Here is a 118,278-nt window from a genome sequence, read left to right as displayed (position 1 = left end):
TGCATGAGGATGTATTTTGGGGTTTGCTAAGTTCTCTTGCTACTTCTGAGTGTTCCTGATTTAAATAGTAAGCCTTGCTTCTAGAGAAAATAGCAGCAAAACATTCTCTTCCAAAATTACTTTTTGCGGCCATTTAAAGATGAGTCTTCTCTTCAGACTCTCCGGGAATAAATCAGCGTCACATCTGGGCACCTGTTAAATATCTGGATGGTAGTAAAGGTGCCCCAGCTGTCTCTAATTTCAGCATCTTCACCTGCCATGTGTGTTCAGCTGTCTTTTCTGGGCACAGTGAATGCCTTGGAGTCCCACCACTTGAGATAACCCATAACTCTGCTGTTTAATAATTAAGCACACAGGGACTCCCCACCCCAATGGCTAAGACTCTGCATACCCAACACAGGGGGCCCAGTTTGCATCCCTGGTCAGGGAACTAGATCCCGCATGCTGCAACTAAGATCCAGTGCAGCCAAATAAATAAATGAATATTTTTTAATGAGTTCTTTAAAAAATTATGCACACACATACACCACTCCCTGGCACATTGATTTTCTAGCCTGAAAACGGGGGAAATAAAAGGATATAAGAAGTAATAACTTATAGGGTTATTGGGAAATTCAGTGAGATGATGAATGTAAAGCATTTAATGTAGTGCTGGCAAGTAGGAATCACTCAAGAATTACTGAATATGATTATCTCCGGGCTTCCGTGGTGGCTCAGATGGTGTGAACTGGGGATAATAATATTTGCCCAGCTACTTCACAGGGTTGTTATAAGACTTAATGTAGAAAGCTACAAATGTAATCATGATAAGGGGTCCTCTTAGTTGTTTTTATTATCTGTGAGAATACCTTTAATATTGTTGGATTGCAAATTCAAACGTTTACTACTTTGAGGAAATAGGATTTCTCCCTAGGACTGAGGATTAGAGTCATGCCCACCTTGCCTTTTGTACTGTGCATGGCACACGGTAGGTCATCATTCAACAAATATTGTCTGTTATGGCCTTCCTAGGCACTGGGGATGCAATGGGGAATAAAACAGACTTGGTGTTTGTCATCCTGTTACTTAGTTTGTAGTGTTGTGTGAATAAGAAATCACTTGTTTTTCATGACTCTTGCATTCTCACAAGTTGATATTTGCTTCATGTAGTAATTTTGATTTCATATCTGCTTAGTTCAGTCCAGTTGCTGAGTTGTGTCTGACTCTTTTCAACCCCATTCGTGGACTGTAGCACACGAGGCTTTCCTGTCCATCACCAACTCCCAGAGCTTGCTCAAACTCATGTTCATCAAGTTGGTGATGTCATCCAACCATCTTATCCTCTGTTGTCGCTTTCTCCTCCTGCCTTCAGTCTTTCCCAACATCAGGGTCTTTTCCAATGAATCAGTTCTTCATATCAGGTGGCCAAAGGATTGGAGCTTCAGCTTCAGCATCAGTCCTTCCAATGAATATTCAGGACTGATTTCCTTTAGGATTGACTGGTTGGATCTCCTTGCTGTCCAAGGGGCTCTCCAACACCACAGTCCAAAAGCATCGGTTCTTTGGCACTAAGCTTTCTTTACGGTCCAACTCTCACATCCATACATGACTACTGGAAAAACCATAGCTTTGGCTAGACGGACCTTTGTAGGCAAAGTAATGTCTCTGCTTTTTAATATGCTATCTAGATTGGTCATAGCTTTTCTTCCAAGGAGCAACCATCTTTTAATTTCATGGCTGTAGTCACATCTGCAGTGATTTTGGAGCCCAAGAAAACAAAGTCTCTCACTGTTTCCACTGTTTCCCCATCTATTTGCCATGAAGTGATGGGACTGGATGCACTAAGTTTTTTTTTATTTCACCACATCCCATGCCTTAATTAAAGTCATTACTCAGGGAATCTCTCATTCATTCTCTTCCCTTCTTTCCCTTTTGCACCACAAAGGAAAAATGTGTTACATATAGTAATCTAACAAGTAGATGTTTTTTAAGAGGAAGGATGGAGACTTCCCTGGTGGTCCAATGGTCAGGACTCCTTGGTCTCAGTGCAGGGGGGCCAAGTTCTCTGGTCAGAGAACTAGATCCCCATGCCACAACTTAAGATCCTGCCTGGACTTCCCTGGTGGTCCAGTGGTTAAGAATCCTCCTGCCAATGCAAGGGACCCAGGTTCCATCCCTGGTCCAGGAGGATGCCACTTGCTATGGGACAACTTAGCCCACGATCCACAGCTACTGAGTCTGCACTCGAGAGCCCCCACACCCACGGCAACTACTGAGGCTTGTAAGCCTAGAGCCTGGGCTTGCAACAAGAAGCCATGGCAATGAGGAGTCCACGCACCACAACGAGAGAATAGCCCCCACTTGTCGCAACTAGAGAAAGCCCACGCACAGCAACAAAGACCCAGTGCAGCTACAATATATACAAACACAAACAAATAAATTAAATTCTAAACAATAGTTTAAAGTGGGTATTTGGAAATAAAATGATCACACTCTCTGCCAATAAGGCAAGAAAAAAACACCATCATCCTTACTTTTTTTTTAATTTGGCTGCACCAGATCTTCATTGCAGCATGTGTAGGTAATCAAGAGAGAAAACAATCCACAGAATGGGAGAAAATATTTACAAATTATATATCTGATAAGAGTATAACATCCAGAATATTTTTTCAGAAAAACTCCTACCACTCAATAACAAAAAGACAAATTAAAAAATTTTGGCAAAGGACGTGAATAGATATTTTCCCAAAGATACACAAATGGCCAGTAAGTACATTAAAAGATGCTCAAAATCATTAGTCATTGGTGAAATATAAATCAAAGCTACAATGAGATACTACTTCATGCCAACTAGGATGGCTATAAAAACAAAGAAAATTACATAGATTAGCAATGATGTGGAGAAATTGGAACATTGTGATTACTGCTAGGAATGTAAAATGATGCAGCCAATTTGAAAACAGTTGGACAGTTCTAACATGGACTTACCATGGGCTTCCCAGGGGGTGCAGTGGTAAAGAATCCACCTGCCAATGCCTGAGGCTCAAGAGATGCTGGTTTGATCCCTGGGTCAGGAATATCCTGGAGCAGGAAATGGCAATCTACTCCAGTATTCTGGCCTAGAAAATTTCATGGACAATGTAGCCTGATGGGCTACATACAGTCTGTGGGGTCACAAAGAGTGAGACACAACTGGAGTGACTGAGCATTCACCACCCATAAGACTTACCATATGACCCAGAAACTCCACACATGGGTATATATCCAAAAGAGTTAAAAACAGGGACTCAGATATTTGTGCAAAATGTTTATAGCACCATTATTCACAGTAACCAAAAGATAGAAACATCTCAAGTGTCCATCAACAAGTAATGGATAAATAAAATATGATATATACATGCAATGGGATACTATAAAGCCACAAAAAGAAGGAAATTCTGATACTGCTACAACATGTATGAACCTTGAAAACATTATGTTACATGAAATAAGCCAAGTGCAAAAGGATACATATTGTATAACACCACTTACATGAAATATATGGAGTAAGTAAATTCCCTGAGACAGGATTTAAGTTAGAGGTTACAAGAACTCAAGGAGAAGAGGAATGGGGAGCTATCCCTTAATGAATATGAAATTTCTGTTTAGGGTGAGGAAAAATTTTGGAAATAATCTTGATGGTTGTATAACATTATGAATGTAATTAATGCCACTGAATCATACAGTTTCAGTTCAGTTCAGTCGCTCAGTCGTGTCCGACTCTTTGCAACCCCATGAATTGCAGATCGCCAGGCCTCCCTGTCCATCACCAACTCCCGGAGTTCACTCAGACTCACGTCCATCGAGTCAGTGATGCCATCCAGCCATCTCATCCTCTGTCGTCCCCTTCTCCTCCTGCCCCCAATCCCTCCCAGCATCAGAGTCTTTTCCAATGAGTCAACTCTTCGCATGAGGTGGCCAAAGTACTGGAGTTTCAGCTTTAGCATCATTCCTTCCAAAGAACACCCAGGGCTGATCTCCTTCAGAATGGACTGGTTGGATCTCCTTGCAGTCCAAGGGACTCTCAAGAGTCTTCCCCAACACTACAATTCAAAAGCATCAATTCTTCGGCCCTCAGCTTTCTTCACAGTCCAACTCTCACATCCATACATGACCACAGGAGAAACCATAGCCTTGACTAGACGGACCTTTGTTGGCAAAGTAATGTCTCTGCTTTTGAATATGCTATCTAGGTTGGTCATAACTTTTCTTCCAAGGAGTAAGCGTCTTTTAATTTCATGGCTGCAGTCACCATCTGCAGTGATTATGGAGCCCAAAAAAATAAAGTCTGCCACTGTTTCCACTATTTCCCCATCTATTTCCCATAAAGTGATGGGACCAGATGCCATGATCTTCGTTTTCTGAATGTTGAGCTTTAAGCCAACTTTTTCACTCTCCTCTTTCACCTTCATCAAGAGGCTTTTTAGTTCCTCTTCACTTTCTGCTATAAGGGTGGTGTCATCTGCATATCTGAGGTTATCGATATTTCTCCTGGCAATCTTGATTCCAGCTTGTGTTTCTTCCAGTTCAGCGTTTCTCATGATGTACTCTGCATAGAAGTTAAATAAGCAGGGTGACAATATACAGCCTTGACGTGCTCCTTTTCCTATTTGGAACCAGTCTATTGTTCCATGTCCAGTTCTAACTGTTGCTTCCTGACCTGCATACAGATTTCTCAAGAGGCAGGTCAGGTGGTCTGGTATTCCCATCTCTTTCAGAATTTTCCACAGTTTATTGTGATCCACATCCTCAAAGGCTTTGGCATAGTCAATAAAGCAGAAATAGATGTTTTTCTGGAACTCTCTTGCTTTTTCCATGATCCAGCGGATGTTGGCAATTTGGTCTCTGTTTCCTCTGCCTTTTCTAAAACCAGCTTAAACAACTGGAAGTTCACGGTTCACGTATTGCTGAAGCCTGGCTTGGAGAATTTTGAGCATTACTTTACTAGTGTGTGAGATGAGTGCAATTGTGCAGTAGTTTGAGCATTCTTTGGCATTGCCTTTCTTTGGGATTGGAATGAAAACTGACCTTTTCCAGTCCTGTGGCCACTGGTGAGTTTTCCAAATTTGCTGGCATATTGAGTGCAGCACTATCACAGCATCATCTTTCAGGATTTGAAATAGCTCAACTGGAATTCCATCACCTCCACTAGCTTTATTCATAGTGATGCTTTCTAAGGCCCACTTGACTTCATATTCCAGGATATCTGGCTCTAGGTGAGTGATCACACCATCATGATTATCTGGGTCATGAAGATCTTTTTTGTACAGTTCTTCTGTGTATTCTTGCCACCTCTTCTTAATATCTTCTGCTTCTGTTAGGTCCATACCATTTCTGACTTTTATCGAGCCCATCTTTGCATGAAATGTTCCCTTGGTATCTCTAATTTTCTTGAAGAGATTTCTAGTCTTTCCCATTCTGTTGTTTTCCTCTATTTCTTTGCACTGATCGCTGAGGAAGGCTTTCTTATCTCTTCTTGCTATTCTTTGGAACTCTGCATTCAGATGCTTATATCTTTCCTTTTCTCCTTTGCTTTTCACTTCTTTTCTTTTCACAGCTATTTGTAAGGCCTCCCCAGACAGCCATTTTGCTTTTTTGCATTTCTTTTCCCTGGGAATGGTCTTGATCCCTGTCTCCTGTACAATGTCACGAACCTCAGTCCACAGTTCATCAGGCACTCTATCTATCAGATCTAGTCCCTTAAATCTATTTCTCATTTCCACTGTATAATCATAAGGGATTTGACTTAGGTCATACCTGAATGGTCTAGTGGTTTTCCCTACTTTCTTCAATTTCAGTCTGAATTTGGCAATAAGGAGTTCATGATCTGAGCCACAGTCAGCTCCTGGTCTTGTTTTTGTTGACTGTATAGAGCTTCTCCATCTTTGGCTGCAAAGAATATAATCAATCTGATTTTGGTGTTGACCATCGGGTGATGTCCATGTGTAGAGTCTTCTCTTGTGTTGTTGGAAGAGGGTGTTTGCTATGACCAGTGCATTTTCTTGGCAAAACTCTATTAGTCTTTGCCCTGCTTCATTCCGTATTCCAAGGCCAAATTTGCCTGTTACTCCAGGTGTTTCTTGACTTCCTACTTTTGCATTCCAGTCCCCTATAATGAAAAGGACATCTTTTTTGGGTGTTAGTTCTAAAAGGTCTTGTAGGTCTTCATAGAACCGTTCAACTGCAGCTTCTTCAGCGTTACTGGTTGGGGCAGAGACTTGGATTACTGTGATACTGAATGGTTTGCCTTGGAAACGAACAGAGATCATTCTGTCATTTTTGAGATTGCATCCAAGTACTGAATTTCAGACTCTTTTGTTGACCATGATGGCTACTCCATTTCTTCTGAGGGATTCCTGCCTGCAGTAGTAGATATAATGGTCATCTGAGTTAAATTCACCCATTCCAGTCCATTTGAGTTTGCTGATTCCTAGAATGTCGACATTCACTCTTGCCATCTCTTGTTTGACCACTTCCAATTTGCCTTGATTCATGGACCTGACATTCTAGGTTCCTATGCAATATTGCTCTTTACAACATCGGACCTTGCTTCTGTCACCAGTCACATCCACAGCTGGGTATTGTTTTTGCTTTGGCTCCATCCCTTCATTCTTTCTGGAGTTATTTCTCCACTGATCTCCAGTAGCATATTGGGCACCTACCGACCTGGGGAGTTCCTCTTTCAGTATCCTATCATTTTGCCTTTTCATACTGTTCATGGGGTTCTCAAGGCAAGAATACGGAAGTGGTTTGCCATTCCCTTCTCCAGTGGACCACATTCTGTCAGACCTCTCCACCATGACTCGCCCGTCTTGGTTGGCCCCACAGGCATGGCTTAGTTTCATTGAGTTAGACAAGGCTGTGGTCCTAGTGTGATTAGATTGACTAGTTTTCTGTGAGTATGGTTTCAGTGTGTCTGCCCTCTGATGCCCTCTTGCAACACCTACCATCTTACTTGGGTTTCTCTTACCTTGGACGTGGGGTATCTCTTCACGGCTTCGCCAGCAAAGCGCAGCCACTGCTCCTTACCTTGGACGAGGGGTATCTCCTCACCGCTGCCCCTTCTGACCTTGAATGTGGAATAGCTCCTGTAGGCCCTCCTGCGCCCGCACAGCCACCGCTCCTTGGAGGTGGGGTTGCTCCTCCCCGCCCGGCCCCTGGCCTGGGGCATGGGGTAGGTCCTCCCGGCCTCCGCCCCTGACCTCGGATGTGAATGGCTGTGACCAGCACATTTAGCGCTGTCATAAAGTTTAAATCATACAGTTTAAAATGGTTAAAATGATAAATTTTATGTTGTATGTATTTTGCCACAATTTTTCAAAATTGTTTTAAAAAATGCAAAAAAAGAGAAGAAAGGTTGAAATTAGTGAGCTAAGACTCCAATTTAACAATTCAGGGAAATAGCCAAATAAACTATAAAAATAGTACATTTTTCACACTGAGAAAAAGAAATCAGACTCAAAAGAGTATGTACTCTTTGCTTCCATTTACAGGAAGTGTTATGACAGGCAGAATTAAGTTACAGTGATAGATGTTGGTATTGTGGTTATTTGGGGTAATTGATGGAAAGGAGACAGAAGGGAGCCCACTGGGAGGTTGAAAATGTTCTGTGTCTTGATCTGGTGGAAGATACATGGGTGCACATATGTGAAAATTCAATGAGCTGTACCCTGCAGCCATGTGTACTTTATTGTGTATGCTGTAAATGACTAGAAAAGCAAAAAAGATGGAGTGTTTTCTATCAAGAATATAATCCTGGAGAATTCTCTCTGCCATCATCACACATAGAAGCCAGGATCTTGGGAGTCATAGAACACAAAAGTCTGCAGACTTTCCCCTGCACTTCTTCTGTGATAATCCTTTGGGGGAAGGGTATTTTAAATATTTAACAACCAGTAAGGCTTCCCAGGTGGCACTAGAGGTAAAGAACCCACCTGCCAATGCAGGGACATAAGAGATGGGGGTTCAATCCCTGGGTCAGGAAGATCCCCTGGAGGAGGGCATGGCACCCCACTCCAGTATTCTTGCCTGGAGAATCCCCATGGACAGAGGAGCCTGGCAGGCTGCAACCCATGGGATCGCAACCCATGACAGTGCACACATGCACACACATGCAAGGCATATGCAAGAACCAATCAGGGGACTTCCCTGGCAGTAAAGACTTTGCCTTCCAGTCCAGGGGCTGTGGGTTCAATCCCTGGTCTGGAGCTAAGATCCCACATGCCTCCTGGCCAAAAATCAAAACATAAAACAGAAGCAAAATTGTGACAAATTCAATAAAGACTTTTTTTTAATGGTCCATATCAAAAAAAAGAAAAGAAAGAAAGAAACACAAAAGAACCTATCGGGAAAGTGGCAGCCAGGTTGCAACAGCAGGGTTCTAGAGTTCCTGGCCAGGCCAGGCATATATATCCCTTTAGTTGTTGATTTTGGATGGAGGGATGGCTCCTAGGAAGTGGCTGAGGCAGTCAGGGCACAGCAGTTACTAGGGACGGCTCAGAGCAGAAACTATTGACCAACCAACTCAGCGCTTTGACAACCATCACAGTCTTAAACTGTGTTTGCTGGCTGGATATCAACTCTCTCCTTCACCCACAGGATCTCTCTAGAGATTTCCCTCCACAATTTCACAAGTGGTTTCTTAAAAACTTCCACCAATTGAGTCTGCAAGCCAAATCATAATGAAAAGGAGTAAGGCGTGACTAAACCACTTTATCACTTGGTCAGTGGCGTTGAGTATAATGACAAGCAGGGGCTTACAAATAAAACAGATGAGGTTGCTGCCCTCAAGAGGCTATGGCTCAAAAATAAAGTGAAAAAGAGACTATGGCCAGATGGATGGATGGCCTCCCGAGCTCCAGGAGGCTGCTAGATTTAAGGAGATACCTGAGGCATCTACAACAGGCTAGACACATTCTAAGGAAGATTGAAGAGATGTCTACTTTTTGGAGTATGGAGAAGAAAATGGTAACTCATTCCAGTATTCTTGCCTGGGAAATCCCATGGACAGAGGAGTCTGGTGGGTTAGAGTCCACGGGGCCGCAAAGGAGTCGGACAAGACTTAGCAACTCAGCAGCAGTAGCAGCAGACCATAAAGGGCAGATGGTACTTGGGGACGTGCTGCTGGAGGTCCCATAATAACTGGTACTAGTTATTATGGAGAGCAGTCTGGCACAACTTAGTCAAGTCAAATGTATGGTGTGCTTACAACCCTCTGCCTATTTATTGCTCACCTGTCCCTGCTCTGCCCTGAAAGCTGCAAGATGCATTTGGGAATGTAGCAGACAGCGCTAATAGGAACGGGGGAAGGGAAAAGTTGAGCTATTTTTCTTTCCCTCTGTCTCCAAGAAGGTATAGTATCTATATATATTTTTCCTCCTCTTTCAGCTTCCACTGGTCAGCCCTGATATGATTCCAGCTTCCTTCAAACTCAGGTTCCTATGCAAGTAATTCTTGCAGTTTGGATGTGGCAGGAGCCTTCCTGCTTTTGCTAATGTCTCAGTTACCTCATCATCTCTGTGACATGTTCTTTGCAATAAAGTCCCTTGGTTTTGCATGCTTAGAGTGGCTTGTTTTCCTGGTTGGACCCAGACTGATACATATATTACCTACACTCTAGCATTTCTGCCGCCAGGTATTACTATTCTGTAGGAATCCAGAGATTCTCACCTGTAAGGGAAGATGTGTGAGGACATTTGTCACAGCATTATTAGCAGTATCAGTGAGTTGAGGGCAATGTGCATGCCCATTTCTGTGATATGGATGGGTAAAATGGATGGATAACTAGGTCCCAGATGCAACAGTGTAGATTTACTCAACTACATGGTTAGATTTCTAAAAAATGCAATACTGGGTAAAGAAAGAAAGAGAATTTTTTTTTTTTTAACTACAAGATGATTTATATAAATTAAAAATGTATGCATACAGGACTTCCCTGGTGGTACAGTGGATGAGAACATGCCTACCATGCAGGGAACATGGATTTGATCCCTGGTCTGGGAGGATTCCACATGCCACAGGGCAGCTAAAGCCCCTGTGCCACAGCTACTGAACCCGTGAGCACGAGAACCCAGGAGCCACGACTAATCAGCTGAGTGTTGCAACGACTGAAGCCTGTTTGCCTAGGGCCTGTGCTCACAAAAAGAGAAGCCTCTGCTGTGAGAAGCCCGTGCACTGCAACGAAGAGCAGCCACAGCTTGCCGCGACTAGAGAAAGCCCGAGAGCAGCAATGAAGACCCAGTGCAACTAAAAATAAACAAATAAATTTAAAAATTAGAGTTAGTACAAAAAATGTATGCATACAAAACAAAGTAGACATTTTACAGAACGCACATAGTGAGCAGGATATACTTTAAATACTCAAAAATGATTGCTTATGGAGAGGGCAGAGGAATAGTGGAAAATGGAGAAGAAAAGGAGTATATGAATGAATGATTAAGAGAGGGCCTTGTACACCCAACTGCTAATAGAACACGATGAATTAAAGATTAACCAGTGTGCTGTACCTGAAGCTGAAAAAAGTTGCCAGAAAGTAGTTACTAGATGACACTGAGACATAATTTCCAAGAACACACTGTGACTTGTGGAATGCTGAAACAAAATCTGCTCCAAAGCCAAGTTGCTGCTGCTGCTGCTGCTGTTAAGTCATTTCAGTCGTGTCTGACTCTGTGCGACCCCATACACGGGAGCTCACAGACTCCCCTGTCCCTGGGATTCTCCAGGCAAGAACACTGGAGTGGGTTGCCATTTCCTTCTCCAATGCATGAAAGTGAAAAGTGAAAGTGAAGTCGCTCAATCGTGTCCGACCCTCAGCAACCTCATGAACTGTAGCCCACCAGGCCCCTCCATCCATGGGATTTTCCAGGCAAGAGGACTGGAGTGGGTTGCCATTGCTTTCTCCGAAAGCCAAGTTAGCTTCAGTAATAAGAACAGCATGAGACAGATGGTGAAGCAAAGAGATAGTGACAAGTACTGGAGAAAGTGGGGGCGCTGTCAAAATTCCACAATAAATTTATGCAAGGCTAGCTCGAAGAGAATTCTAGGTCTGAAATTTTTGTCAGTTGTACTCAAGCATAAGCAGAGATTATGATTTGGAGTCTCACAGCTAAATATAAACGATACCAAAAATTTCTCGTTCATGCTTTTTAAAAATGTTTATTTATTTATTTGGCTGTGATTTATCTTAGTTGTGGCACACAAGATTTTCATTGCAGCACACTGGATCTTTCAGTTGTGGCATATAAAGTCTTACTTGTAGCCTGTGGGATCTAGTTCCCTGACCAGGGAGCAAGCCCAGGCACCCTGAATTGGGAGCATGTAGTCTTAGCCACTGGATCACCAAGGAAGTCCCTCTCTGACAGCTTTTAAGGATCAACTATGGCCTTGAAGAGTGAGCTGCTTTCTCAAATGGGGCTCAGATTATGATCTATGCACTAAAAAATTGGAAACAAGAAACATTTGGAGTGTCTTACAGAGGACATGAAATCTCACCAATGTAATTAAAATCTGGGATTTCCCAGGTGGCTCAGTGGTAAAGAATCTGCCTGCCAATGCAGGAGATACAGGTCTGATCCCTGGGTGGGAAAGATTCCTTGGAGGTAGAAATGGCAACTCACTCCAATATTTTTGCCTGGGAAATCCCATGGACAGAGGACTCCAGGGGACCACAGTCCACGGGATCACAGAGTCGACCACAACTGAAGTGATTCGGCACGCACCAGTCCCCTCCTTTCTGGATTTCCTCCCCATTTAGGTCACCACAAAGCATTGAGTAGAGTTCCCTGAGCTCTACAGTAGGGTCAATCCCAATCTCCCAAATCATCCCAGCATGCCCCCTTGGCCTCTTAGGCTCCAGACATTTGTTCTTTAGGTCTTTGTTTCTGCTTTGCAAATAAGTAACTGGAAAAGTTAAATTGTATTTTGCTCATTCATTCTGGTGTTACTCCAAATATAATTAACTCCCTCTCAGGAATTAACATATTTGATGGTGTTTATTTGGGCTTTTACACAATTGCGCATAGCTATGCTAAGGAGATGTTTGTTAAGCTGAACTGAATCTTTGTTTCTATAGACTGTGAAGCCAAAGAAGTGATTCAAATAAAACAATAAGGCATTATGGACTTATTAGATTTATTAGGCTCATGGCTAATGACATGAAGAGATGAAGATAATCACTCAAGCTCATGCAAGCAATTAGTGGGGGCAATCACATCCTGACCCAGAGTTCTACACTTGAGACACCCAGAAAAATATTGACTCATAAAGCAAGCTGAAGAAGCAATTTAATATAGTGACTAAGACCAACCCAGGTTTGAATCACAACTCCATCACTTAACCATGTTCGGCAAGTCTCTTGCAGTTTCTATGCCTCAGCAGTTTCTTCTTCGATAAATAGATGTAGTAATAGTCTATGTTGTAAGGCTGTTGTGGGGATGCAGAATGGAAATGATCTAAAGCTGTGTTCTCCAATAGAAATACAATGCAAGCCACAAATGTGAGCCATTTATGTAACTAAATTTTCTAGCAGTCATATTTTAAAGTAAAAAAAACAACAGATAAAATTAACTTGAATAACATATCTTATTTATTCCAGTGTATCAAAATATTATTTTAACAGGCAACCAGTGTAAAAATATTAATGAGATATTTTACATTTTTTTTTCATACTGTCTTTTAAATTTAAGCACATCTCAGTTTGGACCAGCCACATTTCAATTGCTCAGGAGCCACATGTGGCTGGTGGCTATCCTATTGGGCAAGACAAATGTTAAAGTAGTGTCAATCGCTCAGTCATGTCCTATTCTTTGTGATCCTATGGACTATAGCCCTCCAGGTTTCTCTGTCCATGGGAATTCTCCAGGCAAGAATACTGAAGTGGATAGTCATTCCCTTCTCCAGGGGATCTTCCCGACCCAGGGATCGAACCTGGGTCTCCTGCATTGCATGTGGGTTCTTTACCATCTGAGCCACCGGGAAAGCCCAAGGCAAATATTGAGTATGTAGCCAAGTTCCTGGCACAAAGGCAGCACTCAGAGTACTGACTCAGAAACATTCCCCGGGCTTATCCACAGATTGGTTGCATTCCTTACTCTATTATAAGCATAGAAAATATTTCTTAGTCACATAAGCCTGAAATCATGTACTTCCTCCATTTCCGTTATGCTTGTACTGTTTACTCCAGGGAATGTTTCCTTTTCTTCCTTCTGACGTGAGCAGAGGGTGGTTAGCTCTGTTAGTGTTTTCAGATTAGGGACTTTCCCTGAGAACCAAGAGGAAGAGTGTAGCCTCCATAAAGGATTTCACAGGACTTTGTTCTATTAAACAAACTGCATTCAGCTGGGTAGATATTTAACATGCTTTTATTACCACTGGTATATGCCTGGAGTCAAAATTATATTATAAAATTTATTTCTTTGAACCTGACATGGGTAAACACCTTCCTTTTATCCTTCTCATTACATTTCTCCTAGACTCTCTTGGTAATCTGGCCCCCAAAGCTACAATTAATTCATCTGAAATGCCTCTTTTATGTCTGCTTATGGTGTCATTTAAAGAGGAGGGCATGGCAACGCACTCCACTATTCTTGCCTGGAGAGGAGCCCCCAGCTCTCATCAACAGAGGAGCCTGGCAAGTTACAGTCCATAGAATTGCACAAAGTCACACACAATTGAAACAACTCAGCACATGGTATCATTGTTGCCTTCACCTGCTGAATGCCTTCACCGCCTGGTGATCAGTAGGCTGAGCTAGGAACCCTCCCTTCTGCTAGTGGCTAGCCCAAAGATAAATGTGGAATGAGGAGCCAGACTCCCCATAGCCCTGGACAGATCTCTTAGAAAGCCCACAAGGCAGTATTCAGCTGTCTTAGAAAGACAGCATTTATATTTGTAGAATGGTAGAAACAGATTCCCCAGGCAAGATCAAAATGAGACAGCAAAGGAAACTCTGTCCCTAGTCCCTTAAGGATGAGTCAGGCTTGGAAACATGAGCCTAAGCCAGGGTGACCTGGAGACACTCAGCCTGAGCTAGGTCAACCTGGATATAGAAAAATCTTCAGTCTTGGCAAGCGCAGACTAATAATGCCATAACCTTCCTTCAGGCTTCTCAGGTTGACAGTCAGAACCTTCCAAATCCAGCCTGCTCACACCATTCCCTTACGTCCCACTCCTTCTCCCTCCAATTACATCGTTCTACTTTCTAATTTTCCCTTCCACCTTCTCTCTTTCTTATGTTGCTCATTTTGTGCACGCGTCCATGCTCAGTTGCTCAATCGTGTCCGACTTTTTTTGACCCCATGGACTGCAGCCCTCCAGGCGCCTTTGTCCATGGAATTCTCCAGGCAAGAATACTGGAGTGCATTGCCATTTCCTACTCCAGAGGATCTTCCCAACCCAGGGATCAAACTCGTGTCTCCTGCATTGGCAGGAGAATTCTTTACCAACTGTGCCACTTGGGAGGCCCCTGTTCTTATGGTACCCTTTACCTAAAAATCCCTCAGTAGTTGGTCTCCACCTCTATCTTTGAAATCCCAACTCTAACCATACATATTTCCAGAGACAGAATCTTTCCTTCCTACTTTTACCTCCAATAGAGCTCCCTTGATACTCCCTTCTATTGAGAATAAAGATTTAGCATTTTTATTGGACACTACACACACCACCCCTTCCCCGTTATGTAGCAGTCACTCAGGTACAGAGAATGACTGCACCCAGCTCTAATGATTGATAGGTTGCTAGAAACTACATTAATTGAATTTTAATTAAGATAAATTGCTAGGAACTACTGTAATTGAATTTGACCTATGACTGGTTCAGGTATAGACAGCTACCCAGCCCAAGTCCACCTGTGTGTGGCATTCCATCCGGGTCTGGTTCAGCTTGATCCAGTATTTGATGTAAATTCAATGGCTGGGGGAAAAAAAGACTTTTCTCACACCCTCAATGGTATTTATCATTATAATTTTTTATAGAAGTATAGTTGACTTACAATATTGTATTAGTTTCAGATGTGTATCAAAGTGATTCAGTTTTTTTTCAGATTATTTTCCATTGTAGATTATTACAAGATACTGAATATTATTCATTGCATTATATATATAGTAAATCTTTGCTGCTTATCTCTTTATAATTTCTATCCTTAGAATGACTGGACTTTACTTTCTGTGATACTGACAGTATATGAAACAAGACTGAGACAGAGAGGCATCTAAAGGACTAAAATTAACCCTGAGTCATACACACCTTCGCTGTTCTTCATACTAGGTCAAGCCAGCTTTTAACTAAATGTGGACTCTACCAGGCTGTAGCAGTTTCTGTGTTCTCACTTTACCTTTGATCATCTAATTACATGAAATAAAGATAATGGAGCAAAGGTCCAGACTTGGTCAGCTCAAGGTCCCAATACATCTAGATTGCTACAGAAAATAAGGAGTATTTATAATTGTGTTTACACTGGGGTGAATCATCTAAGTTCTGTTTGTTATCACTATTTTCCTTTACAATTCTTGTGAAAGCTAGAAAGTGACTTCATCTGAATAACCAGCCTGACAGGTTTCTGTCAGTGTGCCACTTTATACAAAATTCAAACTGAATATTCCACTTTGTCTCAGTGTCAGAGCTTATATAGAAGAGTGCTGAGAGCATGAACACTAGTGCCAGGCTCTACTGTTTTCCTGGAGAAGGCGATGGCACCTCACTCCAGTACTCTTGCCTGGAAAATCTCATGGACAGAGGAGCCTGTTAGGCTGCAGTCCATGGGGTCGCTGAGGGTCAGACACGACTGAGCGACTTCACTTTCACTTTTTACTTTCATGCACTGGAGAAGGAAATGGCAACCCACTCCAGTGTTCTTGCCTGGTGAATCCCAGGGACGGGGGAGCCTGGTGGGCTGCCGTCTATGGGGTTGCACAGAGTCAGACAGGACTGAAGCGACTTAGCAGCAGCAGCAGCAACAACTGTTTCCTAGCTGTACAATTTCAGGAAAGTTATCTAAACTCTCTATACCTCAGTGTTGTCATCTGTAAAAATGAGACCAGTACCAGCACTGACCTCATTGGATTTTTTGACGATTAAAGGAGTTATTATGTATAAAATGCCCGACGATTTCCCTGGTGGTGCAGTGGTTAAAAATCCACCTGCCAGTGCAGGGGACACAGGTTCGATCCCTGGCCCAGGAAGATCCCACATGCCACACGGTGACTAAACCTGAGCACCACAACTGCTGAGCCCATGTTCTAGACCCCAAGTTCCACAGCAAGAGAAGCCCCAGCACCGCAACTAGAGAGCAGCAGCCTGGATCGCCGAAACTAGAGAAAGCCCGCACATAGCAGTGAAGACCCAGCGCTACTGGGGTCCAGCCCCGGTTGGATCCAGGGATTCCCTCAGGAGGACGGCATTGGCGAAAGAATAGCAAAAGGGGAGAGAAAGAGGCTTGATCTAACTGGTTTACGTGGAAAGCCAATAAAATTCATGACACAGAACTTGTTCTGACCACAGAGGCCATAGACACCCTTTCAAATAGCTGAAGGTGCCCCGCCTTAGGCACCTTCTCGAGTGGATCTTAGAAGCCCAGGCAGGTAAGTGGTCTCAGAGGGCCCCCATGCTCCAAATTAGTCATCCTGAAGCAAGAACAGAGAAGAAAAGGAGAGAAAAGGAAACAAGAACGACACGGGGAGACCAAGCCTGATGAGCAAGGCCCGCAAATTTATTTTCAAAGGGAGCTTATATACTCTAAGTTGTACATAGAGGATAATAGAGGGTGCAGAGTTATGCAAAGTCAGCAGTCCTTGACCGTTATTGAAACCAGGCTTTCTTTTCTGCAAACTTATCGTATACAAAGGCTTTAGGTGATTTACATCATCTTCTGGCCAGGAGGCCTGTTAACATTTTATGACTCTTTGTTCTGATAAAGGTTAGTTAACCAGAAAACTTATTTTCTCTAAAAGTAATTTTTCTAAAGTTTGGCGGCACTCTCTGAAAGCACTAGATAAAGTTGCATTCCTATAGGGCAAAGGTGCAGTGGGCTGTAGCAAGGAAAGAATTTACTACCTCAAGGGTCTAAAGTTGTTAACACCAAGGCCACTACTTATTTTTTCTATATACCAACTATATTAATTAATATACTCCCAGGGACACAGTGGGTAAGGGATATGGAAACTTGGCAGCAAGCATTAGCTCAACAATGAAATCTTCTACTAGTTCTATTCTAATAATTTCTAACTCCCCAAGAGGCTCTATACTATTTGAATATCTTAAGCTTCCCATGCCTCTCGCAGTTGGGAGACTGTAAACAATCATATGCATAGCTGTAGGAGTCCGGATAAACCTGTCAGGCAAGTTAGACAGCCATCTGAGGGGTTTGGATTGAAACACTCCTATTATGCCCAGGAGGCTTATTAACTAGAGCTCTAAGTTGATTTCCTTCAGAGAAAGGTGGTCGGGGATAGCCCCCCGTCAATGTCAGAGGAGTTGGTGAAAGTCGTAAAATAGTAAAACAGACAGATTCTGGTTTGGGGGTAGATGCTGGAGCAGATCCAGGGGGCCCCTCGAGTCCTGATTCACCTTTGCATGTCAGGTCCTCTCCGCATGACCTTTGTCATGGGTGGGAACTCCCGTGATGGCTCCTGGCACAGTGCAGCCAAAAATTAATTCATTAATATTTTTTAATTGCCTGAAACAGTGCCTAGCATGTAATTAAGCTTCCAGTAAATATTAGGGCTGTAATTCAGAGGATTACTGAAACAAGGACTTTAAATAGAACTAACCAGTGAATTGCAGTGATCTGTGAATCTGGAGAGCCCCAGAGCAGCTTTATTAAACAGCAGGACACGGTAACAAAGAGGGTGACATGAGACTCAAAACCGCTTTCTTTTCCCTCAGGAGGCTGACGGGCTCTCTTGAGCCCTGCACTGAGAATCCATAGCTGTGCCCAGTGACTAGCTTCATAGTCTTGGGCAGATTCTTTGAACTCTCTGAGATTTCCCTGGCCTTTTTTCAAATTTAAAATTGGGATATAATCGCTCCCTCATGGGAGTACTGAAAAGGAAAGGAGACTGTGGAGACTGCCGCCCACTGTCCCCGGCACACAGTGGAGGCCTGGTCCTCCTCATGACCGCCTTAAGCTTATCCAGGATCGACAGCTTGAAATTATATTTTAAAACGATTTCCCCAAAATGAAATTGTTCTTCATTTAATTTTACTGTTTGAATCAGCCACAAGACAATTCTAAAGAAAGACTAACATTAGGCCAAATGAAATAATGATGGGGAATCATTTAAACAATTTCCAGTGGTTTTGAATAATAATTTAGTAATTGTTAGTAAGTATAATAATAATTATAATAATATATAATAATAATAGTAATTAATTAAATAGTAATTTAAACAAATTCCAGTGGTTCATGGGAGTTTTCACCATGTGAAAACTATTCATACAGATACCCACACACAAAGATTTGAACTATTGTTTAATTGACTTTATAATTTAACCTTTTATTTATTTATTTTTTTACTGTGAAATTCTTATTTTTTTTATTTTTTTAAAATTTATTATTATTATTTTACTTTACAATATAGTATTGGTTTTGCAATACATCAACATGCATCCGCCACAGGTGTTCCCCATCCTGAACCCCCCCTCCCACTTCCCTCCCCATACCATCCCTCTAGGTCATCCCAGTGCACCAGCCCCATGCTTCCTTTATCCTGCATCGAACCTGGACTGGTGATTCGTTTCTTATATGATATTATACATGTTTTAATGCCATTCTCCCAAATCATCCCCCCTCTCCCTCTCCCACAGAGTCCAAAAGACTGTTCTATACATCTGTGTCTCTTTTGCTGTTTTGCATACAGGGTTGTCGTTACCATCTTTCTAAATTCCATATATATACGTTAGTATACTGTATTGGTGTTTTTCTTTCTGGTTAATTCACTCTGTATAATAGGCTCCAGTTTCATCCACCTCATTAGAATTGACTCAAATGCATTCTTTTTAATGGCTGAGTAATACTCCATTGTGTCTATGTACCACTGCTTTCTTATCCATTCATCTGCTGATGGACATCTAGGTTGCTTCCATGTCCTGGCTATTAATTTAACCTTTTAAAAGAAAGTCTCTAAGTTATTTCATTTGTACCTATTCAGCATTTCTGTGTGTTAACTTTTTAAGGAGGCACAAAAACCATTTTTCTGGGACTTCTTGGTGGGCCAGTGGTTAAGACTCCACACTTCCTCTGTAGGGGAATTAGGATCCCATGTGCTGTGTGATCATGGCATCTGATCCCATCACTTCATGGTGAATGGAAGGGGAAAAAGTGGAAACAATGACAGACTATTTTCTTGGGCTCCAAAATCACAGTGGACAGTAGCCATGAAATTAAAAGACATTTTCTCCTTGGAAGAAAAGCTATGACAAACCTAGACAGCATATTAAAAAGCAGAGACATCACTTTGCCAACAAAGATCCATATAGTCAAAGCTATGTTTTTCCCAGTAGTCATGTATCGATGTGAGAGTTGGACCATAAAGAAGGCTGAGTGCCAAAGAAGTGTTGCCTTTGAACTGTGGTGTTGGAGAAGACTCTGAAGAGTCCCTTGGACAGCAAGGAGATCCAACCAGTTAATCTTAAAGGAAATCAGTCCTGAATATTCATTGGAAGGACTGTTGCTGAAGCTCCAATACCTTGGCTGCCTGATGAGAAGGGCCAACTCATTGGAAAAGATCTTCATGCTGGGAAAGAGTGAAGGCAAAAGAAGAAAGAGGAGGCAGAGGATGTGAATCTGAGAAAACTCCAGGAGATTGTGGAGGACACAGGAGCCTGGCATGCTACAGTCCTTGAGGTCACAAAGAGTTGGACACAACTCAGTGACTCAACAACAACGACAACAACAGTACTGCCTGGCATGGCCCAAAAAACCAAACCAAAACAAACAGAAAAAACAATTTGTCTTATCTGAGTGAAGCTTCTTGACTTTTGTAAAGTTTCAGATGAGAGCATCAGCAAGTTTTATCCCTCCTTATAAATCTAATTTCTATCCTATATAGAATACTTTAGAATGGTGATAACATTTACTGAATACTTACATAGGACCAGGAACTTTATATGCTTCATCTCATTTAATCCTTAAAACATCTCCATCAGGTAAGTACTATATATTATTCCATTTTATAGATGGCACACAGAGAGGGTAAGTAATTTGCTTAAGGTTATGGGGCTACTAGACAGTGAAAGTAGAATTCAAACATAAATGGCCTTCAGTGTCTACTGACCATGTTGAACTTTATCTGAGCCCTGTGCTCTAAAAAAGCAATTGAGATATCTCCTGGCCTTTCTGCATTCCAGCTAATATCAAAGTACCACCCTGCCTATGGGAAATAAGATTCATCATCACCCTTCCTCAGGACTCTCTTGTTTACCTGTCTCTACAAAACTCCAGACCTTCTTTCTTTTTTTGAGACATTAATCTGTCCTTAATGAGCATTTTCCCCCTTACAATAGCCTAAAGAAGATGATATATTTACTTTTCCAGTGTGTTTTGTCTTCACATCACAAATCTACCCACTCAGGACAAGACCCCCAATACCTGAGAAAATAAAATCCAGTTTGGAGAGTCTTCAACCACAGTCAGGTAGGTAATGCCTTTTCTGGCAAAGTGGCCCACACACATTTCATCCAACCTGTCATAATCAATTCAGAATTCTTTACCAAAGGGAAGAGAAGACAAATCCCTGGGAAGATGGGAGGTAAACTTACTTTATAGAAAACGAAGACTGCTTAAGTTGTCTGCTGTTGTGAGTATAAACAGATTTGAGGTTTTGAAATCAGATCTCCTTTCCCCAAATCACTTTCTCTCCACACCCCCCATCCCCGCCCCGCTGCTTTTCTCCCTTCCAAAATGTCACCCAAATGCAAAAGTTCTCAATAGAAAGCTTTAGTAAAATTCTTGAGCAGCATTTACTAGCATCCATTATGTATCACTGTACTACATTCTTCCTTGGTGGCTCAGAGGTTAAAACGTCTGCCTCCACTGTGAGAGACCCGGGTTTGGTCCCCGGGTTAGGAAGATCCCCTGGAGAAGGAAATGGCAACCCATTCCATGGAGAATCCCATGGACAGAGGAGCCTGGTGGGCTACCGTCCACGGAATCGCAAAGAGTTGGACACGACTGAGCGATTTCACTTTCTTTCACTTTCACTACATTCTAGGGTGCAGAAATAAGTAAAATCTTGCTCTCATAGAGTTCACACAGAAATAGAGTTCCAGGGGGACTTCTCTGATGGTCCTGTGTTCAAGACTCCATGGTCCCAATGCAAGAGGTACAGATTTGATCCCTGGTCAGGGAGCTAAGACCCCACATGCCATGTGATGTGGCTAAAAAGTATTTTGAAGAAAGAAAAGAAATAGAGTCTCAATTTGGGTATATTCCATTCTAAAGCTCTCTCTATAGGATTGATTATTGAAAACACATTGGATGAGGACAGCTAGAGGGGGAGTGCTTTAGAATAATGAATAATACCAAGTACAGAGATGACTGAGACAAAAGAAGTTTTCATTTTCCCTAAACTAGAACCCTGAGATTCCTCCCACCTTAGTCAAATGTTTGACATTAAACTTTCAACAGATATTAACCTTCTATGTTCTGGAACCTTTCCGGGCACTGCAGAAATAATCACAGGGTTGAAACTTTCTGTGCGTCGGTTTCTCCATTCTTATACCATGTCAAGAGTAAGCCACATGTATAACACAATGAAAAGTCCTATCTCCTCTTCCACATAACATTTGCTTTCATTTTCCAGGAGGGAAAACTTCAGGATGTACAGCAAAGACCTCGATCTCATTCCCAGAGGTCTATCATATCTGGTACTGTTATACTTTGTTACTTCCTCAAGATCCAGAAAAAAAAACTTTCCTTTCTCTTCTAATATTACCGTAGGTGGTAAACAAAAAAACAAAAAAAAATTATTTTTTACAATATTCTTTGGGACAATCTTTTTTTTTTTCAATTTAGTTTATCATTGCTCGCTTCTTTTTTTTTAAGTTTTTTTCTTTTTTTTTTTAATTGAAGGATAATTACTTTATAATATTGTGTTGGCTTCTGCTATACATCAACATGAATCAGCCATAGGTATACATATGTCCCCTCCCTCCTGATCCCCTCTCCCACCTCCCACCCCATCCCACCCTTCTAGGTTGTCACAGATTACTGAGTTGAGCTCCCTGTGTCACACAGCAAATTCCCACTTGCTATCTATTTTACATATGATAATGTATATGTTTCCATGCTATTCTCTCAATTCATTCCACCTTCTCCTTCCCCTACTGTGTCTGTAAGTCTGTTCTCTATGGCTGTGTGTCCATTGCTGCCCTGCAAACAGGTTCATCAGTACTATCTTTCTAGATTCCATACGTATGTGTTAGTATACAATACTTGTCTTTCTCTTTCTGACTTACTTTCACTGTGTATAATAGACTCTAGGTTCATCCACCTCATTAGGACTCAAATACATTCATTTTTATAGCTGAGTGATATTCCACTGTACATATGTACCATGATTTCTGTATCCATTCATCTGTTGATGAACATCTAGGTTGCTTCCATGTCCTACTATTGAAAAAAGTGTTGCAATGAACACTGGGGTAAATGCATCTCTTTAACTTAAGGTTTTCTCAGGGTATATGCCCAGTAGTGGGATTTTGCGGAGAAGGCAATGGCACCCCACTCCAGTCTCTTGCCTGGAAAATCCCAGCAGTCCATGGGGTCACTAAGAGTTGGACACGACTGAGCTACTTCCCTTTCACTTTTCACTTTCATGCATTGGAGAAGGAGATGGCAACCCACTCCGGTGTTCTTGCCTGGAGAATCCCAGGGATGGGGGAGCCTGGTGGGCTGCCATCTATGGGGTCGCACCGAGTCGGACACGACTGAAGTGACTTAGCAGTAGCAGCAGTAACAGTGGGATTTTGGGGTCAAATGGTAGTCCTATTCCTAATTTTTAAAGGAATCTCCATACTGTTCTCCATGGTGGCTGTATCAGTTTACATTTCCACCAACAGTGCAAGAATGTTCCCTTTTCTCCACATCCTTCCTAGCATTTATTGTTTGTAGACTTTTTAATGATGGCCATTCTGACAGGTGTGATGTGATGCCTCATTGTAGTTTTGATTTGCATTTCTGCAAAAATGAACACTGTTGAGCATCTTTTCATGTGTTTGTTGGCCACCTGTACGTCTTCTTTGGAGAAATGTCTGTTTAGGTCTTCCATCCATTTTTTGATCGGGTTGTTTGTTTTTCTGTTGTTAAGCTGCATAAGCTTTTGGAGATTAATCCTTTGTCAGTTGTTTCATTTGCAGTTATTTTCTCCCACTCTGAAGGTTGTCTTTTAATTTTGTTTGTTGTTTCCTTTGCTATGCAAAGGTTTTTAAGTTTAATTAAGTGGGGCAATCTTGGCTCAGGCAATAAAGAATCCACCTGCAATGCAGGGGACCCAGGTTTGATCCCTGGGTCAGGAAGATCCCCGGGAGAAGGGAATGGCAACCCACTCCAGTATTCTTGCCTGGGAAATCCCGTGGACGGAGGAGCCTGGTGGACTATAGTCCATGGGATCACGAAGAGTCGGACACGACTGAATGACCAATACACACACACACAAGTGTGGCAATTGTAATAAAGCTCTTAGTTAAGATAAATTGGGGAAATGTCTAGAGGGGAACAGATATTGTAGGGTCATTCATCAGCATAGTTATGTCATCAACAACAGTTATCTAGGTTTGGGGCACTGCTGTTTCTCCTTTATTACAGAAATTATGGCCCATTAACAGGACACATGTCATTTCTTAGCAAGGGCTTTAGCTACACTCAGCATTGTTATAGATGTAATAGCAGGTAATATTTAACTTTTGGTGACAGTAAATAGAGAATTTGAGAGGCATTCAACATTAGCACAAAAAGTCTGGGTTTATGCTGTTGACCCCCTCGAGATTCTGGTGCTTATATAGGAGCATCCTTGACAAAGCTGGGGTGCAGGGAAGGGGAAAAGAGGAAAGCTAAGGAGATGATCAGAGAAATATCCCCTGACGTCAACAAGCTGGATGCTGTTTGAAAGGACTGGAGGCTCAATTTAAAAAGTGGTATTTTGGACCATCTAATATTAAGACTTTATTTCAGGTAAAGGATTAGGCCTTCTCAGTCCCCTGAAGGCATTATATTTGGTTAGGACCCTCATTCCTCTTTTAAAAACCACTTTATTGAGGTATAATCAACCTATGAAAAGCTGTACGTATTCAATGCATACAGCCTGATGAGCGTGGAGATAAGTATACACCCACAATTAGTATGATCTGTGCCACAAACATATCCATCTTCTCCAGAAGTTTCCTCCCACCCTCTTTATTATTTTATTTTCTGTGTATGATAACATAAGATCTGCCTTCAATGTTAACTATAGGTTCTATGCTCTACGGTAAATATCTAGGACTTATTTATCTTACATAGCTGACACTTTGTACCCTTGTGTGAATACCTCCCTGTTTCCCATCCCACAGCTCCTAGTAACCACTATTCTACTTCCTGGTTCTATAAGTTTAACAATATTAGATTCTTCATACAAGTAGTATCACATAGTGTTTGTCCTTCTGTGACTGGCATATTTCAAGTACCCCAGTACCCTCCAGGTTCATCCATGTTGTCTCAAATGTCCTTTTTGAAAGACAATGATATGTGCATACCACATTTGCTTATCTATCCAGCCATCCATGGACTCTTGGGTTGTTTTCATGTCTTGGCTATTGTGAATAGTGCTACAGTAAACATGGGAGTCCAGATACCTCTTTGAGATCCCGATTTCAATTCTTTCATTTATAACCCAGAGGTGTGAATCTTGGATCATACAGTAGTTCTAATTTTAATATTTTGAGTAATATCTATACTGTTTGCCTTAGTGGCTGCACCAATTTGCATTCCCACCATCAGTGTAGGAGGTGTCCCTTTTCTCCACATACTCTCCAGCACTTATCATTTGTAGACTTTTTGATGATGGCCATTTTGACCAGTGTGAGGTGGTACTTCACTGTAGTTTTGATTTTCATTTCTCTAATAACTATCTATGACTAGATGCTCTAATAATTAGGCATCTTCTTTGGAGAAATGTCTGTTTAGGTCTTCTGTCCATTTGTGGATTGGGTTGTTTGTTTATTTTGCTTTTGAGTTGTATGAGCTATTTGTATATTTTGGAAATCAAGTCCTTGTCATTCACATCATTTGCAAATATTTTCTCCCATTCAGAGGGTTGTCTTTTCATTTTGTTTATGGTTTCTTTTGCTATGCAAAAGCTTATGAGTTTGATTAGGTACCATTTGTTTTTGTTTTTATCTTTTATTTTTTGGTTTTATTTCTATTGCCTTGGGAGATTGACCCCAAAAAAACATTGGTACAATTTATATCAGACAACATTTTGCCTATGTTCTCTCTTAGGAATTTTATGATGTTATGTCTTATATTTGTGTCTTTAAGTCATTTTGAGTTTATGTTTGTGTATGGTGTGAGGATGTATTCTAACTTCATTGATTTACATGCAGCTGTTCAACTTTCCCAATACCACTTGCTGAAAAGACTGTCTTTTCCCCATTGTATATTCTTGCCAAGATTAATTGACTGCAGGTGTGTGGGTTTATTTCTGGGCTCTGTAGTCTCTTCCATTGATCCACATGTCTGTTTTGTGTAATACCACACTGTTTTGATTGCTGTAGCTTTGTAGTATAGTCTGAAGTCTGGGAAGATTATGCCTCCTGCTTTGTTCTTTTCCCTCAGGATTGCTTTGGTAATTCTGGGTCCTTTAAGGTTTCATATAAATTTTAAGATTATTTGTTCCAGTTTTGTGGAAAATGCCATGGATAATTTGATAGTAGTGTAGCATTAGTCACTCAGTTGTATCTGACTCTTTGCAAACCCACAGACTGTAAGATTACCAGCCTCCTCTGTCCATAGAATTCTCCAGCCAAGAATACTGGAGTGGATTGCCATTCCCTTCTCCAGAGGATCTTCCCAACTCAGGGTCTCCTGAATTGCAGGCAGATTCTTCACTGTTTGAGCTATAGGTAAGATCTATGGATAATTTGATAGGGATTTTATTAAATCTGTATATTGCTTTGGATAATATGGCCATTTTAACAATGTTAATTCTTCCATCTAAGAGCTTGGGATATCTTTCCATTTCTTTGAATTGTCTCCAAGCATTTAAGTTTTTTACCTTCTTGGTCAGGTTTATTCCTAAGTATTTTTTTAATGGAATTTTAAAATGTATTGTTTTTTTACATTCCCTTTATACTTCACCATTAGTGTAAAGACATGCAACCGATACAAGATTAACATACAGAAATCGGTTGCATGTCTTTGCACTAATGGTGAAGTTCTAGTAGTTTTTGTGTGGCATCTTCAGAGTTTTCTATATACCATAGAATTTGGGTACTTTTATTTTTTTTCCTTGCCTGATTGCTGTGGCTACAATTTCCAGTACTGTGTTGAATAGAAGTGGGGACAGAGAGCATCCTTGTGTTGAGGACCTTCATTGATTTGGTTTGGTATTGTTCCTATACCACAGTGGCTTGTGGAATCTCTGTTTCCTGATCAAGGATTGAACCTGGGCCCTGGCAGTGAAAGCACCAAATCCTAATCACTGGGCCTCCAGGGAATTCCCAAGGACTCTCATTGTTAAATGAGCAGTTTCTTTTTATGGTTTCTTTTAGATATTAGCATGCCAGGTAGATCCCTTCAGGCTGTCGTCTATTGTTAAAGAGTCTGGAACTAATTCCACAGTATCACCCAGCGTAGGTTAAGGAGTAGGCTTTGTTGATGAAAAGGAAAACTCACAATACCAGGGCCAAAGCTGCTGGGTAGCTTCTCCCTACCACCCTCTCTCATATACCCCCTCCCCACAATGGATATCTCCCTTCCAGTAGGGCAAGTGTGAGAAAGTGATCTTTATTCCCTGTAAGGGAATAAATGGATTGCTCAGTGTCAGGCAGGCAGGGTTTAGGGCACTGGCTCTCTACTTGAGTTGATTAGGAATGCCAGTCATCCTGCAGGCTTCCCAGGTAGCCCAGCTGGTAAAGAAACCACCTGCAATGCAGGAGACCACAAATTCATTCCTGGGTCAGAAAGATCCCCTGGAGAAGGGATAGGCTACCCAAGGGATAGGCTACCCACTCCGGTATTCTTGGGCTTCCCTGGTGGCTCAGGGATAGGCTACCCACTCCAGTATTCCCTGGTGGCTCAGATGGTAAAGAATCTGCTTGCAATTCAGGAGACCTGGGTTTGATCCCTGGATTGGGAAGATCCCCTGCAGGAGGGTATGGCAACCCACTTCAGTATTCTTGCCTGGAGAATCCCCATGGACAGAGGAACCTGGCAGGCTAATGTTCATAGGGTCACAAAGAGTCAGACATGACTGAGCAACTAAGCACAGCACATAGCACATATCCATCCTGCACCTGGGGACTTTGGGATGTACATGCCTGTGGGATATGCAAATACGCAGAGTCCCATGGGGATATGCAGATACACAGAGTCCCATGAGGAAGTAAGGAAGGCTTAGAGCAAGTCACAGTCCCATGGAAACTAGAGTGTTGAGTGCCATCTCCCTGCTGAGAGAATGAGGGAGCTCCTTTTTGTTTTCTCCCTGAAGAAAAAGATGCTAGACCTTTCTAGAATTCCCTACCATCACTGAATTTTCCAAAGATCATATTCCAAGGGTGATTATCCAAGGGATAATCCAAGGGATATGAGGAAGAAAAAAAAGTCCTTGGAAGTAGTAGTTCATATCTCCTTCTTGTACTCTGCCTCTCCTTATAAAATTCCCCTGTGATTTGCACTTTTATTGAAGTGAAATCCACATACCATGAATCTATTTTAAAGCGCACAATTCAGTGACAGTTGTATAATTGCCTTGTTGTATAACTACCATCTCCAGCTCCAAAACATTTTATCAGCCCCAAAGAAAACCTCATGTTATGCATTTAATTCCTTATTCCCTCCTGCCCTTTCCCTGGCAACCACTGATCTATTCTCTGTCTGTAAGGATTTACTTACTCTGGATATTCTACATAAATGGAATCATACAATATGTGACCTTAAGCATCTGTCAACTTTTACCTGACATACTGTTTATAAGATTCACCCTTGTTGTAGCATGTGTCTACTTCATTCCTTGCTGTGCTGGAATAATGGCCCATTGTACATATTCCTACATTTTTGTTTATCCATTTACTGGCTGATAGACATTTGGCTTGTTTCCACCCTTGGCAATTCTGCATAGTGTTGCTACGAACATTTGCATACAAAGATAAGTTTCAGTACCAAGTTTCAGTCCTTTCAGGTACATAGCTAGGCATGGAGTTTCTGCAACATATGGTCTGTCTGTGTTCAACTTTTTGGAGAATGGTGGTGAGATCTCTGTCTCCTCTGGTTTAATTAGAAATGCAGAAAAACAATGCTGCTCAAGATAGCTTGTAATGCAGTTGAAGCAATCCCTTATGAATATTCTGAAACATTCTTCACTGAGGCTAAAAAGAGAGTGTGTTTGCTGTTTAGCAGAGAATTGGAGATGTTTCTAAACTGATAGCTAACAATCTTCTTTGAAGTTGGACCTTTACAGGAGGCTTCTGATTGATAATGTCAGAGACTCAGGAAATGTGGTCAGTGTGGTGGCCAGAAGTCCTGCAGGCACTAGGCTAGAGGTGAAATACAGCTCTTATATTTATCCTTTCTATAGGTTAATACCTTGGCCCCCACCCCTACCTTTAGCACACCCTGTACCCAGCCAAACACGTCCTCTCTGACACTCACGAGCCCCCCTCTTCACTGCCCATCCTACTCCCACCCAGAGACAGATACTGAGTATACTTGACTTTCTCATTTAAAACAACTTCCAGTCATGGAATACATCATTAAGGAATAACTGTAAACTCTTCAGTGGTTTACTTAGTGCTGATTTCATAATGTGCAGGAATCAGACAGCCCTGATATTTCATAATATTCTGGCTTTGCCACACCGAGAGTTGAACAGCTATCTAAACACACACCCCAACTCTCATTTGGTTCTAGAATATACCTCCAGACTACCTCATGACATCAGACTAGAATGCTTTTCACATGACCGCATGCATTGAGGATTGTGTTTTTAGCCAGCTTGTAGTTGAGGGGAACCTGGAGCTCATTCCTGGCCTGTAATTCTAGTCCATCAAGTCCAGGCAAGCAGAAGGACTCTGTCTCTCAAACAATGAATTCTGATCTCACTGCCCCTCCTGGTTGCCCATGTGACTGAGAATGTTGGTACTGCCACAGCTTTTCCACCAATTTTCACTGTTTCTGTTTAGCTCTCAATAAATGCGAAGCCACAAGTTCCAAGCAATGGTTATGGGGCTAAGAGTTTAAGTGTCTGACAGATTCAGCTTTCAAAACTCGTTTGCTTCTTACAAGCCATGTGACTTTGGACCACTTTGTCAACCTCTCTGCCTCAGCTCCCACATTCTTAAAAAAAAAGAGATAAAGCATCTACTTCATGGGACTTTATAAGGGCTAAATGAAATAATGTAAGTCCAGGATCTAACAGTGCTTGGTATATGTCCAAGCAGCAGATAGAATTGTTGACATAGTAATCATTTTTTCCCCAAAGAATCCATACATTTTCTTTCTTTTTTTAAGTTATTTATTTCTGGCTGTGCTGGGTCTTCGTGGTTGCACAGGCTTTCTCTTGCGGCCAGTAGGGACCACCTTCCAGTTGCGGTGCTTGGGCTGCTCGTTGCAGTGTCTTCTCTTGCGGCAGAGCATGGGCTCCAGCATGGTAGTTGGCAGCATGTGGGCTCAGCAGTTGTGGCTTCCGAGCTCTAGAGCACAGGCTCAATAGTTTTGCCCATGGGAGCTTAGTTGCTCTGTGGGCTTAGTTGCTCAACGGCATGTAGGAATCATCCCAGATTAGGGATCAAACCCATATCTCCTACACTGGCAGGTGGATTCTTTACCACTGAGCCACCAGAGAAGCCCCAGGGTAACCATTTTTTCCCCAGTATTTCTTTTTCCCTCTTTCGCTCCTCTGCTTTCACTTACTGCCCACCCCCCACCCCAGTCTCAGTTAGAAGAGACTCTGCTTGCGGCTTCAGGGGAAGGAAGGGAATAAGACAAAAATGTTTCCTTTTCCTAGTTGTTGTGTTTCAAATACTCTGCAGCTTTAGAGGAACAAAGAAAAGAAACATGGAAAAAAAGAAACATTTGAAGAGGGAGAATCTCATTTTCCCATAAACCCCAAAAGAATAAAACCCAAACCCAAACCAAACAAACTAGAAAAGACTCCCCTCACTTGGGGCACAAAGATGATAACAGAGAAGCCATAGGGTTTCCTGGCTGGAGGAGGCAACAGACAGACCACGGACAACGTCCCGGCTTCCCCTGCCCTGGTTTGCTATGAGTGTGATAGCGTAAAAATGACAAAGACGCTCTAATCCACGAGCCTGTACCTTGTCTTAAAAGAAGTTGTGTAAATGTGAGAAGTTTGGGATCTGGTAAGGGGAAAGGGAGGAGACAGAAATTCTTAATTATGGATCCCACATTGCTCTGGGTTAAGGATGCTCCACAAACATTTAAAAATAAAAATATCAGATCACTAGGGTGTGAAGGTACATTTTCTAGATCACCTTCAAATTGCAGTAAGAAAGCTAAGAGTTTTAGAAACCTCTTAGAGCTGGCCAGTCACAAAGCAAGCAAGGCCTAGGGCCACTTCCGTTCTTTTTCAAGCTCCTAGAATAATTAATAAATAACAAAATAGGGTGTTTCAGTTATCCATTATGGCATAACAAACCACCCCAAGCAAAATGTAGTTGCTTAATACACAGCCACGCATTTGGCCACATCCCAATTCTGCAATGTGGGCGGGGCTCACAGGGACGGTGTATCATCTCTGTTCCATGTGGCATATGCTGTGGTCATCTGGGAGCTTAGATGGACTGTGAATCCTCTCTTCTTCTCCAGGGTCTCTCTCCATGTGGCTTCTCATCACCCAGAGGTGAAATCTGAGCTTCTCACATGAGAGTTGGGGGACTTCCCTGGTGGTCTAATGGCTAAGACTCTGAGCTCCCAATTCAGGGGGCCTTGGTTTAATCCCTGGTCAGGGAACTAGATCCCATGTGCTGCAGCTAAGCGTGCTCATGCTACAACTAAAGATCCCACATGCCACAACAAAGATTGAAGATCCTGTGTGTGCCACAACTAAGACCCGGTACAGCCAAATAAATTAAAACACAAAATGAACAAAAACCAGATGGCAGTTAGACCCAAAAATGTAAAGGAAGGAGCTACCTAGACCTGGGATGGACACTCCTATCAATCCCACCACCCATTCTACTGGTCAGAGCAGGCCAGCCCAGATTTAAAGGGAGGGGAACTAACACCACTTTTAACTGGAGGAGCTTCAGGAGCCTACAAAGAAAGGAAGAGTTGTTGACAGTCACATTTAGAGACTATCTTCCACACAAGATTGTAAAAACTGCAGTGCATTTTAAATGCTTACATTAAGCACATCAACACTTTTCACACAACCATATACAGTTGACTATATAATTAACCTGTTTCGAGTATAATAACAATATTTTAAATTTAAGGTGGGGCCCAAAGAGTATTGCTTCCTGACTCAGAGTCTGTTGTTCTGGAGCCTGTCTTACACTCTTTGCAGGAAGTTCTTTTTCCTTCTGAGTCCTGAGTAATTGTGTAATTTGTAGCAGGCACCAATAATCATTCATTCACAAGAGTGCTTGTTCTCAAGTTCCTGTTCTGATTTTAGGTATATAGAGGTCTCTGGGAAATTTTCTGACTATCTCCCTAACAGAGCATCAGTCTCCCGACTCAACCAGTTGTAGCAGTAACCCTCCTCCACCATCTGACCCTCCAGAGTGTGGGAGCAGCTTAATAGTCTGTGTACCTGCCATGCAGCACCCACTCCTTGTAAGCAGAGATGGAGGCTCATCTGGAGGGGAAGATGATTCAACAGCTCAAAGAAAACTAACCAGTGAACAGAGAAGGTGACCCATCCTACAGATCAGAAATGAAGAGGATCTCCCAAGGGGCTTTGGAAGCTTGTATGAGAATTTGGGAGGTTGTGGGCAAAGTCTCCATCAGTAGTTACCATGGGATGGAGAAGAGGAAACTGAACAGAAAGACAGCCAGGCCAGGAGCTCAGAAGTCCTCAGCTCTTTATAATAGGAAAGAAATTGCTGTGGGATCACAGATGGCTATTCTGGGAATATGAATTTTTTTTAAGCTGTTTATATTTTCTGTAATTTAGGTCCTTTTTGTTCTCTCTTAGTGTTTAGTACATTTTTAAAATGCTAGTCTGGTCAGCTGTGCTAAGAGGAACCAAGAAAGAGGTTTTTGTCCAGTTTGGACCAGAGTTTTAAAGGGGAAGCAGCTTACCAGCCGCCTGACAAGGTGGAATGCTCTTGTCCAGTGAAAGCACCTCAAAGGGAAGGTGAACCGAGAGTAACTGAGTTGGAAACCCTGGTTCAGACGCTTCCCTCTTCCCAAGATGTGTTTATCAAATCTGGAGCCATCTCTCCATCCCCACTGTCTGTTAGTGGCCCAGACAAGAGGCAAGAAGGGACCTCATTGAACAATGAGAAGGAGCTGTGTCCTGAGGTTGGTGGGCCAGGGCTGAGTAGGTGGGTAACTATGGCATTTGCCTAGTTAACGGAACCTGCAAACAGAAAACTGGTCTTAGTCTGAAGACGGAGGAGGGGGATTCAATGTGAACTTGGACCACTGGGTGCCGAATACTCAAGCAAGCAGGTTACCGAAACTTTTTTCTAGTTAATGCAGGAGAGGACACACACAGGCTCAGGCTGCTGAGGAAAGGGATAAGTGAGGACTACTAGGCTGGCACAGCCCCTGGAGCAAACTGGGGCACAGGACAGAGCCCAGGGAGATAGCTAGAATCCAAAGCAGAGATGAGGAAAGAACAGGCTGTTAGCATGCCAGGACTGGAGGTAGGGAAAGGCTGCTGGTGGTGTCAGGATTACTAGGGACCACCCAGACATCCTGGCCATGAGGTTTGGAGGAGCTGAATCATTCCAGACCCCACCCAGGCCTGGTTCTCTAGGGCAGCTGCTGCTGACCTTTGGTAGCTATGGATGGGTAGACCTGGGAACAGGGGCGGCCACTGTCATTGCCAGAGTCTAGGCTCAGACCTGCCCTCACAATCTGCTCCAGTTATCTAAAACCTAGTAACATGCCCAAACCTCATGGCTTCAAACAACAGTGGTTTATTTTGCATTTCTAGCAGGGCAGGGCAAGGTAGGGACCACTCTGCTCCATATGTCTGGGGGCCCAAGACTCAAATGGCTGGGGGTAGCAGGAGACTTGGAGAAGGCGATGGCACCCCACTCCAGTACTCTTGCCTGGAAAATCCCATGGACAGAGGAGCCTGGTGGGCTGCAGTCCATGGGGTCGCTAGGAGTCGGACACGACTGAGCGATATCACTTTCATGCATTGGAGAAGGAAATGGCAACCCACTACAGTATTCTTCCCTGGAGAATCCCAGGGACGGGGGAGCCTGGTGGGCTGCCGTCTATGGGGTCACACAGAGTTGGACACGACTGAATCGACTTAGCAGCAGCAGCAGGAGACTGGGGGCAGCAAGAGGCTGGCAGGGCAACACCCCATAGTCTTTCCTGTGTTCACTCCAGATTGGAGGCCTCAGGGTAGCTGGGCTTAGTGATGGCTCAGGGCACCAAAAGCTACTATTTTCAGAGGCCCAGGAAGAAACTGCAAGTGTTTATGATCTATCTTCAGAAATCCTAGGACATGGCGATTTAGTGCTTTCCATCCCTAAATCCAGCCCAAGTTCGAGGCAAACCATATAGACCCTCCTCTCAATAGTGCTGTGTGCTGCCCTAAGTTGCTTCAGTCATGTGCGACTCTTTGCAACCCCATGGATTGTAGCCTGCTAGGCTCCTCTGTCCATGGGATTCTCCAGGCAAGAATACTCAGTAGAAGAAATATCAAAGTTTTTGCCACCATTTTTAATGCATCATAGCATCTTACCAAGTGGTCAGCAAAGTCTCCTAACTGAACCTCCGGGTCCCAGATTCTCACTGACGGCAGCTGGGAGGCAGCAATGCACAAGGTAGAAAAGGGAAGGGCTTTGGAAGCCACCTGGCCTGCATTCTGGTTCAGGCAGGATCTACCACTCAGCAACCAGTTGAACTTGTTAGGTTACTCGCCCCTAAGAGCCGTGTGGTTTCCTTGTGTGTAAAAGAGGGCTAATACTACCATAGCGGCCAAGAAAATGGACTTCTCAGATCGTGCACAAATGACCAATGGCCCCAGCTGCTGAGCCCTAAAATCTGTCATCTGGTTCTCATCCCCAGCTTGGTGTAGAGGCCAGTTTCCTAGTGCTGCTCCCAGCCCATGACTAAATACAAGAAGCCTATTCCTGGGAGGCGCTGGGCTCCTGGGACAGGGCAGCTTGGCTTGAAGACTCCCCCAAGGCCTTGCTGAACTTTCTTAGAACTTCACTGTAGCATAAGATGCTTCTTTCAACTCAGCCTTCCTTCCTCATCTCTCTCCTTCACCAAGGGCACACCTGCACCCCAGGTCTAGCTACCCAACCCTGTTCCGTCATAAATCTCTAGAGCAGTGCTCCCCTCCAGATGCTTTGGGGGGGACCGGGACAAAGAGCCACCAGGCTGCTGCCGGTATTAAATAGGTGTGTGAGCACCTAATCAAGGCCTGGGGTATAGTTGATGTTCATTCCACTGATATTTATTGAGTCTCTGCTGAGTGAGGACTTTAGCTGGGGTGACTGAAACACATTGGTGAGCAAAGCAGATGAGAACATGAGGGCCCCCTGCTTGAAGCTTCTTGCTGACCCCAATGCGGAGGGATAAAGTCCCAACTCTCCTACAGGACACAAGAGTTCTTCAAAGTCTGACCCCAAGGGGCCTCCATACCCCTACCCCACACTGCACACCAGAGCCTAGAGTCAAAAAAGACGTTCCTCTGGCAACCTCGGGTTTTTCAACCCCAATATCTTTTTTTTGTGTGTGTAGTTTTTAAAAGCATATTCTTAATTATAAAAGCTTAATTATTCTATAGAATAATTATGTCTATACAAACAATTTTTTCTATAGAAATAACGGAGAGACCTCTAGCATGGTTGATCAATACAATTCTTTTTTTCCACCCCCGATATCTTAACACAGCTTTTTCTTCTCCAAAAGCTTCCCCCCTCCTTTGTACACACCCTTCACAGACAAACCCTTACACATCCCCCACGACCAGTTCAGTCGTGGGGGTGCTAGATCACCCCGGTAGAGGTGCTTGCTGGCACAGGCCTCCCCATCCACCTCTAAAAGCACTAGTTACATTGTGCTTTAACTGCTGTAACAGTGTCGCGCTAACTTGTGAGCTCGTGTAGATAGCAGGGGCAGCGTGTATCCATGCTGAATCCCTGGCGCTCGGCAGCCCGCAGCTCGTATCTTGGGGAGACAGTAGAGACTGGGAGAGCAGGCGATTTTCCCGCGGTAACCGCGGGGCCTGCGGCGAGAGGGCGGGGGGCGTCGCTGCGCAAGGGTCAGGGAGCCGCCGGTGCTGGGCGGCTCCCGGGACCGGCCGCGGGGCGCTCCGGCCGAATCGCGGCCGCTGCCGCGGGGCACATGACTGCGGGCTCAGCCTCCGCCCCGCCCGCTTCCCCGCGCAGCTGCCGCCTGTCGCCTCCCGGGGTTGCGGCGTGCCGGGCCGGCGAGCGTCTCCGCGCTGCGCGCTCCCTCTGCCTCGCGAGCTGCGCCAGGCGGGCGCCGCGGCGGCCGCGGCCGTAGAAACCGAAACCAAAGCGAGACTCCTACTCCCCTCCGGCCGGCCGGGTGCAAGCGGGGCCGCTCTCGCCCAGTCGCGGAGCAGGGAGCCGGGCCCCTCTGCTGGGCCGCGGGCGCCCGAGGGTCCCGGGTCTTCCGGCCGCTCCGCCGGCGCCCCTCCGTCTCTCCCTCCTTGCTTCTCATCCGGTCGCCCGCCGCCCGGCCCCGGAGCGGTGCGCGGAATGGGCAGGTGCTGCTTCTACGCGGTGGGGACGCTGTCCCTGCTGTTGCTGGTGACCAGCATCACGCTGCTGGTGGCCCGAGTCTTCCAGAAGGCCGTGGACCAGACGATCGAGAAGGTGAGGCGTGGCGGGCTGTGTGTGTGTGTGTGTGTGTGTGTGCGCGCGCGCGCGCGTCGAGCGGGATTGGGGGGACACTTGCAGCCCACCCTCCCACTGCTGAACCTTGTGCAGGGTGGATCTGCACCCCTTATAACCCTAGTCCGGAGGCTAGGGCCCTCCTTTCTTCCATGTTTTCTTGGGCTGGGTGGGTAAGAGTTAAAGAAGGCTGGAGAGGAATAATCCTGTTCCTTTTAGAGTAATAAACAAGACTGTGGGTCTAGATTTTGAAAGAAGGCTTTCACTTAAATTCTGTCATTTGTTTTCTGGGCCCTCCCCGCGCCCCAATCTCTGTTGGGCCCAAACTCATTTCCCTCCCACTTCATGAGGAAACAAACTAAATGAAAGACACCGCCACCCCGCAAGTGTGTTGGCTGCTTGCCCTGGCCTTTGAAGTGGTGTGATGTGGGGATGGGAGGCTGGTGCCTAGTCTGTTGTGTTCCTGCCTTCCTGGGCTGAGCCCCGCACTGGGTAGCCAGGCCAGGCCTCTGGGCTGGGTGACATTTCAGTTCATCAGAGCCTGTGCTGACTTAGCAGCTTGCTGCTTTGTCTCACCATGGATTTCTTGCTCTTCTCAACCCTGCTGCTGCTGCTGCTAAGTCGCAAGAGGACTGGAGTGGGGTGCCATCACCTTCTCCGCAAACAACCCTAAGCTTAGGCAAAGCTGCATTTAAATTCTTAATCTGAGCCCATCTCTTCCTCTCAGATGAGTGGGCTGGAGAGCTGGTCACTTCAGACCTCTCCATCCTATGATTTCACTCAGTGGTCATTTCTCCTGCCCTTTCACCCACATCCACCAATCCGTGTGGAAAGAGGAACCAGAGAGAGTTACTGGGGTCACTTTTTCCTTTTAAAAAAGTTATCGGAGAAGCCTTTCTTGTTAGCACCCATCACTGCCTGATTTCTCCTACTCGTTTACACTTGCTGTTGGCCAGATAATAAAAGCTGGGGCCTCCTCCAAAATTGGTCACTGTGCTCCCAATTAGCAAAATTGTTTCATTCCAGGTGGCAACAGACCTATTTTTTAAATAGAGGTTTCTAAAAGTCATCAATTACTTGAAATCTGAAGCCACTTTTAAAAAAAATGCCATGGCAAAGCATAGTTTAATTTTTAAAAGTTTTCATTGTCAAGGGGGTGACAGGACCCACTGTCTGAGCTTCTCAAAGGCCATTGTTCAAAGCATGTTCAAAGAAAAAACTAAATTGAATCTCTCCACCCTTGTCCACCTGCAAATCCATGGCTAGGTAGTTTAAGGATGTAACCTCTTTAAGGATGTAACCTCTTGCTTGGGTGTCTAGAGTTAAGCAATCCAATGATAGTCAATTGGATTTTCTTGTGTGGCTTTGAAAGGCTGTTTCAGGAGAGGTCTGTGAGATGGGTGATCTCCCCACCTTGTGCCTCAGGTATTGTCAGCCTTTGGATGCTCTGTGGGTCTACATTCATGGGCAGTGGGTAGGGAGGTGGTGGGGGTGGAGGGTAGTTGTAAGGCAGCTGGGCTGGGGCTTAAGTTTGCACTGATGTTTGGTGATTGGCTTTTAAAGGTGGTTTTCTCCATGAAGAATGGACTCTGATCTGACTGTAAATGAAAGTACAGGAGAAGTGAACTTTCAGAACTGCCTCACCCTGTTAAGGAACACTGCACCACGTGGTGTGTGAGACTCATGACAGGGCTAGGTGTGGACAGATGTGGAAATATGGTAAGGCAACCAGAGGTCACGCCTTACCATCATTACCACTCCGCTTTCCTGGGTCGCCTGTAGGCGGGTAGCATGAGATGGTGGAAAGAGTAAGGACTTCGCAGGTTGATTTGCAGGCATGAATCTGGCTCTACTGTGTACTAGCTGGGTAACCTTAGGCTAGTACTTAACCTTTCTTAATTCTAGGCTTTTCTATCTGTAAATAAGGATAACAACTATTCATGTAAATAGAAGAATTATAAGAATTACTAGAGAAAATGGGTGTACTTTTCATGGGATACAGTAGTATGTATAGTTATTTGTAGGGCTTCCCTGGTGACTCAGCAGTAAAGAATCCACCTGCAATGCGGGAGACATGGATTCAATCCCTGGGTGGACAAGATCCCCTGGAGAAAGGAATGGCAACCCACTCCAGTATTCTTGCCTAGGAAATCCCATGCACTGGAGCCTGGAGGTTGAAAGAGTCAGACATGGCTTAGCGACTAAACCACCACCAGCACCATAGTTATTTGTAAATGATAGCAGTTTTATTTTTGTTAGAAGCAAATAAAAAATACATGAGATTGGAGGTTAGACACCCTATATTCAAATCTTAGCCCTGACATTTCTAGGCTCTTGGCCTTTGGGCCAGTTACGTAACTTCTCTGAACCTCAGTTTCATTCCTGAGGGCAATGAGGATGTTAGCCATCTAGGGGGTGCATTCACCATGAAACTCACAAAGCTTACACTTTGGGTCCCGCACTTGCACGGGCGCTTCCAAGGCCCTCTACCTAATTCTGTATGCAGCGTTTGCTTTTCTTAGGGACAGCCTCCATACACTGCATGAGCTTCACACAGACCTGGGATGTGCCTGTGTGTGTGCTGTTGTGAAGCTGAGTGAGGTCACCTGTGTAAAGCACTAAGCATGGTGTCAGGCTTGGAACAGGTGCCCAAGGACAGCTTCCATCATCATTTCCATTAACGTTGTTATGGAAAATTCATTCATAACTTACTTTAATATACTTATAATACAATCTGATATTCCTAGTTCTTAATTTTTTTCCTTTGAAGATTGTCCATGTCCTGCTTTGTCTACATCAAAAAAGAGGAGAGAGAAAAAGAATGAAAATCAAATGAGTAGGTTGGGCTAATTGTGAGAAGCTTAGTAACATAATTCCTATTAGAAGACTCTGTCTCATTTGATAATTGTCTTTGAGGCCCACAACAGCCAGAGATGACTGGAGGGAGATTTTGATCTCGGCTATTGAGTAGAGTGGAAAGAACCAAGACAGTCTGGTTCCATCCTTGGCCTGTTATAGTATGCCTTACATTGAGAAAGCCCTGTAACTCTTTCTCTTTGTTGTTTAGTCACTCAGTCGTGTCTGACTATTTTGTGACCCCCATGGACTTAACCAACCAGCCTCCTCTGTCCGTGGGATTTTACAGGCAAGAATACTGGAGTGGGTTTCCATTTCTTTCTCCAGGGGATCTTCCCAACCTAGGAATCAAACCTGCATGTACTGCATTGGCAGGTAGATTGCTTACCACTGAGCCTCCAGGGAAGCCCAACGGTTTCTGTTGACTTTTCTAAATTACAGAAGAGGCAGAAGAACTTTTCCCTTCTTGGCTGCTCACACCCACATCCTGGAGCATGGGCCAGGCCCTCTTTGTTGAGCATTTTGATCTCCCTGAAGACAGAGCTTTGCAGGGACCCAGCAATCTCTTTTTCTGTTTAGAACCTGGAAGGGCAGGGTTTTATGTTACATTTCATCCTGGCAACTAGGGCAGTGCCTGGTACTGGTGGTGGGTAAGCTAACTGCCTGCTGCCTCACTTCTAATTGTTTTAGTTGAAAGAACAGTGTCCTAAGAATCAGCAAAGCTTGGTGAAAACCCCTTTTTCAGTCACTAACAAATACTTGGATTAAATTGGACAAGCCAAGTAGCAAATTATTGAACCCCTCAAAACCTCAGGTTCCTCATCTTGAAAATGGGGGTCATAAGAATACCTACCTTTGAGTTGTTGCAAGAATGAAATAAAAGGATTGATGTAAAGCATATAGTACAGTCCTTTCCTGGTACCTGAATTTGTTATCGTTATTTGTATTGGCAACATATTTGCACAGCCGACAATAAACATTTATTGTTTCCAGCTGTTCTTTTCACAGACAGGAACTAAAGAGTAGATAAAGGTCCTTCTAGCTCCAAAATCCTGAGATTCTATGACACAGGTACGTGACCTGTGCTTGAGAGCAACTCTGCAGCACAGGATATTAAATTTGCCTTTCGGCTTGCTGAAAGTTTGAATATCTCCCAGAAATGAGGGCACAAGCTGGCCAAGGGCAAAGTTGGCTAATAAGAGGTGGGCTGGCAGGGGAATCAGCGAGAGGGCAAGAGACTGTTGACACTTTGCTACCAAGGAAGGACGGCAGCATGAGGGCTCACGGATGAGACGAACATGACAGAGTCACCTACCCTTCACTGGAAACCTGAGGCCCTGGGCAAATACCAGCTGGCCTGCGCAGGGAGTGAGAGCAGCCTTGGAGCTCGAAGAGATAAGATATAATCCCTGACAGTTTAAGCAAATAACACTGATTGGTGAAGCTATGTGATATTTTTAGAGTCCAATGAGTAAAACATCTTCATTTTTGTTTATATAAAGACAGTCAACTATATATAATCTTCAAGGGCTCTTTCTTGCCTAGCAACCCCATTTCCTGATTTGCTTCTCTTCAGGGTTATAAAGACATAGAATCCTAGAGTAGGCATCGCTTAATCTGTTATTTTCTAGTCAAGGAAACTGAGACTGTAAATTCAAATATGGATAGTGGTGGGTATCAAATTAGGAGCTTCCAGGAGGCGCTAGTGGTAAAGAATCTGCCTGCAATGAAGTAATCTAAGAGATACAGTTTCGCTCCCTGGGTCAGGATGATCCCCTGGAGGACAGCATGGCAGCCCATTCCAGTATTTGCCAGGAGAATCCCATGGACCGAGGAGCCTGGTGGGCTGTACCCTAGAGTCACAAAGAATTGGACATCACTGAAGCGACTTAGAACGCATGCACATATTAGGGTATTGAATTACCTTTACGCCTATATGACCCTGGAAACGTAGAGAAGTGACTTATCAAAGACCACATGATGAAGTTAGGTGCACACACTGGGTCTTCTAGTTCACTTTTCCCATCCTGAAGGTGATCATACATCCCATTGCCTGTGACAGTTCTGGCTTATTTACACCTGTTATCCTAGAGCAATTACTAGCACCTTCTTCCCTTTCAAAAGATTCGTGGTGACCGTAAATTCTACCCTCACACATCACATTGTCCTCCACTTCCTGGCATTAAAGAGGAGCAGTGCTCTCGGAGGAAATGAGGCACCCTTACGCTAGCTCAAGAAAGAGGATTTTTTTTTTTTTCTCTAAGATTGGAAGAGGAAGCTGGTAGAAATCAAAGGGTGAGAACCACAGCACAGTAAGGCCTCCTGCAAATCCAGTAGAAACTGGACGGTCAGCAGGATCCAGGCCCAGTGTGTCTCTCTCCTTTTCCTCTGCCTTCCCCACCAGCTTCCTCTGTGTCCTCGGGCCCAGGCTGGTTCCTCATCTGGGGCTTCCCTAGCCCTGACCTTCTGTGATGCTCCAGCTGCTGAGCCTCCCATGAACACGCTTCATCTCTCAGTTTCTTCCTTCCAAATTCGTGACAAAGTCATGTGATTGGCCCACCACCAGCAGAAACCATAGCTCTATAAACAGAGGCCATATCCTTGCCGGAGTCTTTAACTCCTCAACAAAATCATCCAACTTCTCCCTGGCTTTTGGTAATGTGATCTGGTGATATCAAAATCTTATGATGTTTCTTTCAGCATCTTACTAATTCCTGGTGACTGTGGGCGTATGCAGTACTAAAGGTTAAGACAAGGGAGTAAGTCAGCAGTTCTTGGTGTTTTTCCTGGACTCTAGGGAACCACATCAGAATCACTTATGGAAAAAACCCAGACCCCATCAGCCATCCTGAATCAGAGTCCTTGGGACTAGCACCCAGGTCAAAACCGAGACTGGTTCTGTTAACCTATGTCTTCACTCCTTGAGGTGGCAATTCTTTTTTTCTTTGTGTTTTATTGTTTAAAAAGAAATTATTTACTTATTTTTGGCTGCACTGGGTCTTCGTTGCTATGTGTGGGCTTTCTCTAGTTGTGGTGTGTGGGAGGCTCCTCTTCATTGTGTGGTGTGCAGGCTTCTCATTATAGTGTCTTCTCTTATTGCGGAGCACGGGCTCTAGAGCACGCGGGCTTGATAGTTATGGCACATGGGTTTAGTTGGTCCACAGCGTGTGGAATCCTCCTGGACCAGGGATGGAACCCGTGTCTCCTGCGTTACAAGGCAGGTTCTTAACCACTGGACCCCCAGGGACATCCCTGTATTTTATTCTTTATTTTTGCCTGTTTTTCTGGTAAAGAGATATATATGCCATTGTAAAAAGTCAGAGACAACAAAGAAAAACAAGAGAAACAGAAACCACTGTTAAATATACTGTTGATTAATCCACATTTTTTCTTTGTGCATTATAGTAGCACATAGACTTTACAGAAATGGGGTGCTTCTGTTCCCACCCTGTATTTATTTTTAATTCCAACTGGTATAACTAGCATACAAAAGAGTTGATAATTCTAGTTGGGGCTATTATTCTTAGTAATTACTACTATTCTGCAGGTTTACATCAAAGAAAATATCTTTTGGGAGGGAGGGGAAGGTCTTTGCTTATGAGAACTGTTTTTTGCTTTCTTGTTTCACTGTCAAGCCACAATGAAGGGGCCATCTGTTCTGCCAGACACTTGCTTGTTTCCCAGGGAAGAATCAGCAGGTGGGATTATAAAATCATTAATGAAAACACATGATATTGGCCAAGTGACTAGGCATTTATGGTCTATATCATCAAGATACTTAGTCTATATCCATGATATATTACATGAAGCAACCATTTTTTATCAAAGCTGGTAGCTAGTCAAAAGCAACTGAGAAAAATAAAGGCTACTTTCAGTGTTTGCTCTCTATATCCAAAAGCACTTTTAGGTATATTCTTTGGCAGTCATCCATTTATTTAGGAAATATTTGCTGAGTATGAATCATTGGTGAGGCAGTGTGCTGAGACCTATGGGTACGATAGTAAATGAGACAGAGTCTCTACCCTTATGGAATTTATAATCTAATTCAGAAATCTGGGACTCAGATGCCTTTGTTTTCTTAAGGATTATTGAAGACACCAAAGAATTATGTTTCTATTGGTTACATCTATAAATATTTATAATATTAGAAATTAAAACTGATACATTTTTAAAACACAAGTATGTGCATGCTAAGTCACTTTGGTTGTATCCAACTCTGTGACCCCATGGACTGTAGCCCACCAGGCTCCTCTGTCCATGGGATTCTCCAGGCGAGAACACTGGAGTGGGATGTCATGCCCTCCTCCAGGGGATCTTCCTGACCCAGGGCTCGAACCCCCATCTCTTTCATCTCCTGCATTGACAGGTGGGTTCTTTACCACTAGCGCCACCTGGGAAGCTAAAATACAAGTATACATGAGCACGTATTTCATTAGCTGTCAGAGCAATGACATCATTACAACCTGTGTAACCTTTAGAAAGTTCCACTATACGCTCATGAAAAAATGAGAGTGAAAAAGGCAGATAGTTAATGTTATTACAGAAATAGTTTTGACCATGAGGAATCCCCTGAGAGGGTCTTGGGGCCCCTCAGGGGACCTCAGACCACCCTTTGAGAACTACTGATCTGGTTTTCCTTTAAATTTGTTGACTTTTAGAATTTTTAAAATGACATAACATACTTGCTTTATTTCTGTAAGGCTACTTTGGGAACTATGTTTTTAATGTTTTCAGACCACCAGGGTCTTGTTTACTTTGTTATATATTTATATGTTTGTTTGGTGTCCTCATGAGTCCAGCATGAAGAACAGTGGGTTTGGGCCATCAGTGAATCAGGTTCAGGGAATCTCCTGTCTTTTCCTGTGTGTTAATCAAACCAGACCAGAACATTAGTAGCTCCATAATTGAATTCTTCAATAATTCCCCTCTAGCCTCAGCCCTGCTAAAGATTCTCTATCCACAGGACATAATTCAGTATTTAAAGCTAGCCTCAAAGTTCTCTTTGAAGGTAGGGATCCGGCCATATGTAGCTTTGTATCATCTTCTCAACCTGTTAAATGAATGTCATACAAAATAGTTATTAAACATCATGTGGATGAATGGAGAGATGAGAACTTAACATCTTCAGGATGATTTTGGTTATATATTGTTATTCTGCTACACATTTTTGTTCCAGTGGTCACGTTTGCCACACTAATAGTTTATACCTTTAAAATCTGGAAATTTCGCTGAATAATCCAGCTTTCCAGGTTCTCTGGGAACATGTGACCGTTTGGGTTTTTTTTTGTTGTTTGTTTTGATTAATTTTTATTGGAGTGTAGTTGCTTTTGTGGGATTCCCTGGTGGCTCAGCAATAAAGAATCTGCCTGCAATGCAGGAGATAGAAGTTTGATCCCTGAGTCAGAAAGATCCCCTGGAGAAGGAAATGGCAACCACTCCAGTATTCTTGCCTGGAAAATCCCATGGACAGAGGAGCCTGGAGGGCTACAGTCCATGGGTCACAGACAGTCACACACGACTTAGTGACTAAACAACAGCAAACATAGCTGCTTTACAATGTTGAGCTAGTTTCTACTGTGCAGCAAAGTGAATCCACTGTACATACACATCTATCCCCTCATTTTTGGATTTCCCGAATGTGGCTCTTTTGCAGTACTGGCCCCATCACAGTCTGGGTGACAGCAGCTGGGGCAGAATGGAGGCTGCCCTTTGGACAGGACCTCCGTCCCTGTCCCCACCGCCGTCACACGTCCGACCCCAGGGTCCAGGGAAGGTGCCCTTTGTCATGGGGTTTGCTCTGCTGTCTTTCATAGAGTGGAGAAATATCTGTTTGTATCTGATGCTCTTTACCACGAGAAGGAAGATGAAAAGATAGCCTGAAGAGGTCATTCGTTGTTCAGCTACTCAGTTGTATCTGACTCTTTGTGATCCCATGGACTGCAGCACACCAGACTTCCCTGTCCTTCACCATTTCCTGGAGTTTACTCAAACTCATGTCCATTTAGTCAGTGATGCTATCCAACCAGCTCATCCTCTGTCACCCCCTTCCCCTCCTGCCTTCAATCTTCCCCAGCATCAGGGTCTTTTCTAATAAGTCAGCTCTTTGCAGCAGGTGGCCAAAGTATTGGAGCTTCCGCTTCAGCATCAGTCCTTCCAATAAATATTCAGGGTTGATTCTTTTAGTATTGAAGAATCTAACATGCATTTAACAAAAATGGGAGAGGGCATATTTCTGTGGAGAACTGAATTAATGCTAGGGTTTGGCATGCAAACATGCACAGACCTGTACCTGCTTCATTCCTTGACCTTCCCCATGTGGCTTCTTTAGCTTCAGAATTTTACATTCTTTCTAAAGAAAGCAAGACAGAATACCTTGCTTCCTGGTTACAGGAATGTCATCATTACTCTTGCAAGTCCCATTTTAAGGCTATTGCTTCTAATATGATTCTTCTGATAATCCACAGTAATGGAAGGAATAGGAGATGTAGATATAAACAGGTGAGGGAAACATCCCGTATTTCATCTTTGAGAGATATAGTCACAACCAAACAGGTTGTAAAATAATAAGACTGGCTCTACAAGTTATACAGAGAACCTGGCATTATTGCCATGGCCACACTTCTTATTTATTCACATCTTAAAATCCTGTTTTTCATCCACTCATTCAACTGTTCCTACATCTCCCCACCCCCATCCCCTGCCAGCATCCACATATATCTCCCCACTCTTCACCTGGTCCTTTTGATTAAGTTTCTATCTGGTGGCTGATTTTTCTCCCTTTAGGCTGGCAGTTCTCGACCTTGGGTTCACATTTGAAATTACCTGGAAGTATTTAGAAAGTATTCTACTGGGAGTTTTGTAGCAGGAGCTTTTTCACAATAACTGTTCTACCCTCTTGTCCTCATTGTGACTTATAGACACAGCAGCAGCTGACACATAAACTGACATTGGAGCCTCAACTGTCAGATCTCATTAGCTGAAATTATTGGATTTGCAATTAAAGCAAAATGAGTTTAAACAATGACATAAAAGAAAAAAAAAAGAAAACCAGTGCTTTTGTTCCTAAAATAAGGTCAGAGAATAAGGGTAAAATGTTAATGGCAGCCTATTTCTTTTACCTCAATAGAGTATTTAGAAAGGTAAATAGTACAAAGTATTTACATTACTCCAAGAATCAGCACTGGGTTTGCTTGATTTCAGGGAGAAATTTTTAAAATAATGCCAACCAACTGGTGTTTTGATATTTGGTGGATTTTATTAATGTGGAATCCAATGAGAATCTTCCACACACTATTAGATCAGGTTTTCTCAAAGTTGGTCTGCATTATCTCTGGGTAAATTTAGACTCTGTAGATGGCAATGTGGATGCTGAGTTTGTGTTTAATTATTAAGTAGCACTTTGTTGAACTAAAAGTACAAGCAGCAGTGCTCTTGAGGCCTGAAAGTTTCTGAAAATATTAACTTACTTGCATTAAAGCCCAATGCAGTTCCATAAAGGCTTATTCTTATCATTTCCATGTGGCTTTTATCGGGACAGCTGGTCCCTCAGCCATCCTTCTGCTGCTTTCCCGAAAGATCTCCATCAGGCTGCTGTGGATGTGTTGCGTCTTGTGGCTGTACCAAGTCATGGGCTTCCCTGGTGGCTCAGACAGTAAATAATCTGCCTGCAATGCAGGGGACCCAGGTTCAATCCCTGGGTTGGGAAGATTGCCTGGAGAAGGAAATGGCAACCCACTCCAGTATTCTTGCTTGGAGAATTCCATGGACAGAGGAGCCTGGCGGGCTACAGTCCATGGAGTCACAAAGAGTCAGACATGACTGAGCAACACCTCTCAGCAGAAGCAGCTAATCCAGTCGTACCTGGGAGAAGGTGGAACACTCCATGTTGCTCGTTCTTAAAGGGCCTGTTGGGAAGGCAGGTGATGGGCTGAGTCAGGTCCCATGGACTGACGTCTTGGGCTGCATCAGGACCTCAGAGTTTATCCTGTTAGCAGTGGGGAGAGTGTCTGGCCTGATAGGCACTTTTTATGGAACTCTCTGGAAGCTGATATAGATAATACCTTTGAAAGGGGCAAAGCTGGAGAAAAGGGTACCAGTTGGGAGACTACCTAAAACTGAACCGTATCGCCGCAGTCCTTGCCAGTAATGAGATGAAAGTGAGAGTGTTAGTCGCTCCATCATGTCCAACTCTTTGCAACCCAATGGACTGTAGCCCGCCAGGCTCCTGTGTCCATGAAATTCCTCCAGGCCAGAATACTGGAGTGGGTTGCCATTTGCTTCTCCACGGAAACTGCCTGACCCAGGGATCGAACCCAGGTCTCCTGCATTACAGGCAGATTCTTTACTGTCTGAGCCACGAGGGAAGCCCAGTGATGAGATAGGGACAGGAAAAGAAATGGAGAAGAGGACGAGGTAGAACTCCTCTCATCAGTAGGACAGAGTGACTTGGGGAGAAATTATGAGCCCCTTTTTTGGTCACGTTGATGTTGAGCAGCCTGCAAGGTATCCAGATGGGAATTTTAGGATGAAAGTGTAGGTCCCTCAGTCATGTCCAGCTCTTTGTGACCCCATGGACTTAGCCTGCCAGGCTCCTCTGTCCGTGGCATTTTCCAGGCAAGAATACTGGAGTGGGTTGCCATGCCCTCCTCCAGGGGATCTTCCCAACTCAGGGATCAAATCCAGGTCTCCTGCATTGCAGGCAGATTCTTGACTGTCTGAGCCATCAGGGAAGCCCATGGATCCAAACAATTGATATTATCCCGATAATTTCAGGCATAGCCCTCCTTTGGGCCTTGCACATGAAGGTTCACTGTTACGCGCATGTCAGTGTTACGTCCTTAGCTGAATGTCTTCTTGAAACAGGGCTTATGCTTGCTGGGCACAGAGAAAGCTCTCAGTATATACATATTGGCAAATTAACCGAAAGGTTTTTCAGTCCACATGATTGACCTGGCTTTGACGTGGCAGATTGACCACATAACTCAATCATATTTACAATATTTCTCTTTTTTGAATACTTATTTATGTATTTTCTTGTTGGCTGCTGTGGGTTTTTGTTGCTGCATGCTGGCATTCTCTAGGTGCTGTGAGTGGGGCTACTCTCTAGTTGCGGTGTGTAGGCTTCCCACTGTAGCGGCTTCTCTTGTTGCAGAACACGGGCTCGTGGGCTCGTGGGCTCAGTAGTTGTGGTGCACAGGCTTAGTTGCTCTGAGGCATCTTAATTCCCAGACCAGGGATAAAACCCATGTCCCCTGCATTGGCAAGTGGATTCTTTTTTTTTTTTTAATTTAAATTTATTTTAATTGGAGGCTAATTACTTTACAATATTGTCTTGGTTTTGCCATACATCAACATGAATCTGCCACAGGTGTACATGTGTTCCCCATCCTGAACCCCACTCCCACCTCCCTCCCTGTACCATCCCTCTGGGTCATCCCAGTGCACCAGCCCCAAGCATTCTGTATCCTGCATCGAACCTGGACTGGTGATTTGTTTCTTATAGGATATTATACATGTTTCAATGGCAATTGGATTCTTAACCACTGGCCCACCAGGGAAGTCCCTCCAGTATTTCTTCTGAGGGTAGTATTACCACATTACACCTGGAAAAATTCATCATGCTCTGCACTATCCAAAGTCACATGGTAAAATTGATTTGGGACCTTATGCTGATTTTTAATTTAGCATAAGTGGAAGACTCTGCTGGTTGCAGGGTTATCTCGTGGCCCAGGGAGGTCTTGGAGCCCAAGTGATGGTTTCTCCATAGTTTCATGGTCTTTCTGGGGTAGGTTGCCAGATAAAATTCAGGATGCCTAGTTAAATTTGAATTTCAGATAAACTTCAAATAATATTTTAGTGAGTATGTCTATGCAATGTTTTGATTCTCTTCAGTTTCAGTTGTTAGCATCCTGCTGTGCTGACTTCATCTTTCTCTTATATATTCTTTCTTGAATTTTTTGAATGCAAGTTGCAGGTATTACAACACTTTGCCCCTGAATCCTTCAGCATTGCATCCTAAGAATTAAAGCATTTTTGACATAGCCTGTGCAATATTTTGGGCTTTCCAGGTGGCACTAGTGGTAAAGAACCCGCCTGCCAAAGAAGGAACCATAAGAGATGTGGATTCTATCCATGGGTCAGGATGATGCCCTGGAGGAAGGCATGGCAGCCCACTCCAGTATTCCTGCCTGGGATATCCCGTGGACAGAGGAGCCTGGCAGGTTACAATCCATAGTGTTGCACAGAGTTGGACACAACTGAAGCTTGGCACGCATGCATGCAATATTTGGGATATCCTTGGACATCCTGTGTTTTTATTCACTAAATCTGGAAGCTGCACTCTGGAAGTGTGATGGGGTAGCAGCTCCTAGAGTGGTCAAGCATGGACTTTGCAAACCCACAGACCTAGACTTGGTGGGATTTGACTTGACTCAACTGGCTCTGTGAGTCTGGGAAAGCTGGTACTCCCATTTCCTTACCCGCAAAATGGGACTTCTTACCTTGTGGGGCCAATGGAAGGCTTAAAGTGTCCATAATGCTCAGCAGAGCACCTGCCTCCTGGAGACTTTGAGTCAGTAGCAGCCTGGTAGTAATGATAATTGTCCTTCTCTGAATTGAACATCAGGGAAGGAGATAAAAATAAAGAAGCAACTGTTTTAGAAACGTTGGCAGCTGTATTTATAAACTGCCTTCTGTTCTCTCATTCCTCCTCTCTACTTAGTGTGTACACGCACACACCCCACACCATCTACTCTGGGATTTACGTGTACACTAGGTTCCTTGAGGGCCATTGTGAGTGGGGAGATCGGGCGCCAAGGGATGCATTAAAGGTGCAGGAGGGAATTCCTTGGAGGTCCAGTGGTTAGGACTCTCCACTTTCACTGCTGAGGGCATGGCCAAAAAAAAAAAAAATGTACAGGAAAAACCGGTACTCTTAAGAGCAAAATTTGAGTGGATTCAAAGTCAAAGATGGTGTGAGGCTTGTAAGGATGTTGACTCAGCTAGGAGTGACCGGGGGTAGGGGTGCAGGCCTGCAGTGAGGAGAAGGCCCGATTGTAACAGCACCTGCTGTCCATGTGGCTCTGGCAAGCTGTCAGCATTGGTGTTTTTGTTGTTGTTGTTAGGTTTTTATTTGGTTTGCTTAGCTTAGGACTCCAGTCGACCAGATGTTTATTTCCGTCCTGAAACTTTGTCCTCAACTTGAAACTTGGAGAAGTAAGTTCAAGTCAGATTGTCATGAGAACAGCCAGTTTTACCCTCCCTTCTGGGAACGATTTTGCCTTTCTTCTTTCTGCGAACTCTTCCTCTTGTCTTCGGACTGTTTTTTGTTTTTTTTTTTTACTGAAACTGGATACAAACCAGACAAGATAAACTCAGGCCGTTTACCATCTGTTCACTCACACTGACTGGCTCTTTGGGGATGGATAATTCTGAGATGATTTTCTTTAATAAATAAATGAGGCTGCAAATCCTTTCTTCGTTTTCTATTGAAGTGTAGTTGATTTATAGTATTGTGTTAGTTTCAGGTGTACAGCAGTGATTCAGTATGTGTGTATATACATATACATATTCTTTTTTCAGTTCTTTTCCATTATAGCTTATTACAAAATATTGCATATAGTTCCTGTGCTATGCAGTTAGTCCTCCTTGTTTATGTTTTTTATATAGACAAGCGTACATCTGTTAATCCCATACTTCCAGTTTATCCCTCTCCATTCCCGCCCCGCTCTTTGCTAACCATAAATTTCTATTTCTATGCGTCTGCTTCTGTTTTGTAAATAAGTTCATTTGTATTGCTTTTTATATTCCATGTGTAAGTGAAATCATATAGTGTTTATCTTTCCCTGACTTAACTCCGCTTAGTGTGATAATCTCTAGGTCTGTCCACGTTGCTGCAGCAAGTCCTTTCTCACTCTGAAATAAGCGAGCATCCATATCTTGTCAGAAAAAGCTGGCCAGGAATACAGAGTGTTACATCAACTATCCTGACAATAGTAGGAGGAGCAATACTGCAAAGCCCAGTGTGGGGGATGGAGGCCCTTGGCCCTGGTGAGGGAGAGCTGACCACAGCTGATGAGGCATCAGCCTCGCCTTTGTTTTGCAAGGACAGAGGCAAAGCTAGATGAAACTGTCCTCTGTATCCACTTCTGCCTTCCCTTGGCGGTCTAATTAATATATTTTATAGAATTGAGTTCCTTAGATTTTTTCACTTTAAAAAAATATGTATAAGGGAACAGTTATTTTTTCTGCTTATGCAGTAGTTTATTTTTGTTGTAAAAAAAAAAAAAATCCAAACAGTGCAGAGAAACATCACAGAGACTGGAAGACCCCGCCTAACCCTGTGCTGTAGAGATGAATGCTATTAGACATCTAGTGAAGGCTTGATGATTTTGAAGATAGCTAAAGAATTGAAATTGTAACAATATCTATACAGCACCCCCCTAATGTTTTCATGTTTGCATTTTATCTGCTGGTTTTGTCCACATTTATACATATTTTGCATTGTCTGCTTTTACCAGTTAGCATACATCATGAGCATGTTTCTTATTTCTATGTAGTGGTTTTTATAATCCTAATGATTGCTTTCTAGTCTGTGAATTATTATAATTTACAAAGTCATTCTTGTCCTGTTCAACATTTTAGTTTCCAATTTTATGCTAATTCCTTATTTCAACTTTAACTGAATCTTATGTAGGATATTTTATGAAGATAGTGACTAAAAACTTTTTTCTTTTCTCTTTTGTTTAACATTTGTTCGGTTGTCTATATTTGAGGAGACTCATGGAAGTGACACGATTCCTTTCTTTCTGCAGACAAAACCTGGAACCCTCTCATCTGCAATCTGAAGATGGTGATAGTCAACATCACAGTCACCATTTATTGAGTACTTTGAGTGTGACTGGAGATAAGCACTCTGCTTAAGCCTCATTTAATCCTTATAACAATCTTAGCCAAGCCCTCCTTCCCACGTGTGCCAGTGTTAGTTCAGTTGCTCGGTCATGTCCAACCCTTTGCAACCCCATGGACTGCAGCACACCAGGCTTCCCTGTCCATCACCAACTCCCGGAGCTTGCTCAAACTCATGTCCATCAAGTCGGTGATGCCATCCAACCATCTCATCCTCTGTCACCCACTTCTTCTCCTGCCTTCAATCTTTCCCAGCATCAGGGTCTTTTCAAATGAGTCAGTTCTTTGCATCAGGTGGCCAAAGTATTGGAGCTTCAGCTTCAGCATCAGTCCTTCCAATGAATATTCAGGACTGATTTCCTTTAGGATTGACTGGTTTGATCTCCTTGCAGTCCAAGGGACTCTCAAGAGTCTTCTCCAATACCATAGTTCAAAACCATCAATTCTTCAGTGCTCAGCTTTCTTTATGGTCCAACTCTCACATCTATACATGACCACTGGAAAAACCATGGCTTTGACTAGATGGACCTTTGTCGGCAAAGCAATGTCTCTGCTTTTTAATATGCTGTCTAGGCTGCTCATAGCTTTCCTTCCAAGGAGTAAGCGTCTTTTAATTTCATGGCTGCAGTCACCATCTGCGGTGATTTTGGAGCCCCCCAAAATAAAGTCTGTCACTGTGTCCATTGTTTCCCCATCTATTTGCCGTCAAGTGCCAGTGTAAGCTTCCAAAATACCTCTCGCCTGTGTCAATGCAAGATAGGCAGCCTGGCACAATAGTTAGGAGTGTCAGATAAAAAACAAATCTGACTTTGATAAGGAGAGGCTGTTTAGAAGGATTATTGTAAAGGAGAAAGGACCTGGTGGTAGGGGGAGAGGATCTTGCATTTGGGAGTACATCTGACTGTATGATCTTCAGGGCCCTGAGAGTTAACCAGAAGGCTTTTCCTTTTATGAGGCATTCTTGCGACTGGAAAGGAGAGAAACCTGAAGTTTGATTAACAAGCATTCTTTTTACCCAGCTTTATTGAGGCCTGTGCATGTGCGTGCTCAGTTGTGTCTGACTCTTTGCGATCCCATGGATTATAGCCCACCAGGCTCCTCTGTCCATAGGATTTTCCAGGCAAGAACACTGCAGTGGGTTGCCATTCCCTTCTCCAGGGGATCTTCATGACCCAGGGATCAAACCCAGGCCTCTGGCATTTGCAGGCAGATTCTTTACCACTGAGCCACCAGGAAAGCCCCAAGTGTACAGCACAGTGTTATTAACTGTAGTCACCATGCAGGCATTTGGCTACCACTGATCAGTGGGGTCAGGCTGTCCAGCTAATTGATTATGAGGCAAAAAATGGGAATCTGGAGGGTCAGCGTCTGGCCTTGTCTTAGGTAAACAAGAGAGACATCTGTGATTCTAAGTCATACAGGGAAGGGTGTTTCTTTGAAGCCAGCTATTTCCCAGAACACAGAAGCAAGGATTCTAGAACGATTGCTGTTTTCCAGGAGTACAAGGCTCTGGTAAAATTCAGCATTGCCAGGAGCACAGGTTTGCAGTGAGTCCTGGCCTGGGAGGCAGGCTGCACCCTCTACCAGTACAGTAGATGTCATGCATTCACCTAACCTCTTTGAGCTTTGGTTTCCTGAGATGTAAAACAGGGAAGATGATTTTCCTTTTGAAGACTACTAAGAGGATTGTTGTTGTTCAGTCACTAAGTCGTGTCCCCATGGGCTTTGTGACCCCATGGGCTACAACACACCAGGCTTCCCTGTCCCTCACTATCTCCCTGAGTTTGCTTAAACTCGACCCATTGAGTTGATAATGCCATCCAACCATCTCCTCCTCTGTCACCCCCTTCTCCTCCTTGCCTTCAATCTTTCCCAGAGTCTTTCCCAGTGAGTTGGCTCTTCACATCAGGTGGCCAAAGTATCGGAGCTTCAGCTTCAACATCAGTCCTTCTAATGAATATTCAGGGTTGATTTCCTTCAGGATTGACTGGTTTGATCTCCTTGCTGTCCAAGGGACTCTCAAGAGTCTTCTCCACCACTTCCATTAAGAGGATTGGATGAGATAAAGTGACAACACAACCCTTGGCTCTTGATAGTATTCTGCAGCTCAGAAACCTTCCATACTCCTTCCTTATACATCAGATAAAATCTAGACTTCTGTGACCCCAACGTACCTCTCTGAATGACTCTCCCTGCTCCCTATAAAACCCACGCCCAGTCAGACCTAATACCATCACTCCTCTGGATCTTTTACTGTCTCATTCTCCATATCCACTCTTTCTGATTAAATGGAGGGCTCCAGGAGAGATGGACATAGATCAAGCACCGAGGAAGGGCTCACTCTGCCAGCCAGACAGGATAGTGGAATCAACCCCAGCTGTCCAGAAGGCATCCACCCCCCATGAACTTCTCTGCTTGCCAAATTTTTATTCCTTCTTCCTGGCTCACATTAAGCCCTACCCTTCTCCGTCTCAGTTTGTAGAATTCATTGTCTGAACACTACAGAGACCACTGTTTGGTGTGCTCATTGGCCATTTATTACCTGCTACTTTACATTGTTAATTATCTTGCATGTGTATATCACCATCACCCAAATAGAAGGTAAACTCCTGGAACACAGAAACCAGGGATCTGGTTGCTAGGGATCCCCAACCTGCAACGCCTGGCACACACACATACTGTGTTTGGATGCATTGAATGCATAGTTCTATACTTTGCAAGAAAACCATGGTTATAGCATTGCTTTTAATAATTGTTCTGAAAAGAGATCACAGAGGGACACAGGTTTTTTTTGCCCACCCACAAAAGGAACTGGCTGCGTTTAGCTCTTTGTGTGTGTGTGCTAAGTCACTTCAGTCTTGTCCGACTCTTTGTGAGTCTATGAACTGTAGTCCACCAGGCTCCTCTGTTGATGGGATTCTCCAGGCAAGAATATTGGAGTGGGTTGCCGTGCCCTCCTCCAGAGGATCTTCCCGACCCAGGAATTGAACTTATATCTTATATCTCCTGCCTTGGCAGGCAGGTTCTTTACCACTAATGCAACCTGGGAAGCCCCTTAGCTCTTTAGGGTGCTGAAGAAAGTGAAAGTGAAGTTGCTCAGTTGTGTCCGACTTTTTGTGACCCCATGGACTGTAGCCTAGCAGGCTCCTCCATCCATGGAATTTTCCAGGCAAGAGTACTGGAGTGGGTTGCCATTTCCTTCTCCAGGGAATCTCCCCAACCTAGGGATCGAACCTGGGTCTCCCACATTGCAGGTAGACGCTTTACCGTCTGAGCCACGTAGGGTGCTGGATTACCAATAAGATACAGAAACTAATAGGTGCTCGATCTGTGTGTTTCTGATTCTAATGTATCTGTCTGAATTGCTTTCTCGTATCTGAATGTGGTGGCTTCTCATATCTGCCCTGGTGGCTCAGATGATAAAAGCGTCTGCCTACAATGCAGGAGACCAGGGTTCGATCCCTGGGTCGGGAAGATCCCCTGGAGAAGGAAATGGCAACCCACTCTAGTACTCTTGCCTGAAAAATCCTATGGATGGAGAAGCCTGGTAGGCTACAGTCCATGGAGTCACAAAGGGTTGGACATGACTGAGTGACTTCACTTTCTTTCTTTCTTTTCTGAATGTGGCTGAAATGGCAGGGGACAAGCGCTTCCTCTGGGTACCCTTTAAGGGCTCCTTGGACTTGTAGCTGTCGAGCTGCTGTCACAGGAGCTTGACTGTGGCTTTGGCTGTGACTGTTCATGCCTCTCTTCTGCTCTCTGGTTGCCCCACATCATGGTCTTCTCTCCCAGCATCTTATAAGCAAAGCTGATGGAAAATATAGTTTTCTTCTACTATGTTTTGTTGACTGAACCAATATTTCTCCAAAACCTGCATTGTCCTGGAGGAGTGGTGAGGATTAAAAAAAAAAACAAAACCCTATTCTTTTTCTGTAGGTCAGCACCAACAGGTAACCTAATATGTTCCAGTATTGAGTAGCTGCACTTCTCGTTTTTGGCTGCTAATATCACCTGCGTCATGTTGCTTCTGATTAACCTCAGTTTTTTAGAAGATGTTTTCCATCCTGAGCACTTTTTTCCCTAAGAAATTCCTATATAATGTGTTATGAGATTCAAAAAAAATGGATGACCCATCTAGTTAAGGGGGATTGCCAAGGACTTCACAAAGGAGGAGAAATTATTGCCCTGCATTTTTCTGGAAATTTCTGGATAAGAAAAAGAGGTTTTTATTTGAATGGAAGCAGATAACTTGAAAGGTATCTATGGGAGACACACCACAGGATGCCAAGTTTTTAGTAGTCCAGGCCTCCAATTCAAAATCCTCTAGGAGACAATTATTATTTCCGTGTTACACTTTTCATAGTTAACATATCAGTTTTAGGTAGGTTTTGTTCAGTGTTAACTGAGCTGTTTCTAGGGGCTGTGTGTGCACTTTATACCAGAGAAACTCTGGTATATCTCTATTGCATAGAGTTACTGTATAGAGCCTGGCTCTGACACGAAGAGACACAGACCCTTCCTTGTCCTTCCATGGCCTCTGGGTTCTATCTGGTCAGCCTCTGTCAGCTGTTATCCCCTCTCTCTCTCTGTCTTTCTGGGCCTGACTCTCTCCCTTGCTCCTCTCAGATAGCTAAGACTCCCATTTAGAAGATAAGATAAAACACCACAAAGCTCTTAAAAAAAAAACCTGCCTAAAATGATCAATTAGGCTGCTCTATGGCTGGGGTGGGGAGAGATTAATGTATGTGTGGCAGGGGTGGGGGGAAGGGAAGGGGGGTGTTTCCCCAACAAGTGAGTCTGAGCTGGATCCCAAGCTTGGAAGGAAAGGGTTTTTGTGGTTTCTCTTTAAATTTTTCCATCTCACCAATCTGACCTCAAATTGGTAAATCAGTACTGATAGTAAAGGCCAAGAATATTTCACTAATGTGCTGTTTGGATAAAAATCAGATGATTAGATGTTCCAGCTGGCACCAAACCACAAGGAGCCCCCAGTCCTGTGACCTGGCCGACTCATGGATAGGAATTGATTTCCAGCCCTCCAGACGACTGTGCTTGTTCTGACAAGCTTGGGTTTTCTGCATGCATTTTATTTCAGCACCACTTTGTTTTTCGCTGCAGAGTCTTGAGATATTTTCCACTGAATACTAGAGTCATATCATTAAGTTCCCTTACAGCTCCGCTTCTGTTAAATTGGAGGCCTGGACTACTAAAACCTTGGCATCCTGTGGTGTGCTGTGTCACAGGGCATGGTTTCCATCCTGTTTTGAGGCCAGTGTCTCTGTTCATCATGATTCAGATCCTCACCACTAGAGGGGTTTCAGGTGATGTCATTAGCTGCTTCTTATGCAATCTAGTTATTGTTTCACTAGTGGACTTATACTCTCTTTATCCGTAGATCTCCTTTTCCTCTCTTCTTTTTAAATTTTTTCTCAGCGTTGGGAGTTCCCTAGCTGTCCAGTGGTTGGGACTCCACATGTCCACTGCCGTGGGCACAGGTTCAATCCCTGGTTGGGGAAGTAAGATCCCACATGCCGTGTGGCACACCACCCCCCAATTTTTTTTTTCTCAATGTTAAGGGTTTTTTTTTTTTACTCATTATAAAAACTTGGAAAATACATGATCTCATCAAGGAGAAAATAAAGAGTCGGACACGACTGAGCGACTTCCTTTTCACTTTTCCCTTTCATGCATTGGAGAAGGAAATGGCAACCCACTCCAGTGTTCTTGCCTGGAGAATCCCAGGGACAGGGGAGCCTGGTGGGCTGCCGTCTATGGGGTCACACAGAGTCAGACATGACTGAAGCAACTTAGCAGATCCCAACAGCTATCAGATCAAAATAACAGCTATCAGATCCCTGATAGTTCAGTTGGTAAAGAATCTGCCTGCAATGCAGGAGGACCCTGGTTCAATTCCTGGGTTAAGATCTGCTGGAGAAGGCGTAGGCTACCCACTCTAGTACTCTTGGTCTTCCCTTGTGGTTCAGCTGGTAAAGAATCCACCTGCAATGGTGGGGGCTGGGTTCGATCCCTGGGTTGGGAAGATACCCTGGAGAAGGGAACGGGTACCCACTCCAGTATTCTGGCCTGGAAAATTCTGAGGACTGTGTAGTCCATGGGGTCTCAAAGAGTCGGACAGGACTGAGCAACTTTCACTTTCAGATCCCAACATACAGAGTTAGTCACTGTTTGCATTCTGGTTTATGTATTCTCAGTCTCTGATCTTTTCCTTCTTAAGCACCTCAATGATCTTAACTTTTTAAAAAATGAATTTATTTTTAATTGAGGGATAATTGCTGTACAGAATTGTGTTGGTTTCTGCCAAACATCAACATAAATCAACCATAAGTATACATATGTCCCCTCAATGATCTTAACTTTAAAAAAGCAGTTTTTCCTAAAAATACCAGGACAATACCCAGATCAAGTCCAATTCCAAAGCAGTAGTTATTTAATTCACTTCAATTTAACAGTACTTCCTTCTAAACTTTAACTATGCCTTATCTCTGTTGTTCATTCACTAAGCTGTGTCCAGCTCTTTGAGATCCCATGGACTGCAGCATGGTAGGCTTCCCTGTTCTTCACTGTCTTCCAGTGTTGGCTAAAACTCATGTCCATTGATTTGGTGATGCCATTCAACCATCTCTTGTCTTAGCTCGATATTAAACTTAATTAGCTAAATCTTAAAAAAAATGCAGTTTTTCTTTAATAACAAGTTAGCTACTAGGTATTAGGTTTATGTGTATTAACCTTGGGTGCAGTATTAATCAGGCTTCTCTTGTAATGCTGGATAACAAACAACCCCCCAAACTCAGCAGCTTATACATGTTAGGAAGTAACATGTACTTCCTACTCCTTATGGCCAGGTTGGCTGCAATTTGAGCTGAGCTATGTCAGCTGACTTAGGCTGGACTCCTGGCACCATGGCTGGTCTACACATGACCATTTTAGGGCCTTGGCTGAAGGGTCACCAACTGCCTGGGACAGGGTAGCAGAGGGTGGCTGGTGGAAACTTGCCATGCCTTTAAGGCCTCAGCTTGAAGCTGGGGCATTCCCATTCCATCCACATTCAGTTAATCAAGTCAAGTCACTTGGCCACACCTGAAGTCTGCAGGGTGGCAAGGTCACTCCTTGCCTAGAAGGGCCAAGGTGTTTTAGTTTGGGACTGTGCTCTATTTGTTTGTGAGGGGTGTCATAACAGTTAAAACAGACTGGGTGACTAAAGCAACAGAAATATATTGTCTCAGAGTCTTCGATACTAGAAGTCTAAGATCAAGGTGTCAGCAAGGTTGATTTCTTCTGCCTCTCTCCTTGGCTTGTATGTGGCTATCTTCTTCCTGTGTCTTCACATGATCCTTATTTTGTGCGTACTTATATCCTAATCGGAGAAGGCAATGGCACCCCACTCCAGTACTCTTTGCCTGGAAATTCCCATGGATGGAGGAGCCTGGTAGGCTGCAGTCCATGGGGTCGCTAAGAGTCAGACACGACTGAGTGACTTCCCTTTCACTTTTTACTTTCCTGCATTGGACAAGGAAATGGCAACCCACTCCAGTGTTCTTGCCTGGAGAATCCCAGGGACGGGGGAGCCTGGTGGGCTGCCATCTATGGGGTCGCACAGAGTCAGACACTACTGAAGCGACTTAGCATATCCTAATCTCTTCTTCTTATAAGGACATCCTTTATATTGGATCACAGCCCACCCTAATGACTTCTTTAACCTTTAATTTCTCTTTAAAGACCCTGTATCCAGGGAATCTCTGGTGGTCCAGAGGTTAAGAACCCAGCTTCCAGTGCAGGGGATGTGGGTTCGATCCTTGGTTGGGGAACTAAGATCCCATATGCTCTGGGGCAGCTGAGCCCCACACTCCAGAGCCTGGGTGCCACAACTAGAGAGAGGTCTGGGCAACACAACAATGACCCGACACAGCCAAATAAATAAATATTTTTAAAAATAAAAGACCCTGTCTCCAAATACAGTCACATTCTGAGGTACTAGGCGTTAGGACTTCAATATACAAGTTTGTTTGGTGGGGGGCACACACAGATTAGACCATAATACATAGTAAGGGTGGGAAACAAAGGAAAGATTGTAGACAAAGAATACCCTAAGCACTAGTGTAGCTTAGCTTTCTCATTTTTAAATCAGGGATAGGCGAATCTATGCTAGGGGTCTGCTGGGCACTGGATGAGAAAATGCATTTAAAGCCCCTAGTGGTGGAAGTGGTAGGAGTGGGTGTGTGTCAGTCACTCAGTCGTCCAACTCTTTGTGACCGCATGGACCATAACCCGCCAGGCTCCTCTGTCCATGAAAATTTTCAGGCAAGGATACTGGAGTGGGTTGTCATTTCCCTCTCCAGGGGATCTTCCTGACCCAGGGGATCAAACCTGGGTCTCTGGCATTACAGGCAGATTCTTTAATGTCTGCACTGCCAGAGAAACCCCAGGGGTGGGTATGGTTCTACCTCAAATGGGAGGACCAGCTTTCTGGCCCTCTGGCCCTGTTCCCTGGGCGAGCTGGGTGAGCTGGGAATGCATGCAGCTTCTCAGAGTGGCCTGACTTCCATGGAAGCTGTCTGACCACTAGACTCTTGGTAACAAAGCAAATAAGGCCTGTTGGTACTCAAACTGTGGCCTTAGCCATGTCTCCATCCATGAGCTATGGCTCTAGCTTGCAGCTTTTCTTTACCACACATATTTATTGAATACCTGTTATGGTTTATAAGTGTTGTGGGCTCCATACTGCCACAAGGCGTGGCCCTGCTCTCAAGAGACTGCAGCCTGTGAAAAAAATAAGTGAGCTGGGAGGTCAAATGAGAAGGTGTCCCTCGCTCCACCTGTGTGTTCAAAGCCTTATGCTGTATAAATCTCTTTGTCCTCCTCTAGAATATCGTGTTAAGGAATGGTTCTGAGACCTTTGATTCCTGGAAGAAGCCCCCTCTGCCTGTGTACACCCAGTTCTATTTCTTCAATGTCACCAATCCAGAGGAGATTCTCAACGGGGAGACCCCTCGGTTGGAAGAAGTGGGGCCATACACTTACAGGTGAGTCCTCAGCACCTGCCTGCCCTGCCAACCAGAAAACGCAGCAGCACCCCCTGTGGCCTGAGCCCCCGTCTCTTCCCACGGGCCTCCTCAGTGTGCTGCACGGGAAGCACAGATTCTGACTACATCTGTCTGAAGCGCTGCTGGTGGTGGGCACATAGCTGTGAATGAATGGCTTTGTGGATGGGCCAGTCCCAGCCTGTTGTGTTTAGAAATGCAGCTGCTTCTTCCTGAGCTGGAGAATGTGGTTACTAAGCCATGAATAGCTGCTTCCACTCCCTACCCTTTTAAGGTGGCCCCTGATTTTCTATGGCTTCCCAGGTGGCTCAATGGGTAAAGAATCCACCTGCAATTCAGGAGATGCAGGCGGACATGAGTTCGATCTCCAGGTCTGGAAGGTCCCCTGGAGGAGGACGTGGCAACCCACTCCAATATTCTTGCCAGGAGAATCCCATGGACAGAGGAGCCTGGCGGGCTACTGTCCATAGGGTCACAAAGAGCTGGACACGACTGAAGGGACTAAACACATGCATGTGATTTTCTATAGTGACCTTTAGGGTCTTTCCCTTGTTCTCTCCCCACATACCTAGTCTTACGCCAGCTCCCAGAATTCATTGTTAGTCTGAAGACAGGCCTTTCTGTCTCTTCTTTTTCTTTTTTAATTGAAATATAGTTGGTTTATAGCTTCCCTGATGGCTCAGTGGTAAAGAATCCACCTGCCAATGCAGGAGACCCAGGTTTAATCCCTGGGTAGGGAAGATCCCCTGGAGAAGGAAATGGCAACCCACTCTAGTATTCTTGTCTGGAAAATTCCACGGACAGAGGAGCCTGGTGGGTTACAGTCCATGGGGTTGTGAAAGAGTCAGACACGACTGAGCAAGCACAGATGAGATGATAGTTGATTTATCATGACTAATTTCTGCTGTATGGCAAAGCAGTTCAGTTATACTGAATGTATATGTGTACATTCTTTTTTTATATTCCTTTCCGTTGTGGTTTATCATGGGATATTGAATATAGTTCCCTGTGTTATATAGTAGGAGCTTGTTTTTCTATCTCTTCTTATTTACTTCTTTCTCCTCCTCTCCTGAGCACAAAAGATAACCAGGTGGCAGAGTGGGTTAGAGTCGTTGGCAGTGACCACTGATTGTAAGCATTGGGGAGTTAGAATTTCTTTAATCATTTTTTAGAAAGATTAGTAGAGGGAGGTGCTTGGGGATCTTATGGTCAGAGTATTTTCCCCACTGTTGCAGTATCTCCCACACCTCCAAGACAGTAACCTCCCCCACAACCTTTGCAAACATCTTTTCAACAAAGTTTCTCTTTACCAAGTTAAAAAAAATAATATTAGAGGAAGCAGATCTTTCTTCAGAACTGCTGTGTGGTAAAAATAGGACGAGATTCCGTCGTAACCGATTGCTCAATAAATGGTTGCTGACTGATTCAATCGTTCTGAGTCAGGACTGTCTCGGTGCTGGAACTCAGAGATAAAAGTTCCCTGTCCCTGCCTCAGGTGCTAAAGGTCTGACTCTGGAGTCGAATGGCCGGTTGTCAATCTCCCCTCGGCCACTTACCAGTTCTCTGTGCTTCTGTTTCCTTATCTATAAAGTGGGGATAAAAATAGGACTTCCACCATGAGATTGTTATGAAGACCGAGTCAATGGGTCAGTATTTATAAAGTATTTAGACTAGTGTCTGGCATGGAATTAGTGCTAGTTAAGTGTTTCATGTTATTATTAGTCTTAGTGGATTGTCTTAGTCTGTGTAAATCAATGCCCAGAATCGTAAAGATCAGCTTTATCATCATGAAGTGAAGTGTAAGTCGCTCAGTCGTGTCTGACTTTTTGCAACTCCATGGACCATACAGTCCATGGAATTCTCCAGGCCAGAATACTGGAGTGGGTAGCCTTTCCCTTCTCCAGGGGATCTTCCCAACCCAGGGATCCAACCCAGGTCTTCTGCATTGCAGGCAGATTCTTTACCAGCTGAGCCAGGAGGGAAAGCCTATATTATCATTGTATAGTAGAATTTGGGGAAAAAAAAAAAGACAACACTTGGGTCCTCATTTTAAAAAGCATTTTTGTACATTTAATGCCTCAAGAAACTCCATGGACTAGGTTAAGCCAGGCCTGCATTTGAGGGTGTACAGCCAGGGGACTGAAGTTGAGCCAGAATTAAGATTTTTGAGTGTCCTGTTTGTTTTGCAGTTTTAACCATTTTTTAATGGTGATTTAAAAAAAATAATAGAAAATATACCATCTTTACCATTTTGAAGTGCAATTCAGTAGTTTTAAATATATTCATATTGTTGTAAAAACAGACCTGCAGAACTTTTTCCTCTTGCAGATATGAAGCTGTTATAGCCATTATATCACACCCCTTCCTCCTCTCCCCTCAGCCCCTAGGAACCACCAGTCTGCTTTGTTTCTATGAATTTGACCACTGTAGACACCTCATATAAGTGGAATCATACAGTATTTGTCTTTTGCTGTGTTTAACTGAATTCCTTCGAGTGGGGATAATGACTGACTCCCTGCAAGAATAAACTCACCCAAGAACTAAAGGAAAACCCCTACGGTCTTCCCTCTGGGTCTTCTGGGCCTGTTCCTGTCATTGTTATCCTCGTCTGAAAAAAAGATGTAGGTTCTAGTCATAACCCAACAAAATCCAATATTTCATGAAGTCATGTTGTGGGCCATGGCGTCTGCTGCCTTCATGTGCTGTTGTAGATGTGGTTATGGGGGTAAATAAATCCTAGAAGTGAAATACTGTCCAACTGTCACCATACTCCCCAATGTTCCCATCTTCAGTTCAGTTCAGTCGCTCAGTCGTGTCTGACTCTCTGCGACCCCATGGACTGTAGCCTACCGGGCTCCTCCGTCCATGGGATTTTCCAGGCAAGAATACTGGAGTGGGTTGCCATTTCCTTCTCCAGGGGAACTTCCCAACCCAGAGATCGAACCTGGGTCTCCCGCGTTGTAGGCAGACGCTTTACTGTCTAAGCCACAAGGGAAGCCCCAATAAGTGTCAGATCAGATCAGATCAGATCAGTCGCTCAGTCGTGTCCGACTCTTTGCGACCCCATGAATCGCAGCACGCCAGGCCTCCCTGGCAAATCCCAGAAGTGTTACAGTACCATGGCTTCACCATTAAGGAAACACAGATACTGTTATGTCTCATGGTAGCTCTTGCTCAAAATATCATCCATGATCATAAATATTTCAATATTATAGTGCTTGTTAGACCTGCTGCTACATCTTGTTTAAAGTGTCAATAAAGAATCCCACATTGGGACTTTCCTGGCATCCTATGGTTCATTTTTATGAATCTTCTTGAAGATTTTAATTTTTGTAAAAGCATCAAAGAGTACAACAGTAGCTGTCTATAAATGACAAAAGACTTAAATTACATGATTTGATTACCGTGCAGTTGACAAACTTGGTTATTTCTGCGACAGTACAACATTTTAAGAAGTAAGTAGAATCATAACTGAAAAATTATACCAGGACATACAGGACATACTAGATTTTTAAGAATTCCATTGATTTTCTAGACTATGTTAATGACATTTACCCATGCATTATAGCCACTTATTTGACAATGTTTCCCATGTAATTTAACATATCAGATAGACCTAATTAGTTTCATACCTCCTTTGAAGATGTTTTAGGGTTCCTCTTGTTGTAGTCAAGAAACAAACTCACTCGGACAATGCAGATAGTGGAGTGCAGTTTATTACACCAGTGGGCCCAAGGCAGAGTCTCCTCTTAGCCAAGGACCTGAACCAGTTTTTTGTGAAAACCTTATATACCCTAAGTGTATGTGCCCAAACCCACCTCCCCAAATTCCCTGAAACTAGTCTGAACAAAGGAAAAAGAAAGATACAATTAAAGTTAACCGGTGATTCATATGCCCTAAGCCTAGGTAGTTAACAGGGGACAATTATCAATAGGCCCGTGGTCATACCACAATAAGCATAATAGAATGTTTGATTCTATTCAGTAACACGGATAATTAGGGTATTCTTTTAGGCAAAAGGGAGTCTAGGTATGAGCCCTGGGGCTCTTCCTTCTGGGGCCTGGTTTTCCAGTTGGTATGTCGTTTCCATAGATACTGGGCATATAGCTCAAAGTCCACAGTCCGGCCCAAGATGGAGTCCTGCGTTCAAGAGGGAGCCTGTTCTGTCTGTGTCCTCCTTCACTCTAAGGCATTTGAATGTTAGCTAGAGGTCAAAAGAATTTCATTTAGAATTGACTTGGGGAAGTTTGCCAAAGATATCGAAAGGTTTACAACACTTGGTCAAATAGGTCACTGTGAAAAACTTTTATTTACTTAACCAAAATGACAGATTTTAAAGGCAAATACAGACTGTTACAACACATCACTTAAAAGGTAGAGAAACTTTTTTTAAACTGTTATCAAAAGCAAATCAATATTCCAAGAAAACTTTGTTCTCTTAACACAGAGAAAAAACCAAATTTTGATTTTGTACTAACTTACTTTTAATGTTGAAATTTGTTTACTCAGTTAAATTTTATTTTAATCTTAGCCAGTCCCGACCATGTATGAAACTCTTTTCAGGGTTTCTTTCCCACAATGCTTCTAAAACTTTCTTGTCTTCAGATTTTGTCCTATGCTTTCTTTTTCTTTCTCTCTCTCCAGGACAAAATACCTTCTTTTCCTTTAACAAAATGCATTTCCATTCCTTATATTGTTTTCCCTTTCATACAAAGATGTTTTCCTTATTAATTTGTGTAGTTTTAATTACATATATTAATTAGAATTCTTTTTTTTAAATTTAATTGGAGGATAATTGCTTTGCAATGTTGTGTTGGTTTCTGCCATACATCAACATGAATCAGCCATAGGTATACATATGTTCCCTCCCTCTTGAACTTTCCTCCTACCTCCCCCCCCCCCACCCCAGGTTGTCACAGAGCACCAGGTTGAGCTCCCTGCATCACACAACAAATTCCAACTGGTTATTTATTTTATATATGGTAATGTATATGTTTCACGGCTACTTTTTCAACTCAGCCCACCCTCTCCTTCCCCCCACAGCGTCTGCAAGTCTGTTCTTTATGCCTGCATCTCTATTGCTACCATACAAATAGTATACCTCGCTTTTGAAATGCCATATATGAAGCACTCTATTCTTTTATAGTATTTTGTCCTCATTAGTTCATGAAAGAGATGAACCATCTCATTTCTTACTTTAATTTTTGAATTCCCATTTGTCATAATTTCCCACTTCTATTACTCTTGCCCTTTGATAGGCTCCCTCTTAAAGTGTTTTGGGTTAATTCTACTTGCCTTCTTAGAATAGCTTTTTTTTTTAATTTTTAAAAATTTATTTATTTTTTACTTTACAATATTGTATTGGTTTTACCATACATCAACATGAATCCGCTGCGGGTGTACATGTGCTCCCCATCCTGAACCCCCTTCCCACCTCCCTCCCCGTACCATCCTTCTGGGTCATCCCAGTGCACCAGCTCCGAGCATCCTATATCCTGCATTGTACCTGGACTGGCAATTCGTTTCTTATATGATATTATACATGTTTCAATGCCATTCTCCCAAATCATCCCACCCTCTCCCTCTCCCACAGAGTCCAAAAGACTGTTCTATACATCTGTGTCTCTCTTGCTGTCTCGCATACAGGGTTATCATTACCATCTTTCTAATTAGAATTCTTAACCTTTAAAACTTTAATTTCTTTCTCCAAAGAATATATACAGATGGCCAACAGGCACATGAAAAGATGCTCAACATTGCTAATTATTAGAGAAATGCACATCAAAACTACAATGAGATCAGAGTGTCTACCATCAAAAAGTCTATAAATAATAAATGCTAGAGAGGGTGTAAAGAAGAGGGTACCTACTTTCACTGTTGGTGAGAAAGTAAATTGGTACAGCAACTATGGAGAATCATATGGAAGTTCCTTAAAAAGCTAAAAATAGAACTACTGTATGATCCAGCAATCCCACTCCTGGGCATGTATCCAAAAAAAGATGAAAAATCTAATTCAAAAAGATACATGTACCCCAGTGTTCATAGTAGCACTATTTACAATAGTTAAGTCATGGAAGCAACCTAAAGATCCATTGACAGATGAATGGATAAAGATAATATGTGTGTGTGTGTGTGTGTGTGTGTGTGTGTGTGTAGTAGAATACTACTCATCCATAAAAAAGGAATGAACTGTTACCATTTGCAGCAACATGGATGAACCTAGAGATTATCATACTAACTGAAGTAAGTCAAAGTCAAATATTATATGATACTGCATAAATATAGTATCTAAAAAAAATACAAATTAACTTATTTTTGAAACAGAAACTCACAGACATAGAAAACAAACTATGATTACCAAAGGGGGAAGGGGGTAGGGAGGAATAAATTAGGAGTATGAGATTAACAGATACACACTACTGTATTTAAAATAGATAAACAATAAGGACTTACTGTATAGCATAGGAAATTATATTCAGTATCTTGTAATAACCTATAAAGGATAAGAATCTGAAAAAGGATATTTATATCCACATATATCTACATGTATACATGTATATTTTTATCTATCTAAATCACTTTGCCATACACCTGAAACTAACACAGTATTGTGAATCAAGTACACCTCAGTACAAAATTTTAAAACCTTATTTCTAGTGAAAACTAAGAAGTAAGCAATTATGAACTTTTGCATTAGCATTCTGTATATTGACAAACATAAAACACCACTTATACTTTTTAAAAACATGTGCCCTTTTTATGGAAAAGTTTTCAGGGTGGCACAAAACATATTTATTAATGGTCCTAAATATCTTTATGGGATTCCCTGGTGGCTCAGCTGGTAAAGCATCCGCCCACAATGCGGGAGACCTGGATTCGATCCCTGGGTTGAGAAGATCCCCTGGAGAAGGGAAAAGCTACCCACTCCAGTATTCTGGCCTAAAGAGTTCCATGGACTGTACGGTCCATGGGGTTGCAAAGGGTCGGACACAACTGAGCAACTTTCACTTTCTAAAATCTTAAATTTCTCTGTAAAAGGAAACCTAATTTTAGTAAGTACTGTTTTAATATCTTACTTTATTTGGGAATGATCTAGATATTTAGTACATTTCCATCATTTAACTTAACTTAGCAAAACTCTAAAAGTTTTAGGTTACCAAAAATCTGGAGAAACTTATTTAAGTAGATATACCGTAAAACATAATAATTCTGAAAGAGTTCACTAAAGGCTCTTATCCCATTTGCATCTATTGAATTCGTTTATTCTCAACAATCATATTTTACCTGTGAAAACTTCAGGAGACATCAGATCAAATTAGCCATCATTCCAAGCTATTTTTCTTGCTGATAAATTTTATAAGAGAAATAATATGAACATATTTGACTAGGTGCAATAAAAGTAAGTCAGATCAGATCAGATCAGTTGCTCAGTCGTGTCCGACTCTTTGCGACCCCATGAATCGCAGCACGCCAGCCCTCCCTGTCCATCTGTAGTATTTAAACCAACAAACTTAAACGTTAAACCAAGTATTAATGTTGAATATTTCCCAGATCACATGAACCTGAAATTCATTTGGTTTATTTCTAATACAGTTAGAAATACTTAATTTCTAAGTGCTTACTTTTAAGTCAATTAACCAGAGCTCCTTTATAAATTAATATTGATGACACTGTCTGGAGGTAGAGACATATCTATAATGTACACACAGACATGTAACAGACATAATCAGAGATCTCATAACTTCTTTTTATAACTTAGTCATAAATCAGGTATTACAATATAAGTTTATAAAGAACAGTTGGAATAAGTTACATTTATTTGCTCAGATGACTTTTTACAGGGACAGTTGTTTTCAATTCCCCAGAGAACTGTTCTACTGCTTGCTGCTGCTGCTGCTGCTAAGTCACTTCAGTCGTGTCTGACTCTGTGCGACCCCATACACGGCAGCCCACCAGGCTTGCCCGTCCCTGGGATTATCCAGGCAAGAACACTGGAGTGGGTTGCCATTTCCTTCTCCAATGCATGAAAGTGAAAAGTGAAAGGGAGGTCGCTCAGTTGTGTCTGACTCTTTAGTGACCCCATGGACTGCGGCCTACCAGGCTCCTCCATCCGTGGGATTTTCCAGGCAAGAGTACTGGAGTAGGGTGCCATTGCCTTCTCCGGTTCTACTGCCTAAATGGTATCAAATGATTCATTCATCCAACCACATTTTCTTTAATTTGCTTCTTTGTTTAATCAGTGGGAAGATTTCCAACTACTGGAAATCAGGAGTTCTGTGTTCTAGAACTCTAGGGTTCATTTTATCTTGCCTACAAAAGTTTGCACAAAGCATTTCACAAAAGTCCTCTTTCTGAAGGCACAAGTCAAACCCAGAGCAATTTTCCATAGTGGAAAAAAAGGGAAAATCTCCACTATTCCTTTATTAACTAAGCCCTGAATATTAGCCCCAGTTTTCTTTCATGTTGTGTGGACTCAGGTAAACTCTATTGGTTTCCTTTAATATGTTTAACTAGTCTTACCTTAGGGGCAGATATATATGCTCTGTGATATAATGCCAGGCAGGGAAAGCTTTCCCTAGTGAGACATAATGTTTATCTCACAATATAATCAGGCAAAAGAGGTGTAACCGTCTCATATAAAGCCCATTCAAATAGGCCAACTTTTAAAAAATAAATTTTTATCTCATTTTTAGCAATTGTTATACCTTTAACTTTAGCCAAGGGATACCCGTTTGACTGTGTGGATCACAATAAACTGTGGAAAATTCTGAAAGAGATGGGGATACTACACCACCTGACCTGCCTCTTGAGAAACATATATATATGCAGGTCAGGAAGCAACAGTTAGAACTGGACATGCAACAACGGATGGTTCCAAATAGGAAAAGGAGCACATCAAGGCTGTATATTGTCACCCTGCTTATTTAACTTATATGCAGAGTACATCATGAGAAACACTGGGCTGGAAGAAGCACAAGCTTTCGGAATCAAGATTGCCGGGAGAAATATCAATAACCTCAGATATGCAGATGACACCACCCTTATGGCAGAAAGTGAAAGGAACTAAAAAGCCTCTTGATGAAAGTGCAAGAGGAGAGTGAAAAAGTTGGCTTAAAGCTCAACATCCAGAAAACGAAGATCATGGCATCCGGTCCCATCACTTCATGGGAAATAGATGGGGAAACAGTGGAAACAGTGTCAGACTTTATTTTTTGGTCTCCAAAATCACTGCACATGGTGATTGCAGCCATGAAATTAAAAGACGCTTACTCCTTGGAAGGAAAGTTATGACCAACCTAAATAGCATATTCAAAAGCAGGGACATTACTTTGCCAACAAAGATCTGCCTAGTCAAGGCTATGGTTTTTCCTGTGGTCATGTATGGATGTGAGAGTTGGACTGTGAAGAAAGCTGAGCGCTGAAGAATTGATGCTTTTGAACTGTGGTGTTGGAGAAGACTCTTGAGAGTCCCTTGGACTGTAAGGAGATCCAACCAGTCCATTCTGAAGGAGATCAGCCCTGGGTGTTCTTTGGAAGGAATGATGCTAAAGCTGAAACTCCAGTACTTTGGCCACTTCATGTGAAGAGTTGACTCACTGGAAAAGACCCTGATGCTGGAAGGGATTGGGGGCAGGAGGAGAAGGGGATGACAGAGGATGAGATGATTGGATGGCATCACTGACTCAATGGATGTGAGTTTGGGTGAACTCCGGGAGTTGGTGATGGACAGGGAGGCCTGGCGTGCTGTGATTCATGGGGTCTCAAAGAGTCGGACACGACTGAGCGACTGAACTGAACTGAACCCTCTTGTCAATCCTTGTTTGTGCATGCTTGCCCAGTCATGTCCAAGTCTTTGGGCCCCATGGACTGTAGTCTTCCAGGCTCCTCTGTCCACGGGATTCTCCAGCCAAGAATACTGGAGTGGTTGCCATTTCCTCCTCCAGAGAATCTTCCCAATCCCGGGATCGAACCTGAGTCTTCTACGGCTTCTGTGTTGGCAGGCAGATTCTTTACCACTTCGCCATCTGGGAAGCCCCAACTTGATTAACTGTCCCAAATGTTAACCCAAGCAACTGCTAGTCAGGTATCTTGGTGTAATTTTCTTCCAACATTTTTTTTTTTTAATTTTTAACTGGGGTAAATAAATCAGACTTGTTTGGGGCCCCTTTAATGTTAGGGGGCCAATAGAGGCCTCTTTGGCCCATTTAACTTTAGGTGGTGTTGGTTCAGAGCCTTTGCTTTTTTTGTTTGTTTGTTTGGCTGTGCCATGTGGTTTATGAGATCTTAGTTCCCTGATCAGAATTGAATCCAGGACACTGGCAGTGAAAGCCTAGAGACCTGTTAGACCACCAGGGAATTCCCTAAAGCCTTGGTTTTAATCTCATCAATGTCCATTTTTTAAAAAATCCCGTTTTTAAATGACCATCTAAGGATTTCTATCCTGTTGGGGTGATTTCTATTCTGTTGGGGTGAGTCCCTATAAAATTGCCACCTTGTTGGGAAGCAGTCTCTTGACTTTCTCCTCAGCGTTTCCTATTCCCTTGTTAATTAACCTGGTTAATGTTAATTAACCTAATGTTTTTGGTAGTACCCTAAAGACCCATCAAGGGAAAGCCATGACCACAAATTAGGCTTTCCAAATAGTTTTGTTTTAAAATGCGGGAATTCTTAAGTTATATTTTTTGTATCTGCCTTTTAATTTGCTCTTTTCATGGGCACCAAGAAAACAGCCGTTTACAATACGAGCTCCCTAAGAATTTACCAATTTAGAAGTTTCTTCAATTTAAAGGACCATTGTCTGGCACTGATAAGCAGTATCTAACGAACGAATAAGACACAACGGTGCTCTGTGGCTTCAGTCCGACTCTTTGCGACCCTATGGACTGTCACCCGCCAGGTTCCTCTGCCTGTGGGATTCTCCAGGCAAGAATACTGGAGGGGGTTGCTGTGGGTTCTCCTACAGGGAATCTTCCCCACCAAGGGATTGAACCCAAATCTCTTATGTCTCCTGCATTGGCAGGCAGGTTCTTTACAACTAGCACCTCCTGGGAAGTCCTAACACACAACCGCCGCCCCCAGAAGAGTGCAAAGTCTGCGCCTTCAGCCCCTCTAATGGGCTTTTGTTATCATTTAGTGGATCTGATTTCTGTCGCTTGTGAATTTGCCATTGTTTCCCTACACAGGAAAGACAGAACATTCTGGAAGCTCTGCCCCCCAGCCATTTGATAGTCTCACGGTTCCCTCCTGACTGAGTCAGCTGTGTGTCTGCAGAGAAGGGGAGGCCTTGTGGTCCCCCACTGGTCAGTGTGGACTGGTCTGGGGGTGGGAGTCTGTGCGGTGGGAGAGACCACGCTGGGCAGTGCTGGGCTTGACTGATCGGACACAGTTTACGGTGTTATGTTTCCCAAAGTTGTCACATAGTCATGAGTCCAGAATATTAATGTTTGTGGGAAAATATGGTGGAAGTTCCACATGTAGATAAAAAAAAGACAAAAACGGTCAGTCTGGTTTAAGGAATGTACATGTTTTTTACATTTTTATTAAGCTGTGGATTGAGCAGTCCTGGGACAGGTCTGTTGACACAAAGTTAATTTGCCTTGTGATCCTATTGCTTGGTGACCTATTTGCCTAAATTTGTGTATTCAGTGACTTTTGCATCCTTTCTGAGGTTTTTCATTTTGTCAGGTTTCTGTTTCTATTTTCCCTACTCTTTGACATTTCACGCATTTTAAAAATTAATGTGTCCAAAGGCCCTCTCAAGTCATTTTCATGTTTCTAAGATGTAGTTGCTAAATTTACAACATCCCGGTAAGTATCTTCTTTTTTACTTTATGAGCTTTGCTGTTTGGATTGTTAATTTCTTTTATAAGTTCGTATTACTGCTTTGATAGTAAGGAAAAAGATGTGAGGGATAAGTATTTCATAAGTGTTTTTTTTTTTTTAATTCACTGACCATTAAGTTATACTGAATTATGAAGTAATCAACATGTACAATGTCATATACAGCATTATCTTTAAAAGTGTAAACTATATTTTATATTATAAAAATAATATATATAAGCAGCAAAGATAAATTTGAAAGCACAGTAAATTTAAAAACTACTGCTACCCTCCATGGTTTCACTGTCTCTAAGATAACCAGTGCTAATGGATATATTCTCGTTTTGCATGAATGGGTTTCACTTTTGCATGGTTATACTGTATATACTTCTTTATGTTCACGTGTGTGTGTGCATGCTCGGTCACTCAGTTGTGTCCTGCTCTTTGTGACCTCATGGACTGTAGCCCATCAGGCTTTTCTGACCATGGAATTTCCCAGGCAAGAATACTGGAGTGGGTTGCCATTTCCTGTTCCAGGGAACCTTCCTAACCCAGGGATCAAACCTAAGTTGCCTGCATCTATCTGCATTGGCAGGCAGGTTCTTTACCACTGCACCACCCGGGAAGCATGTCCACATACATACATGTATATTCTACTCACTTAATATTACGTGATAGGTATTTCCCCATGTATGTCTTTGTCTTGTTTATACAAATACATTTTTGTGATAATATTCAAGAGATGGAGGAATATATTACTTCCCCACTCACTTCTTAGACATGTTGGTCAGTTCTTGTTCCATCCTTTGATCACCACGTGGATTGAATGTTTGCCAAACAGTTGTGTTTCCACTCTGTTATGTTAGTTCTTGTCCTTTCCCAGTTTTCCTATCTGGGAAACTGGGTGTGTTCATGGCACTTATAAACTTTTTATATAATAATGATATTAATCCTTCGTTATAATTGTGGCAACTGCCTTTTTAAAATTTACATGTAACCAATCTCTTTAATGAACATTTCTATCATTTCTGAGCTTGAAAAGTCATACTTCCTCCAAAGGTTTGAGTCTATTTTCTTGTATTCTTTCCACCCCCTCCCCCACATTTAATTTCTTATGGATTTATTTCCTTTCAATTTAGCCAAGGTAGAAATTCTATTTAAAGTTTCAAATGCTGTTCTGTGATTCCTTTGGTCCTTACCTCAACTCTAGAGCCAAACTATATAAATGCCAAAGAGATGATAGAAAAATCTTAAATGCCATGGTTATTGTTTCCATTATTTTAACAGAATGCTTATCTCTTTTTTATAAACCCGACTTACTCTTTTCTGATATCCTTTTTTCCCCTCAAAATAGAAATAGAAATAGCTTTAGCTAAATCAGTTTTTTTTTTAAGTCAAAAGTAAGAAAAATATCTGCCTTTTTATCCTGTACAAAAAGGAAGTGACCAGGTGGGCTTTAAATGCACGTGCAGTCCTGGTGAGCCAGCGGAGTCAGGGTAGCAATTGGAGGATGGAGGAACTATTTCCATTTTCAAGAGAAAAGCTGTTTCTTGTACATCTCTAACAAACATGGGCTACTCCCTCCCTGGATCCAGTGCTTTTTCTCTTTGTCCTGCTCTGGGCTCTGGTTTTCAGTCTTTAACCCAGCTGACCAAGGCAGTGGGGACAGAAGGTTCCGGACCTCGCGGCTCAGACCAGGTCTTTGGCCCGCCTCTCCGCTCCGCCCTGTCTCCCGGGCCCTCCCATCGACCCTGGCTGCACCTCCCTTCCCAGCCACGCCCCAAGCTGCGGGCTGCTCTTTCTGAACTGCCTTCCCTCCGCAGTGTGTAACCTTCCGCCCCTCTGCAGTTTTCTCACCCTTCACTTAAGAAACATCCTGTGCGGTTTTGTGGTTCCGCCTACCTTGTTCTCACTCTGCTTCTGTTCGGAAGCCCCTTCACCCTCCCACCTTGGGGGAGCTGACTCCTTCCAGAACTAAGTGCGCTCAAGCCCCGCGTTGCCTCGGGGCGCCCTTTCCAGTCGCTGCCCCTCCTCTGACCTGACACCTTGGGGTCAGCTTCAGAGCTCTTTCTACCTGTGAGGTAGCCCTGTAAACAGCAGCCTGCTGTGCTCTGCCTTGGATTCTCTGAGGACAGGACCCAGGTCTTAAAATCTCTGCATCTGGAGAATTTAACACAAGCCCCCCTCCCATTGGGTTCAGTTCAGTCGCTCAGTCGTGACCGACTCTTTGGGACCCCGTGAATCGCAGCACGCCAGGCCTCCCTGTCCATCACAAACTCCTGGAGTTCACTCAAACTCATGTCCATCTAGTCGGTGATACCATCCAGCCATCTCATCCTCTGTCGTCCCCTTCTCCTCCTGCCCCCAATCCCTCCCAGCATCAGGGTCTTTTCCAATGAGTCAGCTCTTCACATGAGGTGGCCAAAGTACTGGAGTTTCAGCTTTAGCATCAGTCCTTCCAATGAACACCCAGGACTGATCTCCTTTAGGGTGGACTGGTTGGATCTCCTTGCAGTCCAAGGGACTCTCAAGAGTCTTCTCCAACACCACAGTTCAAAAGCGTCAATTCTTCGGGGCTCAGCTTTCTTCACAGTCCAACTCTCACATCCATACATGACCACTGGAAAAACCATAGCCTTGACTAGACGGCCCTTTGTTGGCAAAGTAATGTCTCTGCTTTTGAATATGCTATCCAGGTTGGTCATCACTTTCCTTCCAAGGAGTAAGTGTCTTTTAATTTCATGGCTGCAGTCACCATCTGCAGTGATTTTGGAGCCCCCAAAAATAAAATCTGCCACTTTCCACTGTTTCCCCATCTACTTCCTATGAAGTGATGGGATCAGATGCCATGATCTTCATTTTCTGAGTGTTGAGCTTTAAGCCAATTTTTTCCACTCTCCTCTTTCACTTTCATCAAGAGGCTTTTTAGTTCCTCTTCACTTTCTGCCATAAGGGTAGTGTCATCTGCATATCTGAGGTTATTGATATTTCTCCCGGCAATCTTGATTCCAGCTTGTGCTTCTTCCAGCCCAGCATTTCTCATGATGTACTCTGCATAGAAGTTAAATAAGCAGGGTGACAATATACAGCCTTGACGTGCTCCTTTTCCTATTTGGAACCAGTCTGTTTTTTCATGTCCGGTTCTAACTGTTGCTTCCTGACCTGCATATAGGTTTCTCAAGAGGCAGGTCAGGTGGTCTAGTATTCCCATCTCTTTCAGAATTTTCCACACTTTGTGATCCACACAGTCAAAGGCTTTGGCATAGTCAAGAAAGCAGAAATAGATGTTTTTCTGGAACTCTCTTGCTTTTTCCATGATCCAGCAGATGTTGGCAATTTGATCTCTGGTTCCTCTGCCTTTTCTAAAACCAGCTTGAACATCAGGAAGTTCACGGTTCACATATTGCTGAAGCCTGTCTTGGAGAATTTTGAGCATTACTTTACTAGTGTGTGAGATGAGTGCAATTGTGCGGTAGTTTGAGCATTCTTTGGCATTGCCTTTCTTTGGGATTGGAATGAAAACTGACCTTTTCCAGTCCTGTGGCCACTGCTGAATTTTCCAAGTTTGCTGGCGTATTGAGTGCAGCACTTTCACAGCATCATCTTTCAGGATTTGAAATAGCTCATCTGGAATTCCATCACCTCCACTAGCTTTGTTTGTAGTGATGCTTTCTAAGGCCCACTTGACTTCACATTCCAGGATGTCTGACTCTAGGTCAGTGATCACACCATTGTGATTATCTGTGTCATGAAGCTCTTTTTTGTACAGTTCTTCTGTGTATTCTTGCCCCCTCTTCTTAATATCTTCTGCTTCTGTTAGGTCCATACCATTTCTATCCTTTATCGAGCCCATCTTTGCATGAAATGTTCCCTTGGTATCTCTGATTTTCTTGAAGAGATCTCTAGTCTTTCCCATTCTGTAGTTTTCCTCTATTTCTTTACATTGATCCTTGAGGAAGGCTTTCTTATCTCTCCTTGCTACTCTTTGGAACTCTGCATTCAGATGCTTATATCTTTCCTTTTCTCCTTTGCTTTTCCCATTGGGTACTAGAAGCTAAAGTTTCCTAAAGCACTTAGTATGTGCTCAGTAGTATTCTGACTGGATGACAAGCTTCTGTGGATTTAATTCTCATGGCAGCCCTACAAGGAAAACGAGAGTGTTAGTCTCTCAGTCATGTCCAACTCTTAGAGATGCCATGGACTGTGCCCCGCCCCCTCCCTCCCCCCGCCCCGCTCCTCTGTCCATGGAATTCTCCAGGCAAAAATTCTGGAGTTGGTAGCCATTCCCTTCTCCAGAGGATCTTCCCAACCCAGGGATCAAATCCAGGTCTCCTGCATTGCAGGCGGATTCTTTACCATCTGAGCCATCAGGGAAGCCTGCCTTACAAGGAAGCAGTGCTATTATTTCCATTTGATAAATGAGGAAACCAAGGCATGAAGCTAGTAACAGATGAAGCCAGGATTAAATGCGAAGCCTGGCAGTCAGATCTCAACCTGCACTCTACTCAGTGTGCTTAGCCACTTCTTACAGGAATCCTCAACAGAGAGCCTTGGGTGAATGGAGAACAAAAATGACAAGGGAGATAGGATTATGTGGTGATATTGAATGTATCTAATTTATCCAGCACCTCTGAGAAATTAGATACAGCAGAGATGTTAGTTTTTCAACTGATTAAAATTTTTCCTTTTGATTTCCTGATCTCAGGCATATTGTTTGCCTTCTGTGTGGTGAGGTTTTTGCCTGAACCTTCAGGAGTTAAAAAAAAAATTTTTTTTGTTTGTTTTAAAAAGTAAAAACTTCTTAAAAAATGGTTTTAAATGAAGTAATCTCAAATCAATCATTTATTTTCCTGCCATATTAAAATAATTCATGGGGCATAACTCAACCTTTTCTGAGTGACCGGGACCATCATTGTGATTAGCAGATACTAAACTGTATTCTGAGCCTGTGCTGTCCTGGGCCTTTGACATCAGTAGGATTTATTTTCAGCTTCTAAGCAGCAGGGACCATACCAGGTAGTTTTAAGTTGTTATTGTACAGTCGCTCAGTCGTGTCCGACGCTTTGCAACCCCACAGACTGCAGCGCGCCAGGCTTCCCTGTCCTTCACTATCTTCCCGAGTTTGCTCCAACTCATGTCCATTGAGTCAATGATCCCATCCAACCATCTCATCCTCTGTTGTCCCGTTCTCTCCCTGCCTTCAATCTTTCCCAGCATCAGGGTTTTCTCCAGTGAGTTGGCTCTTCCCATCAGGTGGCCAAAGTATTGGAGCTTCAGCTTCAGCATCAGTCCTTCCAATGAATGTTCATGGTTGATTTCCTTTTGGGTTGACTGGTTTGATCTCCTTGCTGTCCAAGGGACTCTCAGGAGTCCTCTGTGAAATCAAAAAGCATTGTGTGGTCAAACCTTTGGAAGAGCTGTGCAGTCTCAGATATTTATATTACTGTGCATAACTTGCTGTTTAGTACTAGAGAAGAACAGAGACTCGTCTACTTTCATACATGTGTAGGTAAGCATTTGTTTCTTGTTTGCTTGTCTCTTTATTTTAAAATCTAGAACAGGTTTAAGAGGCATACTGATTTCTTTTCCTTCCCACCCGCCTCTTTTTTTAAAATTGTAGTAGAATTGCATTACAATGTTGTGTTCATTTCTGCTGTACAACTATGTGTATCAGCTGTATGTATACATAGATCCCTTCCCTTTGAACCTCTCATCCCACCCCTCTAGGTCATCACAGAGCTGGTTTTTTGTTTTTTAATTTTATTTATTTATTTCGGTTGTGCTGGGTCTTCATTGCTATGAGGGCTTTTCTCTGATTGCAGTAAGCAGGGGCTGCTCTCTAGCCATGGTATGCTGGCTTCTCATTGCGATGGCTTCTCTTGTTTCCAAGAACAGGCTCTAGGCCTGCTAGGCTTCAGTAGTTGTTACTCCTGGCCACTAGAGCACAGGGTCACTAGCTGTGGGGCACGGGCTTAGTTGCTCCAAGGCAGGGAGCAACTTCTGGATCTTCCTTATGGATCAGGGATCAAGCCCGCATCTCCTGCACTGGTAAGCGGATTTTTACCAACTGAGCCACCAGAGAAACCCCACAGAGCTGTTTTTGATCAATGACTATATTAAGTGATGAAATGATTATATTTGAGAGTCTTCAAAACAGTTTTCAAATTTATATTAAAGCCTTAAAATTATCCAGATACCCTTTTCCAAGGGAAAAAAAGACTTACTTACAATTTACCTGAGATGTTAAGGTTATTCATTTACAATCTAAATTATGTCATTAAGGGGTTTATGACTGAGTGCCAGAGGTGTGGTATAGGGATGAGAAACCCAACTTGTGACTGTGGTCAGGAAAGGCCTCTGGAGGAGATGGTGAGTAACCCTGTTGCCCAATGCCTGTGTCAGAATTATAAACTCTAAATTAGCTCTATTCAGTGGAAATATAATGTGAATCACATATGAATTTCAGATTTTTCTAGTAACCACATTCAAAAAAGTAAAAAGAAACAAGCAATTAATTTAAATAATATATGTTTATTTTACTCATTCTTAAATAGTATCATTTCTGAATGGATAAAGATGTGGTATGTATACACACACACAAATATACACATATACAATTGAGTACTCTTCAGCTATAAAAAAAGAATAAAATTTTGTCATTTGCAATAACTTAGATGTACTTAAAGGGCATTATGCTAAGTGAAATAAGTCACAGCAGGGTAAATTACTGTATGATATCACTTCTATGTAGAATCTGAAAAATACAGCAAATTAGTGAATATAACAAAAAAGAAGTAGACGCACAGATATAGAGAACAAACTAGTGGTTACCAGTGGGGAGGGAACAAGAGCCAGTCTAAGGGTAGGGGAGTAACAGGTACACACTATTAGGTATAAAATAAGCTACAAGATTATATTGTACAAAACAGGGAATGTAGCCAATACTTTATAATAACTATAAATTAATTTTTTTAATTGTGAATCACTATATTTTGGGGGGGGGGTCCAAAATCACCGCAGATGGTGACTGCAGCCATGAAATTAAAAGACACTCCTTGGAAGGAAAGTTATGACCAACCTAGATAGCATATTCAAAAGCAGAGACATTACTTTGCCAACAAAGGGCTGTCTAGTCAAGGCTATGGTTCTTCCAGTGGTCATGTATGGATGTGAGAGTTGGACTGAGAAAAAAGCTGAGGGCCGAAGAATTGATGCTTTTGAACTGTGGTGTTGGAGAAGACTCTTGAGAGTCCCTTGGACTGCAAGGAGATCCAACCAGCCCATTCTGAAGATCAGCCCTGGGATTTCTTTGGAAGGACTGATGCTAAAGCTGAAACTCCAGTACTTTGGCCACTTCATGTGAAGAGTTGACTCATTGGAAGAGACTCTGATGCTGGGAGGGATTGGGGGCAGGAGGAGAAGGGGACGACAGAGGATGAGATGGCTGGATGGCATCACCGACTAGATGGACATGAGTTTGAGTGAACTCCGGGAGTTGGTGATGGACAGAGAGGCCTGGCGTGCTGTGATTCATGGGGTCACAAAGAGCTGGACACGACTGAGTGACTGAACTGAACTGATATTGTAAACCTGTAACTTATATTGCACAGCAACTATACTTCAATTTAAAAATACACAGAATAAAATAGTATCTTTTTAACATGTAATTGACATTAAAACATTGAGATATTTTACATTCTTTTTTTTTTGGTACCGTTTTTGAAATCTGGTGTGTATCTCACCCTTACAACACATTTCAGTTCCAATTAGCCCCAGTTCAAACATTCAGCAGACACAGGCCTACCAGGTAAGACAGCACAGCCCTAGATGGAACAGGAAGAATAGTACGCAGCCATGGGAGAGAAGGAAAAACATGGGAATTTAATGACCATCTACTGTGGACCAGGCAGGTTCACAACTGGCATGAGGCATTTAATGAACAAAACATCAGTCTTGTTTTTATGTAAAATTCTGATATTTTGTTCATCATGAATTTTTGGAATTAATTTTGATTTTTTAAATTGCATTAAAATATTATTTATTTTGATTACGGAGTGTTTGGGCCCCTCTTACATTTAGTACCCAAGACAGGTGCATCATTTCCTTCACCCTAATCCCAGGCCTGGCATTAGGCACTTCCTACCAACTTTGCCAATACCTCATTTGGGGGCACTGTCCTGAACCAGGCTGAACTGGATATCAAAACACTGAGTGAACTCCTCTAATTGACTAAGCCTTGGACATTTATTTTGTTAAATTAATTTTCAATTGAATTCAACTTAGAAATAAAAAGACACTGGTAGACATATTGAAATGGAAACTGAATCTATGAACTGAAAAATCTGAAAATGTTTTGGAACCAAACTATAACCTCGGAGAGAGTTATTGGCTTTGATTGCTTAGTGAAAGTAACCCCATATTGCTTTTCCAAATTATGGGGGAATAGAAGGAAAGCAACAGGTTTTTTACTCTCTCTGGGGTCTTATTTCCTTCCCACATTATAGCTGGAATCTCCAGTGTTTAGGGGGGTCAGTATCTGCAGTTTCTCCCAGTATACTGAGAATGTTATATTGAAAATAACTTTGATGATGAAAAAAATGAAAAGTGTATTACTTAACAAAGTGTTGCCTATTTTCAAACAAGATCCTTTTCTTTCTTTTAGGGAACTCAGAAACAAGGACGATATTCAATTTGGAGATAATGGAACAACAATATCCGCTGTGAGCAACAAGGCCTATGTTTTTGAACGAGACAAATCTGTTGGAGACCCAAAAATTGACTTACTTAGAACATTAAATATTCCTGCATTGGTAAGTAGGCATTTTAAATCTCATTATTGTGGATTTTAGAAGAAAGGAAAAAGCTAAGTCTATTACAGTTTTACTTTGCAGTTCAATTCAGTTCAGTCGCTCAGTCGTGTTCGACGTTTTGTGACCCCATGAATCGCAGCACACCAGGCCTCCCTGTCCATCACCAACTCCCGAAGTTTACCCAAACTCATGTCCATCAAGTCGGTGATGCCATCCAGCCATCTCATCCTCTGTCGTCCCCTTCTCTTCCTGCCTCCAATCCCTCCCAGCATCAGGGTCTTTTCCAATGAGTCAACTCTTCGCATGAGGTGGCCAAAGTATTGGAGTTTCAGCTTCAGCATCAGTCCTTCCAGTGAACACCCAGGACTGATCTCCTTTAGGATGGACTGCTTGGATCTCTTTGCAGTCCATGGGGCTTTTAGGAGCTATTAAGTTATATATGTAGGGGTGTGTGTGTGTGTGTGTGTGTATATATATATATATATATTTAATATGTATATATTTTAATTTTTTAATATGTGTGTGTGTATATGTATGTGTGTGTATATATATGTGTGTGTGTGTGTATATATATATATATATATATTTCCCCTTCCATTCTTTGGAGAAGGCAATGGCACCCCACTCCAGTACTCTTGCCTAGAAAATCCCATGGATGGAGGAGCCTGGAAGGCTGCAGTCCATGGGGTCGCTGAGGGTTGGACACGACTGAGCGACTTCACTTTCACTTTTCACTTTCCTGCATTGGAGAAGGAAATGGCAACCCACTCCAGTGTTCTTGCCTGGAGAATCCCTGGGACGGGAGCCTGGTGGGCTGCCATCTATGGGGTCGCACAGAGTCGGAAACGACTAAAGTGACTTAGCAATTCCATTCTTTAAAGTTCATTTTAGACTCTTTTTGAGGTCTTTCAAATGTGGTCTCTTCAAATGGTGACAAAGTGCAAATTTTAAGATTTTTTTTTTTCAGTTTCTTCCTGTGTGTTCAGGATCAGACTTGTGCAAATAAGCGTGTCTCTAGGATTTTGGAGGGTAGCTGATCATATTTAAAGTGTTTATTTTCCCTCTTGTTTTTGTTCAGAAACTCTAGCAATAGAATTTGCTTGCTACTTTTTTTTCTTTAGCTTCTTATTTTGTATTGAGGTATATCTGGTTAAGGGACTCAGCCATACACAGACATGTATCCATTCTCCTCCAAACTCCCCTCCCATCCAGGCTGGCACAATATAACACTGAGCAGAGTTCCAATAGGTCCTTGTTCGTTATCCATTTTAAATATAGTAGTGTGTACATATTTAGCTTCCTATGATGGATTTTTTTTAATCCTCAAAATATGTATTGACTTTCCCCCACCTCCTTTTAAATAGCAGAGACTGGGCTGTTGAAGCCAACCTAGTATGATTTATTGGGCTCTGTTTTTAACGGCGATTATAGCTAATAAAGGAGAAGGCAATGGCACCCCACTCCAGTACTCTTGTCTGGAAAATCCCATGGATGGAAGAGCCTGGTAGACTGCAGTCCATGGGGTCGATAGGAGTCGGACATGACTGTATAACTTTCAAGTAGACAAGCTGAGCGACTTCACTTTCACTTTTTACTTTCATGCATTGGAGAAGGAAATGGCAAGCCACTCCAGTGTTCTTGCCTGGAGAATCCCAAGGATGGGAGAGCCTGGTGGGCTGCCGTCTCTGGGGTCGTACAGAGTTGGACATGACTGAAGCGACTTAGCAGCAGTAGCAGCATAGCTAATAAAAATACATGAGACCCAAGAAACTTCTACTCATTCCCTTGGAGGCTCCCATCCTAACTCCTGGGTGACCAATACGTATGCACCTGGACAATTATGGTGGACCCAGGACCTGGAAAGTATTAGACCCCAGATCAGGCCCAGCCCAGCTGCCTAATGGGGCAGTTTATGGGGGCGCCCCCAGCCTCTAGCCTTGATCAGGAGGAAGATGGGTGCCACCTTGTGGCAACGATGCCAATGCACTGCAAGAGTTGTTCCCTTTCTGCGGTTCCTGGGTTGCAAGTGAGGATCACATTTACGAAATGTAATACTGAGAAAGGACAATAAGTGAAGAGATTTCAGTCTCAGCCAGAGAGGAGCTCACTGGCTGATTTTTCAGCTGTTTGATCTCAATACTTACATTTAGGTCTGCAGCCCCCTTTTCTGAAGGGGCAATAGGTGGTTGGGGTGCAGACACAGCTCTCTGAATTTGCCTGTGCTCCTCAGACCGCCATGGAATGGACCCAGCTGCCCTTACTTCGGGATATCATCGAGGCCCTGCTGAAGGCCTACCGGCAGAAGCTCTTTGTGACCCACACGGTGGATGAACTGCTCTGGGGTTACAAAGATGAAATCTTATCCCTCATCAACACTTTCAAACACGACGTCTCTCCCTATTTTGGCCTGTTTTATGGGGTAAGTCGATTTTTCTTTTCAGAAACTGTGTGTTCAGCTGAAGAGGAGGGCATTCCAAAGCCAGATTCTATCTTCACTTTGGGTGAATTGCTTGGCATTCTTGATCTCTTGTAGAGTATGTGAAAAATAAGAAAGTGCTTTAGTAGGGGAAGAAAAACTTCTCCCACAATTTCAACATGCTACCAGCACTGACTTTGAATGAGTGTGAAAAAAATGTATGAAGTGGGGCTGTGTCATTAATCTTTCAAAGTGTCGTAAATATGAGTGATCAATGTCAAGTCTTGTTTCGACGGCTTAGCGACTAAACCCATGGATCAGCCTGACAAAGGCAAACGAGAAACTAAATAGGGATGTGATAGTACGTTAGGGATGGGAAGTACTTATTATATTTTCAGACATCTCATTTGTGAAAGATGTTGGATAATTTGAAACGCCATGTACCCCTCACCTATGATTCATTTAGCTTATACATGGAATTTTGCATCATTTCTTTGCAGATTTTATTTACTTTGATTTGCAACCCAAAAAATGGGCTTCCCTGGTAGCTCAGCTGGTAAAGAATCCACCTCCAAGGCAGGAGATCCTGGTTCAATTCCTGGGTCGGGAAGATCCACTGGAGGAGGGATAGGCTACCCACTTCAGTATTCTTGGGCTTCCTTGGTGGCTCAGCTGGTAAAGAATCTGCCTGCAATGGGTTCAGTCCCTGGGTTGGGAAGATCCCCTGGAGAAGGGAAAGGCTACCCACAACAGTATTCTGGCCTGGAGACTCCCATGGACTGTGTAGTCCATGGAGTTGCAAAGAGACGGACACAACTGAGCAAACCAAAAATATCAGCATTCAAGTAATTATTATTTGAAGTATATGTTATTAACTGCTCGAGCTTGAAATAAACTAAAATTGAAAGTGAAAATGTTAGTTGCTCAGTCCTGTCCAGCTCATGGCAACCCCATGGACTGTAGCCCTCCAGGCTCCTCTGTCCATGGAATTCTCCAGGCAAGAATACTGGAGTGGGTTGCCATTCTGTTCTCCTGGGGATCTTCCCCACCCAGGGATTGAACCCGTGTGTCTCACATCTGCATTGGCAAGTGGATTCTTTACTGCTAGTGCCACCTAAAAGCAATTAAAGTCTGTATCCCCCTGCCCCCCTGCCAAAAAAAAACACTTGAGTGAAATGGATAGTTGAAAGGTTGATAAATGACAAACTTAAACTCAGGAAGAGAGGGTGAGTTCAGGGCAGGATATGTAATTGTGATTCATTTCCCCATCTTTAAATTTGTGGTTATTCTCTGGCTCTAACTACTGAAGAATATCACCTCATCCTATAATCTCTTAGCATTTCAGTTGGTAAATGGTGGTAACACAGCCCCTGTGCTGTCAGGGATATATAACACTTAAAAACTATTCAAACAAAATGGTAAACAACTTTTAGATATTACCGTCACAAGAGGAGGACGGTCCTAGGACTAGGGTCCCACCAACCATAATCCTTCACTCTGGGCAAGCAGACTCAGTCGATGTTCCCTGGAAGGTTCCATCTGACAGGAGCCCAGCTTCCATGGGACCAGAGGAAGCGCTGATTTCTTGTTAAGTTGTGACTAAACTCCTGTCTAGAAATAATTTCAGGGAAACTCCCTACAGAGAGATACAAAGGCTACCACCCATCTGCCAAGTAGATTCTATTCCTCATACCTCAGTATTTCTCTGATAATTTTTGTTGTATAGCTTGCTTTTTGTTTTTACACTGACCTCATCAGACTTACGGGGCTTCCCAGGTGGCGCTAGTGGTAAAGAGCCCACCTGCCAATGCAGGAGACATAAGACATGTGGGTTTGATCCCTGGGTCAGGAAGATCCCCTGGAGGAGGTCACGGCAACCCACTCCAGTATTCTTGCCTGGAGAATCCTGGAGACAGAGGAGCCTGGTGGGCTACAGTCCATGGGGTCACAAAGAGGCGGACATGATTGAGGCAACTGAGCATGCATACCTCAGACTTACAACTAATATCCTTAAATACCTGTTAAAAATGTAATTCACATTTACAGGCTGATTTAAGAAATTGGTACTTTTGCTTTCCCACAGGAAGAATGTGTTGATTTACTTTATTTTTTCTTCTTTCTCTGCCTCCACTGTAACTCTATAAAACCTCATTAGTGAAAAACCCTAGCATTGCTCAGTTGGATTAGTACCTGGCAAGGATTTCCCACATTCAGGAAAAGAGCATGAGACATCGACTCAGAGGGTCTGGATCCACGTCCTGACTGTTTAATTTAATAACCAAGGGACTTCTCTGAACCTCGGTTTCATCATTTGTAACTTGAGACTAAAGGTATCCACACTTCAAAGCTTGTTTGAAATAGCCAAAATGAGAGTCCACAGAAGTGCTTTGCAAACTGTAAATTGCAACACACACATCCGGAACTGGTTTTTTCTTTTCTGTGACTCAGTCAGAAAAGAAGACCCTGAATTACTAATAATATGAACGGCTGGTATATGTTTCCATTTTGGAGGTATGTGTTTCCAAATAAACTCTCTCTACTGTTGTTTTTAAAAAGGCAAAGGTGTTTTTTGTTCAGTTTTTTATCTGCTCTAGCCAAATACTGACTATCGCCAGCATTACAGAGGTCCACACTTAGGCTGCCATTCATTCAAGACTGGGACAGACCGTGGGCTTGTGTACTATGCTGGCACCTACCGCTCTGCACCTGTCTGAGCCTGGCCTCCAGTCTTGCCTTAATCCCAGTGATATCTACCACATATCCCTCTGATCCCGTAGACCATTCCGCCTGCTCCACTGCACCTTGTGACTAAAGAAGAAAACCTTAGTTCAGGCCATCGAACCTTTTTTCCTTCAAAGACTTTAATGATGAAACAATCAAATGATTTGGTTGTTTCATCTTTAAATGGTGGGACAGAATGTGAGAGTCGGAAGAGGTGATACAGACAGTGTGAGAGCAAGACAGCTCCTGAGAGCAAGAGACCTGGCTGGGTGTCTCTTAGTTGCGTACTGGAAAGCCAGTCAGGATATCTGTACCTGTTGGTTTTAAGGTACCTCTGTTTTCCTTGGCATAAAAGAGTTTAAGCACCTCCCAGTGCTTGATGTATTATATAAAATGATGGTGGCTGGGAAGTATCTTTGAGAGGTCCTATTGCATGGATGGATTATGCATGTTTTATGCTAGCAGTATGAATGATGTCTTATTCTCAGAACATTTCTCCACCTCCTGCAGTAATATGTTTCTTGTATCCAACCCACATCCCTACTGCAGTAACACAAAACCTATTTATTCCTATTTGTCTTCAAACAAGAAAAGTTCTAGTGAGTAACAAGGAAGCATTGATATTCTGTGTCTGACTCTTAGGCCACTAACAGTTGGGGAAAACTCTTTGAGTGACTGAAATATTTAAATGCTAATCACTTCGCTTAGCCTACATTTGAGTTAGGTGGAGGATTGCAAGAAGTAACACACGTGTCTTTTTAAAACTTGGTGGTTCAACATTCTTTTGTGTGAGTATGCTTCTACGTTTATTGTATGTTCACATTGTTGCTCTCAAACAGATATGCTCCCTTCTCATATCTTAAAGTCATGTAAAATTTCATATGTGGAACACAATGTGACTATTATGTATGTGGACAGTGTTGACATATTGACATAGTTGGTGAAATAATATTGTGACAAAAAGAACCCAAGTAGGCAAAAAAAAAAAAAAAAAATTGAAAAGAGAATTCACAAAGGGTATGAATTTTTTTAAGGCAAATGATTGAATGAAAAAAGAATTCAACCTCACTGAATACAGAAATGCAAAAAGAAATAAGAACCCCTTTTTTTTTGTTGACCCAATAAGCAAAGTTTAACAAAAGGCATCTGAGGAATGTAAATTGATGTATCTTGCTCTTTCCACTGAGTGATCTTGAGCAACTTTCAAAAGCTTTAAAAAAGTAATGTTCTCTTATCTAGCAATACCACCTTCAGTGGTCTATTTAGAAAATAAAAGCACAGAAAAGTTTTTAATCATAAAGATACACATACATTATTCATAGTAGCAAAAATTTTTTAACTATTCAGTAATAAGAAAGTGGTTAAATTATTTCCACCTAATATGAAGTCATTAAGTTGTTAAACCTAGGAAGAACTTTTAATAATACAGGAAATATGTTATACACATAACTAAAGAAATTGTATATATGTATAAAAATTGTGTGTAGCATATGCTATACATATGTATATTACATATATATGTACGTATAAGTTCTATAAATAAATTTTCTGTAGAAAAAAGATGAAGAAGAAACAGACCAAAATACTAAAAAATAAAAAAGTGTATATTGCTTCTTAAAGTCCTCCACTTAACTCAAATGTGGTCTAAGCTAAGTGGTTAAACATTTAATGTTTCAGAGTAATGCATGCTATTTCTGGGAAACCAAAACTCCATTCCAGGTGAAGAATTTGTAAGAATGTACAGAGTATCTGTGTCATTAAGAAGTGTAACCTGGAACGAATATACAACTCAAGAAAATTTTGGTTGAAGAATGGAATTATATTAATGTCACTTTCTTCTATTCAAGTATAGTCAGGTCCTGGTCCTGGATTTATGCTTTTTTTGTTTTTTAATTGAGATATAATTCACTTAACATAAAATTCTGCATTGAAAAGTGTACAGTTCAGTGGCTTTTATTATATTCACACAGTTGTGCAACTGCCACCACTGTGTAATTCCAGAACATTTTCATCACCTGCCCCAAAACCCACAGACTGTTAGTCTCTTCCATTCCTCATTCCCACCAGTTCCTGGTAACTTGAATCTATTCTCTCTATGTATAGATATGCCTATTGTGGGTTCGATCCCGGGGTCGGGAAGATCCCCTGGAGAAAGCAATGGCAACCCACTCCAGTATTCTTGCATGGAGAATCCCATGGGTGGAGGAGCCTGGTGGGCTACAGTCCATTGGGTCGCAAAGAGTCGGACACGACTGAGTGACTTCACTTCATTGTGGACATACATATAAATGGAATGGAATTTATATGAAATCATATAAATTATTTCACACCCATGTTGTAGCATATATCAGCACTTCATTCTTTTTCATGGCTGAGTAATACTCTGTTGTATGGATATACCACACTTTGTTTATCCATTCTTCAGTTGATGTATATTTGATTTATTTATACTTTTGGCAATTAAGAATAATGCTGCTATGAACATTTGTATACAGGTTTTTGTATGGCCATTAGATATAGATTTTGGAGTAGAATTCTCTTGGGTATATTACAGAAGTGGAATTTTGGAGTCTTATGGCAACATTATGTATAACTTTTTGACTAGCTGACAAACTGTTTTCCATAGCAACTGCCACATTTTACATTCACACCATCAGTGTAGAAAGGCTCTAGTTTCTCCACATCTTCACCAACACTTGGTCTTTTCCTTTTTTTAAAAATTGCCATCCTCATGGATATGAAGTTGTATCTCATTGTGGTTTTGATTTGCATTTTTCTAATAACTGATAATATTGAGCATCTTTTCATGTTTTTATTGGTTATTTGGATGATTTCTCTGGAGAAGTGTCTCTTCAATTCTCTGTCCATTGTTTAATTGGGCTCATACTTTTTAAAACCATAAAGTAATAATATGGCCAATATGGGATTTAACAAATAGTCATTCTATTCCCTAGTTCTGGTTCAGTCTCATGAGGCATGTAGGTTCTACTAGGGCAGTTTCATAAAGATTCAGTGTGCTAGTTACTGTATCATTTAGGGTTCTCTAGAAAAACAGAATCAGTAGAGATTTGTATATTTATTGAGGGATTTATGTTGGGTTGGCCAGAAAGTTCATTTTGCTTTTCCCCTAGGATATTATGGAAAAACCCAGATGAACTTCCAGCAAACCGAGGATTAAGGAATTGGCTTATATGATTGTGGGGGCTGCCAAGTGGCAAGTCTGAAATCCATGGGACAGGCTAGCAGGCTGGAAACTCAGGCAGGATTTCTATGCTGTAGTCTTGAGGAGAGAATTCTTTTTCCTCCGGGAAACCTCAGATTTTGCTTTTAAAGCTTTCAGCTGATTAAATGAGACTACACACATTATCAACAGTAATCTCCTTTACTAAAGCTGAACTGATCACATCTACAATATATAGCAACATCTGGAGTATTGTTTGGCCAAACAACTAGGCACCGTAGCCTAGCCAAGTTAACACATAAAATGAACCATCACAGTTGTCTTAAATAACCATATTCACTTATTTTCAGAAAAATGGGACTAATGATGGAGACTATGTTTTTCTAACTGGAGAAGACAATTACCTTAACTTTTCCAAGATTGTGGAATGGAATGGGAAAACGTAAGTCTAATGGTTTATCAGTATAATTATTTTTTCAATTTTCATTTAAATTGAATGTCCACTTCTGCTTTATTTTTTAAAAAAATTAGCACAATCATTTTTGGGTAAAAAATATAGCAATTAAAAATCTATAATTATGCAAAATATCCTATAATATAAATAATACAGTCTAAACATGTAAAATTATTATTTTGTAAATCAGGATTGGGCTAAGTACTCCACAGATTAAATACTAAAGTATTAGTATTAGTATACAAGTATTAGTATTAGTATACAATTACCATAGAATGATATGTAGGTTTCTCACGGTTAAAGCATGAATCACAAGCCGGTGAAAAGGTTCACTCTTCCACTTGTTACTGTTTGTTGTTGTTTAGTCGCTCGGTCATGTCCGACTCTATTGCAGCCCCATGGGCTGTCCTCTGTCCATGGGATTTCCCAGGCTATAGTACTGGAGTGGGTTGCCATTTCCTCCTCCAAGGGATCTTCCTGACCCGGGGGTCGAACCCACATTGAGTGATGTGTGGCTGCTGGGCAAATATTTTTCAAATTGCTGCCTGTTTTGGGGGAAGGAAAGAGATTCTTTTTTTAATTTAGTGATTGTGCATTGTTTGTGTATCTTTCTTTTATGGTGAAATACATTTCAGTTCATTGCTATAGAATTTCAAAATTATTTCACATTTATAATTTATAAACAAACTACCTCCAAAACCAAATTTCTCCAAAAAGTAACTGAGGCAACTTGCAATTAAGTCACACATAAAGCAAAATAATTTTTTTAGGTCATAGAAATTAGAAATCTTCAAGAAAAAGGAGGCTAATTATTCAGGGACTGTGGTAAGAGGAATTTTCTTCTTGAATATTAAATTTACTTTAAAGCTTCCCAGAAATAAAGGCAAGAAAACTGGTGTGGAATATTATCTTTACAATTTTCTATAAAGCAAAAACTTTTTAAATTAAAAAAATTTTTTAAATTTGTTATAACACCTATATCCAGGTGCATACACATATATTTACATATGCATACACATACTCATTCCCAAGGATGTAAGAACCCTGAAAGAATATAAGAAACTGGCAACAGTGTTGCCTTTGGAGGCATAACTAGATGACTGGGTACTAGGCTAACAGAAATTTACTTGTGAACATAATATAGCTTGAGAAGGCAATGGCAGTCCACTCCAGTACTCTTGCCTAGAAAATCCCATGGACGGAGGAGCCTGGTGGGCTGCAGTCCATGGGGTCGCTCAGAGTCAGACACGACTTCACTTTCACTTTTCACTTTCCTGCATTGGAGAAGGAAATGGCAACCCACTCCAGTGTTCTTGCCTGGAGAATCCCAGGGACGGGGGAGCCTGGTGGGCTGCCGTCTATGGGGTCGCACAGAGTCGGACACGACTGTAGTGACTTAGCAGCAGCAGCATAATATAGCTGGATTTTGTTTTAAAGCCAATCTGTTGTTTTCTTTTCAGTCTTTTAATAGAGTTTAATCCTTCTATGGGGGCTTCCCTGGTGGCTCAAGAGGTTAAAGCATCTGCCTGCAATGTGGGAGGCCTGGGTTCGATCCCTGGGTTGGGAAGATCCCCTGGAGAAGGAAATGGCAACCCACTCCAGTATTCTTGCCTATATGTGTTGTAACTACTGATACAATTACCATATATTGATATATTATTTCATATATTTACACTTATTTCGACATTCTTTTTCACCCTTAGCTGGTTATGTCTATTCTATCCTTGCTGCTGCTGCTGCTGCTAAGTCGCCTGAGTCATGTCCAACTCTGTGCGACCCCAGAGACGGCAGCCCACCAGGCTCTGCCGTCCCTGGGATTCTCCAGGCAAGAACACGGGAGTGGGTTGCCATTTCCTTCTCCAATGCATGAAAGTGAAAAGTGAAAGTGAAGTTGCTCAGTCGTGCCCGACTCTTAGCGACCCCATGGACTGCAGCCTACCAGGCTACTCTGTCCATGGGAGTTTCCAGGCAAGAGTACTGGAGTGGGGTGCCATCACCTTCTCCGATTCTACCCTTAGATTATACTTAATAGTTTTTTTTTTCCTAACAGAATCATAAGTTAGCTATTATCTTTCTTCTTCCAATGAAACAATATCTTTACCCATTTCTTAGCACAGCTTCTGTGTTATTCTTGTCTACAACTTGTTTCACCTTTTTAGGAAGCCAAATATAACTTTAAAGTTCATTATATTTATAGTAAATTAAAATACCAATATATTTTATTAATTTGTTAGTATTTTTCTTCTCACATCTTCCCTTTGGGTTTAGCTTTTTTTATTGCTGAAGATCATTAGTACAGTGGTTCTCAAACAGGGCAGTTTTGCTCCCCAGAGGACACTGGGTGATGTTTGGACACATATCATCACAATTGGAGGTCGCTACTGGCATCTACTGGGTAGAGACCTGGGATGCTGCTAAACATCCTGCAGTGTACAAGACAGTCCCCTACAGAGAATTCTGTCAGTTTAGTTCAGTTGAGTCGCTCAGTCATGTCCAACTCTTTGCGACCCCATGACTACAGCACGCCAGGCCTCCCTGTCCATCACCAACTCCCAGAGTCCACCCAAATCCATGTCCATTAAGTCGGTGATGCCATCCAACCATCTCATCCTCTGTCGTCCCCTTCTCCTCCTGCCCTCACTCTTTCCCAGCATCAGGGTCTTTTCCAGTGAGTCAACTCTTCGCATGAGGTGGCCAAAGTATTGGAGTTTCAGCTTTAGCATCAGTCTTTCCAATGAACACCCAGGACTGATTTCCTTTAGGATGGACTGGTTGGATCTCCTTGCAGTCCAAAGGACTCTTAAGAGTCTTCTCCAACACCACAGTTCAAAAGTGTCAATTCTTCGGCACTCAGCTTTCTCTGTAATCCAACACTCACATCCATATATCAGGCTCAAAATGTTACTGGGTTGTTCGTTGTTGTTGAGTTGATAAGTTGTGTCTGACTTTTTGCAACTCCATGGACTGCAGCACCCCAGGTTTCCTTGTCCTTCATCATTTCCCAGAGCTTGCTCAAGCTCATGTCCATTGAGCCATTGATGCCATCCAACCATCTCATCCTATGTCGTCCCCTTCTCCTGCCTTCAATCTTTCCTAGCATCAGGCTCTTTTCTGATGAGTTGGCTCTTCACATCAGTTGGCCAAAGTAATGGAGCTTCAACTTCAGCATCAGTCTTTCCAGTGAATATTCTGGGTAGATTTCCTTGGGACTCTCAAGAGTCTTCTCCATCACCACAACTCAAAAGCCTCAATTCTTCCACAGTCATCCTTCTTTATGGTTCAACTCTCACATCCATACATGACTATTGGAAAAACCGAAGCTTGACTATACTAGGTTTGGAAACCCTCTATTAGTAGTTGTTTCAGTAAGGATCTGTGGGTGGTAAAATTTCTTAGACTGTGCATATTTAAAAATATCTTTATTTCACATTCAGTTTTTAATGATTTTAGTTTGGTATAGAATTCTAGTTTGACAGTTCAAAATTATGAAGATACTACTCCATTTACTTTTGATTATCTTTTTCCTTGACTTTATTGCAGTTTTACTACAACATAATCCAAATTTGAATTTATTTTATTCTGTTCAGCCCTTGGAGCATACTTTAAATCTAAGGCCTTCTATCTTTCTTAAAATTTGGAAAACTTTCAACAATTATATCTTAAATTATTGCCTCTCTGTTATTCACTCTATTCTTACTACCCTCCCCCAAACTCCCACTAAATGTTTATTGAAGCCTCTTGATATAGTCTCTATGTCTTGATCCTTTCATTTTTAATCTTCCTAAGATTATATCTGTGTAAATTCTTTGAAGTAATATTTCATTTCGCCTGTTCTTTCCAACTATGTACAGTCTAGTGTTTATCCCAGTAGAGAGTTTTTCTTTCAGAAACTGTTTCTATTCTGAAGATTTCTACTTTTTATTCTTTGGGTCTCTCTAGAGAAGACTCTTGAGAGTCCCTTGGACTACAAGGAGATCCAACCAGTCCATCCTAAAGGAGATCAGTCCTGGGTGTTCATTGGAAGGACTGATGTTGAAACTGAAACTCCAGTACTTTGGCCACCTGATGTGAAGAGCTGACTCATTTGAAAAGACCCTGATGCTGGGAAAGATTGAGGGCAGGAGGAGAAGGGGACAACAGAGGATGAGGTGGTTGGATGGCATCACTGACTTAATGGACATGGATTTGAGTGGACTCTGGGAGTTGGTGATGGAAAGGGAGGCCTGGTATGCTGCTGTTCATGGGGTCACAAAGAGTTGGACACAACTGAGCAACTGAACTGAACTGAAGACTTATTTTATTCTTCCCTTTTTATTTGTTAGTAGTTTGCTGTTCTTTTGAAGGATGCTGTTCTTTCTGAAGGATGCTGTTCTTTCGTTTGTCTCTTTGAGGATACTAAACAGCCTATTTATTAACCAGATTGTTCAATTAATTTAATTTCTTCAAAAGTGAATTCATCTTATCATTGTTGATTTTGTTGCCTATTTCGTAGCATAAGTTGCTTTCATTAAAAAAATGTTAACTTGCAGAATTATTTTCATTGGTAAGTCTGTTATCTATCCACCTGCTCATCCATCCAACTCTCCATCCATCCTCTCACCTCTCCCTAGGTAGCAGGTATGCAGTAATCCACCCAGTAACCCCCCAAACCAGTATACATGGTGGACCTCCACCTCACAATTATGCAGAGCATGAAAAAGTTAGATACTAGCACCGACTCATTGGACATGAGTTTGAGCAAACTCTGGGAGAGAGTGAAGGACAGAGAAGCCTGGTGTGCTGCAGTCCATGGGATTGGAAATAGGCAGACACGACTTAGTGACTGAACAACATCACAGATCTCGCCAAAAAATCAGCAGGCATCTTGGCCCAGATTCTGGTTATAAGGTGCCTGGGGCTTTCTGCCTCCCTGCAACTCAGCTTTGCTTTCTTCAGCCTTTCTTGCTGAGCAGAAAAAATCCCTGCCCTAGATCCTGATTTCAAGCCCTTGATGGACCACCTTTAATCCTCACCAACCTCAGAATCCAGACTTGCATATCTTTCTCTTGGCTTCCATACCTGCAGCCCAGTAGGCCAGCAGCTTTAGCCTTCTCACTACTTGGCATTTGTCACCTTTCATTGTCAAAAAAGATGTTTGTGCTTGAGTAGAGTATAGACCTTTTAACTGTTCCCTTTTATGGTTTATCAACCACTGCTCTGTGATTTTACTTGGAAGAGACCCTTAATACATGAATTTAGAATTTCACCTTGACCAGAAGTTGGAAGAATTCCTGTTTTTTGCCCATTCCTTCCTATCTTTTGCATTTTATACCATTATTCAAGGAATTAATTTTTAAAAACCTGCTATCTCAACTGTGCTCTTAGTGAGTCTAAAATCAATTCAAAATTAAACTTTCTTGTGACCCAAGAGAAGTCTTCTGTTAATTTTGGATCAGAGAGCTGTTTGGAGGGGAGACAGTTAATGATCTATCATGAATATTATCTTCCTGAACATGTCTGTCCAGAGTTCATCTGACTGTGGGCTGGCTGTGAACACGGCTGTTGTGAATGGCAAATTGGATCACTGCTTAAAGCACGTGGATATCTCTAAACCTTTACAGGAGACCCTCAGTTTTGAAGGAAGGGAAGAAGGATGTTTGACTGTGTTCTCTGTCAGAATTGATATTTGGAAATCAGGGCCCTGCTTTTCCCCCTCTTGATCCAATTTCCAACCAATATCACCCTAGTCTGTGTGTGAACAAGGTTCTATGGGTAGCCAGCTCCCAGTTAGGTCTTGAAAAGTCCAGACCATTAAAAAAAAAAGGCCTAGGGACTTTGCTGGTGGTCCAGTGGTTAGGAATCCTCCTTCCAATACAGGGGCTATGTGTTTGATTCCTGGTCTGGGAACTAGGACCCCACATGCTACAGAGCTACTAAGCCCGTGCACCACTAGAGAGCCAACATGCCGCAACAAAGGGTCCTTGTACCACAGCTAAGACCCGACAAAGCCAAAAATACATAAATAGATAAATATATCTTTAAAAATAGCCTAAAATCCAGTGTGACTATCTGGACTCTTTCTTGTTTCCCTGTGACAGGTCGCTTGACTGGTGGACAGCAGATGAGTGCAATATGATCAATGGAACAGATGGAGACACTTTTCACCCGTTAATCACCAAAGATGAAGTCCTTTATGTCTTCCCATCTGATTTTTGCAGGTAAGAACTTGAAATGTGAGTTCTTTGACTACACGGCCGTCAAAAATATGAGGGATGTATATAATTGCACTTATTTGATGAGGATATTTAGGCTTAATGAGTGACCAGTGATAATGGCATATTGAAAAACAAGAGAAGGTGTAGCCATTCACAAACCAGCTGTGTTGGTTTGAATATGAGCTCCACCACTTAACAGCTGTGTGACCTTGGAAACATTTAACTACTCTTTGCCTCACTGTCCTCATTTATAAAGTAGGGACAGAAATAGTTGCCTACTTTGGGAGTTGTTTTGAGGATAAATGAGTTACTTTAATAAAATACTTAGCCCAAGGCCTGTCACACAGTAAATAATATTAGTTCTTCATTATTATGATATCCTCTATCAGATGTAAAATTTGCTCTGGTCTTCTTCCAGTTGCTACATAGAAGATAAAGAAATCATGCCGTGATCCCTACTTCAGAGTTCATAGGTCTTTGCTGAGCACTAACCTTCCCGTTGAGCATATCTGCTCACACTTGCCCGCATCTGTCCCTCTCTCCCACCTGCTGTTTCTCTCCAGACACCCACAATGAAGTCCCCTCCGTGGGAGGAAGGCATCCTACTCCACACCCTGACTCCCGTCTCCCCGTCGTTACCTCGCCTTCCGCCCTTCACCATCATACTGCCCAGATGAGTAGCCGATCACGCAGCCTCACTTTCCTCTCCCACACCCTCCTGCAAGGCTTTTTATGAGACCTCCTATGTTAGAGGTCACCTAGTTACCTTTGACTCTATGGCATCTACATTCTCAAGAATGGCTGTTCTTCTGGCTTTCATTTATTGTTGTTCAGTCACCAAAGCGTGTCCATGACCCCGTGGACTGCAGCATGCCAGGCTTCCCTGTCCCTCACCATCTCCCAGAGTTTGCCCAAGTTCATGTCTATCGAATAGGAGATGCCATCCAACCATCTCATCCTCTGTTGCCCCCTTCTCCTTCTGCCCTCAATCTTTCCCAGCATCAGAGTCTTTTCCAGTGAGTTGGCTCTTTGTATCAGGTGGCCAAAGTATTGGAGCTTCATCATCAGTCTTTCCAAAGAGTAGTCAGGGTTGATTTCCTTTAGGATGGACTGGTTTGATCTCCTTGCTGTCCGAGGGACTGTCATATCTCACACAGTTGAGCACCTCCCCAGCCAGCCCTGTCAGAATCACTGTAAATCTCCCTCATCTCTTGCACTAAATTAGCCGCAAGTGCTATTCATCCTCCTCAGAAAGAGCTCTTCTTTCACTCCCCACTCCGGCCCCAGTCTCTGTGCTACAGTGCAGACCTTTCCCAGCTCTGGAGCGGACTATCGGTCACCCTCCAGCCAGCTGTTCTACCTGGTCAGTATTTGTGGAAGGACCGAAGAAAGAGAACATGTTTGAGTGCAATGAGTGAGACAAGGAAACCTAGGAGGGCAGGAGGGGCTTATTAAAGATTTGCCACAGAGGCAACTTTTTCTTGTCTGGTACCACCACTTGTGAAGAGCCACTTGGCAGCGCTTAGTAACGCCAAAGACCTCCAACCCCATGGTTTCACACGCCTCTCCAACATGGGTTCCCTAGCCTGAAGAACTTGGATACCTATGTGAGGGAGACTTACACATCGATTGTAGTTAGGAAAACACTGGCAGTGTTGCCAGAAATAATCAATAAACGATCTATAATTGGAATAGAAAAGTTTTACTTGAGCCAAACTGAGGGCTGTAGCCCAGGAGACGCTAATTCAGAGAGGACTTGAATTGTATTTTGTCAGACTACAAAATGTGGGAGGCGTACAAGGCAAAAACCTCAAGGGTACAGTTAGTTACATGAGTTGTTTATCAAGAAATATAACTGGACCTGTCGAGAAGTAAGGGTGCTTGTTAAACGAGGGTTGGCTGGGATCTGAAATGTTTGCCTAATTGCAAGGGGAGACCTCGACCCTGCAGTTGCAGCTGTCGGCTGCTAGGAGATACTGTTTTGAGAACAGCTAGTGGCGTCCTTGAGTTTAATGCAGTTCAGAAAGTTCAAGTTTTCAGTGATGCAGGAGTGTGTCTGAAACCACATCCACAGTGGTCACCCAATTCCCTCCTGGATGTCTGAACCACAGCTACTCCATTTTGGTTTTTAAATACATTCTCTTCATTAATGGTTAAAGCAGATGTACCATGCATGTTCGACAGGCCATAAGACAGGCTGTTCTCGTTAGCATAAAGTTTAAGTTAATTCATGTATAAGCCGAAATCACTTCCCCATATCTCAATATGTAAAAATTTCTTCCATCCAAAGCAATCTGAGTGCCTATGAAAAGGAGAACATAAATAAATAAATGGGATCTTTGTATGACAGAATATCGTATAAAAAGTAAAATATAGCAACCAGAGCCATGTACTTTAATGCGAGAAATCTTAAAAATATAACGTTGAAGGAAGAAGCAAATTACAGAAAGACAACATGGTATACTATTATAATAACATTTAGAAATAACAGTGCCACATGTTGTTTATGAGTATGTATGTAGGTAAAAGTATAAAGGCCTGGGAACTTCCCTGTGGTCAGTGGCTAAGTTGCTGTGCTCCCAATGCAGGGGGCTCTGGTTTGATCCCTGGTCAGGGAACCAGATCCCACATGCCACAACTAAGTGTTCATGTCACAACTAAAAATGCAAAGATCCTACATGCAAACTTTGATCCAGCACAGCCAAATTAATTATTTTTTTTAAAAAGCATAGAGGTCTGCATGGGAATGATAAACCCGAAATTCAGGATAGTGGTTACCTCTGGGGATGCAGAGAAAGATCAGAGTCAGGAGTATTAGAGAACTTCAGTTGTAGCCGTAAATATATATTTTATTTATTTGAGTGGTGTTTGTTATAAAACGTATTTATTATAATATTTTTCTCTCTTTTTCTATTTGCTTAAAATTTTCATTAAGAAATGCTGCAGGGGTGAGATGTACAGTGGAAGGCAACTCCTGCATTAGTCACAACCCAGCGAGAGACATGTCCCACCTGTGGTTCAGAGATGAAACGTGAGGCCCCCCTCAGCCTTCAGACAACCTCGGATGCAGGGATGAAGGCTCTCAGACAAGGCATGTGAAAGTGCCTTGGCTGTCACTCAAAGTGAAAGCGAAAGTCCCAGGGACTATACAGTCCATGGAATTCTCCAGGCCAGAAGACTGGAGTGGGTAGCCTTTCCCTTCTCCAGGGGATCTTCCCAACCCAGGGATCGAACCCAGGTCTCCTGCACTGCAGGTGGATTGTTTACGAGCTGAGTCACGAGGGAAGCCCAGCTGTCACTCGGGTGCTATGCAGATAGCTGGCTGGTTTGTGTTAGAAGGAACCACTGATTGAAACCCTAATCTCTGAGGGCAGAATTGATGTTCTACTCTGTTGAAATAAATAACCATGGCAAAATATGGAAACTATTTTTACTTGGGGGAAATGGTATATCTAATCAAGTATCTGTCTAATGGGGCGCTTGTCCAGGCCTTTGGGAATCTGCGGGGCCACGCCTTTGTCACCTCCTCTGCTTCCGCTTTGTCTCGGCTTCTCCCTGGCTTTTTTTCCTTTGCTTCTGCTCCATCCACACTGGCATGTGCCCTTGCTGGTCTGGATGACTCTTCTTTCTTTTAGCATAAGCATCCATTCTAACTCATTTTCTTGGTTTTCTACCACACATTATGTCTTTTTCTCAGTCTCATTGGGATGTTAGCACAGTTGCTGCCTCTTAAACATCTTTCACTGCAGTCCATCTCCTAGTTTGTTATACACTGAGTGGCTTGAGCTCCTCTCAGTCTTTCTTTGGCCTCTTCACTTCTGTGTATCCTGTAAATGTTTAGCTGGATTACACCTGAGAACAGTTGGCTGACTTACTGATTCAGGCAGACCATGTGATGGGGACCCAAGCTGACTTTTTATCCTTACTTCCCAACAGGTCAGTGTATATAACTTTCAGTGACTTTGAGAGTGTCCAGGGACTGCCTGCCTTGAGGTATAAGGTGCCTGCAGAAATATTAGCCAATACCTCAGACAACGCTGGCTTCTGTATACCTAAAGGAAACTGCCTGGGTTCAGGAGTTTTGAATGTCAGCGTCTGCAAGAATGGTAAGAATTCAGAGAGGGGTGGCGGTCCCGGGGTCTGGATGTACGATCGATGTTCTTCAACAAAGAAGGTTGTCGGCCCGATAGAAAGAGCAATCCTAACCTCTTAGGAATAATGTTTTGTTAGAGACAGACTCACAGACGTAGAAAACAGATTTCTGGTTACCAAGAGGAAGCAGAGGGTATAAATTAGGAATTTAAGACCAGCAGGTACAAATTACTATATATAAAATAAAGAACAAGGTCCTACTGTACAGCACAGGGGACTATATTCAATATCTTGAATATATATATATATATATATATATATGTATAACTGAATCACTTCACTGTACACCAGAAATGAACACAACATTGTAAGTTAACTACAATTTAAAGAAAAGTTCTGTAACATGGCTATAGCATAGTTTTTTTAAAAAGCATTGGCTTTCCTGTAATGCTTTTATTGCTAGGATGCCATGTTGTGTTTTTTCTGGGCAGTAGTTCAGGAGTGGTTTTGGCTTTGTTTGTTTTCAAGCTGGTCCTGGGCTAGGAGTGGCTGGTGGCCGCCTGTGCTGTGTGGGTCTCCTTGGCACCAGGCGCTGGCCTGGGGAACTGGACCCCGCCGCACCCGGGTCTCCTGCAAATGCGCATGGAGCAGCGCAGCTCCAAAGGGGGCGGGGCTGTAGCTTAGGCGTCCTTCGTTTTTTTCCCTTTGGCTCTTCAACTGAGCACATTTTTGTTTGTTTTTTAGTTTTTTTGTTGGAGTTGATTTACAATGTTGTCTTAGCTTCTGCTGCATAGCAGAGTGAATCAGTTACACATATACATATATGCACACACTCTTAGCTTCTTTTCCCTATACATTTTTACAGAATACTGAGTAGAGTTCCCTGTGCTATGTAGTAGGTCCTTATTAGTTATCTATTTTATATATAGCAGTGTGTATATGTTAATCCCAGCCTCCTAATTTATCCTTCCTTCTACCCTTTTCCCCTTTGGTAACCATAAGATCATTTTCTTCATGTTACGCTATTCCTGTTTTGTGAATAAGTTAATTTGTGCCATCTTTTAAGACTCCATATATAAGCGATATCATATGATGGTTGCCTTTCTCTGACTTACTTCACTTGGTATGACAATCTCTAGGCCCATCCATGTTACTGCAGATGGTGTTATTTCATTCTTTTTTTTTTTTTTTAATGGCTGAGGATATTCTATTGTAAATATATACCACATCTTCTTTATCTATTCATCTGTTGGTGGCCATTTAAGTTGCTTCCATGTCCTGATTATTGTGAACAGTGCTGCTATTAACATTGGGGTGCATGTATCTTTTCCAATTACAGTTTTAATAGAAATAATAGTTCATATTACTAGCAGCTTACTAGTACCAGTCACTGTTGTAAGTGTAATACATGTAAAGAATTAACTGATTTCATTTTCAAAACAAGGCTGAAACAGAAAGTAAAGACTCAGGTAATAGGAAAGTTCATACCTTGGTAATGATTCTCATTACTCTTAAAACTAAGAGTTAATTTTAAGCAGAGTTAGTTTTAAACCCTGACCACAAAGTTCCCAATGTTTCATAAAAATGTCTGAGCTAACCTGCTCCTTTCCGTGAATGAGGTGGAATGACCAGCGGTGCAGCTGACAAAAGCATTTTGTGCATCACAAGGATAGTTTTCACAATCATATGCTGCAAAAACAGCCTTGTTAGATAGACAACCAGGGGCCTCTTTTTATAATTGTGGAAACCAAGGCTCAGAGAAGGAATAGGATTTTTTATAAAATCTTTATCTGAGCAAATTCCTGCTAGAATTTAGGGTCTTTTCATATCTGTACTGTGATGTTTCTTGGGCTTCCATTCTTTAGTTTCTGTTGAGAAACTTGGTAACCCCTTTCTCTTGATTAAAAAAAATTTTTTTTTTTTTTCTGAGTAATGTGCTGACTTTCACTCCCTTGTCCATGTGGTTTGGAAGTTCCCTTTGGGCTAATCCTCCCTTTCCTTGTCTGTTGAGGTCATGGCTCGCAAGACTGGCCATACATCAAAATGATCTGGAGAATCATTAAAAGCATCTATCCCAGAGCCCACATACTAGGGCCCCAGAATCGGTATTTTTTAATGGGCTGCATATGATTCTCATGAAGATGGTGCCTGCACGATTGGGAATGACTGTTCTGGGGAGCACACACCCCAGCGCGGAGATTAGACCTCTCCTGCAGACTCACTGGGGGTAGTCCTGATGCAGCAGGTGCCTGATCAGCCCATGGTTCTGTGGTTCAAGGCACACATCAGTAACCTTCTGCTTTCTCAAGAAGTTGGTGTCAGAACCCACAGAAGGATTCTATTTTGCAACAAACTTCTGGCTTTAGTCCTTTTCCTCTTGCCTCTTCTGTGTTCCCAGGTGTGAACTAAAATGGTAGCCTCCAGGACTGTCCTCCAGTGTTTTGAATTCCTCAGGGGAACATGTTGGCTAGTGGGATGAGTGAGGGTTCTGGAGTCAGAGGAATCTGGGTTTGAATCCTATTCCGTTCGTTAGCAAATTGGCCCTGTTGCTGAAGGAGGGTTCCGGACAGCAGTTTTCTCATCTGTAAAATGGGACTGATTATAACTTCCTTGGAAGGCTGTGTGAAGGTGAGAGATAAATGGATGCCCAACACTCAGGACAGTGTCTGGCCCTTATTGTCTTCAACAGATCTTTAAAAATACATTTTAAAGGTCAGCATCCTTTAAAGAAGAAAATCGTGTCTTTGTGAAACTGTGTAGCAATAGAGAACAAAACTCTGTGTGTCACGAGAGAGACGTCTGAGCCATGGACTCAGACTTCAATTACTTGCCATTAGGTAGTTCAGACGGTAAAGAATCTGCCTGCAATGCCAGAGACTCAGGTTTTTTCCCTAAGTCGGGAAGATCCCCTGGAAAAGGGAATGGCAACCCACTCCAGTATTCTTGCCTGGGAAATCCTGTGGACAGAGGAAGCTGGTGGGCTACAGTCCATGGGGTTGCAAAGAGTCAGACACAACTGAGCAGCTAACACACAGGCTAATTTTTCCCCAAATATATTTTCCTGGCAGGAGTGACTGGGTCCCACTCTTCTTTTCAAGAGCAAAACCTAGAATAGGTTTCCTTTAATAATTTGTTCTTTATTTATTTCTTAAAAGGAGTAGAAAATATTTTTAAAAAAAGAAAGAAAGAAAAGAAAACTAGTGTCTTCCTGTGGGCAGGCGTGGATCTAGTCAGAGGCTGGGCTGATGGCAGGACCAGGCAGAGTCTTAAAAAAATTCTGCATAGGGAATTCCCTGGTGGTAGAGTGGGTTAGGACTCCATGCTTTCACTGCTGAGGGTGCAGGTTCAACCCCTGGTTGGGGAACTAAGATCCCACGAGACACAGCCTCCTCACCCCACCCAAAAAAGTATTCTGTATCAACACATGCAAGAGAACAAAGCCTATCTTGGGTAAAACAAAAACAGAAAAGCAAGCAGGTGAGGAGGGCAGTGGGGAAAATCCACTTACGGATAGAGAATCACAGGTGAAACAAATGCTTGAAGATGAGCCGACCCTCATTCCTTCCAAAGAAATCCCAGGGCTGATGTCCTTTAGAATGGACTGGTTGGATCTCCTTGCAGTCCAAGGGACTCTCAAGAGTCTTCTCCAACACCACAGTTCAAAAGCATCAATTCTTCGGCGCTCAGCCTTCTTCACAGTCCAACTCTCACATCCATACGTGACCACAGGAAAAACCATAGCCTTGACTAGACGACCCTTTGTTGGCAAAGTAATGTCTCTGCTTTTGAAGTTGAAAAATAATAATTCAGCTAGTAGTAGTGTTACTCAGTCGTATCCGACTCTCTGCCACCCTGTGGACTAAGCCTGTCAGGATCCTCTGTCCATGAAAATTTCCAGGCAAGACTACTAGAGTGGGTTGCCATTCCCTTCTCTAGGAGATCTTTCTGGCCCAGGGGTCAAACCCAGGTCTCCTGCATTGAAGGCAGATTCTTGGTATAAAATAGGGGTAAATGACATGTCAGAAATTGAAGTATAAATCCCAAGCTAGGACTTTTAGCCTGACCCTGTCCTCCACTCAAGTTTTCTGTATCCAGCTTTCCACCCCTCACTGAGAAACCAGATTTGTGGTCAGGAACTGTATATTCAGCTTAGACTTGAAAGAACCACATCACTCATTTCTGTTTTCCTCACACTGCAGGCGCACCTATTATTATGTCTTTCCCACACTTCTACCAGGCAGATGAAAAGTTTGTCTCTGCCATTGGAGGCATGCATCCAAATAAGGAATATCATGAGACGTTTGTGGACATCAATCCCGTGAGTACACACGTCTTCCTGGTTAAAAAGCAGACATTTTATTCTGTCTACATGGTGTTCACCAGTTTAGCCCTGAGCACTCTTGAGAAATATATTGTCTTCCTTTCATTTATATATTCAAGTGGAGGGAACTTGGCTCAGTGCAATGTGATGCATAGTCTCATGACCCGGCCATTAGAACGCTAAGCTCTATGAAGCTAATATGCAGAAAAAAACAGCAAATCCCCTTTAACACAAAAGCAACAATGAAAGTTCCATCATTGGAAACCACTGGAATCAGACAAGGTAATCCGGATCTTCTTCTGTTGCAAAAAGAGTGGCCTGAACATATATATATATGCGTTTCTCCCACTGCACCACAGATCAGCAGGGTGAAGATATTCCTCTGCTTACTTGCTGCCAGGAATGTTTTAGTTGAAATTTAAATATATATATATATAAGCTTTAGTCGCTTTTGGCAAAACACTTTATACAGGTGTTTTTGAGAGTTATTATATGCCAACATTAATTTAAAGGGCATCAGATATACATACACTGTAATCCCATGTTCACAGAGGAGAAAAACTAAAAACCATGTTAAAAGGATGTGAGTATCATTTCATAGCATGAGAGCCTCTCACTGTAGGGACTGAATGCAATATCGTCTTTCTTGGGATTCTGAACACATGCATGGAACAGTCACCCAAGAGCAAACACATTCTTTGAGCACAGCAATTTACGGGCATTTCGCTCATAACTACTCATTGCATTTACATTTGAGAAATTGGTGCCCTTATCTTCTTATGAGGGCTTCCCAGCTGGCTCAGTGGTAAAGAATCCACCTGCCAGTGAAGGAGATGAGGGTTAGATCCCTGGGTTGGGAAGATTCCCTGGAAGAGGAAATGGCAACCCATTCCAGTATTCTTGCCTGGACAATCCCCATGGTCAGGGGAGACCGGCAGGCTGCAGTCCATGGGGTCACAAAGAGTTGGACACAACTGAGCTACTGAGCACACACAGCACATCTTATGAATAAGATCTGGTGTGGTTTTCTCCCTTTTCTCTCTTAACCATCAGTCAGTTCCTTTTCAGCAACCAAACTGTTTGCGGGTGCTTGTCACCAGGGCAAGGCACAGCCCCACACCCTTGGTGCAAAGGTGGAGTGGCCATGGGGGGATGATGCTGCATTTGCCCTCTGGGCTCTGTGGGGTGGGCCTGGCTGTGCATGGGCACCATTCTCTGGCTGTGACCACATCCTCCTCTTAGTGGTCTGACCCTCTGCCTGCATACCCAGGCCCAACAGTCCAGTTCAGTCCAGTCGCTCAATCGTATCCAACTCTTTATGACCCCATGGACTGTAGCACACCAGGCCTCCCTGTCCATCACCAGCTCCCAGAGCTTGCTCAAACTCATGTCCATCGAGTTGGTGATGCCATCCAACCATCTCATCCTCTGTTGTCCCCTTCTCCTCCTGCCTTCACTCTTTACCAGCATCAGGGTCTTTTCCAAGGAGTCAGTTCTTCACATCAGGTGGCCAAAGTATTAGAGCTTCAACTTCAGCATCAGTCCTTCCAATGAATATTCAGGACTGATTTCCTTTAGGATTGACTAGTTGGATCTCCTTGCAGTCCAAGGGACTCTCAAGAGTCTTCTCCAACACCACAGTTCAAAAGCATCAATTCTTCTGTGCTAGCTTTCTTTATAGTCCAACTCTCACATCCATACATGACTACTGGAAAAACCATGGCTTTGACTATACGGACTTTTGTTGGCAAAGTAACGTCTCTGCTTTTTAATATGCTGTCTAGGTTGATTGTAGCTTTTCTTCCAAGGAGCAAGCATGTTTTAATTTCAGGGCTGCAGTCACCATCTGTGGTGAGTTTGGAGCCGAGACCCGACAGGGTATCTGTTAAATCTCCTTCCTGCCCAGGTCCTCTAGTGCTTTGCTATTTAAAGTGACAGCATCCTGGGCTTCCCACGTGGCTCTGTGGTAAAGAAGCTGCCTGCTAATGTAGGAGATGTGGGTTCCATGCCTGGGTCAGGAAGATCCCATGTGCTGTGTACCAACTAGGCCCATGTGCCACAACTATTGAGCCTGTGCTCTACAGCCCGAGGGTTGCAGCCACTGAACCGTATGCACTCTGGAGCCCATGCTCCACAACAAGAGAAGCCAGTACAATGAGAAGCCCATGCACTGCAGCTAGAGAGTAGCCCCAGTTTGCTGCAACTTGAGAAAGTCTATGCAGCAATGAAGACCCAGCACAATCAGAAATAAGTAAATAAAAAAAAAATTATTTTTAAAAAACCCCAAAGTGACAACATCCTGCCCAATCTCAAGCCCCAACCCAGACCTACCAAATCAGAATCTGCATTTTAACAAGGTCCCCAAGAATTCACATGCATAGTAAGTGTGAGAAACATTGGTCTCCCGGGCTCCTAACCCAACCCCCAGTTCTCATTCTGTCTTGGGGAACAGTTGTCCCTTGTTCCACTCTGCCTAGCAAGCATGGCAGTGGCTGCCCTGTTTATCAGAACCACACAGAAACGGTGCTCTATTGAACAAAACTCTGTGTGTGGTTTTAATAAATCCTAATGTTTTCTTTCTGCTTTTCTGATTTGCAGTTGACTGGAATTATCCTAAGAGCAGCCAAGAGGTTCCAAATCAACGTTTATGTCAGAAAATTAGATGACTTCGTGTAAGTTTTGCTTCTTTCTGCAGAGGCAGAGGGTGGTTTTGCTACATTGACTTTCTGGTGGGGTTGCTGTCGGGAGGGGTACAGCGCACTTCTGAGTCTGTTCACCCTTGTCCTTCAGGGATGAGGCACAGTCAGCATTTTCATGGGCTGCCTTGGTCTTAGAATTTACCTATTTAAGCAAACATGTATAGAATTCTTTCCATGAATCAGCCATTGTTCTAAGTTCTTAACATACTTATCTATTCCTTACAATAACCCTGTGGGGCTTCCCTGGTAGCTCAGACAGTAAAGAATGAAGATCCCCTGGAGAAGGGAATGTCTACCCACTCCAGTATTCTTGCCTGGATAATCCCATGGACAGAGGAGCCTGGCCATGGGGTCGCAAAGAGTCGGGCACAACTGAGTGACTAACTTCAGTTCACTTCATCCCCATTTTACAGATAAGAAAACTGAGGCACAGAGAGGTTTAATAACCTGCTAGAACTAGAACTCACACAGCTAGTAAAGCTACAGAGGCTGTTCTTACCCATCCACTAAGCATTTCCCATGGGCTTCCCTGGTAGCTCAGCTGGTAAAAAATCTACCTGCAATACAGGAGACCCTGGTTTGATTCCTGGGTTAGGAAGATCCTCTGGAGAAGGGATAGGCTACCCACTCCAGTATTCATGGGCTTCCCTGGTGGCTCAGGGAAGGCTAGATATGGTATATCTACCTATTATATAGATACCATATAGATAAGGTAAAGAATCCACCTGCAATGCAGGAGACCTGGGTTCCATCCCTGGGTTGGGAAGATCCCCTGGAGGAGGGCATGGCAACCCACTCCGGTATTCTCACCTAGAGAATCCCTATGGACAGAGGTGACTGGAGGGCTATGGTCCATGGGGTCACAGTCAGACATGACTGATTGACTAAGCACAGCACACAGCAAACATTTCCCACACCATGACTCTGGTTCCCTTCCTCCCTTCCTTTCTTTCCACTGCTCCCACCCAGGGCCAGCCATGAGCTTTCCTGTGGGTGATTTAAAACTCTATGGAGTTCAGTGTCCCCACACACCATCTAAAAACCACTACTTATTCAGGATTCCTGAGTAAAACTCCTGCTGAGACTTTTCAGTGGACACTGAGAAAATGCTAATTATGATTTAATGGCAAATGAAAAAACTGGATCCAAAACTGTAGTATATATCTATAATATCATATTTATCCATTTTTTCTGTCTGCCTGTCAATCAGACTTGGTTAGTTTCCCCCATCGAATTTGCCAGATTTAAGCCCAGGTGTTTTGCATCTTTTTAGGAAGCAAGTGTGGTTTGTAAGAATGTATTTTGTGTGTGTATTTCTGAGGGAATATAATTTAGTAGTTATGATCTAGAGCCTTAGAATCAAAATGGAACTGCAGTCCTGGCTCCAGCACTTCTTCTTGGTGGTTCTGGGCAGCTTACTCTGAGCCATAATTTCCTTGTCTTAAACCTGGGGCAGTAATACCTCTGCATGTGAGAATTAAGATGTGTTCCCAAGATGCCCAGTGCAGAGCTGGTGCTTAGTACGTGCTCACTAGCTGATTGCTCCAGGCTCTTGGAAAGACAATACTTAGTCCAGTTCAGTTCAGTTGCTCAGTTGTGTTTGACTCTTTGTGACCACATGAATTGCATCATGCCAGGCCTCCCTCTCCATCACCAACTCCCAGAGTTCACTCAAACTCACGTCCATCGAGTCAGTGATGCCATCCAGCCATCTCATCCTCTGTCGTCCCCTTCTCCTCCTGCCCCCAATCCCTCCCAGCATCAGAGTCTCTTCCAATGAGTCAACTCTTTGCATGACATGGCCAAAGTACTGGAGTTTCTGGTTATAAAACATTCTGAGGAATGATAGCGTTGTTCTGCTGGAGCCTCCCCTCCCATAACTCTTGGGAGTATAGTTTTCATTTTGATGAATTTGCTTTCAGCATCTTGTGCTTTGGTAAAGACACTTTCCATAAATGTGCAGCACTTCAAATTGCTACAATGTTTGTGATCTAACTGCTGATTGTTATGTGTTTGCAAAGGTAAGAAGGCTGCATAAATTCTGGGTAATTTAATTTTCATGCTGGAATTTTCATATACACTTATCTCATCAGGCCAGTGTGCCATCATAATGAGGATGTCTATAAAATAATCTTTTTTGTTGTTTTTATAGTGAAACAGGAAACATTCAAACCCTGGTTTTCCCAGTGATGTATATCAATGAGGTAAGTCCTGGGAGGGAGCCATGGGTATATTTCTCCTATGGAAGCTTGGGGACCTTCCATTATGGTGTCTGTGATTGTAGCTATGTGTAATTTTAGATGTGAGAAAGGGCAAAGGTGATTTTTTAAAAACCTGTTTGTCCTCAGAAAATTTCTGTTTATATGTTTACATGAATCTGTCTGTGAGATTTGAAAATGACAGAAAGAAACTTCCCTTGTCAAGAACATTATATGGGTGAAGCTCCTTTCTGGAAGCTGGTTGTATAAGAACCAAAATGTAAAAGTGATCAGTTTACCATTCATTACTTGAAAAATAGAGTGAAAAAGAGCGTGAGCTGGTTGAGAAATGATTAAATAAAATGGGATACTTGCCCACTGATTGCAGTGATATGTGGTTGCCTTATCCTTCATCACAGCATAGAAGTCTCTTCTACTTTGTGATAAACAAGCATACATCATGAATTATAGGAAACAGATCCTGTCTTGGTTCAAACGAAAGGAGTTTCTCTGAAGAAATTTCTTTGACAGTGCACCCAGAGAAATACTGTCCCTAATTGTTAGGCATAAATTGAAGTTTTGTAAATAAAGCATATTCTGAAGGCTCAGAAAACACCTACCCACCATGTAAAGCACCTGTGATAACTTCTTCTCCGAATCACATATCACACGTACTGTAGGGATGTCTCCTCAGCTTCCGTTCTCTCTTTCACCCAGTTTTGAGAGAAAAGTTGCAGGATTTTCCTCCTCAAATTCTTGACTGGACTGGCTTCCAGTGTTAACAGTAACATTTTTTAAAGTTTTGTGATTTTTCTGTCTTCCATAAAAATATTTTTTCTTTGCAGCAGATTTAGTAACGGAGCTTAGCAAGAAGAGACAAATTAACAATGATTTCTCACAAAACCTGAGCCAGACTGATAAACTGTTTTCAATTTGCTTTATTTTCCTCAACAATGTGTTATAGAAATTGTTCTCCAAAACAGCTTTGTAAAAATAATTTGATGTTTTGCATTTTGTAGAAATAACACATGCTCTTTCTGGAACTCTTGGGAAATTAAAAATAACATTTAAAAAGTGAACTGCTTAATAAGCAAGCCCATCCCTCAGAGAAAAATGCACGTGACATCTGCTTACATTTGCCTCAGTATTTTTCTGGTTTTGATATTACAAACTGGAGACCATACAGTAGATTGAGCTTGATATTCTTTTTTTTTTTCCACTTAGCATTGTATTGGTAGCCACACTGATAAACTTTTGAAGGGTTTGTGATTACAATTCTAAGACAAGGCTTTTACTGTTTCATAGGAAAAATTCAGGCAATATTTACCATTTACAGGACCTATTTGCTGTTCCTCCTGGGTCATCACTGTTATTGTTTGTGGGGAGCGCCTTGGAAGTAGGGCTTTGTGAGAGTGTGGAAGGGCCCTGGTCTGTCCAGTTGGAGCATATCTGAAGTCCCCTCCACCTGAACCTTCACTCTGACTTTTTGCCAAAGACTGGATTGCGTCCAGGGAGTGATGGAGTGAAACCTCGTGCTTTTGCTCCCTCCCAGAAAGAACTTTACTTTTCTTTAGAAAAGTAAAACGTTAGACCCGGAAGCAACCTTGGAGACTGCTCTCTCACCCCTTTTTTTCCAGAGGAGACTCTGATGGGCCTTCACCTGCAAACTGAGCCTAAATTAAGCCTAAACTCCCAGTTGTTGCTAATAATTGTTATAGTATTAAGCTCTTCAGATACCTCAGCCATGACAATTTAAGGTGATAATACCTTTGCCTTTCATCCAGACAGTGTTATTCTAAAACAATTCCTTATTTATCAATACCCTGTGCAATTCTGGTTAGCCTGAAGACTTCTCTGAACACTCTCTGTTGAGATCTCTGGTCCCAATAAATATAGCTAACTAAGAGAGAAATGATGCTTTCCACATGCCATTTGTTGGGAGTATTTCATTCATTTATTCATCTAATCAACTGACATTAATTGAGCACCTACTGTGTATGGGGTTCTATACCCAGCTTTTAGTTGACTGAAATAAAAGTCTTCAGGAATACTTCACAGTCAAGAGGAGACAAATAGGTAAATAGACAGTTACAATGCAGAAGTGAAGACAGTGATGGAGGATTTTAGAATGTGAGATGGCAGCTCAGAAAAGGGGCCTTGAACGAGGCCTGATGTGGCCAGAGAAGACTTCTGAAAGGAAGTTATGCTGAGCTGGACTTTGAAGGATGAGCTGGAGTCTGATACAAAAGAAAAGCTGGTATCGTCCCAATATTTCCCCCTCCTTTATCAGGAGGAGGAAATACTTCCTGGTATTATCTGAATATTTTCTCCCTCCTTCCCCCCACCAATTTAGAGTAAAACATGCTCAGGAGAAAAGAGGAGACATTAATGACTAAGTGCACCCCTCTGGCTATTCTAACTTATAAATGGATTTTCAGTATCTCTGGTTTGCTGACAGGAGGACATACCCAAATTGTGTTTAATGATTTGGAAGAAAGATAGCGCAAAAAGCTTTACCCCCTGGATATTTATTAGTAATCAAGGGAATACTATTTTCTTGCTCCTCTCCACAGAGTGTTCTCATTGATAAAGAGACTGCAAGTCGACTGAAGTCTGTGATTAACACTACACTGATTGTCACCAACATACCCTATATTATCATGGCGCTGGGTGTGTTCTTTGGTCTGATCTTCACCTGGCTCGCATGCAGAGGACAGGGATCCACAGATGAGGTGAGCAGTGGCTGGAGGAATGTCTGCCTTACTGGATTATGTTCCCTGAGGACTTCAGCTGTGCTTCATTGAAGGGGTGTCAGTGGGCTCATTAGGGTGGACTCTGAGGTTTGATGCTGGGCACAGTGATTTCATGGTTGTGTTACTTAGGCTGAACTGAGCCAAAGGAGAGGCAAGGGAAGTGTGTCAAAGATGGAGAGGTGATAGAAAAATACTGTTCAGTGTTTCAGACTCTCTTGTTGGGACTAGAACCCCTAGGAGTAAGGATTATGTCTTTGAAAAGAAGAATATATAACAGCTGAGCACCCAGACTTTGGTGTCAGAGTGTCCAGGTTCAAATTCCAGTTTTGACTCTTAATAGCTATGTGATCCTAGAAATCATGCCTTAGTTTCTCCATCTGTAAAATGGGATAACTGAGCCTCACTTAGGAATTTTTTGTGAGGACTTGATACTTTAAACATAAACTGGGCACTTGGCCCAGTGTAAACATTTAGTAAGAGCTCAATAAATATTAGTTATAGGACAAAACAGCTCCATGATTACAGAGCAAGGCAGCCAGGGATCTGCTTGGAAAGAATCCCTAGTGTATCAGGAGATACCTACCACTGAGTCGTTACTGCACAATAAATGGTGGGCACAGGGGAGTGGTTCCTTTTCTGGAGGGATGGGAACATCCCCAAATGGATGGGATAAACAGTCAGTTTGGCTTCCCTAAGTGACCAACGGGCCAACCCAGGGGTCTAAATATCTTCAATGAGCCTTTCTTAAATTCCCACCAGCTTTCCAGTTGGCAACAAAGGCTTTTTCCCCTTCTCTCTTCACCACCTCCATTAAGTGTCTGAGGCAAATATGAAGTAGGAAATGAAACAGGCTGAAACCATCTAAGTCATGTTAGCTCAGATTTCCCTGTCTTCTGAATGTTTCCAGTATGCCTCTCGACCCATGCCCATCACATTAGCATGAATTAGGGGTGAGGCAGCAATCTTTTCATTTCTATCTATGGATCTTAACTGCTACTGCTAAGTCACTTCAGTCGTGTCCGACTTTGTGTGACCCCATAGATGGCAGCCCACCTGGCTCCGCCGTCCCCGGGACTCTCCAGGCAAGAACACTGGAGTGGGTTGCCATTTCCTTCTCCAAGGCATGAAAGGGAAAAGTGAAAGTGAAGTCGTTCAGTCATGTCTGACTCTTAGCGACCCCATGGACCGCAGCCCACCAGGCTCCTCTGTCCATGGGATTTTCCAGGCAAGAGCACTGGAGTGGGGTGCCATTGCCTTCTCCGATGGATCTTAAAGTCACTGTAAAATGGATCTTACTGCCACAGACACAGATGAAAGCCCACGTAAATGTCATGAGTGCTCCTACAGTTAACCAGCTTCACATATTCAACAAGCAAATAATTACTGCACCCACCACCTCCAAGACATTGTTCTCTGATGGGCTTCCACTTGAAGGAGGCAAATTAAATAATGTGTGATGAGGATTATGTTTCACATTGACACAGGGACGGGTACTGCTCCAGTGTCAGGGTGAGGGTGTTAGAGTAGGCCTCCTGGAGAGGATTAGAGCTGAAAGTTAAAGAAGGAACAGGAGGAAGCAGGCCAAGAAGGGGTGAGCGGGACGACATCCTTCCTAGCTGTTGCTCCTCTTTCCACCTTCCTCCATCCCCTCCCACACCTTTCGTATCTGGGGAGAAGCTGGTGACGTGACCGCCTAACCCCACTGTCCTCTCTCTTCTGGTCTCAGGGAACTGCAGATGAAAGAGCGCCCCTCATACGAACCTAGTCAGACCGTGAGCCGTGTTTGGGGAAGGAAGCATGCGCACTGTTGTGACCTGGGCCACGATGACATGGGGCAACCGTCTGTGTCCTCACGGGTTTGTCGCCTGGTGAGACAGGAGGAGGGCACCCCGTGCCGGCGTGTGACGAGCACCTTCCAGCAGAGGTTCAGGAACAGGCTGACCTAGTTGGCCGTTAGGATCCTGTGGTCCCTGACAGATTGTTTTGTTTTTCGTGTGTCTAGCAAGTATTTAATAAACGCTTGTAATTTTTTGTTATTGTTGGGTGCTGGTAGCTCCAGAATTTTGTGACCACTGTCGTGGTTATAATGTCTTTGCATCACTTGTTAATGCTACTTGGTCTAACCTTATTCAGTACTCTTCATTCACCAGACTTTGTGCTCAGAATACATAAATATTACTTTATGTTGTATTCCTCCATTCATTTCATTCACCAAACAGAAGTAAATAAGAGTTCGGAATGCAGGGTAAAATGGTAAGTAAGCATCATTCAGTAGTATTCAAATGCATTTAATTTCCTCTTTTGAAAAAGTACATATTGCCTTTCTTGCGAATCTTCATTTCATAATTCCTCCAGGATAATAATTCAGTCTTTTGACCAACTTTCACCCAGGATAGGAATAAGTGGGGAAGGGGTTGTTGGGGTGGTCCCCATGAGTTGATAGTGACAAGCACCTGAGGATTTTTGACTTGTACTTTTGTGAATTGAAAGAATGCATAAATAATGTTGATGAGGACAAGTACAGATATTTCATGTAGAATAGAGTGCTAGTTACGACTTTTGTGGGTAGTTTGTTTCTTTTTTTTATAGTCAGAATGATCTTGATGTGGAAAGGTGTTTCTGGGAAAATGTAATCAGTAACTGATTTTTCCCCCCGAACCACCCTTACCAAAATGACTGTATTAACTACAATACTACTGAGTGATTATTTGTAAAATTATTTATCAATATAGGAAATCCATCTATCCACAACCTAACTTACACTTAAATTTCAGGAAGTCTTACTGCACTAAATACACATTTCTTCTGGGGCAGTCTTCTTGGTAACTCTGAAATTGTTTTTGAGTTGTTCTCACCTCAGATTCAGTTCCTTCTGATGTTTTGTGGCTCACTATCACTCACTGAGTAGAGAAAAATGTGCCCTGCGGTTCCTGTGACAATCATTTTGCTGACAGAGTGATGGTGTTTTAAAATATTGCACAGGAAGTACTTTTAAGAAAGGTTGCTTGGTGTCAAAAGCAGAGCCACCTGTCTGCAGAAGACCTCTTGACTCTCAATGTAACCTGAGTCAGGATTGAAAACCATCCATTGTCACAGAATTCAAGCATATTTAAGGGCAGTTTCTCTAATTCTTAATGCTCACCATTCATTTTGGATTGAGAAACTTGTACAGTTAATCTGGCAGACCGCACAGAGAACTTCTCAACAATTGAATCATTCTGCAGGATTTTTTTTTGTTTAAAATGGGATTTCAGTGTAAGCAAATGAGGGAAAAAAGCCACAGATTTCACAAATATAGCTTCTGATCCCTGTATGGAGGCAATAAATCATTTCCTTGCCCCAATTTTCCTACTCTCTACACTAAAGCAATATGTAATGTTTCCCTTTTTTGAAGGAGCAATTCATTAAACTCTCAGTTTCTCTATAAATTAAGATAGAACCTATAGATACCCCAAATCACCAAAATGTGAGATGCTAAATTGAAGTTATTTTGTCTTTAGTAATGCCAAGTATCTAGATGTTTTAATTCATCAACATTTAACTAAATAATTTGTACATCTTATTGTTATGCACCCACTTATTCACACAAATAAAACTGATAAGTCAGTGCATACCCATTGATTCATCCTATTATCAAGATATAATCATCTGAGATGACATTTTTAAATAGTATGATAACAGTTAAAGATGTACACATTTTGACTGAATCCCACACAGCCAGGGACCCCAAAACATATTATTTTCATATGATTCTTAATAGTTACTTGGCTTAAAAAAAAATCACATTTGATATTTTCCTCCTAAAAAATCTGTGGCAAACCCATACGCTGCAGTTAAGATTACAGATTGGTTAAGAACGAATGTACCTATTTGGTTTTCGGTTGAAGATAACAAACGGTTCCTCATGATCATTTTTGTGGAGCTGTTATCCTAGACAGGCTCCCAAAATCTTTGTGACTGTCACAATCAAAGAATACCATGTCCTGTACTATGATGCCCAATTTACAGAGAAACCCAACAGAGAGAGGTTACCTCCCTTCTCTCGAGAAAAACTGGGAGTTGAACACAGGACAGGAAATGGGCTTTGCCACTTTCCACTCCAGGCTTATCCCACTAGACTTTATCTAGAAAGATCACTAATGGTCAAGCAGGGCAGGTACTACACAACTAACTTCTATTGGGGTTTTTACTTAAGAGAGACTAATTCTTTATTTTAGTTGCTTGAAATGAGAGTTCTGTAAAAGGTGACCTCCATCCTCGGCCCTCTGGGCACTATCACTGGGATTAATTACTTGTGACTATTAAAGAGAATGCTGCCCAGAATGTTCTTCCTGTAGTTTATACTGCTGGTTCCTTTCATGTGATTCTTGACATGTGTATTTCTACCCTTAATGCAATGGAATATTTCACTAATAAAAAACTTTCTATGAAATTGCACTGGAAACTGTATGTTATGTCATCAGGTGTTCAGTGGTCTATGGAGTTTCATTTGAAAGGTGCTCTTCGCCTGTGGATGGAATCAGGCTTGAGTCATACCCCTTAGGCCACCTCCAATTTGAGCTCAAACTGTGGTGGACAGTTATAGGCAGCCTGCCAAGCCTCACTTCAAGTAGGTCCCATGTTGTGCTTTTTTGCCTCAAGTCTTTCTCCAGAGCCCTGGAAGCCCCTCAGGAGCATGGGGGTTAATACTCCCAATTACTCATGCTCTGGGGCTTCCCAGGTGGCTCAGTGGTAAAGAATCCGCCTGCCAATGCAGGAGATGCAAGAGACGCGGGTTTGATCCCTGGGTCGGGAAGATCCCCTGGAGAAGGAAATGGCAACCCATTCCAGTATTCTTGCCTGGAGAATCCCATGGACAGAGGAGCCTGATGAACTACAGTCCTTGGCATCGCAAAGAGTTGGACAGGACTTAGTGACTGAACAGCAACAACTGATGCTCAGTCAGAGTGGGCAGGAGTCAACTGGTAAGGGCTCCAGTTCTCAGAGGGCCAGTTCGCAGGCTCACTCTACTTGGTTCCTCAGCTAGGGTTGCCGGGACCAGAAACTGCTCCTGTTTATCACTCCTTCATCCCCGGCCTCGCCTTACCCCTGCACAGCTGCTTCCAACCAAATAATCTACCTGTTTTAACATCCCTATTCAGGTCTGTTTCCAGGTAAACATAAACTGAAATGCAGACAAATCCACCCCGAGGGTTCAGCAAGGTCAGAGAGCTGTTGGAGAAATACTAGACCTTGTGTCTGCAGACATTTGGACTGAAGTTATTAGCCCCAAAGTTTAGATTCTCTTTAAAACCTTTACCACGCCAATAATAGTGCAACTTACTTCTGAAGTCAGAGCCAATCCAGACCAATCATAACATATTTAGCTCAGTGTTACAAACATCTTTATATTATTAAGGATACTTGAGAACCTCAGTGTATGTGCTTCCTGCTGCTGCTGCCGCTAAGTCACTTCCGTCGTGTCCAACTCTGTGTGACCCCATAGATGGCAGCCCACCAGGCTCCCCCATCCCTGGGGTTCTCCAGGCAAGAACACTGGAGTGGGTTGCCATTTCCTTCTCCAATGCATGAAA

General features: G+C 42.7%; 1 protein-coding gene across 1 annotated transcript; it reads left to right on the top strand.

Moving 5' to 3' along the window:
* The first annotated feature begins 35,850 nt into the window (after positions 1–35,850).
* Positions 35,851–117,137, top strand: SCARB2 (scavenger receptor class B member 2). Its single transcript, XM_019962945.2, has 12 exons — positions 35,851–36,207; positions 60,871–61,028; positions 81,529–81,676; positions 83,907–84,095; positions 90,345–90,436; positions 96,526–96,645; positions 100,579–100,748; positions 104,934–105,052; positions 107,654–107,727; positions 109,907–109,958; positions 112,526–112,684; positions 114,432–117,137. The coding sequence occupies exons 1-12, from the start codon at positions 36,091–36,093 to the stop codon at positions 114,468–114,470; spliced, it is 1,437 nt and encodes a 478-aa protein (XP_019818504.2). The 5' UTR covers positions 35,851–36,090; the 3' UTR covers positions 114,471–117,137.
* Positions 117,138–118,278: the final 1,141 nt, after the last annotated feature.

This window comes from Bos indicus, chromosome 6 (assembly GCF_029378745.1).
Source record: "Bos indicus isolate NIAB-ARS_2022 breed Sahiwal x Tharparkar chromosome 6, NIAB-ARS_B.indTharparkar_mat_pri_1.0, whole genome shotgun sequence".
NCBI lineage: Eukaryota > Metazoa > Chordata > Mammalia > Artiodactyla > Bovidae > Bos > Bos indicus.
This window is presented reverse-complemented; position numbering and strand designations above follow the sequence as displayed.

Excerpts from the sequence above, each read along its gene's own strand:
- SCARB2 (XM_019962945.2), top strand. The coding sequence starts at position 36,091 with ATGGGCAGGTGCTGCTTCTACGCGGTGGGGACGCTGTCCCTGCTGTTG. Across the intron at positions 36,208-60,870 it reads TGGACCAGACGATCGAGAAG|AATATCGTGTTAAGGAATGG; the intron begins GTGAGGCGTGGC and ends GTCCTCCTCTAG. Across the intron at positions 81,677-83,906 it reads CATTAAATATTCCTGCATTG|ACCGCCATGGAATGGACCCA; the intron begins GTAAGTAGGCAT and ends TGTGCTCCTCAG.